Source organism: Equus asinus, chromosome 5 (assembly GCF_041296235.1).
Source record: "Equus asinus isolate D_3611 breed Donkey chromosome 5, EquAss-T2T_v2, whole genome shotgun sequence".
Taxonomy (NCBI): Eukaryota; Metazoa; Chordata; class Mammalia; order Perissodactyla; family Equidae; genus Equus; species Equus asinus.
Window position 1 is genome coordinate 93447663 of NC_091794.1, and position 135504 is coordinate 93583166.

General features: G+C 49.2%; 7 protein-coding genes across 20 annotated transcripts; 4 read left to right on the forward strand and 3 right to left on the reverse strand.

Annotated features, from left to right (window-relative positions):
* The first annotated feature begins 1291 nt into the window (after positions 1-1291).
* On the forward strand, positions 1292-65958 carry WASF2 (WASP family member 2). 6 transcript variants are annotated; one of them, XM_070510621.1, is made up of 11 exons: positions 1401-1584; positions 19954-20001; positions 20891-20987; positions 45521-45693; positions 51731-51865; positions 52372-52525; positions 54866-54983; positions 56014-56144; positions 58255-58410; positions 60164-60678; positions 61909-65958. In XM_070510621.1, the coding sequence occupies exons 4-11, from the start codon at positions 45564-45566 to the stop codon at positions 62064-62066; spliced, it is 1497 nt and encodes a 498-aa protein (XP_070366722.1). In that variant the 5' UTR covers positions 1401-1584; positions 19954-20001; positions 20891-20987; positions 45521-45563; the 3' UTR covers positions 62067-65958. The 6 variants fall into 6 exon arrangements, with proteins under 6 accessions (XP_014709081.1, XP_044626077.1, XP_070366722.1 ...); XM_070510622.1 differs by lacking the exons at positions 1401-1584; positions 20891-20987 and adding exons at positions 8768-9062; positions 18823-19082; XM_044770142.2 differs by lacking the exons at positions 19954-20001; positions 20891-20987 and adding an exon at positions 1752-1866 and having other exon boundaries at positions 1318-1584.
* A 5836-nt stretch (positions 65959-71794) lies between these two features.
* Positions 71795-76251, reverse strand: GPR3 (G protein-coupled receptor 3). Its single transcript, XM_044770137.2, has 2 exons — positions 76123-76251; positions 71795-75042 (listed from the first exon to the last, which is right to left on the reverse strand). Exon 2 carries the CDS (start codon positions 75035-75037, stop codon positions 74045-74047), a length of 993 nt encoding a protein of 330 aa, XP_044626072.1. The 5' UTR covers positions 75038-75042; positions 76123-76251; the 3' UTR covers positions 71795-74044.
* A 6645-nt stretch (positions 76252-82896) lies between these two features.
* CD164L2 (CD164 molecule like 2) lies at positions 82897-87072 on the forward strand. Of its 5 annotated transcripts, none has more exons than XM_014853593.3 (6): positions 82897-83087; positions 83574-83741; positions 83842-83913; positions 84446-84490; positions 86054-86198; positions 86936-87072. In XM_014853593.3, the coding sequence occupies exons 1-6, from the start codon at positions 83000-83002 to the stop codon at positions 86937-86939; spliced, it is 522 nt and encodes a 173-aa protein (XP_014709079.1). In that variant the 5' UTR covers positions 82897-82999; the 3' UTR covers positions 86940-87072. The 5 variants fall into 5 exon arrangements, with proteins under 5 accessions (XP_014709079.1, XP_014709077.1, XP_014709078.1 ...); XM_014853591.3 differs by having other exon boundaries at positions 86477-87071; XM_014853592.3 differs by having other exon boundaries at positions 86746-87071.
* A 2654-nt stretch (positions 87073-89726) lies between these two features.
* FCN3 (ficolin 3) lies at positions 89727-93966 on the forward strand. The gene is given in 9 exon segments (XM_044770133.2): positions 89727-89906; positions 90191-90286; positions 90632-90676; positions 90921-90953; positions 91175-91259; positions 91261-91297; positions 92413-92542; positions 92651-92785; positions 93601-93966. Coding segments are annotated over 9 exon segments (975 nt in total). The 5' UTR covers positions 89727-89734; the 3' UTR covers positions 93843-93966.
* Positions 93967-94399: 433 nt separating this feature from the next.
* Positions 94400-106951, forward strand: MAP3K6 (mitogen-activated protein kinase kinase kinase 6). 4 transcript variants are annotated; one of them, XM_014853586.3, is made up of 29 exons: positions 94400-95979; positions 97264-97403; positions 97492-97515; positions 97790-97980; positions 98099-98267; positions 98664-98770; positions 99183-99353; positions 99444-99556; positions 99924-100083; positions 100297-100459; positions 100538-100645; positions 100767-100816; positions 100909-101004; positions 101161-101248; positions 101329-101462; positions 101839-101966; positions 102215-102351; positions 102677-102782; positions 103291-103448; positions 103545-103737; positions 103845-103983; positions 104278-104446; positions 104585-104761; positions 105036-105141; positions 105416-105587; positions 105675-105787; positions 105883-105956; positions 106249-106325; positions 106529-106951. In XM_014853586.3, the coding sequence occupies exons 1-29, from the start codon at positions 95364-95366 to the stop codon at positions 106617-106619; spliced, it is 4170 nt and encodes a 1389-aa protein (XP_014709072.1). In that variant the 5' UTR covers positions 94400-95363; the 3' UTR covers positions 106620-106951. The 4 variants fall into 4 exon arrangements, with proteins under 4 accessions (XP_014709072.1, XP_070366726.1, XP_014709071.1 ...); XM_070510625.1 differs by having other exon boundaries at positions 106249-106391; positions 106529-106756; XM_014853585.3 differs by having other exon boundaries at positions 100297-100645.
* A 129-nt stretch (positions 106952-107080) lies between these two features.
* SYTL1 (synaptotagmin like 1) lies at positions 107081-115945 on the reverse strand. 2 transcript variants are annotated; one of them, XM_044770131.2, is made up of 16 exons: positions 115778-115945; positions 115470-115542; positions 113075-113300; positions 111926-112074; positions 111621-111693; positions 111490-111538; positions 110960-111032; positions 110581-110693; positions 110314-110427; positions 109916-110082; positions 109569-109665; positions 109082-109240; positions 108647-108725; positions 108452-108551; positions 107428-107633; positions 107081-107220 (listed from the first exon to the last, which is right to left on the reverse strand). In XM_044770131.2, exons 3-16 carry the CDS (start codon positions 113260-113262, stop codon positions 107081-107083), a joined length of 1707 nt encoding a protein of 568 aa, XP_044626066.1. In that variant the 5' UTR covers positions 113263-113300; positions 115470-115542; positions 115778-115945. The 2 variants fall into 2 exon arrangements, with proteins under 2 accessions (XP_044626066.1, XP_044626067.1); XM_044770132.2 differs by lacking the exons at positions 115470-115542; positions 115778-115945 and adding an exon at positions 114023-114093.
* A 3604-nt stretch (positions 115946-119549) lies between these two features.
* On the reverse strand, positions 119550-130516 carry TMEM222 (transmembrane protein 222). The gene is made up of 6 exons (XM_014853584.3): positions 130208-130516; positions 125094-125178; positions 123594-123625; positions 122064-122160; positions 121848-121978; positions 119550-120650 (listed from the first exon to the last, which is right to left on the reverse strand). Exons 1-6 carry the CDS (start codon positions 130399-130401, stop codon positions 120563-120565), a joined length of 627 nt encoding a protein of 208 aa, XP_014709070.1. The 5' UTR covers positions 130402-130516; the 3' UTR covers positions 119550-120562.
* Positions 130517-135504: the final 4988 nt, after the last annotated feature.

The following is a 135504-nucleotide window of genomic DNA, read 5'->3' on the forward strand; positions in this document are numbered from 1 at the left end:
CTGCTCCCCCTCCCACTCTTTTTTGGCACCCTTCTTTTCCAGAGAGGGAAAAGGACTAGGAATTACAGCCAAGGCAGCCCTTCTGGGAAAAACAATCCTGCAGTGAAAAGAGCCCTGTTGTGAGAGCAGAGAGACCTGGATTTAAGTCCTGGCATGGAGGCTGCCCCTCTGAGGGCCCACAGTGGCGTCACTGTCCCTCTTGGGGCTTCTGTGTCCTCGTTTGGGATTGTGTCTGGGTTGCTGACCCACCTGCCCTCCCTTACTCACTTCCTGATTCCTAGGACCTCAGAAACAGCTCGGGCACACCCCACGGGTCACTTTTCCCCGGAATCTTGGTGATTAACAATAGCTGGGGGGTGGCCTGTGTCTAACTCTACGGTGACCACACAGATGGGGGACTGGCCTGGCCCCCTCAAGATCCTCCCTGGAATGCTAAGGGGTTGGGGGAGGAAAGTCTTTCTCAGGGGACACCAAGCCTGGAAGGGAGAAATACAAGAATGGAAGCCAAAAGATACGGCTTTGAGTCCCAGGATGTTTCAAATTCCCTGGGGGACCCATGGTAAGTCGTGGAGTTTTCAGTTTTCTCTTCTGCAAAACGAGGACACTATCTGCCTTACAGAGTTGCTCTAGCGAACTAAATGAAGTATCTTCACTAACTGGTGAATCTGTCACATGGATACCCAGCTGCAGCCTTTTATAATCAACAAGACGCACATATACCGATGCATGCAGGAATCCTCAACAAACACTCCAGGACAGGAGGCAGACATAACTGCTCCTAGTTTGCAGGACAAACTGAGACCCAGATAAGTTCAGGGAGTTGTCTGAGGTCTCAGTGCGGTGGCGGCTGAACTAAGGTCCAGCTCACCTGACCCTGGCCTTTCAGAACCAGCTTCCAGTCCCAGGAGTCCAGGCCTCGCCCCGGACCAACCCTTTGGCGGCAGGCTGGAGCCCATGACTCACTCTCCCCACCCTACTTTCTGCCCGGCCGGCTACCAGGAGGGAAGGGATAAAACCATTTGCAACTTGAGGGGTGTCCACAGAAAGTTCATGGGCTTGGCCCATTCCTTCCACCAAAAATACTGGTTCTTTGAACTCTAAAGAGAAGAATTCATCTTTTAATACACTTTTTGTGAGTTTTTACACTTTCTTAGGTGAGATTTTTCTACCTTGAATTTAGGAGTTGATTTAGTTTAATCTCCACCTCCACTTCACTTGGTTTGCTCCCCGCTGTTTACCCCGATTGCGGAAGTAGCTCGGGTGGAGCTCCCCGGACGGTACTCTTGAGTACGTCTTTTGCGTAGCTATTTAACTGGCATTCCACTCAGGCCAATGAAATGCCCGGAAGTCCCAGGCGGGTGGGGCAGAGAGCCAATCAGGGTCGTTGGCGGGGTGTGGCTGCGTCCCAGGGCGGGGAATCGCGTAATGGCGGACGCGGGCCGGGCGAGCGCGGCTGGGGGCGTAGCGCGCTGAGGGGGGTCCGGGTGTCGGGCAGCCTGTGAGGCAGCCCGCGGAAACAGGCCCAGTGCTGGGTAGGGTGGCCGGCTGGCCCTTCCGTCGCTGACGGCAACCGCGCGAGACCAGGTGAGCAACAAGTCCCCCACGAGCGGGCCCCACCGTAGGCGACGGGCCTGGCCGGGCAGCCCCTCCCGAGCCGCGCAGGGTCCCGGGGGAGTGGGTGTTGCGGCCGGGCGGAGGCCTGGCGAGCGGTCAGCGCAGGGTGGCGTCTTACTCTGCGCTTCCCTCCCCAGGGAGGAGGTGTCCCGGAGATCCCCTCGGAGACTTGGCGGGGCCCGCGACTCTGTGAGGCTGTGAAAGTGCCCCAACCTGACTTGGCTCTGCCACCAACTCGTTGTGTGACCTTGGGCAAGTCACTTTCCTCTCTGGACTTTAGTTCCCCCATTGGTAAAATGAAGGTTCTGCAGGCAGATGTGCGTGAGTTGGATCCCAGATGTCTGAGATCTTGGGCAAGGTCTTCCCCGGGGACGAGCCTCAGTTTCCATCTCTGGGCCGTGAACGAATTGAGGTGCTCTTTGAGATCCCCGGCCTGCTAAGTTGCAGAGTGTCGGAGGGGAGTGTGTGTGCGTGTGTGTGTGTGTATATGTACACGTACGGGTGTGTACAGGATGGTACTGCATAATAAGGAGGAGAGATGGCTAAAGGGGCTCTAGAGGGACCCCAGAGTGTGATGGAGTGAAGTCTGGTTGTCTTGGTTCTCCAGGATCCTACAGCCTCTGAGATGGGCAAGTTTTATGCAGTTCTGCGTAGGATCAGAGAAGAGGAAGATTCCTTGGAGCATCTTGGGGCTATGACTGAAATTTAGGCCCAAAAGAATTCAGGAGGGTTAGGAGGAGGAAAGAGAACATTTATGGCGCTCCTACTATGTGCCAGCCCTGGTTTAGGCATATGGTCTTAATTTTTACAGCCACCCTGGAGAATTTATTTACACGTAAGGAGACTAAGTTTAGAGGAGTTAAGTAACTTGCCCAAGGTCACACAGTAAGGTGCAGAGCTTACCAAAGATACGGTGTTTCCTTTGAGAATCACTAGGCGAGGAGGAAGTCACTGTCCATTTGAAGGAAGTTTGCTTTGTCACAAATGGGGGCAAGGGTCTGGTCCCAGACACTTGATGACTTCTGTCCTGCAATCAGGCTGGGTCTTGATATCTGCATGGTTAGTTGTAAGTACATCCCCTTTGTTCAGTCTGTGAGTTAGAAAGGACCATTTCTAAATTGTGAAAGTCATTTTGAAGTGTTAAAACCTTAGAGCCCGGTTTGAATCCTGACTGGGTGGCCTTTAGAAGTTCGCCAACTATTGGTGTATAGACTTGACTCTTGGTGCAGAGTGGTGCCAGCTCAGTAACTTTCTCCTCCCTGGGAGGGCCAGGTTTTCCTGGGATGGGAGAAATTTCCCATTTGTTAGTTCAGATTTCTTTGGATTCCTGGGGTGAAAGTTTCAATAGCCTGCCTCTGATTAAGGGGAATGTTTCTTTCTTTCTGCACTCTGTTATCTGACTTCTAGATGAGTGAAGATTGTGGACCTGGAGTGGGAGGTAGTTGAGTACTATAAACTGCAGCCCTTAATTTTTCCAAACCTCAAAGCTTTTGGCTAATCAAAATGGTAGGCCCGGCAGTGTGTATTGTTCTCATAAGTTAATGGTAGGGAAGAAAATTGGAAGAGGAAGTTACTGAGAAAGAGGGCGTTTCTTAGCAGTGGAGCCAGTATGTATTTCTTTGTTTGAGATTCTAAAACCAGAAAAGCAGCAACTGAAGGAAGAAGGAAGGAAAGAACTGGGAAACTCTTCTTCCCCTTCCCATATCTTTAAGAGCTGTCCCTGTCTCCTCTGCTTTCACAGAAAAAGTCAATTGTAATTTAGTCAATATTCAGAAATTGTATTCTAGAATGAAATAATTTTAAATCTTACACCCTCTGAGACAAATTTTTTAAAAATCAGAACATTTTACTGAGTATGTTATTTATTGGTGGATGACTCTTTTTGTCAATATAATTACTAATTGCAGTCCCTTTGAACTGTGCTTTAAATTAGTGGATTTCAAGAGGAATTGATTTGGATATTGGATGATGCAGATGTCACCATCACTTGAAAAACACATAATGGTGTGTTCGATATTTGACTCTTGTTGAGTCTTTTTAATGCTTTATTTTGCAGGATTATGTGTGTGTGAATAGTTGTTAAGACATTGAAGTTAGTGCATGTAAAGATCTATCTTCATTCTCAGTATTATATTTTCTATATAAGGTTTAGTCTTACTTATAAGTGTACCAGTGCACATTACATTGGGGCCCAAACCAAAAGTGTTTCTGAATTTAGAATTTTTTCAGTTTTAGAAAAGGAATATGGCCCATGTACTGTGCGTTATGTGACGTCCCAGAAAAGTCTTGGGCAGCACCTTGTAATCAAACATAGTACTATTTCTGTAGTAAAATGTCAGAATGTTCACACCAAGTGGGATAAATAAACACTATAAATAGCCTCATGTCATTTCACATCAGATTTTGCCATGAAACGAATAATGAAAAACTTGTTTTTTACAGCCTTTTGGATTTTGGAATTGAAGTTAAGGGATTGAGGACCTCCATAGATAAAAACTTACATGATGACAACAACAGTTACAAGGAAAAACACTGTAAACCAAGCTAATTTCAAAGCCATGGGTCCTAAAAACAATATTACATAGAAGGCACTTTTTTTTTGTTTCTTTCGTGTAATGATCTTATTCTAATTAATGTGTGCCAATGTGCATTTTTCCGTATGTACCTAAATTTATCTTTTAATACCATCATTGGTTTCTATTTTAGATGTTTGAATGGCACCCTGCCTCTCTTTTTTAAAAAGTAATTTATAGGGTCTCGTGCTCGTCCGTTTTTGTATAGCAATTAAGAGAATTGTACCTTCTTCCATAGAATTCATAGAAAGACTAATTAGGTGAGGATCTGTGGATTCATGTTTGCGGAATTTAAAGCTGATGTTCCCTTCAGGGTAGTCTTTAGTGTGACGTCATCACTGCTAGATGGCATTTAGGTAAATTTTATTTTTAATTTATGACAGCTCCACAATTTGCACATCTTGGTAAGGAGTATACTGAAATATATTTAATTTAGAGTATTTTTATTTTAAGCATATGCTATATGAGAAACTTGAGTTTACCAGCCTTATGAGTTTGGGTGATTTTTTTTTAATGGCCAAGGACCTCTAGGAGCAAATTTACAAAAACTCAGTCTACTCTTTGCTTTTCTTGGACACTTCAACTATAAAGTAAGTGGACTGGTATTTGTTTGAGGTTAAAGAATTATTTCTTCTCTTTAGGAGAAGCCTCATGACAGCATGAATTTGAGAGATTCTGGCTTTCAGGACACCACGTAGTCACCTGATTTGAGGGCCTCAATTCATCCTCCTACTTGGGGTGTCTCCACAGTTCCTGAGAATGGTACTTTCACTGTCTAGGAGATAGAAGGGGTGTGGAACTGTGTATCAGCAGTTGCAGGTGGAGTTGGTATATGATTGGATTAGGAAATAGGAACACTTCTTATCCAGACTGCCCAAGTTTCTTCTATTTCATAAGCACTGATAATATTGCAAAAGGATTACAAATTAGTGTACTAACATCCTATTCCAAGTTACTCTGTTTTCACTGTGGATAAGTTCTTGAAGACAAGAACTGTGTCTCATAAATTCTTTTGTATTCTGTAATGGTTAAAGGCCAGGGCATCAAACTTGTCTTGCATCAGAATTTAACATTAAAAAAATATTCATATCTAGCCTGGGAGCTCTCATGTCAGTACACAACCAGGGTTGAGAACTATTGAGATAAGTACATTGTGGGTGCTCAAAATACATGTTGAATAATTTGCTTTGGTCCTGGTGTGAATTGGGTAGGATGGAAGAGGACCCAGGTTTTTTCATCAAGTAAAGCAGCTTTCCAAGATACCAATAAATCTAACAGTTGGCAGATCTGGACCTGTAGTCAGTTCGTTGCTAGTTACTCTGCCAGCATCACCACCCTGGTTTTGTGACTTAGGCAGGATTAGATACAGTCTGTGTCAACAGGCAACTGAAAGTTTCGTTTACTTCTTGGGTTGTGGCCTTACTGACTAAGATTGATTAGGGTGACAATTGCTAAATTGAGAATAGGTAGAAATGCAAGAATTCTTAGGGATTTGGGTGAGGGAGGTGGGCTGCTGGGTTCTGCTGATGCCAAGGAGGAAATAGAAAGTTGTCATTTGTCTGGGTCTCCAACACATAGCACGATGCATGGAACATAATTGGTGTTCCATACCTTTTTGTTGACTGAAGAAATAAATGGCTCTTTGGAAGGAGGCGTATAAGCTGTGAAATAAGATGCTTCCTACTCATCCTTCAGAACTGAGCTAAGATGTTACCTATTCTCTGACACCTTCTTGGGAAAAAATTGAGTGACTCCTTTGTATGTTTTCCCCTTCATTAAAGCGTTTATCAAATTGTCAAATCTGATATCAGACAACTTAAAAAAACTCTTTCCCCTCTCTGACCATGAACTCCTTAAGGGCAGGACTGTGTTGTTCATTTTCCTATGGCTGGTGCTCAACACACAATAAAGGCTTAATACATTCTAATAGTGCTTAAATTATGGCCTCAGTCTTCTACTTTGTTCTTGTAGACATCTCCTTCTTCCAATTCATGGTCTTTCCTTTTCAGTTCAGATCAGCAAACATTTATTGAGTGTCTTCTGAAAGGTAGGTCTTTCTTGGGCCTTGGGGTAGGGTTTCTCAGCCTTGGCACTGTTGACGTTTTGGAGTGGATAATTCTGTTAACTCTGGGGGGCTGTCCTGTGCATTGTAGGATGTTTATCAGCATCTCTGGTCTCTACCCACTACCTAGTGGCACCCTCCTCTCGCTAGCTGTGACAACCAAAAGTATCTCCAGATATTCTCAAATGTCCCTTGGGGGGCAAAATTGCCCACTGCTGAGAACTGTATCAAGGGTTGGGGGGGTGGGGTCATAGAGGGATGTGAGTATAGATGTATTCAGGTGTGTACTCTCCTTTTATTCCTTCTTTCTAGTTGTACAGTCTGTCTCTGGCTTTTGCATAAGAAAGAATTATGAGAGAAATCAAGAGGTAACACTCTTAAAATAGCCCCATTATTTTTATTTTTATTTCTTTGAAGATTTTATTTTTTTCCTTTTTCTCCCCAAAGCCCCCCCGGTACATAGTTGTATATTCTTCGTTGTGGGTTCTTCTAGTTGTAGCATGTGGGACGCTGCCTCAGCGTGGTTTAATGAGCAGTGCCATGTCCGCGCCCAGGACTCGAACCAACGAAACACTGGGCCGCCTGCAGCGGAGCGCACGAACTTAACTACTTGGCCATGGGGCCAGCCCCCTAGCCCCATTATTTTTATTCTATTTAAGTTTTATTTCGTTTGGTTTAAATATATTAGAGCAGTACGGATAGCTGAATTATTTATGCGGATCTATGTAAATTCAGTTACTACCACTGATTAGATGGAGTGAAGAACTACTAGAATATTACTACCTTCCGTAAGAGACTGTTTCTCAGAAAAGCTCATAGCTGAAGAGTTGAACACCTAAACAACATCCAGCGATGGTTTTATAGGGAACTTGCCAGGACTTGTCAGGATTCTTCCTTGCTAATTTTGAGCTTCATATCTAAGATGTATTACGTATTTTCATGTCCCTGCATAGATAGTTTATAACTCTAAAAAACGTGATTAGCTAATTGACATGTTTTTCTAAGCTCAGTATTTTTTGTGATAGGGAGATCGGTTAAGGCAGTGGTCCTTGGTCCCATTGGACATTCATAAAGTGATGACAGGTTACTAGTAACATTTGAGGACTTCACTCTCCTCTGGCCAACCCTGCACGATATAACATTATAATCATTCATGTCTTAGTCACCATTAAAATGAAGTTGAATGAGTGGTTTTTTTCCTGTTCCATTGAAGTTATGAATGGCACTCTAGAGAATTCAAATGTATAGTTATGAATGGTATCTCAGAATAGTTACCATTTATGCAAATGAAACACACTTCTTAACTTAGAAACCAAACAGAATTGAATTAGAAAAGAGAAGAATAGAAACAAGAATTGTTGAATGCTTGCAGAGGAAATAATGTTCAGATATAGAAGTATCTCAGAAAAATTTGCTCTTCATCATGATTTCTAAACACTAACAAAGAAAAACAGTTTGAGATTGATGGGAGAGGCTGTGAAACTTTGCCTGTGATAGTACTTTTCAAGCTGTTTTTCTTTTCTGGTAAAATATGGAAAAGTCTGAGACATACTCTCTTAGTTGTAAGATTAATTCCAGTTGAACAGAATTACGTTTCTTATTTTTAGACTATAGAAGCCCTTTTGGGAAGAAGCGGTGGTTCAACTCAGTACCAATTTGAGTGCATATGTGTGTATACACACACATGCATACTTAACACACATATATTTGATATGGCTTATGGTGACATTTAAACTTTGTAATTGACATAGTAAAGTAACAAGAGCAGTTCTTTTACTTTCAAGTATTTAGAATTGAGACCTTTTTCTGTCCTGATTATGCTGCTGTTCTAGCAAGTACTCAGTCTAAAGAGCTTTCTCAGATCATATCTTGAGAAATTGTGTTTAACTGTGTAGAAGGAGGTCTTAGGTCATGCCCATTGATGTTCTGTTCCATTCACAGTTGAGAACTATAAGTGAGTCTCCCTTTTTAGAATACTGATAGTCTTTAAAGAATAGTATTCCTGATACCAAAGGCATCTGTGGACTTGTGGGAAGTATAGACCAACTTTGCCCCCGTTTTTACTTCTAAAGCTCCTTTAGCATTCATTGGGTGATAATTTGCAAAGCACAGTGCTCTCACTTTGATATATACCATTACAGTCAGTCCCTAGTACCTGAGATAAGTTATATTATGTTAGTAGCTACATTTTATAGATAAACAGACTCAGAGAGGTTAAGTAACTACCTTAAAGTTGTTCAGCTAATAAATAGCAGATTTGAGATTGAACCTTGTCTTTTTTTTTCTTTTTTAGATTGGCACCTGAGCTAAAATCTGTTGCCAATCTTTTTTTTTTTTCCTTCTTCTTCTCCCCAAAGCCCCCCAGTACGTAGTTGTATATTCTAGTTGCAGGTCCTTCTAGTTGTGCTGTGTGGGATGCCGCCTCAGTGTGGCCTGATGAGCAGTGCCATGTCCACGTCCAGGATCAACTCGGCCATGGGGCTGACCTGAACCGTGTCTTTTTTTTTTTTTTTTTTAGGAGGATTAGCCCTGAGCTAACATCTGCCACCAATCCTCCTCTTTTTGCTGAGGAAGACTGGCCCTGAGCTAACATTTGCACCCATCTTCCTCTACTTTATATGTGAGACACCTACCACAGCATGGTTTGCCAAGCGGTGCCATGTCTGCACCCAGGATCTGAACTGACAAACCCCAGGCCGCCGAAGCGGAATGTATGCACGGGCCGGCCCCCCAACCCTGTCTTTTTTTAATGAGATTTTTTTAACGGTAAAGTTTATACAGTGAAATGCGTAGAAATGCAAGTATGTAATTAGGTGAGTTTTCAAATATGTGTAACACATATGTCAAATGTAAACATATGTGTAAACATATGTCCAATGTAAACAATGTAAACATATGTGTAGCCAGCACCCCCATCAAGAGATAGATCTCTTCTGTAACCTTCCAAAGTTCCCTCACATTCCCTTCCAGTCAATCCTCACTGTTTTACAGGCAACCACTGTTCTGATTTCTGTTCTCACGTATTAATTTTGCCTGTTCTTGACGCATGTGGTATGCACTCTTTTGTGTCTGAATTCTTCTGTTCAACATAAAGTTTTTTTTTTCTATTTTCCTTTTTTTCTTTTTTTTTAAGGAAAATCAGCCCTGAGCTAACATCTGCCAATCCTCTTTTTGCTGAGGAAGACTGGCCCTGAGCTAACATCCGTGCCCATCTTCCTCCACTTTCTATGTGGGACACCTGCCACAGCATGGCTTGATGAGTGGTGCCATGTCTGCGCCCGGGATCTGAACCAGTGGACCCCAGGCGGCCAAAGCTGAGACCATAGTTTAGGGAATTTTATTCTTCCTTTCTTGTATTAGATTTGTCACATCCTCATTAATCAGTTATTATTTCAATGTTTATGCTTGTGGCCACCCTAATCTGAGTGTCTCACTGGTAGTGACCTTGGCTGAGTTGGCCTCATCAGGCAACATTTTTGAGTACTTACTGTACACTCTATCACTCACCTCATTCTTGCATATCCAACACCCAGCATTTCTTGTAGAGTAGGAGGCAGTAGGTTATGGATATAGATTCTGGAGTCAGTCCATCCGGGTTCAAATGTAGGCTTCTCCACTTACTAGCTTTGTGTGTAGCCTAGGCCAATGACTCTCTTAGCCTTGGTTTTCTCATTTGTAAAATGGAGACCCATCTAATTTTACTGTAAAATATAGAGCATATCCTTTTTTTTTCTTTAAATTTTGGTGAAGAAGACTGGCCCTGAGCTAATATCTGTTGCCAATCTTCCTCTTTTTGCTTGAGGAAGATTGTCACTGAGCTAGCAACCATGCCAGTCTTCCTCTATTTTGTATGTGGGATGCCGCCACAACATGGCTTGATGAGCAGTGTGTTGGTTTGTGCCTGAGATCTGAACCCGTGAACCCTGGGCCACTGAAGTGGAATGTGTGAAGTTAACCACTATGCCACCAGGCCAGCACCTATAGAACATATCTTAAAGGGAGTTGGGAGGATTAAATGACATCATTACTTAGTCCAGTGCTCAATAAATGTTAACAGTTGTTTTTATAAATTAAGAAATGGCAGAAAAAGGAAAAAAAAAAAGGGGCTGGCCCCGTGGCCAAGTGGTTAAGTTCATGTGCTCTGCTGCAGGCGGCCCAGTGTTTCGTTGGTTCAAATCCTGGGTGCAGACATGGCATTGCTCATCAGACCACGCTGAGGCAGTGTCCCACATGCCACAACTAGAAGGACCCACAATGAAGAATAGACAACTATGTACCTGGGGGCTTTGGGGAGAAAAAAAAAAAAAGGCATATTTGGTCAGCTATATCATCTACTTAGCCCACAATTCTCCTGCTTTTGGGAAAGGGATAAAAATGTCAACTTCAAATTTTAGGGCTATGTTGCCCAAAATTGATAATTTCTCTTAGGAGTTTCTTGTGGAAATGTTACCTATGAATTTATCTAGACTAGATTTGAATTACTTTTTCTTACATTCTGCACTCCCAATCTGAGTAATGAGTTTTATTACTTTATGTACTGGATTGGGTAGTAAACTATTACTTTTGTTTGTTTGTTTGAGGAAGATTAGCCCTGAGCTAATGTCTGCTGCTAATTCTCCTGTTTTTGCTGAGGCAGACTGGCCCTGAGCTGACATCCGTGCTGGTCTTCCTCTACTTTATCTGTGGGATGCCCACCACAGCATGTTTTGACAAGTGGTGTGTATGTCCACACCTAGGATGCGAACCGGGGAACCCCAGGCCACAGAAGCAGAATGTGCGAACTTAACTGCTACGCCACTGGGCTGGCCACAGTAAACTATTACTTTTTATTGATCCTAATAAAAGCAGTGGCTGCTGCCTAGTAAGTGTATACTGTGTGCCAGGCAGTGTGTAGATTTCCATCCTCCCAGCAGTCCTTCAAATTAGTTATTTACAGTGAGAAAAGTGAGGCTCAAAGAAATTAAGTATTGTGCCATGGTCACACAACTAAGCCTCCTGGGACTAGAATTCAAAACCAAGTTCCCTTCTTCCCTCCCTTTCTTCCTTTTTTTTTTTTTAAAGATTTTTTAATTTTTTTCCTTTTTCTCCCCAATCCCCCTGGTACATAGTTGTATATTTTAGTTGTGGGTCCTTCTAGTTGTGGCGTGTGGGACGCTGCCTCAGCGTGGTTTGATAAGCAGTGCTATGTCCTCGCCCAGGATATGAACCAGTGAAACGCTGGGCCGCCTGCAGCAGAGCGCGAGAACTTAACCACTCGGCCACCGGGCTAGCCCCACCCCCTTTCTTCTTTTTTGATGTAAGACTCCTGTCTTTCTGATTCTAAAACTTGGACTTAAAGTTTTTTTTTTAATACAGTTTATTATTTCTTTAGATTCTTTCTTTTTTTTTAAGGATTTTATTTTTTTCCTTTTTCTCCCCAAAGCCCCCCGGTACATAGTTGTATACTCTTTGTTGTGGGTCCTTCTAGTTGTGGCATGTGGGACGCTGCCTCAGCGTGGTTTGATGAGCAGTGCTATGTCCACACCCAGGATTTGAACCAAAGAAATACTGGGCCGCCTGCAGCGGAGCGCGCGAACTTAATGACTCGGCCACGGGGCCAGCCCCTATTTCTTTAGATTCTAACTGCTTTATAACTGTAAGAGTTGATGCAGCATCTCTGTTTGCCATTTCACATCCTCTTTGTTTCATATTAATGTGTCCTTTATAAATCTATATCTATATTTTAAAAAAATCTGTATGCATACAGAAGCTCCTCTGTCCTCTGGTCTTTTTGGATACCTTTCTAGGCGTTCTCTGTCTGTTGCTGTTTTTGTGCTGTGCTGACCACAACTGCACGTTCTATTCTAGGTACAGATGCACTTTGGTTTGTACAAGGGCAGGATAATGTGTTCTCTGTTTCCAGAGCTTTCATAATAACAGCCAGCGTTTTGTTGCCTTTTTGTAGCTGTATTCAGGATGAGTCCAGGGACTCTGAAACCCTTTTCTTGTATTGTAGCAGGTAGCTTTGGAGCTCATCATCTGATAATTATATTTTGGACTATTTTTCCATTACTGCATTACCTTGTTTTTGTCTACATGGAAGCTATGTTCCACATTTCTCAGCACACAACTTTGTGTCATTATACTTCTAGCTACTGCTGTAGTCATCTGCCAACTGGGAAGATTTCACTAGATAGTTTTTTGTAGATAATTTCTAAAAATGTGCTTGTGATAGGTTTCAGCATCAATCCCTGAGGGACCCCTTTGTTTATATGTACATTTTTATCTAGAGAAGAGACTTTATCAGAAGTCTCTTATTTCTGTTTCTGAATGAATTCTCTGAGGAAAAAAAATTGGTCTTAAATCATATTTATTTGTTGTTTTCAGTACCCTTTGGAAGAGGTTTTTCTTTTTTTTAATTCTGTCTATTCAATTCTCATATCATGTATCTTCTCAGTTCAGGTGTGCATATGTGTTGCCTGAAGCCTGCAAACAGTAGGTTCTCTGTAAGGCTTTATTATATTAAATGTTCAACAATAGGATAATGCCCAGTATTGGGTTATTAGTTTAACATTTAACAGATTTATTGAGTACCTACTATGTGCCAAGTACAAGGAATACCACTCAGTGACTATGAGAGACAAGGTTCCTGCTCTCATGAGTTTAAAGAGGCTTGGATAGACAATAAACAAACAAACACATAAGTAAAGTACTGAAAGATTGTGATATGTTAGGAAGAGAATAAAATAGGGTGCTATAATAGAGAGTAATGGAGGAATTTAGGTAAAGATGGTCAGGAAAGGCTTTGACAACCTGAAATTGAGGGATGAAAATGAACCAGGCACATGAAGAGATGAGAAATTCCAAGGTAGAAGGAATAGTAAGGGCAAAGGAATTTCAAAGTTTTGTAGGACTGATAAGGAGTTTTATTTTTAAGTAAAATGAGAAGGCTTGAAGAGTTGTTTTTTTTCCTTAATTGAGGGCCTTGGAGAGTTTTTAAAAAAAACTTTTAATGCAAAATTTCAAACATATATAAAAGTAAAGAAAGTGATATAATGAACTCCTGTGTATCTATTTCCTGACCCTCAACAATTATTGACTCATGGCCAGTCTTCTTCTAATACCCTTTCTCTTCCCCTAATGTTATTTTTTCAACAGTTATTGTAACTTTTACGTATTTTTATTTTTTCCAGCTTTATTGAGATGTCATTGACAAATAAAAATCTTATGTATTTAAAGTGTACAACATGATAATTTGTTACATGTATACGTTGTGAAATGATTACCACAGTCAAGCCAATTAACATATGCATCACTTCACACAGTTAACATTAGTAATGTAACATTTAAAATTATCATCTGGCCTATAGAATCTGGCAGTTTAAATACTTGAATTAACAGTGCTTTTATTTTATTTTATTTCTACAACAACTTTATTGAGATATTATTGACATACAATGAACCACATGTATTTGAAATGTAAAATTTGATAAATTTTGACATATATGTATACACAAATGAAACCACCACCATAGTCAGGATAATGAACATTCCATCACCTCTGAGTTTCCTTCTGCCCCTTTGTATCACTCCCTCCTACCCCACCCTCCCCCTTCTCCCAGTCCATAGGCAACCACTGATCTGCTTTCCATCAAAAGCAGATCTGTTAAATTAATTTGTATCTTCTAGAATTTTATATAAATGGAATCATACAGTATGTACTCATTGAGAGGGAGTCTGGCTTCGCTCATTCAGGATAATTATTTTGAGATTCATCCGTGTTGTTGCAAGTGTCAGTAGTTGGCAAATAATAATTCATTATATAGTATACCAATTTGTTTGTCCATTCACCTGTTGATGGACATTTGGATTTTTTCCACTTTGGGGCTATTATGAATAAAACTGCTATGAACATTTGTGTATAAGTCTTTGTGTGGACATTTCTTTTGATTTTTAAAATTGAGATATAATTTATATGGCAAATAATTCACCCATTTAAATTGTGCTGTTCAATGTTGTTGTTGTTTTTGCTGAGGAAGATTAGCCCTCAGCTAACATCTGTGCCAGCCATCTTCCACTTTATATGTGGGTTGCCACCACAACATGGCTGATGAATGGTGTAGATCTGTGCCCAGGATCGGAACCTACGAACCTGGGTGTCAAAGCAGAGCATGGTGAACTTAACCACCTACGCCACGGGGCGTGAAAATGTACCTATGAGTGGATTTTCTGGGTCTTATGATAATTATGTTTGAAGAACTACCAGACTGTTTTCCACCAACATTGTGTGATTCCAATTTTTCCACATCCTCACCAATATTTTTTATCTGTCTTTTTGATTATAGCCATCCTAGTGGGTATGTAGTGATATTTTGTGTTTTGATTTGCATTTTTCTATTTACTAATGATATTGAGCATCTTTTCCTGTGTTTGTTGGCTATTTGTATATCTTCTTTGGAGAATATTTAAATATTTTACTCATTCTTAAATTGGGCTGTCCTTTTATTATTGAGTTGTAGTAGTTCTTTATATATTCTGGATACAAGTCCCTTATCAGGTATGATATGCAAGTATCTCTGTGACTTGTCTTTTCACTTTCTTTGATCATAGTCTATAAAGCACAAAAGTTTTTAACTTTGATCGAGTACAGTTTATTTTTTTCTTTGGTTGTGTGTGCTTTTAGGTGTCTTATCTAAGAAACTATTACCTAAGATTGCAAAGATTTACACCTTATGTTTTCTTCTAAGAGTTTTATACTTTTACATCTTATATTTAGCCTTTGATCCGTTTCGAGTTAATTTTTGTGTATGGTGTTAGGTAGGGGGTCCCACTTTATTCTTTGCTTGTGGGTATCCAGTTGTCCCTGCACTGTTAGTTGAAAAGATAGTTCGTTCTCCATTGAATTTTCTTGCATCCTTGTCAAAGATAAATTGATCATAAATGTATGGGTTTAGTTCTGAATTTTCATTCTCTTCTGTTGATCTAAATATCTCTTCTTATGCTCGTACCACACAGTCTTGATTGCTGTAGTTCTGTTGTAAGTTTTGAAATCAAAAAGTGAGTCCTTTGATTTTGGTCTTTGTCAATATTGTTTTGACTATGCTGAGTCCCTTGCACTTCCCTATGAATTTAGGCTCAGTTTGCCAATTTCTGCAAAAAAGCCAGCTGGGATTTTGATAGGGGTTTTATTGAATCTGTAGATTAATTTGGGAAGCATTGCCATTTTAACAATATTAAGTCTTCTAATCCATTAGTATGGGGTGTCTTTTCACTTAGGTCTTTAATTTTTTTCTGTGTTTTCTAGTCGTTAGTGTACAAGTCTTGCACTTTTGTTAAATCTTTTCCTAAGTATTTTATTCTTTTTCATGCTATTGTAATTGAAATTGTTTTCTTATTTCATTTTTGGATTGGTTATTGCTGGTGTATAGAAATACAATTGATTTTTGTATATTGATCTTGTATCCGGCTACCTTGGTTCTAACAGTATTTTGTGGATTCCTTAACGTTTTCTATATACAAGATCATGTCATCTGCAAATAGACTTTTACTTTTCCTTTCCAATCTCAAGCCTTTTATTTCTTTTTCTTGCCTGATTGCCCTGGCTAGAACCTCCAGTACAGTGTTGAACAGAGGTGATGAGAGTGGGCATTGTAGTTTTGTTCCTGATCTTAGGGGAGAGTCTTTGTCTAGTTTTGATATCAGAGTAATACTGGCCTCATAGAATAAGTTCAGGGGGCCGGTCCTGTGGCCAAGAGGTTAAGTTCATGCACTCCACGTTGGTGGCCCAGGGTTTCGTGGGTTTGGATCCTAGGCGCGGACGTGACACTGCTCATCAGGCCATGCTGAGTTGGCATCCCACATGCCACAATTAGAAGGACCCACAACTAAAAACATACAACTGTGTACCGGGGGGCTTTGGGGAGAAAAAGGAAAGATAAAATCTTACACAAACACTCACAAAAAGTTCGGATGTGTTTGCTCATATTATTTTTGAAGTAGATCCCAGACTTCATTTCATTTGTAAATGTTTCAGCATATATCTTTAAAATACAACTATTCCTCCATTGGAACGTTATTACCAGTGTCATACCCCATAACTTTAAATATCCGGTCACTTAGAGAGTTTTAAGCTAAGGATGTGTACATGATATGATTTCCATTTTTAAAAGATTAATCCAATTGCTGCAAAGGGAATGGGTTATCTGGGGGCAGGAATTGATTGAGATGAGTAACAGAAGGCTGTTGTAGAAGTCCAGGTAATGATGGAGACTTGAACTAGGTTGGTGGAAAAAGAAATACGGAGAAGTATATGTATTCAGTATATATTTTAAAGGTAGAGCTGATAGGACTTGATGATGGGTTAGATATATGGGTCAAGGAAGAAGACAAGGGTTGAGAATGTCGTCATTCTGGAAACTCTTAGCTTTCATGACAAAGCATTGTTCTGGTTCTCCTTCTGCCTTCCTTGATGCTTCCTTCTTTGTCAGTCTCCAAGTTGTCCTCTGACCTTGCCTCTCTGTTTATGTTTTTGTATTGGAAGGTCGTCTACTCTCATATCTCTCTCTCGCTCGCTACAACCTCCATGTAGTAACTCCCAAATCTGTATTTCTACCTCTGAACCCTAGTCCCAGAATTGCTATTGAATCACCCCACCTGGATATCCTTTCTGCACCTCCAACTTTTCATGGGCTGTTTGCTTTTGGGAATCAGTGGTCAGATTGGTACAGCTTGTCTCTTCCTTGTTTGGGAGACATGTTTACAGGTTCTTTTTTCTTCTTCTTCTCCCCAAAGCCCCACAGTTCATAGTTGTATATTCTTTTCTTTTTCTTTTTTTTTTTTGAGGAAGACTAGCCCTGAACTTAAATCCGTGCCCATCTTCCTCCACTTTATATGTGGGACGCCTACCACAGCATGGCTTGCCAAGAGGTGCCATGTCTGCACCCAGGGTCCGAACTGGTGAAACCCTGGGCTGCTGAAGCAGAGTATGCGAACTCAACCACTTGGCCATGAGGCCGGCCCCCATTCTGTTCTCTTAAGTGAGATATATAGCATCTTCGTAAATATGCCATAATATATAACTCCAGTTGTGTGACTCTCATCACTTATTGGCTAAAGTACAAACTCAGCCTGATATTTAAGATTCTGTGATCTGGCCCTACTTGTCTTTCCAGCCTTGCTTCCTACTACTTTTGCAATAATGTACTCATCTTCATTCCCCAGAAATGTATCATTATTTTCTGCTTATGTGTCTCTACTCACACTGTCTGTCCCCCTCGGATATCATAATCCTTATCTCTGCATGTCCAAATCCTGCCTATATTTAATGCCCAGTTATATGGCAGTCCTCTGTGATGCATTCTGTGATTTACTTAACCAGAAGTAAACCATAACTTTATCACTTATCGCTTTGTTTTATATTTATGTACTTTTCTCATCTCTCCTATATGACTAAACTCCTTAAACAGAAACTGTTTCTTGTACCTCTATACATCTACAATGCTAGGGCCTTTGCACTTACTAGTTACTTAATAAATATTTGTTGAGTGAGATAGTATTGCAGATAATGTTCCTGGAGGCAGAAAACTAGATTGAATGACCTCTTGACGTACTACCTAATGCAGTGCTTTATTTTTATGAATTTTTGTAGATTCAAGAACTGGAAATGTCCTTCTAGATAAATTTTTCTCTCATTAAGAAAATTATAGAAAATTTCAAACATACAGATGTAGAGAGGATGATATAATGAACCTTATATACCCATCACTCAGCTTCAACAATTAGCAACTCATGATCAATCTTGTTTCATCTCTACCACCACCTACTCTCTCATCCTCATTGGATCTTTTGAAACAAATCCCAGCCATCATGTTATTTAAATTGTAAATAATTTCAGTATGTAACTCTAAAAGATAAGTACTTTTTTTTTAACATAAACACAGTATATCATCAAATACCAGTAAATGTTCAAACTTCCACAATTGCTTTGTTTTTCTCCTTCTCTCCCTTCATCTCTGCTCCCCCTTTCTCTCTAAACATTTGGTTTATTCGAATCAGGTTCCCAAAAAAATCCATACATTGATTTGGTTTATATGACTCCTAAGTCTCTCTCTCTTTTTTTTTCCTAAGATTGGCACCTGAGCTAACAACTGTTGCCAATCTTTTTTTTTTTTTTTTTCCTGCTTTTTTACTCCCCAGATCCCCCCGGTATATAGTTGTATATTTTAGTTGTGGGCCCTTCTAATTGTGGCATGTGGGATGCCACCTCACCGTGGCCTGATGAGCGGTGACATGTCCGCGCCCAGGATCCAAACCAGCAAAACCCTGGGCCGCCGCAGCGGAGCGAGCGAACTTAACCACTTGGCCACGGCCCAGCCCCTCCTAAGTCTCTTTTAATCTGTAGATTCTCTTGACTCTTTCCTTCCTTGTATTTTTGTTGTTGTTGAAGAAAGCAAGTTGTTCTGTGGTTTTCCCATTCTAGATTTTGCTAAACGAATTTCTGTTCTATCCCTTCTATTCCCTATAAACTGGTTGTTAGATCTAGAGCAGCATTGTCTAATAGAAATATTCAAGCCTCAAATGATATTTGTTTTCTAGGGGCTGGCCCCGTGGCCGAGTCGTTAAGTTCTCGCACTTCGCTGCAGGCGGCCCAGTGTTTTGTTGGTTCGAATCCTGGGCGCGGACATGGCACTGCTCATCAAACCATGCTGAGGCAGCGTCCCACATGCCACAACTAGAAGGACCCCCAACTAAGAATATACAACTATGTACCTGGGGGCTTTGGGGAGAAAAAGGAAAACAATAAAATCTTTAAAAAAAAAAAAAGAAATTTGTTTTCTAGTAGGCACATTAAAAAGGTAAGAAGAAACAGGTGAAGTTCATTTTTGTTTGTTTGTTTGTTTGTTTTTTGGGTTTTTTTGAGGAAGATGAGCCCTGAGCTAACATCTGCTGCCAATCCTCCTCTTTTTGCTGAGGAAGACTGGCCCTGAGCTAACATCCGTGCCCATCTTCCTCTGTTTTATGGGGGATATTTTATGTGGGACGCCTGCCACAGCATGGCTTCACAAGCAGTGCATAGGTCCACACCTGGGATCTGAACCGGCAGACCCCGGGCTGCCAAAGCAGAACGTGTGAGCTTAACTGCTGTGCCACCAGGCCGGCCCCCAGGTGAAGTTCATTTTAATAATATTTTTTATTAACCCGATAGTTGCAAACTGTCGTTTCAACATGTAATTAATATAAAAAATTATTAATGAGGTATTTTACTTTTTTAAATGCTAAATCTTTGTGATTTGGTATATGTTTTATACTTACAGCACATATCAGTTCAGATGAGCCACATTTCAATGCTCAATAGCTACATGCATGTAGTGGCTGGCTACTGATTGAGCAGCACAGCTCTAGAGACTTGACCTGAATCAGGTTCCTGCTTTGGCAGTAAGGCTTCATAAGTGGGGCTGTATACTTCCATCAGGAGGCTTATAATGTCCAGATGTCTCTTTTGTGTTATAAGTGATCATGGATGATAATTACCTAGATCCTTTATTTCATTAGATGTTGGCAAAATGATGATATTCTAATTCTGTCATTCTTTCTTCATTTATTGGCTGGAATACTTCAAAAAAGAAAAACTTTCCCTTATCATCTCTTTCGTTACCCTCAAGTTTGATTTGTACAGGAAAGGCAGGATAAGTATTTGATTCCTTCCTTTTATTCCTTTATTTACAGGTTTTCAAAGTGGTGAGTTGGTTCCTTGATATACTCCAAAGGGGATCAGTGAGTGTCTTTTTTTTAAAACATCTTTGTGAATTTACAGGTTTTAACATATTTGATGTGTTTTAATCCATTGTACTTATTGATGTTGAATCTGTTCTATCATGGACTGGTGGGAGTCTCTTCAAGTTAGCTCCTGATTCCTTCTGACATAACTGCAGTGTCTTGGATAGTGTTCCTTGCTTGTTGGTATGATAGGAGTTCCAGACTCTGCATTTCTTGCCCTTTAGCCAAAGAACTCTGGATCCATTTAGTGAGATATTGTATTTAGAGACCACATTGTTGGCTCCTTAGTTTGGTCGTTGAGGAAACTGAAGGCTAGAAAAGTAGAGTGATTTGGCCTAGAACCCTAGCCTTCTGGCTCTTAGCTCTATGCCATTGCCGTTTTGTCTTGCTTCCTTTCCCTACTTTCTAGGACAGGTGGTTGAACTGTGTTTGAGCTTCTACTCTAGGCCACCGGGAGAAGATGGGTTTTGTGGGTCATCATTTGAGGTACAATCAAACCTCATTAATTTGGGCTAATTGGGGTAAATCCTAGTGAGAGTGTTGTCTGTTGTTTTTCTTTAGGTGCAGCTGTTACTTTGAGTCATACAGTAGCCGAAACTAGGCTAATGGTGTTACTAGGTTATTTTGTTAGGTAGAGGTCCTTGTACCTGGTTTAATGAATGGCTGAGAATGATGTGCAATTTAATTTTAATTGTATGTAAATTAGACTACTGAAATGCTTAAAAACAGCTCATTAAACATTTCTCCCTGCAATCTTATTTACACTATTTTCTTAGCCAGTCTTCTTCATTGGCGTGCAGAGGTAAACTTTAACTCCGGTCTGAATTTATCTTAAGTTTCAAATGTGTGGAGTCTATGTCAATAAACTGTTGTGGTAAATTCACAGAATTTTAGGAAGAATGCTTGAGAAAGTGCAGAGGAAGAGCATCCGAGTCAGACATCTGGCAGTTTCAGCCAACCAGAACGCAACTCCTCCTTTAAAAGTAAGCTGACAGTGCTTTTGAGTGGCAAAGAGCTTCCAGAAATCTCGTTCACTTTACCTCAAAAGTAGTGTCACCCTACGGCCTCACTCAGAGATCATTTTGTGTATTGAGGGACAGAGGATCCAGGTGTGTGAGGGCTGACTTGTTGGCTCTGTGGCCCAAAGTCAACTTGACCTCTCTGAGCCTTAATTTATTAATCTGTAATGAGGTAATTAAAATTGGGAGTAGTAATATATGTTCTTTTTACCTCACAGACTTCTTGTGAGATTCAAATCAGCTAATTAATCAAATGACATAGTAGATATTTATTGAATTAATGAGAGTTCATATGAAAGTGCATTTTAAACTAGAAGCTTTGTATGACCAGAAGCATTATTAGAATAATATAGATTAGATAAACGAATACATACTAATGATCAGAAGCATGACAGCAGAAGGAGGAGATTCACGATGTCTGTCCAGAACTCTACAGCCATTTTACTACAGAAGCATAGTCCTCACACCGCGGGAGCCTCTGACAACATCAGGTTTTACGGCATAGTACCACTGCTGATGTGAAGACCCTGAGTTACCAAGAAAAGGTTAAATTATATTTAGTATATTCTGTTTAAGAAATGATATGCACAATATGTTTACAGAAATTTTCATAAAAATGGCTTCAAAAAGTATAGTGTCTTGGGTCTGACCCAGTGGTGCAGTAGTTAATTTCACACATTCCGCTTCCTGGCGGCCCAGGGTTCGCTGGTTCAGATCCCGGGTGTAGACATGGCATCGCTTGGCAAAAGCCATGCTGTGGCAGGCGTCCCACATATAAAGTAGAGGAAGATGGGCATGGATGTTAGCTCAGGGCCAGGCTTCCTCAGCAAAAAGAGGAGGATTGGCAGTAGTTAGCTCAGGGCTAATCTTCCTCAAAAAAAAAAAAAAAATATATATATAGTGTCTATAGAGTTATTTCCATTATCTTACAATTCTACCTTATGCAGAGTCTGTCATTCCCTAAAAGCAGCGATCACCTGCACTAAATGCTAGCAACTGTTGTAAATTCTTTGTGTATTTTTACTCCTTTATTTTTTCCAATGACCCCATGAGGTAGATACTATTTTAATCTCCATTTTACAACTGAGGAAACTGATATACAAAGAGATAAGAAACTTGCATGTGGGCCAGCCCGGTGGTGCAGCGGTTAAGTGTGCACGTTCCACTTCTGTGGCCCAGGGTTCACCCATTCGGATCCCGGGTGCGGACATGGCACCACTCAGCAAGCCATGCTGTGGCAGGCGTCCCACATATAAAGTGGAGGAAGATGGGCATGGATATTAGCTCAGGGCCAGCCTTCCTCAGGAAAAAGAGGAGGATTGGTGGCAGATGTTAGCTCAGGGCTAATCTTCCTCAAAAAAAGAAAAAAAGAAACTTGCTTGATTCTCAATTGAGATCCTGGGTTGAGGGAAAAAATTCCTTTAAAGAGCATTGTTGGGACAACTGGTAGAATTTAGATGTGGACTTTATGTTAGATAATAATACTGTATCATTGTTAAATTTCCTAATGTGAAAATTGTACTGTAGTTTGTTCTTAGGAGATGACTTCCTGAAGTATTTAGAGATGGGGTACCATGTCTGCAACCTATTATCAAACAGTTAAAAAATTAGTAATAAAATTGTGGGGCAGGGGAAGTAAATGTGCTAAAATGTTAATAATTGGTGAACCTAGATGAAGAGCATAGGAGAGTCCTTTGTATCATTCCTGCAGCTTTTCTCTAAGTTTGAAATTATTTCAAAATAAAAAGTAACCTCCCCCCCCAAATTTCCTGAGGTCACACAGCTAGAGTTTATAAAGCAGAGTTGAGATTTGAACTCAAGCCATTTAGTTTCAGAATCCATGTTCTTTTTTTTTTTTTTTTTGAGGAAGATCAGCCCTGAGCTAACTGCTGCCATTCCTCCTCTTTTTGCTGAGGATGACTGGCCCTGAGCTAACATCCATGCCCATCTTCCTCTACTTTATATGTGGGACGCCTACCACAGCATGGTGTGCCAAGCAGTGCCATGTCCGCACCCGGAATCTGAACCAGTGAACCCCGGGCCGTCGAAGCGGAATGTGCGCACTTAACCATTGCGCCTCCAGGCCGCCCCCAGAATCCATGTTCTTAATCACAGTGCTGTTCTGCTGTTCTATTCATGGTGCTAGGTAAATGAGGTAAATCTGTACTGAATTTTAAATAATTGGGACTACGGTTGGTTCCTGAGCATTGAGCTGTTTTAGCAGCCCTGCCTCCTGGATCTTCAAAGATAGGGTGATCATATAATTTATTGTGTAAACCAGTTCACTTTTCTTTTTTAATTGAGGTCATATTAGCTTTTAACATGGTATAAATTTCAGATGTACATTATTATATTTCAGTTTCTGTATAGATTGCATCGTGTTCAAAAACCAGTTCACTTTTTAAAGATTTTATTTTTTTCCTTTTTCTCTCCAAAGCCTCCTGGTACATAGTTGTATATTTTAGTTGTGGGTCCTGCTAGTTGTGGCATGTGGGATGCCGCCTCAGCATGGCTTGATGAGCAGTGCCATGTCTGCACCCAGGATCCGAACTGGCGAAACCCTGAGCCGCCGAAGCAGAGTGCGAAATTAACCACTCAGCTACGGTGCGGCCCCACGGTTCACTTTTAAGAGTAAGAGGGAAGGCTATTAATAATTACTCTGGGGTAATTGATGCACACCAAGATGGATGGCCATCCTAAAAGGATACCTCTTGGCAGAGTCCAGTTTTAACAAATATTTCAAGACATGATAATTGCTTCATTATAATTGAATTTTGTTTACCATGGATTCTTGTTTACACAATACAGACACTGTTTTCTTCTGCCAACAAACCTCAGACCTTCACCTGATGCATTTTCATATTTTTTCCTCTAAATTTTGCTAATTCTTTCGCTTCCTTACCGACTACTTGAGAAATCCTCTTTGTCAAACTCTCTTTCCTCGAAGTCTAAAAAATACCAACAGAAATTTTTGTTACACTGTCCAGCTTTTTAAAAATATTGGCATTTAAAACCATAAATCCCCAAACATCTTTATTAGCATGATTCTACAAGGGGAGGAGCTGGTGAAATGTGTCTCTCTTACTAGATTGGCAGAGAAGTATTACTGTTGTCAACTTCCCATAGATAGTTGAAAAAACCTTATTGTGTGCTACTGGAGGCTGTAGTAATGTTTGTTAAAAAGCATTATACCAGTCTAGAGTCAAAGGTCTATGTGCTGTCTCATTGATCTGTTGCCCAGGTAGCGTCCATTGCCCGTCTTCTAATTGTACTTATTTGCAATAACACTCTCCTGGAGCTGTGTCCAATTAAAGACATTGACCTTCACTGATAGAAGACTAATATTTTTTGGTCAGTCTCTTAAAACAAACTTTAAAAATTATTCTAGTACAATCTGCTTTGGTTTTTTAAAGATCAAACTACCTCTTGTCTTTGCCATTATTCCATTCTTCTAGCCATTTTGTCCTAATAACAATTTTTGCTAATCAATTTAAGGAATACTGTGAATACCATGTCAATTTGTTTAAGAATTTAGATAAAATGGCAAAAGGTAACTTACCAAGATGACTCAAGAAAAAATCGAAAACCTTTAACTATTAAATAAATTGAAATTGTAGTTAAACAGCTTTTCCCACAGAAACACCATGCCCAAATAATTCCCAGGTGAATTTCAAGATACAGCTTAAGATTTTAGAATCAGTTATAAATTCCAATTTTTCATGGTATTGTCCCCCATTAAGAAGGTGACTGTGTGGTTTACATTCTTACTTCCTGGACTTCCTGATATGGGTCTCTATTAAGAGGACCTAATTGTCCCAGTTTACCCTTCATTTCCTCCCACTCGCCTTCTCCTTCCTTGCCTTTTCTCTGATTTTTTCTTCACAGTCAGCGAGAGTCAGAAAGGACCTTTCTTCCATTGTTTAGAGGTGTTTTTTCTCAGCAGATTCTGTCCGTCTTTCTATCCACTTATCCAGTATTTTATGAAGGATCGATGGGTGACAGAAGTGGTGCTGAGCACCTCAGGATTGAAAAGATAGTACCTTCCCTCAAAGAGCTCTCAGTTTATCCCTGTTACAGCTGTAATAGGAGATGGATGCTGTAAGAGAGGAATAATGGAGCATTATTGGAGCAGAGTAGGACTTGATGAATTCTTCCTGGGGAACAGGGTCAGGATGGCTTCATGGAAGCAATTACATTTGAACTGGGCAGGGAAGAATTAATAAAATGCAAGAAGCAGGGGAAAACAAGTGATTATTCCAGGAAGCAGGAAATGTCTTGAATGAAATCACAGAGGCATGAGGGTGCAGAAGGGCCTCTGTGGTGAACAGTGGCTGCAGTATAGAGCATTAGAAAGGTGTGGCCAGAAAGGAGGCTAACGAAGTATGTTGCTATCACATAGTGAAAGCCCTTAAATACCATATATTTGCCCTGATCATTCTCTCTCTGATTTTTCTCAGTCTCAATTTCAGTCCTTCTAAAGTCCCTTACTCACCTTCAATTCCCAGATGAAAAATTTCAGGTTTGCTTCTATGTCCGGTGTCTGTATGGCTGAGATTGGGTCATGCAGTTTTACCTTAGTGCTGAAAGAGACCAGTCTTCATTTATTTAATCATTGGAGGATTATTAAGCATTAAGCATTCTGAATGACCTCCAGCCATTTTAGGCTTTTAGAGAAGGGACTTGATCTCAGTGTTTTAGAAAAATTAAAAGTAGCTCCTTCTTACAAAAAGGGTTGGAGATGCTCAGCCTCATTAGCAATCAGGAAAATGTAGATTAAAACCACAGTGATAGACTGTTTTGTGTCCATCAGATTGGCAGAAATTAAAATCTGACAAAAAATGTTGGCAAGGATTATGAAGCAACCAGAACCCAGCAAGCAGGAGTGTAAATGGGTACAACCATTTTGCAAAACAATTTGGCATCATCTCATGATTGAAGATGTTCACACCCTATGACGCAGTAATTCCATTGCTAGGTATCTACCCTAAAGAACTGTTGCACATGGGGCCGGCCCTGTGGCCGAGTGGTTAAGTCCGCGTGCTCCACTTCAGCGGCCCAGGGTTTCGCTGGTTCGGATCCTGGGTGTGGACATGGCACTGCTCATCAGGCCACATTGAGGCGGCGTCCCACATGCCACAACTAGAAGGACCCACAACTAAAATATACAACTATGTATTGAGGGGATTTGGTGAGAAAAAGCAGGTAAAAAAAAGGAAGATTGGCAACAGTTGTTAGCTCAGGTGCCAATCTTTTAAAAAAAAAAGAATTCTTGCACATGTGCACTAGGAGACATGTTCAGAAATGTCCACAGCAACACTGTTAGTGATAACAAAAACAAAAAAAATCCAAACTAGGGACAAATCCCAATAGCCCTTAATGTTAAATTGGATAATTGAATCATAGTACGGCCATACAATAGAGTACTATTTAACAGTGGAAATTATTAAATTGCAGCTATAGCAACATGAATGAATCTCAAGTTGTAGAGTGAAAAGTTGCAGAAGACTATATCTTATTAGATTTATGTAAAGTTCAGAAACATGAAACTAAACAATATATTTAGAGATACAGATGTGATAAAACTATAAAGAAAAACAAGGGAATGGTAAATACACATTTCAGGATAGTGTTATCTCAGGGTGAAAAGGGAATAAGATGGGTTTGGGGAGAGACATGCAGGAGGCTTTAAAGCTAATGTTAACATGCTTCTTAAACTAGGCCGTAGGCACACTGATATTTGCTATATCACAATTCTTTATACCTTACATGTATTTTAAAAAAATTTTATATCTGTAAATTTTAAAGCATGAAAAAAAGGTTGGTGATAACTTATCTAATCTAGTGTTCCCCCTAGTTCTGCTTTCACACATAAACACGTTTTTCAGAATGTAAAAACTGAGGCCCAGAGAGATTAAGTAATTTTATTGTTCAAAAGAGAAAGCTTATCAGTGACAACCTGGTCTCAAACTCAGTATTGAGCACTTTCTATCATCTTATGTTGCACCTCTTTCATTATATAGATTCTGGTGATCAATTAGAAGTTCTTCCACTTGGACTACTGCCTCAGTCTTTTACCTCTTCATGTAGTACTTTCTCCACATTGCTGCCAGAGAGAGCTTTCTAAATGCAAATCCGATCATGTCGCTCTCTAGCCTCAATTTTAAATAGTTCCCAGTAGCCTTCAGCACACTCCAAGTGCTATAGTGCCACATACAAGGTGCTCTGTGCCTCGGCTTCTGTCTGCCTTATTAGCCTCATCACTCATAACTTCCTGTGCTTCAGCCACACCAAGCTATTTGCTGTTCCTGGAACATTCTTTGCTTCTGCACACACTGCTCCCCTCACCTGAAACTTCACTTCTTCACTAACCTTTTCTGTCCTTTCAGACGCCCTTTCTTAACTGACCCCGCCCCCCCAGTCTGAGCTGGATGCCTCCATAACGCCTTGAACTTAAATTAACATTTGTAGTCACACTTATCATAGAGTATTATTGTCCCCTTTATTTATTTGTCTCCTTCAGTAGCTTTTGAGCTTCCTGAGGGCAGGGGCGGTGTTGAATTGTATCCCCAGTGTGTGGCACAGTTCCTGGTACATAAGATTTGTTGACTGAATGAATGAATGAACAAACGAATGAAGAAATAATTGGCTCTCTCTTTATACAGGTCCCACATACAGTTTGAAATTGTCGTTTGTTTCACAGATTGTCCCTAGCTCTATTCGTATTTATAAAGGCAGGAAGGAAGGCAAAGAAAGAAAGGCAGGCAGGCAGGCTGGTGGGTGGATAGGTGGGTGGGGAAAAAGTATTGAGGGGAGGGAAGCAAGAAGCTCATTTGGGAGGGAAAGGAAAGGTTCAGAGGCTTATTAACATCTTAGGCCAAGTGCCTGGAGATTTTAATGACAGCCTAGATTTATTTCAAGCTTTGGACATATGCTGGTGTTCATGACTTAGGCTATTCTGACCTTCCTTAGCCTTTTTGGAAATTTATCTCCTTTGGCTGATAACTGTCATTTTTCTCTCTTTACATTAGGAAGTAAGAGCTTTGAGGTACATGAATACAAGGGAAGTGGCAGATAGCTCATCTTGGTCAGTGTGGCCTTGGTTTTTAATTTGTAGTGTCTCACTGTTCTGTACCAGATTAGACCTCTGATCATATCCTAGGGCTTGGAGAGTGTATGTAGAGCCTGTTTTGTGATCTGGTGAGTTACCAGGAATCTTAATTCTAAAACACAGATTCAACTTGGGCTATTCAGGTTGAGTTCTCTTCCCTTAGGAAGGAGTCCTTTAAGACTGGAGGTCCAGATACCCTCCCCATCCTCACCATCATGAGGGCCAAAGCACAAGGGGCACTAACTGTGGCTTCATTAATTTGATAAATATTTATTGAGCCCTCTCTCTGTGCCTAGCATGGTGGTAGGCCCTAGGGTTAGAGGTGACAGATCACCAGCCTCAAAGAATTCAGTCTAGTGGGAGAGCAAGTAAGAAAATCAGTCATTTTAATGCAGTGTGATGGGATAGGCATGCATAGGGTGTTATAGAAGTTTAAAGAGTGTGCAAGAGAAGGGACACCAAGCTTCTTTGGGACAAGGCACGTCAAGAGTTGTTTCACTTAAGCTCAATCTTGCCAGACCTTAGAAGTTGGTGGGGGTTGTGGTAGGTGGTCAGACTTGAGCAGAAGCATGGAGGCAAGAGAGAATGTGATACAATAGGGAGCCATGGGAGGGTCTATAGGACTTCAGGGAAAGGTACGTACATATGAAGATGTGACAGGAGCTGATACTAGAGGCATATAAAGGGACCATATTGTGGATGACCTTTTCTACTTTCTTAAAAGGGATTATCGGTAGAAGTATTTTCATTCATCCAATCTAAGATATTTAGTGTTGCTTTTACTGTTGTCTCTTGAGCAACTGAGTTTTATTATGTTCTATTTTTTATATTTGTTCTTTTTATGGTACCTGAATTTGGAGCTCTCTTTCTTTTTATGCTTTAGGTGACTGCTTTGAGAACCATCTAGTCAAACCCCACACTCAGGCATTGTGGAGTGGATGATGCATTGCTTTTAAGGCAGCTTGGAAGGAGGAGGATTTAAATGACCTTCAAAGACTAATGTCAGGCCCCCATGTCAATGTCACTGCAATTCATGCATGCATGGAGAAAGGGAAAAGGAACTTAATTATGGAGGAGGGGGATCGTAACCCTGCTTGAATGGGTAGTTGAAAGTCCTGGGCCCGCCCCTTAGCCTCAAAAAAGGACTTTCTTACATTTGCTGCCAAAGAGGTCATAGGGAGAGCCCACATAAATACCATCCTCCCTCTGGGATGTGTGAGCCAGTCTTATTCCTTTTGCTTCCACAGGTGCAGAATAGGTTCCCGAATAGTATTCTGATATCCATTGAACAGCATTTGGCATCTTATTGTTCTTCTCCAGAAAATCAATCCCTTCAAACCATGGAACATGGCAATTTTAGGTCAGCAGGCATTTAAAGACACCTTTTTAACTTTCAAGGGCTGGCCTAATAAGATATATTTTGTACAAAAATACCGGTGTTATCAAGATGAGACTTGAATCATTTAAATCTTGAAAGGGGCTTAGTTTTAGCTGCTGGTACACCTTTTACTTGTATGAAATTACTTCTTGTTGTCTTTTTAATGGCGCTGTCCTTCTGGAGGATTGTGGTCATCATCAGATATCAGCTCCATTCCCCCTGCTAACTTTGGTAATCGTTCAGAATCCATTACAGTGTTTGGGATGAGGGAACCCACAGTGACCCATGTCGCTATCCTTTCGGACCGTAAAATAGCTTTCCATAGTAAGCCTGGATGACAGCAGAAGCCAGCCTTATGTAGTCAGGAACTCCTTCAATATGGCTGTAGTCCGAATGACCAGAGGAGTTAGTCATAGTCAGCCTCCTCCATGTCATTAATTTGTTTTGGGAAGTGATATCAGTGAAGCAGAGCTGCATCTTTGGCTCATTAATACAGAGTCTGAACAGGAAAATCTATTTCAGTGAAATCCTTTAGAGTTGCTGAAAACACATGATGCTTATTACTACTTTAAATAGAACTTTTCTACTTTGGAGGGAAAGTGCTGTACGAACATGACCCCAGATGTTACCTCTCCAACATATATATTCATACAGTTCTTGCTATTTCTAAAGTTTGGAAGAAGTTCTGTGTTAATCTAAATAAAATTTTAACTTTTATAAATATACATTCATATCTTAAAACAGCACTCATTGATAGATTTTGGTAGGAAGTAGAAAAACAAAGCTCAATCTTAATTCCTCATATGTGTAAGCCTTTTCCCTCCGTTTTAATAGAAGTTCTTCAGTGCGCAGACCATGGCAGAGCCTATTTTCAAAGCAGTTCATAGAGATTTAGCTATTTACTTTATTTACCCTTGGTCACCAAGAAAGTAAAAGCAAAGAACCAGATGGCTGCTGAGGGAAAATGTCATAACAGCAAACTTGAGGGGCTAGAGACTAGTGAGCAGGAAGAATGCTTGGGGATGGTCTCAGGGAGCTACGATTGGTAGTAACAGAATAGAAATTAGGTTATGGAAAATTTAGGCACCTATATGTATCAAAGACAGCTTCTAACAAATTTTGGCTTGGAATTGTCTTTCTAAGTAAAGCTTTGTGATTATTGGAATGCCACAGAATTCATCACTTGGCTTTTTGTCCCGTGAAGGCATTAGAATTTAAAACAGACTCTTTAATATGATTTATAGCAGACAAGAAATACCAGTTCCGTTAGGGCAGGTGGTATTTAATTACCCCTCTCTGTGGGAGTGGGTAAAATTGTTTGTGGGTGAAATCACAACAAAGATCCATAAATTACAACTGTGTGTGTGTGTGTGTGTATGTATGTATGTATATGTATATATAAAAAAGACATCAGTTTCTTGCATTTTTCTAATGTCAAAGGTTAATTTAAAATATTAATGCTGAAAAGATTAATGTAAGATATTAAATCTACTAGGCAAAAATACATGTACATATTGTAATTACTTCCTTTTTACAATTAAAGTAATTGGATTATATTTAATGAGCTATTTACATTTAATAATTAAAAAAGACTTATCTTTTCAGTATTCCCCATATGCAGAAAGAGATGGGGGGGAACTCATTTCTGATATAATTATCTTTACTTGGGCTAAAAAGGAAAAACAACTGTGCTTTTTAGAAAAAGGGTCAGAAGAATATTATTAAAATATACATACAGTTTAGGAATTACCCATAGGAATGTGTTTTGGTTCATTGTAAAAGAAGATGAAAGATTAGGTGCTTAAAAAAAAAGTCCCCAATGACAAGATTTGATGAGCTGAACAGTGCACAGAGAATGAAACTTAAAGTGATTTTCAGGGACACTGCAGATAAAAGTAACCCATCAGAAGTGACGGAACCCCAAATGCCTAGCTGTTTGAAAACAGGAGTTTGAAAATCAGTAGCATCTGAACATATTATCTGAGGCTGGCACTTTAAATGAGCCAGTGTTTATGTTGTTTAAAGTGAAAGATGTGAAGCCCCTGAGCAGCTGGCTAAAATTGGGTGTAGAGAGGGAGAAAGCAGTATGTTATCCTCATTAACACCATTTCAGTTCTAGGGTAAATATGTCAGGAAGGCTTTCTTGTGTTAGCATGCAGTCTTTTTTCGAGCGGGAAGAAAGTAGTCTGGGGTCTGTTGGCACTACTGTATGAAAAGGAGAAATATGAGCATATTCATCTAACTTCTTGATTTGGATGTTTTGTGAAGAGTCGGTGTGGTGTCATGGAAAGAGCATGAACGTTGGACACAGATGGAGCTGGGTAAAAGCTGATACTGCAACTTTGATAAAGTTACAGAACGGGTCTTAGTTTTAGTTCTCTCATCTGTAAAGTCAGAATGCTACTGCTTACCTTTCAGAAGTATTTTGAGGATTAGAGATATCAAGAAAATGTGAATAAATACCTGGCATATTTTGGGAATTCAACAAATATTTATCAAGCAGACACTATAGAATACAAAGAAGTTTTAAGAATGCCAGCTTGGCTCCAGATAGCTACTTTTGTTACTACTACTTCTCTTGGGTTGAAAGATATTTTGTTTTTCACTTCCTGTACTCAAAGAGTTGTACACTCCAAAAATTTGTGCTACAAAATAGAATGTAGTGACTGCCATAAAAGAGGATCAGCATACCTCTCTGGCACTTTTGGAGAGGGAGAAATGACTTCAGACTATAAGAGTCAAGGAAGGCTTCTTAGCAGTGGTGACATTTGCCTTGGGCCTTTAAGATGAAAGGATTTTTTTTTTTTTTTTTAAAGAAATGCCACAGTCCACATAATAGTCCCTTTGAGACTATTTTGCTTTCGAAGTACATAGAACGAAAATACCGAATTGACTCCTGATTATGATTTGGAAGACTGATACCCTTTGTCTTTCTCAGTGTTTGTCTCCACACTCCTGGAGAGCCTATCTCAGAAGGAAAGAGGCCCACCTACTACTTGGCCTCCACTGAGACCAAAGAAAAGAGGACCAATTAGGAGAGCCCTTTGTGTAATGCTCAGTGCTGTTCAGTTTGACCTATTCTTCTTAAATTATTTCATTTCCACCAGGAGATGAGTCCAACCAAACTCAGCATTCCTTTGAATTAGTTGTAATGAGAGCTATCAGTTACTGAGTACCTACTGGGTGCTACACACCCCTATAGAAGGCTTACATATATTATCTGATTTTATCCTTAGAACCATCCTATGAAGTAGGTTTTGTTTTCCCCATTTTACAGATGAGGCTCAGAGAGATTAACCGGCCTACAGTCGTGTAACCAGTGGCCCAGGGAATCCTTGATTCCCTTCACTGAACATGTCTCTAGGTTCACCAAGCTCTATTGATTTTTAAATGTGGTAAACATCTATGTGAGTGTTAGTTTTAAAAAAGAAAATAGAAATTTTCTGTCATTGTTCTCAACTGTGATCATTCAAAAAGTTAATTAAACATGTTATTCAAGTATGTTATATGCTTATGATGATGATATGTTACCTATTTGCAATGCTTTCTTGTTTGATTTCAGGACACCTACTTTTTCCTGTTACTTCTTCTAAAAGTACTCCATGGTATATACTTATTGAAGATAAATTGAAATTAATCTGACTTTAGGAATTTTACAGTACCTTTTTATTGTTGGGGGCCTTGTAAAACTAGAGTGGAAGTCAGTCCTGACTTCAACACGAAGCACGGGGCTGTGATCCCTGGGAGAACAGCATTAAAGGACGTGAGCCTTATGATTACACTGGCTTTCTGTCTAGATGTGTATTCTAACCATGGAGCAGGATAGGGGATACCAAGTAGAGCACATGGGTCTTGCTGAACTGAAGAGACAGATTGTAGTGGGAGGGAGACTGAGGCAACTGGAAGCTATGGGGTGGAGTTCTGGACGAGCGGGAGCTATGCAGAAAAACTGCTGTAGAAATCTCCTCAGGGTCCCCTTGAGTCATTGCTGACCACACACTTGCCTGGGGTCAAACTCCAGGAGGTTGGGGAAAGAGTGATCAGGAAGCTGTGAGCTAAAGAGCAGGGAGGTGAATTCCCACTAGCCAGACTGGAGAGATTGCGGAAGGGCCACATCTTTGTACTGGGGCTAAAATATCCATAGAGTAAAGGCTGCTCTAGACCTACCCTAACAAACCTTAAAAACAAGCCTTGGAGGTACCGAATTGAACCACAAGTAACTTAACTGCCTACCAGAACAAAGCACAACGCTCTTGAAACCAAGACAACAATGCTAGATACTCAACATTGTGAAATCACAATGTCCAACATCCAATCAAAAGTTACCAGACTTGCCAGAAAAATGTGGCCCATAACTAGGAGAAAAATCAGTCTGTAGAAACACTCAGAAATGACAGAGGTGATGGAATTAGTAGACAAGGATATTAAAACATCTTTATTTTATTTTTAAAGATTTTATTTTTCCTTTTTCTCCCCAAAGCCCCCCAGTACATAGTTGTGTATTTTTAGTTGTGCGTCCTTCTAGTCATGGCATGTGGGATGCCGGCTCAGCATGGCCTGATGAGTGGTGCCACGTCCGCACCCAGGATCCGAACCGGCGAAACCCTAAGCCACGGAAGCAGAGCGTGTGAACTTAACCACTCGGCCGCAAGGCCGGCCCCTAAAACAGCTTTTATAACTATGTTCAAGTATATAAAGGAAAATATGTACATATTAGGAGGTGAATATTTTAGCCTTGCAAATAAGTAGTGGAGTATGGTTCCAGTCTCTCTTATTTTTATCTTTGTTCTTCCCATGTGTTGATGGTTAAGTAAAATTTGAGTATTGTCTTGTAAGTCTGAGTTATAGAATCATAGCATTTTAGGGGTGGAGAGAACTTTTAAAGATTATCTTGTCTACCTTCTCATATTATAGAAAAAGAAATGTTATATTTCATTGATTTTGAGATGTACATTTTCCCCACATTTTAACATGTCTTCAATCATGATGCGTCTTACAATCAGCGGCATCTTAGATTTGATGAAGTACAGTATAAGCCCATTAGAATTGTGACTTTTCCATAAATTCTTAGTGATAGAGTTCCAAACTTCTGCTTATTTTACCCCCACCTGGAAAACTTTCCCCTCTTTGTGCTTTATATCCAAATCCCGCCCAGTTGAGATCTTCATTCCAGGAAGTCTGTTCAGTTTCTTCTTCACCGTGATCCTTTCATCCTTTCTATTGTCACCATTGACTACATCACTCATTTGATAACTGAACTTCTATTTATTTGCTGTATTGTTACTTAACTGTGGTTGTATCTGTCTCTTCAATTAAATTATAAGCTTGTGGAGTTAAGAGAGGGATTTTGTACTTCTTTGTGTCTACTTGATAAATACTCATTGATAAGGTACTATAATTAGTAGTTAACCATTAATACCACCTGAAGCTTAGTTTATAATGTTGTTTAATGTTTAAGAGAACCACATACAAAACATTTAGAATAGTGCTTGGCACACAGTTAAATGCTAGATAGATGTGGAACTCGTACTACTGCTACTATGGCTGCTGCTGCAGCCACTACTCCTGTTATTGTAGTCATCTCTTCTGTGCCAGGCACTGTGGCAAGCATTTTTTATAGGCATTATTTCATTTTTCTTCACAACAGCCTTACAAACTAGGACTCATTATACTAATTTAACATGTTAAGAAACAGACTGAGAGGGGCCGGCCCCGTGGCCGAGTGGTTAAGTTCCCGCGCTCCACCTTCAACGGCCCAGAGTTTCACCGGTTCGGATCCTCAGTGCGGACATGGAGCCGCTCATCAGGCCATGCTGAGGCGACGTCCCACATGCCACAACTAGAAGGACCCACACCTAAAATATGCAACTATGTACTGGGCGGATTGGGGGAAAGAAAAGAAAAGAAAAAAGAAACAGCCTGAGAGATTTGACTGCGTGCCAAGGACCCAAAGCTAAAGTTTGGCAGTTGTGGGTTGAAACCCATACCTCTCGTCTCTCTCCTTTTTTCTTTTTTTAATTTTTTTTTTTTTAAAGATTTTATTTTTCCTTTTTCTCCCCAAAGCCCCCTGGTACGTAGTTGTGTATTTTTAGTTGTGGGTTCTCCAGTTGTGGCATGTGGGATGCCGCCCCAGCATGGCCTGACAAGCGGTACCATCTCCAAACTGGCAAAACCCTGGGCCACCGAAGCGGAGCGCTCGAACCCAACCACTCGGCCCTGGGGCCGGCCGCCACCTCTGTCTCTTAGTGTCCGTGCTCTTGCTGCTCTTTGCCACTGCTTATTAGGTTTTGAGGGTTTTGGTAACTGCCTAGTAAACTGAGGGTAGAAAGAAACAAATGGGTACTTACTGCCCCCCTGCTCAAGGACTTTTCCTTATAAATCCCATGTTTCAAGTGGTGAATAGACCTTGTGAGAAGAAGTAGATGTACAGCTGCCCTTTGCTGCTGACTCTTAGTCAGTTGCCGGCGGCTTGGCCGTTAGTGACAGATGAGTGTGTGACACTTTTTCAGGAATGAATTCCTGTTAGAACAGCTGGCAGAATAGAGTAGTTAATATGGAATTGCATGGCAGTTTGCTCCATAATTCCACTCCCTGGTGTTCACATGTAATTGTGATTGCTAGGTCTCTCTCCTCTCTTAAGTTGGTGTATTAGCAGTCACATCCAGGACTGCAGCTTCTGCCTGCTCCGTGACCACAAGGTGTGTTTGTATATTGCCCTGAGCTGTCAGCAAAACATTTTGCTGACTTTCCTTTTTTGTTGTTGCTCTGCAACCTTTTTTTCCCCTGGCCTTTCTCAGTTGTGTAAATTCGGTTTCTTTTTTGGCCTTTCCATCCCAGAGAGGGAGGAGTTACTGCAGAGAGAAGCTTAAAATGTGAAGTGAGCCATCATAGAGATTAAAATGAGTGGTTAGACAGCTGGCAGGAAGAAATGAGACTTACTCAGTGCCTGATGTGGGATTCAGCTTTGATTATCTCCTTCCTCCCTCATTTTCAAACGTGCCTTTGTATCTAATCCACCAGTGGGTGCTCCACTGCCTTATCTGTAGGGTCTTAACCTGGTTCAGTACTCACCGCTACTTGCAAGAACCAGGAAGGAAAGGTTACAGCCAAGTCCCATCCTCTCCATCCCTAAGTAAGGTAGTAAAGTAGGACTAGGCACTCTTTCATAAAAGCCAACTGTGTGTTCCCATATGGTAGCACATGCCCAGGTTTGGCTTCCTGCCAGGTATTCAAGCTCAGGTACTTGGAGAGGAATGCATTTTGTATCTGTCCTCTTGTCTCAGATTTTTGGGCACCACCAAGTAGAGAGCACTGTTTTCTGTCATTGGCTATAAATAAGAAAGGGAGCTCTTAAAAATGAAGAATACTTCATTGGGACTTGTGTGAGTTATTGACATATTTCTAGTAATCTTGTGAACTGATTTGTTGAGGTTTGATACTTTTGTTTTGTTTTTTGTGTTGGTGTTTGTTTTTCAGAGCAGCTTAGTTGTTTTTCATGTTAAACTCCTGTGTGAATTTAATGCTCAATTGATGATTATAGCTGAAAGAAATCTAGTACTTGAGGACCCACACAAATGTTAGGGGTAAGATTTCTCCATTTTTTGAGCAAAATCATTCATAATTTATATTTATCCAACCAGAGTAAAAGCCCATTTATGGATAGTTTGGGGTATTTCAAACCATTCCATTTTAGTGAATTGGGTATTGCTGGAAATGGGCGTTAGATGGGAAAGTAAAATGAACTTTGTGCCTTTGACTGAAAGTCATCAATGATAACATTGTAGACCCTGTATAATTTAAGTGCATACATAAGAGGGAACTTAGGCCAAGAAGGAGATCTAAGAAATATTTTATGTGAATAAATCTTTTCTTTGGAGCTCAGAATACTTTGCAAACAAAATCTCAGTTTCATATAGCATCTCTCGAGCATTCTTTTAGTGCAGCTCACAGCTGAACTAGAAGGATGAATTGAAACTTTTCCCCCAATTGCTAGTCATCATTAGACTAAGAGCTAGAATCCAGGTTTCCAACTTACAGTTTAAATGTGTTTTCTTTTGGGCAACCAGATGGATCCTAGTAAAAGGAGAGCCTAATTTTGGCGATTTAAGAGGCAGTTTTCTGTGGAATAGTTGATACTAGAAGAAACCAGTTTTGAAGGTAACGGTGATCCCCCAATTTTAGCTTTAAAAGCAAAGCTATGATTAGAGCCTGAAGAGTAATAAAGGTAAGAACAAAAGGTGGTATTGCCCCCAAAGATAATAGAAAGTTATAGAATTACCAGATGTGAGTGGTCCTTGATAGATGTACAGTGTGCTAAAGGAGTAAGATACTGGAGTTTAGAAGTCCCATTTCCTGGGCTACTTGCCCAAAATGAGATCAGGACAAGGAGCCTTACACATTTATTGAATGTAGGTCCGTAGCTGGTGTCATTCCTTTATGAAATTGGAAATTTCTCCTGGTTTTAGATCATAGCAGATAAATTCTTTTTCTTGGCTCTCCCAGTCAGATACTTTCTCTCTCCACTCGAGGAGCTCCATTTCTGTCCTGCTAGCTCCTTCGGACATTGGTCGGTAAACTCATTTGTCGGTAATTCCTTGTGTTTGGAGAGAGTCTGATTATATTTGTAGGTTCGCTGCTACCCTATTCAACAGGAAGTAGGGTATGCTTAAGTCTGTAATGAGGCATTCCTCCTTCTGGTTGTTGCATGAGAGTGAGGACTGCCTTATGCAACACTAAATTCATACTTATTTAAACATTTTCCTAGACAGACTTAGATTACAGTAAGCCTGTGTGTTGTCATCATTTTGAAGTCAAATGATTATTTGACTTTTCAGTTGAAATTCTTGAACCTTTGTGGAATACATATTCTTTAACATAAAGAAATTTATCTCGGGGGCTGGCCCCGTGGCCAAGTGGTTAAGTTCGTGCGCTCCGCTGCAGGCGGCCCAGTGTTTCGTTGGTTCGAATCCTGGGCACAGACATGGCACTGCTCATCAAACCACGCTGAGGCAGCGTCCCAATGCCACAACTAGAAGGACCCACAACGAAGAATATACAACTATGTACCGGGAGGCTTTGGGGAGAAAAAGGAAAAAATAAAATCTTAAAGTGTAAAAGAAATTTATCTCTTGTGGGGCTGGCCCAGTGGCGAGTGGTTAAGTGTGCACATTCCGCTTTGGCGGCCTGGGGTTCACCGGTTCGGATCCCGGGTGCGGACATGGCACCACTCAGCAAGCCATGCTGTGGTAGGCATCCCACATATAAAGTAGAGGAAGATGGGTACGGATGTTAGCTCAGGGCCAGTCTTCTTCAGCAAAAGGAGGAGGATTGGCAGCAGTTAGCTCAGGGCTAAATTTCTCTCTTGAAAGATGAAACTGGTCTACAGAGTAAAGCTCTTCTTGCTTGCCCCATCAAAAGTGCTGTTACTATAAAACAGTGGGAAATGCTGAAGTGAAAGCAGAAGTCCTGTCTGCCATACGTACAACATCCCCACGTGTTCTCATCCCCTGCTACTGCTGATCAGCATTTTGGGGGTATGTTTCAAAGAGGAACTGCCTTGAGAAGCATTTCTGTTGTTTATTGCTATAGCTCAGATATACTTGCTTTTGGATGTGACCATAGAAATATGCGGATGTTATCAGTGACCTCGGCTCCAAATGAAGCATTGTTTATTTATTTATAATAAACAGCTAGTAATAAATATCATTGCCAGAATGAGCAGTCATCTGTCTTTTGTCCTGGTAGTAACAGAAATTGAGAGTGGGCTGCAGATGGGTGCACCGCCCCTCTCACATGCAGCCTTCCTTTATTACTTTCTTCCACCTTCCCAATCCCTACTTCTCACCTTGCCCTGCCCCAGGCTGTTGGGGTCAGATTTGTGAGAGTTCAAAGTGTAGAGTGGATGTCAAAGTCTTCTTTTGACTTTACACTAACCAAATGTGATATATAAATATTCCATGTTAACTTGAAATATACAGACTTGTAGAATCTCACTGTTTCGAGTAACCTGAAAGAACACCTCGTCCAGTTTCCAATTCAAAGCATGAATCTTGTCATGGTACTGACGGTCTAGACTGGTCAGTATACTGCTAGGCCATTGGCTAGGAAGGGATGTCCGAAGTCTTTTTTTTGTTCTCAGACTCATTCTCAAGTCCCTTAGACTGAAAATAGTCAGGGGTAAAGATGAGGGTTGCAGATGAGTCTGGCTGGATGTTTGGAACTGGTCCAAAGCCAAATTTTCCTTTGGGCTTCTTGGGGTAGCCAACTCCCAGATCAGTCTGGGAGCCTCCCAGGGTGTAAATAACTTAACCTCAAGGCTCTGTCTGGAATGTCCTTTGGACCATTCTGGATCCTGCAGGTCTTGATCACTAGATGAATTTAGACCTGGAGAAGGATTTGATTCATGGCCATGATCCACCCCTCTCTACAGCCCCTAGACCTGCCTCTGGCTTAGTGTTCAGAATGCAAGTGGATGTTGGCAAGTGAGGAGGTTATGGCAGCTTTAGTTAGAAGCAAATCCAGGAATTTTAGAGCTTCTTAAAGATCATCTAGCTTAGGGGCCGGCCCGGTGGTGCAGTGGTTAAGTGTGCACGTTCCACTTTGGTGGCCTCGCGTTTGCCGGTTTGGATCCTGGGTGTGGACATGGCACCGCTTGGCAAGCCATACTGTGGTAGGCGTCCCACATGTAAAGTAGAGGAAGATGGGCATGGATGTTAGCTCAGGGCCAGTTTTCCTCAGCAAAAAGAGGAGGATTGGTGGCAGATGTTAGCCCAGGGCTGCTCTTCCTCAAAAAAAAAGATCATCTAGCTTAGTCCTTTTATTTTGCAGATGAAGAAACTGAAGCCTAGAGTGAGAATTATATCATCTTTGATTTAGAAGGCATTGTAGAAATCATCCCATCTGACCTCTCAATGGCGGTATCTTCTTACAGTCTCAGAATATCTCCCCAACATGCCTGATAGCTGGTCATCCAGAAGATAGATAGTACCCAGGAGCTCATACCTGTGAAGAGAATCCATTCTAATATAGGACAGCTCTAATTAAAAGGAACTAACTAAATTGAAATATACTCTCTAACTTTTATGTTCTTAATGGTTCTAATTTAATTCTTCTCCTATGTAACATCCCCCAAGATAAGTCCTTCTCAAACCCCTAAATTAGCAAATATCACTACAGCATATAATTTCCCCAAAGTAAAGTATAACTGAAAAAGAACTTTATTGATTTTATCAAGACAGGACATTCTACTATTTCATGTATCCAAAACTTCTTTTTCTAGCTCAGAACCACTATTTTCTTCGTTTCCTTCATTTTCTCTTTATTTCTGTCACTGGCACTAGCATTTAGCTCTTTTAATGATACTTTCAATAAGGAAAGATAGATTTGATCACTTTGTGAGTAGAACTGTACAGAACTATCAGGAGAGAGCAGCAGATAGGGCTGAAGGGCTGAACTCACCCTGCAACCTGTCTGTGGTTTCTCAGTTCATATTTGCTAGCTGTGGTGGGCCTCGTTTCTATTGTCTCCTTCTCCTGTGAAGAGTTTCCCAATTGGTCTTCTTACCTCCAGCCTTCTCCTGCCCAAATATAAAGTCTGCGCTTCAGTTAGAATGATTTGCCTAAAATGCAAATTTGACCATGTCACTTCCTTAATTAAGTGGTTCTGCAGCACGCAGTGCTCCACAGATTTTCCACTAAACGGCCACTGATGATAGTGGAGCCTTTCTCAACTGGATTTTCATGAGAGAATTAAACCCTAATGCCATTAGACATCCATTGTATATAATGTATTAACTTTTCTTTAATGCATCTGGAATGGTGCTAGTTATGTACTGTCTTGAGGAGAATTGAGAAAATAGTCACTGTAATCATTTTCTTTGTTCTCTGATTCAGATGAGGAACCCAGTATGAAAGAGTGGAGGAGAGAGAGAATGTATGTTCTTCAGGAGGTCCAGAAGCATGGCTGGGAGCAACCTCCAGAAAAAAAAAAAACCCAAATTTTATTGAAGTCTAGGGTTTCATCTTTAAATTTATGTGAATATTGCATTCTACTGTATAATGTGTCCATGGTTAAAAGTGTTTTAAAGTATTTATCAATGAATAAAATGAACTTTACGGTAAGATTTGCCTAGGGTCAGTGGAACTACAAATAACTACCTTTTGTTTAGCCCTGTAGTAAACATTTTGTATAGTGACATTAATTAATGTCTCTAGGAAAATTGCCTAAGATGACACAGCTAGTACGGTGTCAAAGTACTAACCCACATATGTCTCAGCTCCACAGCTTGAAGCTGAGTTTGAGTAGAGTATTGGAAGTTTTTGCCCATTTCTAAGTTTATCGTCACTGGAATGTATGTTTTTTTTTTCTTGGTCAAGTTACTATTGCAGTTTAGATCATGCGTAATTCCATACTTCTTATGCAGACTATATGTAACTAACCTTGAGTATCCAAAAGAAAAATGAGCAACAATGCAAGTAACTCTGTATAACAGGGAATCTTGTCTCTCTTTGGTGGCTCTATTAAATAACTTTTTTTTAGTAGCAGATTTTCTTTTCTCATTGTTTTGTCTTGATAGATATTGACATACTGTCATTTCTTTTTTTCTCTCTTTTATTTTTTATTGAGGTTATGATAGTTTACAGCCTTGTGAAATTTCAGTTGTACATTATTATTTGTCAGTCATATTGTAGGTGCACCCCTTCACCCTTTGTGCCCACCCCCATCCCCTCTTTCCCCTGGTAATCACTAATCTGTTCTCTTTGTTCACGTGTTTAACTTCCACATATGAGTGGAGTCATACAGAGATTGTCTTTCTGTATCTGGCTTCTTTCACTTAACATAATACTTCAAGGTCCATCCATGTTGTGAATGGGGCGATTTTATCCTTTTTTATGGCTCAGTAGTATTCCATTGTATGTACATACATACATATATACACACATATATATGCACCATATCTTCTTTGTCCAATCATCAGTTGATGGGCACTTCGGTTGCTTCCACATCTTGGCTATTGTGAATAATGCTGCAATGAACATAGGGGTGCATGGGTCTGTTTGAATTGCTGATTTCAAGTTCTTTGGATAAATACCCAGTAGTGGGATGGCTGGGTCATATGGTATTTCTATTTTTAACTTTTTGAGAAATCTCCATACTGTTTTCCATAGTGGCTGCACCAGTTTGTATTCCCACCAGCAGTGTATGAGGGTTCCTTTTTCTCCACAACCTCTCCAACATTTGTTAGTTTTTGTTTTGGTTATTTTAGCCATTCTGATGGGTGTAAGATGATATCTTAGTGTAGTTTTAGTTTGCATTTCCCTGATGATCAGTGATGATGAGCATCTTTTCATGTGTCTATTGTCCATCTGTATATCTTCTTTGGAGAAATGTTTGTTCATATCCCCTGCCCATTTTTTGATCAGGTTGTTTGATTTTTTTGTTGTTGAGTTGTGTGAGTTCTTTATATATTATGGAGATTAACCCTTTGTCAGATATATGATTTGCAAATATTTTTCCCAGTTGGTGGGTTGTGTTTTTGTTTCCATCCTGTTTTCCCTTGCCTTGTAGAAGCTCTTTAGTCTGATGAAGTCCCATTTGTTTATTCTTTCTGTTGTTTCCCTTGTCTGAGAAGACATGGTGTCTGAAAAGATCCTTTTAAGACTGATGTCAAAGAGTATACTGCTTATATTTTCTCCCAGAAGTCTTTTGGTTTCAGGTCTTACCTTTAAGTCTTTGATCCATTTTGAGTTTGTTTTTGTGAATGGTGACATACTGTCATTTCTTGAGTACTCTCTAGCTGGTGTTGGAGCTGGCTTTTTTGGCAAGAGGAAGCCATCTTGGTTCCAGGTGAACCCCACCCAGATAACATAGAGTTGACTCCATTTGTATCTGCTTACCCAAGGCACTTGGGAAAGCATAAATGCTAAAGTACCAAGGTGTTAGAAGTTGCCCCCCACTGTGCTCCCAATCTGATATTTACCTAGCCATCTGGAATCTAGTTTCTGTTAGGTGTCCGGAGAAAGCGTCTGGAATGCCCTGTCAGCAGTCACGTTCAACACAGAACTTCAGGGGGATCTGGCTCCTTTAGCTTCTCATAGTAGCTGGAACAAGTACTAAAGTGTTTGCTAGTGAAGGGAGCCACAGTGGCTGTTTTCAATCATCTCTGGCTGTACCCCTGAATTTCTGGTTCTTCCAGCAAGTTTGAAACTTGGGAATGAGAGGACATCCAGAGGATGGTGTACAGAAACCATGAGGTTCTTTTATTTGTAGCCTCCTGCTTCCTTTCCTGTTCTAAACCATCTTTTCACCATGAGTTAGTGAAGATTGCATCTTAGTACCTGATACCCTTTATATTATGTAAAAGAGGAGAAGAGTTAGACTGGAAGGGAAAGTCCAGAGTTTGGATTAGAAAACCTGTTGAGTCAAAGGGGAACTTAGCAGAGGAACGGAATGAAAATTATTTCCTTAGACAGTAGACAAATATTCAGGAAACACCTCTGCACCCCAAAGATAGGCACAGCTGCCACACAGTGACTATTAAAGGGAGGTTCAAAGTTATGAGCAAACAGCTGATTCTCTTGGTTCTTGGGCTGTTGCTCTTGGTGACAGGAAATCTTGTTCCCCAAGCTGCTGGCTTCCTGTTTTATTTTTACTCTTAGCAGATCAGAATGTCCATAACAAGGAGCAGTCTGTTCCAGAGGGTTCTACTCCCCCTTTGAGCCTGAAGGGCTTTTTTTTTCCTTTTGGTCAGATAATATGTTGGTTCACTTTTAAGATCTGTGATGTTTAGCTTGGTTTAAGCATTTTGTATTTACAATCAACTTTTTTGGTGATGAGCTGGTGTTCTAAGATGTGATGTAAGTAAACTTCTGTTTTCCTTTTTTTTTTTTTTAACAAAGAGTTTGCAATATTGGGGACTTGAGGACTTGAGTATGTTACCTTTATGCTTTACCTTTTCATTTTAAGTGAATTTACCATTCTCTGTAGCACAAAAACCATTAGGCTGTTTTAGATTCCTTTAGTTTCACAAGTATGGAAACAGGACCAGCCAGAGTACCTTGGCTGTAGTCATATCCATTTTGTTGAGACTAAAACCCCCTCCTATCCTTGTAGGAATAGCTAGGAATTTGGTAATCTAACTCTAAAACAATAGCTCAGCATGAACCTGAAGTGCTGGGGGATTTCCTAGGGAAAGGGGCTCAGCCTACTGGGTAAGAAACAGTAACTGGAAGGTTTCCGGATCTGCTGCAGACACTTCCTGCTGTCTCAAGAGCCTTTTGGCCCAGGTGTGCTGAACCTAATGGGAGAGAGAAAGGGAGCTGATGGATAGAAGAGAAAGGACTAGGGAATCTTACAAAGCACAGTTTGCTTGGCATCATTTGACATATTGAACATGTAAAATTTTCCATGATATTCTTTCATTCTGTCAATTTACAGACTAGACCTTAGTAGTGTTAATAGATACTGGCAGCTAGTATTTAGTTGTACATTAACAGTAATCCATCAGGGAAGAAATGGAGAAGTTATGTCCTGATGTAGGTCAGTGGAATCACTATTGGCAATTTAATTTCGTTGTGGAGATTATCAGATAACAGAAGCTCTTTTTTGATCTTTATAATTGATCGTCTGGAATCTGATCTGTCCTGGTTATGGAACCCCAAGGATAGGATCTGTACCATCTGGGGCCTGCTGAGTGGCCTGTTTTCTGACCATGCCTCCTTACCGCTGGAGACTCTTGTTGGAGCATGGTTGTTATGGTAGGGTTTTTAGGTTTTTATGCTGGCTGTGTACCTCAGCCAGCAGTCACCAGTTCAGAATTTCTAAACTTATTCAGCAAGCCTTCTAATAGCAAACCCTAAAAGCAGGGGGGTGGTTTAGAAAAGATAGAGGGAGAGAAGATTTTTTTTAAAGCTGTTTTAGATCAGAGCAAGACAAAAGCAAAAAAGACTCACACAGCCCTAGTGTGCCTGGAATTTGTGGTTGAGTAATACTTTCCTGTTATTTCTTTTTTAGGTTGTTTTTCATCGTTCAGAACATTGCCTGAAGCAGGTCCACCATGCCGTTAGTAACGAGGAACATTGAGCCAAGGCACCTGTGCCGTCAGACGTTGCCTAGCGTTAGAAGCGAGCTGGAATGCATGACCAACATCACCCTGGCAAATGTCATCCGACAGCTGGGCAGCCTGAGTGAGTGCCGCAGAGAGCCTGTGCTTTGCCCTCAGGGGTCGTTGGTGCTCTTTATTTAGTTTCCTTCTCCTCCCTTGTTCCTGTTTCTCCCCCTCTGTCTTCCCTAGGTAATGCGGAAAATGTATCCCACCCGCTTCTCCCCAAAGAGAGGCTCCCTTTTGGTATAGATTCTTCCCCTCAACCCTGTCTTCATCTACCACCACCCTCTAGGTTCCTCTGCCTCCCCCTCCGCCTGCTTCAAAAGAAATCTGTGGGAAGGGTGGCAGGAAGGGCTGCAGCAGAAACTGCAGATGGAATGACAGAGCAGAATTCTCTGTGTGTAAAGTGGGAGGTTCACAGAGCAGTATCTTGGGTTGGGGAATGTCTGTAATTGCGCGAGCTGTTCAATATAGCCTGACTTTGTTGAAGCTTCAAATGTGCCAATAGTCTTTATCTAGCCAACACCCCCCTTTTCTTCTCAAAGAGGAGTAAAGCAAACATGCACTCAGAGAGATTCTGGCTGACTTGTCTACCCAGTACATATTTAATTGTACTGCAAGCCCCCAGGTCCAAGTTCAGGGTACAAATTACTTCTGCAGTCTCTGGGGTATTGGGAGTTTTGCAAGCTGTGTGAACACACAGTGACACAAATTGTAGCTGGAGCCCTTCTTCTCTAGGAGGAAGATGGGGGTTAGCCCAGTCTGTTTTGGAGCTGAGGGAAAGCGAGCTCAACTGAAAGTTTTTTTTTAATTGGCAAGAATGAATGAAACAGCCTTGGGTGGGGTACATGCTTGTGTTTTGGATTTCATTCTGAATCCAGCTGACTTTGTTTGCTTGAAGCTGAGGTATAGGAAAGGCAGACGCTTGGATAGGCTCTGCATTTGTTTAGTGCCACTCCAGCTCCCATAAGACCCTCCGTCAAAATGCCATTTTAGTGATCTTCCTTAGCAAAGGCATCTTGGTGTGAATTATGTCAGACACTCACCCTCCTATTGCATCACTGCTCTTAGTGAAGGCAGTGGAATATCAAGAAAGCCTGCATTCCCCCAGATAGTAATAGGCCCTGCCTTTAAAATAGGGGCCCAAGGAGATAGAGCTCTGTGACCAGATGATGTATGGGGTCTGAGATTCCTAAGCCTTCACCTAGCTCAGAGGCCATCTCAGTTGATCCAGGGCTTAGGGAAACCTGGATGAGGCGCCACGAAGAAATGAAACCCTGCCAGTGTCTGTCTTACACAAAGGAACACTGACAGCAGTGCAACAGCAGTGCGGCTGACAAGGAAGCACATGAAGGCTGCAGAGAGCTGCACCGCTTCTTAAAAGCATCATTTCTGCTTCTGACACCCTGACAAGGCCAAATGGGTGGAAGTCAATCACACACTGGTTCCTTCTCCATAGGACAAAGGACATCTAGCTAATGATGCTTCTTATTCTCACTCAGCAGGAGTTTGCTCTCTCTCAGGTGTTTTTCCAGGGTAGTGTTGATGGATGCCGTTGCTCACTCTCCCACTTGTGATCAGACCACTCTTATCTTGAGGAAGTTGATCTGAGGGCCAGGGTCAGCTTGTGCCTGTGGAAACAAGATTTCTTCCCATTGTAGAGCTAACTGACCCTTTATTCATCCAATAAACATGTATGGAACATACTTTATGTGTCAGATGCTGAGAGGATACACTGATAATAAGAAATGGTCTCTGCCTTTCAGGAACTCATAATCTACCAAAGGAGACAAATAAATAATTCTCAAGGGGAGAGGGTGAGAAGGGAACTCACATTTGTTGATTGCCTACTTTATGCCAGATTTTGAGAGGATCTTGACATAGATTATCTCGTTTAATCCTCTCAGTAATCCTGTGAGGGTAGATGGTGGTATTCCCATTTTTCAGATGAGGATATGAAGGCTCAGAAAAGTAGGGCACCTTGCCTAGAGAGACAGCAGCCAGTAAGGAGCAAAGTCAGACTTCCTAAGAAATCTTACCAAGTCTTATAAATCTTAACCCTATAACCTTACCAGAGTGGTCTTCCTAAAACCCAAATCTCATTTCTTGCTTTTTTTTTTTTTGAAGATTTTATTTTTTCCTTTTTCTCCCCAAAGCCCCCCGGTACATAGTTGTATATTCTTCGTTGTGGGTCCTTCTAGTTGTGGCATGTGGGACGCTGCCTCAGCGTGGTTTGATGAGCAGTACCATGTCCGCGCCCAGGATTCGAACCAACGAAACACTGGGCCGCCAGCAGCGGAGCCACTAGGCCATGGGGCCAGCCCCTCACTTCTTACTTTTATAATTCAGAATTACTTGAATTTTTAAAAGTTAAGTCTTTGTTAACTTTTGTAATTTAAAAAGTGTTCTTAAAGTAAGATTACAAATGTTAATTAACTATTTGTCTCCCCTGTTCCTCACTATGGAATTATCTCAGTTCTTTGGCCTGGCCTTCAAGACTCTTCAAGGCTCTTCAAGGCTTGCCTTCCTTTCCAGCCTCATTTTCTGCAATCCATCTTCTCCCATTTTACTGTCTTTTTAAAAGATTCTTTTAAAATGAAAAAGGAAAAAAAGGGGGAAAAGGAAGGAAGAAATAGTGAATTATCAACTACTCATGGTTCTTTTGAGACACAGCCATGCTCTCTCATACCTCCATGTGATGCCCTTTCTGTTCCCCCTGCCTGGAGAGCCTTTGTAGCTGATCTTCAAGGCCCAGCTCAGGGATCTCTTCCTCCACGTTGGACTAAGTGCTCCTCTGAGCTCCTATTACGTGTCTGTATTATTACCTACCACATTATATTGAAAAATATCTGTATCTCTTATACCAAATTAAAAGTTCTTTTAAGGTAGAAATCATGTGTTCTTTGTCCCTGAACCCCAGTGTCTATCTTGTATAGTACCTGACACCCAGTAGAAGCTCAGTAAATGTTTTTTGAATGATTCATGCCTGTATTCTCTCCACCATCCTATGCTATTGGCGCACAGAGAATATAGGGAAGGAAGGAATACATTCTCTGGCGAGTGGAAGCACAGGTGGGGATAGGGAAGGTCAAGGAAGGCTTCGTAGAAGAGGTTACATTTGAACCCAGGCCTTGAAAGATGATTTAGGATTTCACCTAGCAGAGGGTGTGTGGAAGAGGGCTCATATTTGCTTCAAGCTCATGACCTGGGCCTCATGTATTGTACTCCAGCCAGAAGTGCTTCGTCTAGTAGGGAAAGTCTGATTATGGGATAGATAAAGCACAAAACTGAAAATTCCACAGCCATGGATTGCCTTGTGATGGCATATCCAGAATTCTTATTTTCCATCAGTGCAAGGAGATTGGCATTTCACATATTAGGTTGCCATATCTTAGGAAATATAGGCACAGCCAGCCAGCCAGCACTTTTGAATCAATGTCCTGACCACCCAGGAGAATGGAACCCCCACTTGGGTCATTAAGAAATCATCTATATTGGGTTTTCTAACTGAGTACAGTGAGTACATGTGGGGCTATGCCATTGGGGGGCTTCAAGACTTCCACTCAGACTTCAACAAGAGCAGCTTCACATTTTTAAAAATCAGTTTTACCTGTTCCACTTCCACATAAGATTTCATTTGAAGTGTTCTACTGCTAAGGAAAAAACATTGAAGACTGCTTCTGGGATTTTTGCAAAATGTGATACGTATTATGAATGTACTGATGCGATAGTGGATCTGTCTTGATAATCTGAATGAGAGATTTAACTCTGAACAAGGCACTTTGCTCTTCTCCTACATGAGTATCATCACACTTCTGTATTCAGAAGTTGGAGTAATTTTTAGTGCTTGAATAGGCACTATCAAATTACTAACTAGAATTATGTTTTAAATTTCCTGTAAGTGTAAAACTTAGGATATTTACATATTCACACTCTTAAAAGTCATCTTATGTGGTTGAGCAATAAGAATTTCATAGTAATGACTTGGGGTTTTTTTTGTTTTTTTTTTTAAAGATTTTATTTTTTCCTTTTTCTCCCCAAAGCCCCCTAGTACATAGTTGTGTATTCTTCGTTGTGGGTTCTTCTAGTTGTGGCATGTGGGACGCTGCCTCAGCATGGTCTGATGAGCAGTGCCATGTCCGCGCCCAGGATTCGAACTAACGAAACACTGGGCCGCCTGCTGCGGAGCGCGCGAACTTAACCACTTGGCCATGGGGCCAGCCCCATGACTTGGGTTTTTAGCTCACTTAATCCTTATGACAACTTGGTGAGGAAGATGCAATTATCTCCATTTTATAGATGAGGAAACTGAGGCTGTGAGAGTATGTGACTTGCTGAGGAGTACATAGATATAAATAGAAAGAACTGAGACTTAAGTCCAGATTTTCTGATTTGAAGTCCCTGCTTCTTCCATGTATCGTCTTGTAGTTCTAAGTATGCCTAGGGCCTGTTGTGATGTGAAAGTGGGGAAGCCTTCACATCACCTCACTCTCTCTTCGAGTAGCATTCTCAATGTTACCATTTTTATATGTTGGGGTTCTTTGTAAGATTTTATCTTGAAAACCACTGTGCCACACTAAGCCACTACTCCCACTATCACTGTTCCCTTAACTGAGGTGCAGGAAATCCTGGGTACTCGCTTGGTGACCTAAGGGTAAGTTGATTTGGGGTTTTCTTTTCCTCTACAGCAGCTGGATGGTTAACAGATATTTTTGAGCCTTGTTTATTTTCCACACATAATGTTGGGTGTTTCTCTGCTTTAGCCTTCCAATCACAACTTTCCACTACCTGGACGAGCATGATACCACATGGTTTTTATGGGAATTTAGCCATATTAGGGACAGGGGTCTGATAGGATCCTCAGCCTGCAGAATAGAAATACAGTTCGTTAGCCAATTTGAGTCCTTTGGGCCCAGGAGCTTCCCATGGTTGTTTAGATCACAAAACCGTTCAGTATGCAAAGACTTGCTCCTTCCTTGATTAGAAACTCCTTATTGACTAAATTTACCAGCCATTCAAAATATGCTGTTGCTTGGTCTTATCCTTGCTCTCCAGGTTACACTGGGAAGGTGAGCTGCAGGTTACTCTGAAGGTGCAGTTTTGGTCTCTTGGTCTAATTTTTTCCCCTCAAGTGTAAACTAAGCATAAATGTAATTTAGAAGCTAAAAATCAGAGCCTACTTTAAGTAGTTCTCAGAGAAACTATCTTTTGGTTGGGCACAGTCACTTCTGTCTGCCTTTACCTTGTAAGTAAGAAACTCAGATGGTATATTTATTCGTATGCACCACTTTTCATTCCTAGCAAGAATGTGCTTTGTGGCTTGGAATGACAATATGGAGGTAGTGTCAAATTGCTGTTATGTTTCTTTGGCTGCAAATTCTCCTTGCATTCCAGGGTTGAAAGTACAGAACTCTTTTCTTTTTCTAAAAAACAAGACATTGTGGGAAGAGACCACTGGTATGTTGTTTTTCAGGGAGGGCTTGAAAGTTTCAGCTTTTCACTTGTTCCCTGAGATGTAGATTTGAAGGATTATAACCTAGAGCAAAGACTTTCAAAGTTGTAGGTTATAAAACATAAAATAACCTTTTCACCCCTTAGAAGAAGTTATAAGTCTCTGCTGTGTTGCTAATAAGTTCAAGGCCCCTCAAAGATACCACAACTCATCATGGTGGTTCAGTGTATTTTTGAGGCTCCACTGAGGATGTAGTTCCTTATTTTTCATGTTAATTGTAGTCACCTAGAAGGTCCTTCTAACTCCCAGTCTGTTTTCCAGAACCATTTTACAAGGTGCTTTTACAGAGCAGCAAGGGACTAAGGGGTCTAGGCAGACATGTAGACATATTGTCTCCTCTTCAGGATTAATTTTTTGTGTTACACTTTTCGATCTTCTTCAGCCTGCTTTGAGTTTCATGACTGTTCAGAGTTTGCTAAGAAGCCTCTGTCAGTTAGAGAACATATTCAGACTGCCCAGGCTATGTCTCTGTCTCCACGAGCAAGCATCTGCATATAGCCCAGACCATCTTAGGGTGGGGCTGTATGTTTGGGATGTGGGAGTATGGTTTTTCTGACAATTTATATCAGTTTTATGCACTAGTGACTTGGTTTCTTCACTCTTTCAGGTAAATACGCAGAGGACATTTTTGGAGAGCTCTTTACTCAGGCAAATACCTTTGCCTCTCGGGTAAGCTCCCTTGCTGAGAGGGTTGACCGCCTACAAGTTAAAGTCACTCAGCTGGATCCCAAGGAAGAAGAAGGTAAGGAAGCTGAGCTCAGCATTTGCAGGCTCTGCTGAGCAGTTTCTTAGAATTTTTTTCCAGATTTATAAAAATGTGAGGGGAGAAATCACAGAGACCTATGGAGTTCTGCTGTGAAATGACACAAGACTGGGTGGTGTAAAGAAATTTTTTTAGCTCTGCTGCACTCCCTTTCTCCCATTCCCCCAATTCCCTCTCTCTCAGATTCCCCTCCCCCGGTCGCATTTTGCTACCATAAAAGTACTTGGAAGATTCATTCCTCCTAAGGAGAGGCCTGCTAGATCTGGCCACATAGTAAACCTTTGTGTTGCCTCATTTTGTTCAGTAGTGAAATGGCTGGGCTGCTGACAGCCTTGTGGGGCTTCCCCAGAGGGGGAGGAAAAAAACCTGGCTGCAGACAGCCGCGGCCAAGAAATGCAGCAGCTGAGGCCTCTCTGACTGGTGTGACTCAGTGTTTGCTCAAATAGCCTGTCGTCCATTTTCTAATGCCTTCCATCTTCTCTCAGTGTCACTACAAGGAATCAACACCCGAAAGGCCTTCAGAAGCTCTACCATTCAAGACCAGAAGCTTTTTGACAGAAACTCTCTCCCCGTACCTGTCTTGGAAACATACAACACCTGTGATACTCCTCCACCTCTCAACAATCTTACCCCTTACAGGTAACCTGGCTAGCTCCCCGCTTTTCAGCCTGTAGTTAACAGCACTAGATTGTCTTTTTATTTAAAGATGTTGTTTACATCAGAGGATTGTATCAAAAAGCTTACTACCTACCCGAGAGTTGCTTGTGGCAGCAGAAGCTAATGTTTACCATATAAGCAGTTGTTACTTATTATTGTTTGGTTTTTGAAATTCATAGTGAGTGTAATATATATTGAAAGTTTGCTATAGTATTGCATGCTGCAGAGTTTAATTTGGGACAAGCCAGGTCCATCTTGGATTCCATCCAAGGAACTTAGTTAGAGAACCAAAAGGACTTTGTTACAAGGCAGCCCTATAGCATGCATCCCAGGGGCAGCATTCTAGCAAGGCTCCCATTTACTGGGAAACCACTAGATTACCAGATGTTTGGGCGTGTTAGTGGGGCCAGCCTTGAGGACTGGCTGCTCTGGGCCCTGAGGGTCCTTCCAAAGCTTAAGGAGTAATTGGCTTTCTTCCAAATGAGTGTCATTCACTGTGTTTTGAACATCCTTTCAACATTCCCCTCTGAACAGACCTACACTGCTGCAGCTGGACTTGAAAAAGAAAGTAGCCGTATAGACAACTTAAAGCCCCTCCCCTCTAGTGGTCTGGTAGTGTTATCATCCTGCAAAAAACCACTGAGCAGGGGCAGAAAGTGAATATTTATCTTGCTCCATCCATAAATATCTATGGAACAGGTGAAAAGTAATTACAGATAGCTGGAGGCAGATGAATTCTGTGAGACATGGGCATACTGCAAAGTGGAATGTGTGTGTGTGAAATTCAAGGACACCCACCTGATCTAGGGAGCCTGGAGCGTGGTAGCTTCTCACATAGATATAGAGAAGGTACATGGCCTCTATCCTACATTATTACTGTGTGAAATTATGTTTGCCCCTTGGCTTTCAAAGGGGCTAGTTGGCTAGCATCGCAGGACAGAGATTTGACTCTGTAGCCTCCGTTGTTTAGTCTAGTTGGATGTGGGCAGAAAGGAAGTACACACCTGATAATATTGAAGGGAGTATGATATAGGGTTTATGTGTTAGGCTAGGATAAACAAATGATATTTAAGACAAGTTTATTTTTCAGTTACTGGTATTTTCCATTTTTTAACATTCTCCTCTCAATTATCTGGATTTGGCCTAACAGAAATAAGTGGTGGTATAGCTAACTCAGAACAAGATTTAGTGTAAAAATCTTTAGTATTTGATTTGGAAATGCTTTCTGTGTGTTGTGATAGGATTGGAGACCAGGGAATAGAATTGCCCTTCCAATTCTTTTTAGTTCAGGATAGTGTTAAATAAATGTCCACTCCTAAGCACATGCTTTCTGGAAAGTGAACGAGACTTAGCCATGCCAAAGTGTAGGATTCCTACCAAGATCATCGAGTCTGGCAGATAACCCTTACATTGACAATCAGTAGTTCACTCTGTACCTCTGTCACAGCCACTGAGAGATGGTAATTAAACCCTGTGGTCATAAAACAGCTGGCCATGTGTTCTCAGTGGGGCCCCCTTGTGGTTTTGGGGAGGGGGCGGGTGCTGAGCTGTTCTAGAAGAGAGCAAGAAAGTACAGTGCTGGGGTTAGCTATTTACAGAGTAACAGCTGCACACCTGTACATATTCATGTATATATGTGTATACGTATGGACACATGGGAACTTGCACGTGTGTGTACAGGTTATAGTTGGGTGGGAAGCCACTGATGCTTCCTAGAGAGTCCTGGGAAATTGGTGGGAGGAAGGAGAACCAGTGGCAAAAATTCCCTCTAATGTGCCAGGATATCAGGATATCCTCAGGGAGATATCTGTGGCCATGGAGATCATTAGAAATAATCAGGGTCCCTGTTGCTATAGCCCATTCTTGCCCTGACCGTGCAAATTCCTCTATCAAGAATTAAGTTCGTGCGTTCTGCTTCGGCGGCCCAGGGTTTCACCAGTTCAAATCCTGGGCGCAGACATGGCATCGCTCTTCAAGCCATGCTGAGGCGGCATCCCATATGCCACAACTAGAAGGACCCACAACTAAAAATACATAACTATGTACCGGGGGGCTTTGGGAGAAAAAGGAAAAATAAAATCTTTAAAAAAAAATTATGAAAAGACTTGAAAGAAAGGTTAAGGTTCTTGAAAAGCCAGATAAGTAAAGAAGTGCTATTCAGGGGCATTGGAACGGTGGTATGGGAGAGGAAATATGCAATCGATTTGAATGACTTCTTGATTCCTCAGTGTAAAAACTGCAACTGGTAGGTGTTTGGAATATTGGATTTGGTTGGGAGCTCATCTGTCTACTGACAGCTACTTGTCTTCATTTCTATCCCAGGGACGATGGGAAAGAGGCACTCAAATTCTACACAGACCCTTCGTACTTCTTTGATCTTTGGAAGGAGAAGATGCTGCAGGACACCAAGGATATCATGAAAGAGAAGAGAAAGCATAGGGTGAGGGGAACCGGGCCTCTGTTCTACACATCAGTAGGCACGATTGTTGAGGGGGGATAAAAAGGAAGCCAGTCTTATGTGAAGTAATCATTCCGAGTGGCTGCTTGCTTGGATGCCAGGTGAAACTCTTAAAAAAATGTGTCCACTCCAAGCACAACCAAGATGAAAGTATAAATCACACCAAAAATGTGTTTGTTCCCCCCAGCGCTATTAACAATTGAGTACATTCAGGCTGAGTTTTAGAAATTGGCTTTCTATTCACCATTTATTTCTCATGCAATTTGCACCTGACTCTGCTGGACACTCAAGCAAGGCTAGTCCCTTCCCTGCCAGTTTTGCAGCTCATTTCTCAGACATCAGCACAAGACTCTGCAGTGTTTGATTTGTAATAGGAGCAGTTTAACACCTTCACTACTGGTTGGGTGGGGCAGGGGTGTGGGCATCGGCCTAGTTTTGTGAGATGCTCCTCTCCCTTTAGACTCCCAGTGATGTGTATAAGCATATGACCTATCAGTTGCAACCTCACAATCCCATTAGCATGGCTGCTGGGAGGCCCAAGAGGGGGCTAGTGCAGCCACACAGGCTGAAGAATTCTTCTATGGTTGTTAAGTTTTGTTTTTTTAACAGAAATAGTTAAAATATCTGTCCCAGATATCTACAGATGTCATTACTTCTCATCTCTCTCGACTGACCTCTGTAGCAGAGCAAATAACAAATAGCTCTTTACTAACTTCCTAACAATTAGAGCTGCTCAAAAACATGAATGAGTTACTCAGAAAGCTGGTCGGTTTCCCATCGCTAGAGGTATTTGAGTGTGGGACTGAGTGTGAATGTGTTTGAGTCTGGAAGATGATTTGGGTTAGATGATCTCTAGGTCACTCCAAACTCAGTAATTCTCTAAATTCTGTAGTTACTGTATATCATCTAGGCAAGTCATCTCTTGCGTGTGTGTTCATGAAGGTGGATGGAATTTTAATGAAGAACTTTGGAAAATGTTTTACAAAGACTTTTCTGTTTCTCTTCATTATAGAAAGAAAAGAAAGATAATCCAAATCGAGGGAATGTAAACCCACGTAAAATCAAGACGCGTAAGGAAGAGTGGGAGAAAATGAAGATGGGACAAGAATTTGTGGAATCCAAAGAAAAGCTGGGGCCTTCTGGGTAGGTGATGCTTTTGTACTATTGTTAACATTCCTCGAAGGGCCAGGGACCTGAGGGCACAGTTTGACACCTCTGGTGTGACACCTTTCACACCCCCTGGAGTCTGGCTGTGTGGCTTAGATCAATACCATTATTAATCAGCTGCTTTAAAGTGCATCCATCTGGTGATTAAAATTTGCTAAATTAATCAAGAAACTCAGCAGTTTAAGTGAGGTGACCAGAGTGTTCTGGAAAAGAAAGCTCATGGCTTCTAGTGCTTTTACTCTGCCAGACAGTGGTATATCTAAGGGCCTCAAAGCAAAGACTGGAAAGGAAAGAAAAGTGGTCTTGGGAGCCTTTGCCTCCGGGGCATTGATTTGAAGGTCGTGCCTAAGAGCTGGGCATTTCACGAGAGTGGGGAGGGCCAGGCAGAGAATTTGTGCACATCTCCAAAGCAACTTTTCAGTCAGTCTTTGTCAGTCTCGGGAGAGAGGCTGGCCAGGGGACTGAAAGCAGACCTCAGAGGCAGTGTGGGAAAGGTCACTCGGCCAGTATTGAGGCTGTATATCTCAGGGAAGAAATAGTAGATGTCGGTCTGGCCCCATTTCCCAATACCGGATCACACTGGTGCTTTAAAAGGAAAAAAATGGTTTTAAAGCTTGCTTTGATGCTTATCCTGGTGTCTGACCTGTGTGACATTCAAAGCCAAGTCACCACGACTGCTTGGCATGAATGTTACCCTGGTTTTCCCCCTAACTACACTGCATTCTGGCTGTCAGAGAACCGTGCCCGCCCTTGCCGGGTGTCTAGGAATGATAAAAGGAAAGAGTTGAGTTGTTCTTGCTTTTAGGAATAACTCTACCATGGAAATCTTGACTTTTTAAAATCTTGACACTTCTGACACTTGTTCTTCCTGGATTAAGAGATTTGTTTTAAAGAGTGATGACAATGGTGAGAGGAAAAATGAACCTTTCTCTCTACAGGGGAAGTGGCCCTGGGGGTACCTCCATTACCTTCACTTCCCAGTAAAAGGGGCCATTTTGTTCCATGGACCCATCCTGTTCAGGCAGGCCCTTGTCATAGGTTCAGTGACTCTTAAGGCCAGAAGCTTGTGTGTTCAGAATCCCAACTGTTATGTGTTTGTGGAATGGGGGTGTTGGAAATGAGGACTTTGCCTTCCATTTTCCTGTTGTCCCAGAGGTTTGGGATGGGGCTGCATGGCTGGTCTACCTGGACATACTTGTTGGTGAGCGTATAAAGAGATGTACAAAGCCTACCGGGCTCCGGGCCTTGGGGATTTTCCACATCAGAGCATCACTGGATTCAGTTAGTTCCCTCCGATTCTCTTCTCCTTGGGGACTGTTCAGATGATCTCTTTAGAACCCAACCTTAGTGGGAAGAAGGGGGAGGTGGAGCAGAACAGGGCGTGTTTCTCTAGCTGCTGCTTGGTGCATTTGTGCTTGTTTGGATCTTTGTCATTGTTCACCCAGAGCGAATTCAGCCAGTGCCCAGTGCTCTGAGGGACAGGTTTTCATGAGGTGAGCCCTAGCACCCTACTTTAATCAGCAGCTGATTTCGTTTGATAAGAGACCTGGCAGAGAGACCACGCCTGACTGCCACACAGCAACTTGTGTTTGTCCTCAGCTTGGTTTTGCAGTCAGATGCCTCCTTGGCCTTTGAGCACTCTAGAGGCTTGCCGACCTCGGAACCAGGCTGCGTGCCAGTCACGTGTCTGCAGCTCGCTGGCCTTGGGGCTTGGCTTTGCCCTTTGCCACGAGACAGACTTTGGGATTTGGGTATAGGCTGCTCCTAACATTTGGGAAAGAGTTTAAAAGAACTGCTGAGTTTGACAAGGCCAACACTGGAAAAGGAACAGCATGGTTTTGATAATCAGGGTTGAATCTCATTCCTGTAAACAATCCGACAGAAATATCTGGGAAATATTTAACAATAGAATATTTAGTCCTAAAGTAAAATTTCAGTATAACAGAAAGTATATGGGGAATATACTTATTTTATTTCTGCCTAATAGCTTTTGTATCTAATGCATTTTTGTGGGATCTTTTAAGAAAACAAGAGAGTACCTCTCAGACTCTTTAAATGACAGTTTTGACATTGGGTTCATTGTCAGGTATCCACCCACCTTGGTGTACCAGAATGGCAGCATTGGCTCTGTTGAAAATGTGGACATAAGCAGCTACCCACCACCGCCACAGTCAGACTCCATTTCTCCACCTTCTCCTTCCTTCTCTGAGGACAACTTGCCTCCCCCACCAGCAGAATTCAGGTAAATGCTGGTACCTCTTCCATCTACTCTGGGTGGTTAAACACTCAAGAACAAAATAAGAGTTCCAAATTCAGTCCAGGACCACTAAAATAATTTCAGGCAAATCTGTCTAGATAATAGAAATAATTAACATTTTTCACGTGATTGTAAGGTAACAGGCGTTATGCCAAACACTGTATGTGTAACCTAAACCCACTAAGGGTCCTCTTGAGATAGGTACCCTTTTTACAGATGAGTAAACAGCGAGGCACAGAGAGGTCAATGATCTTACCTAAGGTCACACAGCCAGTAAGAGGCAGAACCATGATTAGAAAGCAGGTCAGTCCAAGTCCAGAGCCTGTGTTCTTAACTGCTAGCTATACCTGAACAGATAGAAGTCACCAACTTATCTCTTGTTTTATGTAGCTTTAACTCAGCATGAAATGGAGTGCTATAATCTGCTCTCCATAAAATATTTAGCCAGATACCTTGCCCATTTATCTATGAAGCTAGCAGACAGTCACCTTTTTCTCCTATTGCTTCTAGTTCATTTCACTGCTGGAGAGAATCTCCAGAAAGAATGAAACAAAGGGAAAGGGGAGATGAAACTTAGAATCTGTCCATTTTGATATTTGTCAGTGTCCCTGGCAAAGGTATACAGGGGAAGAGTTAGTAAGTAGTGGCTAAAAGGGGTCTGAAGAGTGTTGGAGTTTAGTGTTTCCTCACAGTTCCTTTTCTCTTTCTGATACTTGACAAATGAGAGCTTTGAAGGGCACACTTTTCTCCTTGGACACCATTGAGTCAGAGATTGGCTATGTTGAGGACCCTCAGAGGGAGACCTAAAGCAGTGCCGTGGCCCCCACCTCCCCATCCCATTCTTCTTGGCTCTTGAAACCACTAATCCCAAATCTCCTTCTGCCTCCCAAAACACTTCCTGCTGGTTGCCCTGCCAGATGCAGCTAAGGCTTGAAGGTCTGGAAAATTCCAAGATGGATGCTTTTCTGAGGACTAGCTGTTAGTGCAGGGCAGATACAAAGGTGGAAAAAGAAGCCCTTCAGCCTCACGCATGGCCTGAGACCTTGCAGCCATAGCCAAGGATACCTGACCCAGGAGAGGCGTGCTTTAATCCTCTCTCCACCCGGCTCAAGTCTGGTGGCACGTTCATTTCCCATCTCTGCTGACTCTCAGACCCTCATTCTTTCTCAAGTTTTTCCACATGAACACTGAAGATGCATTCACCTAAATCTGTACCCGACTCAGGTGTGGTCAGCTTGACTTGAGCTTCCTGCCCTCACAAGATCCGGTGAATGTTAATAGCCAGAGGAACAGAGTCCAGTGGGTGGATAGTGTTTGAATTTTTATTCCAGTTCGTTCTTACATGCTTCCTGGTCCTGGCTTTGGGATTAAACTGACCGATCCTCTTAGAGGAGGGTTCAGGATGGTGCCTTCCTTTGGAAAGCTGAAAGGTATAAAGGGAAGCTAAGCCATGATCTTGGCCAAACCTTACCTGATAGAGGAATCCCAAGTCCACTTCTTTCAGATAGTTTTCATCAATTTCTGTGTACACTTCTCTGCTGCTGGGAAGCTCATTATCTTACAGGGCTGCCCATTTCATTGTTGGTCTGTTCTGACCATTTCCAGGTTTTTCTTTCTCTTTGAGCCAAAATGAAATCATAGTTAACCAAAATGAATCTAGGCTTATAGATAAGCTTAACTGTAAAAGGATGTTTGCATCCTGAGAGTGATGGTGGGTCTTGTTTCTTTGTCCTTCTAGCTACCCAGCAGACAACAACCAAAGAGGGTCTGGCCTAGCAGGACCCAAAAGATCTAGTGTGGTCAGCCCAAGCCATCCACCACCAGCTCCTCCTCTGGGCTCTCCACCAGGCCCCAAGCCCGGGTTTGCTCCACCACCGGCCCCTCCGCCTCCACCTCCGATGATAGGTGTTTCACCCCCGCCACCGCCTGGAGGATTTGGGTCTCCAGGGACCCCACCACCACCTTCACCCCCGTCTTTCCCACCTCACCCTGATTTTGCTGCCCCTCCTCCTCCTCCCCCACCGCCTGCAGCTGACTACCCAACTCTGCCACCACCTCCCTTGTCCCAACCAACAGGAGGAGCACCTCCCCCTCCCCCGCCACCGCCTCCCCCTGGGCCCCCTCCTCTCCCTTTCAGTGGTGCAGATGGCCAGCCTGCCGCACCACCACCACTTTCTGATGCCACCAAGCCCAAGTCCTCTTTGCCTCCTGTGAGTGATGCCCGCAGCGACTTGCTTTCAGCCATCCGTCAAGGTAAATCCCAGTGGTGGGTCTGGGACCATGAAGCCTTGTCTTTCCGCAGCTGTGATGATTGGTCAGAGGGTGGGGGAGGGGTGCTATGCCCTTTTCAGAGTTGGGAGAGATGGAGACCTCAGGACTCAGATCAGCCTAAGGAAAGCCTTCACCCTAAAAATACGGAGATTTAGGTTTCTTTCCACCTTATTTTAAAGTAAAGGATTTTTAACCTGGGATCTTTGAACTCCTTGAAAATTGATGCTTTGCGTTTGCATCCATTTTGTGCCCCAGAGAAAAACAAGAATCACTGTCCTAGAAGGCACTGCTTCACCTGGGCTCAGCCACTGTCTTCCTCTTTTTTGCCTTTTATATCCTCCTCCCTACTTTCTCCCCCTTTCTCACTCTCTTCTTTCTTCCTTTTTCTCCTGTCTGCTTCCCTCTTTTGTCTCCTTCCCTTCCTTTCTCCCCCCCTTCCTCCTCTCCCTCATCATCATCTCACCCCCGTGGAGCATTTATTCTCTTTCTGTCAGAGGCCAGGTCTGATCCCAAGGGGTTACAGTGGTTTCTTCTACTTGTGGCCCTCAGGAAGCTGAAGGATGGTCTAGAGGACGCCAGGTAGGGCAGCTGAGCTCTGTGATTTTCTGTGGCAATCGATGAATTGGGCACACTGAGTGCCGGCTGGATGGGGTATGGTGGCCACTCACCACTCAGAGCCTTGTGCAAAGTACCCTCCTCACAGCCTGAGAGCAAGGAGACCGGGAAGAATGGCAGTTTCCTTTCAGACACGCCTGTAGCACTGGGGCCACTCTCGCCTTTACTTCTTTTCCTGCTTCCCCCTTTCCCTCTTTGCTTTCTCGGAGGATCCTTCTTTCTCACTGTCCTTTCCCACACTCCACCATCAGTGGCCATCCTCCTTCCTCAGTCCTGGTTGGATTCTGAGACTGACTCGCCTTCTTTTTTTTTTTTTAAAGATTGGCACCTGGGCTAACAACTGTTGCCAATCTTTTTTTTTTTTTTTTCCCTGCTTTATCTCTCCAAACCCCCCCGAACACAGTTGTATATCTTAGTTGCCGGTCCTTCTGGTTGTGGGATGTGGGACGCTGCCTCAGCGTGGCCTGATGAGCGGTGCCATGTCTGTGCCCAGGATCCGAACCTTGGGCTGCCACAGCGGAGCGCACGAACTTAACCACTCGGCCACGGAGCCGGCCCTCTGACTCGCCTTCTTAACTCTTTTCTCTCTCCCACCAGGCTTTCAGCTGCGCAGGGTTGAGGAGCAGCGGGAACAAGAGAAGCGGGATGTCGTGGGTAATGATGTGGCCACCATCTTGTCACGTCGCATTGCTGTTGAGTACAGCGACTCAGAAGATGACTCCTCTGAGTTTGATGAGGACGACTGGTCGGATTAACTCCTCTGCCTTCTGCCCACCTTTTTCTTTCCTTCCTACCTGCCTTCTCTGATGCCTACCCCAACAGTCCCGTAGGCGGGGGAAAAGGGAGGAAAAAAAGAATTTCAAGGGGCCAAAGCCTTCCCTGAAGCAACCAAAGATATATCCAAGTGCTTCCTCCAAATCAACATGTATTTCCCGTCTCCCCATAGTCTGGCCCTGTGGGGCTCCTGAGGCTCAGTAGCTATGTTCCCTCTTCCCTTCAAGTGACTTGCATATTGAAGAGAAGGAAAAACCCCAAAGCAGATCCCTTTGATTGGATTTGATTGGGTTTAAATTGGAGTTGGTGCCTTCCCCTAGGAGCCGTTTTCCACTGTGGTCTTCTTCCAAAATCCCTGCCCTCAGCTGCTTCAAATAATGCCAGCCACCTTCTGGTCCTAAAGCCTGCATGGACCCAGTTGGCCCCTTTCCCATGCACTGAGAGGGCAGAGTGGGCCACATGCCGCAGCAGCCATCCTGCTGCACCCTTCTGCCCTGGTCAGCAGGGGGAGGCTATGTTTTGCTAAGCTGTCCCTCTGTCTGGATGCCTTTATTCCAGGAGCCAGCAAGCCCCAACCAAATGTCTCACCCCTCTGCCCAGCAACGTCTCACCCTTCTGCCCCTCTGAAAGGTGAGGTTGTTGCCTCCCTCCCAGGCTTCCTCTCCTGGGTCTGGTATTCAGGTGTCCCTTCAGTGCCCCTCACTCGCCACCAGGTACCTCCAGGCACCACAGCCCAGTTCTAATCTCTAATACCCATGACCAAACAAGCCTTGCCACACGGGGATCTGGGCCTCTGCTGGCTGTCAAGAGCCAAGCTTAGAGACTTGGAACTGCAGGACTGGAAGAACAGTGGACTTCCTAGGTCCCACCCTCTTAACCATGCTGAGGTCTAGAGATGGGAAGTGACTTGCTCAAGATCATACAGTTGGATGGTGACAAAGCTAGAGCCCAGAGTTCCAGATTCCAAGTCACCTGTGCTTTCTGGGACCAAATAGTGGGCACCTGCTGGAGCCTGGCAGAGCAGTCTTAGCTCTTTGCTACACCAGACCTCACCATAGTTGGGGGGCCAAGAGGAGGGCTCAGGGCCTGTGCCAGGCCTGTCAGTGCTGCTCAGACCTTTATAGTCTCTCTTATAATTCTTTGTTCCCCCTTGCCTGTCACCAACCAACCACAAGGCCTTGGGAGCTGCCCTTCTGGGGGACCAGAGGTAGTGACAGGAGGAAGGGGGTGGACAGCTTTGACAGGTGCTGTTTTCAATTCCTCTGCAACTCCTCCCCGTTTTGTTTCCCCAATTTAAGCATAGGTTCTGCCAAGTGTAGAAACTTCAGTCCCTCAGGCTGGCAGCCGCCACAGGTAGCTGCCTGGGGGGCCCTGAAAGCCATGAGGAGGGCTGAAAGGCAGGGGGACTCTGGGTCTTGTTTCCAGCTCCCCTCCTCACTGCACACAGAGCTGCTGCCTCCCTTCCTCCCCCTTTGTCCCAGAGCTAATACACAGGTGCTATTATTCAGAAAAAACTGGTCAGCTTTGGCCAACAGTGAGGCTTCTTCTCTTCTGCCCTAACTATTGTGTAGCCTCTTATACTGAAACCGGCTTCTCCTGGCTTCTGCGGCTTTCCAAGCCCTGAAACAAAGGGAAACGGGATCTGTCTCTACGCAGCACAGCAAATGGTTGTAGTAATTGCCAAAGCCCTCGTAAACCCCTCTGGCTTGAGGAGAGTATGTAATCATGGGTACTGCCTCTGTGCCCTGGCTGAATGCTCCCCCTCTACCATATTTCCTTGAACTCGGGGTCGTGGGACTGAGCCTGTAGGGGCCAGCACACCCTCCTGCTGGGGCTTCTCCGGAGTGTGTCATCCTCCCTGTCCCCAGATCAGGTGTCTCTGGCACAGGGCTAGCACCAGGCTCCAGTGCTGAGCATGCCAGGCTGTGTATGTCCCCACCTTGCTTCCCACCTTGCACTTTGGAAGCTGAAGGTGCTTTCTTCAGAACCCTAAAAAGGCTGTTGAAGGTGCCCCCGGCAGCAGCCCAGCAATGGTTGGTGAGAGGCGGAGGGCAGTGGTTCTCCCAAATAGGAGTCCTGGGGCCTGGCCAGGGTTTGGGCCTAATGGCTTCTACTAAATTACCCCTATCCCCCTCCTTTCAGCACCACTCGCTATCATTCTGCTCTGACCTTGAAGGGGGCGGTGTTGGCCTGCCTTCTGGAATGGACAGAGTCGCTGTGGAAAGGGCTGGGGGCAGGCGGAGGTGGGGAGGGGCGCTGCCTGCGGAAGGTAGGATTAGATCATTAGCTCAGTGACCTCCTAGGGTTTCGATGTGCTGTGTTCTCATCCTACAGCTGGTTTGGTAATGATCTGCAAGTCCCGGAGAGCAACAGCACAGCTCTGCCTGACGCTCTCATTAAAATCTATGCAGCCAAGCTCGGCGCTTTGTAGCAGCCGGCCTTGCGAAGCCTTCTCAGCTTGGGGGGCTGGGGACCCAGTCAGCCAAGGGGCCCTCTGGGCTCTACTTATGCATATGTGCACCAAAAAAAAAATGCTTCTTTAAATCCAGAGCCCTTTAAGATGATAAAGGACCCTATGCAGGTAATTGTGTGTCTTTGAAATCGTGTAATTGTAGAATGCAGAGTTTAGTGATTATTTAAACTGAGCCGAGGCTGGTAAGAGTATGGAACTATGACCCATAAGGACTCTTAAGCGCTGAAGCCAAGGAGCCACCTCCCTTCCCTGGTCTGCCTAACCCTGGGGCCCTGCCCCCATTCCTGTGGCCCAGGGGCCCAGCTTCCAGTCGGCAGTGTCAGAAGTGACTGTGGCTTTGCCGTGGTTGTGAGATGACTACATTCCAAAGGAGCAGCCGCGAGGAGGGGGCAGGCTCAGCGATCCCTTGGAGGTTCAGAGCAGCTGGCCCAAGCTCCAGCTCGCCTCCAGCGGAAGCTCAAGCGCCCTCAGAAACGACCCTGGCCAATGTCACCGCAGAGCCGAGGCGGCGTTGTCAGGGCTAATGTGAAACCTCTTTCCATGGCGCCGATCCTCCGGCTCTGCAGCGCCAGCTTGGACAGATTGAGGTCTCTGTGGCTTTGGTGACCCTGCTTAAGCATTCCCACCGTGTCCCAGCTCTGCTCTCAGCCTGCCTTCCACCACAGCCCCCTCACCTGATCTCAGGGCCTGGGGAGGGGTCAATACCCCAAGGCCAGGGGCTTTTGCTCAGGAGAGATGGCAGGCTTCCTGGGGGCATCTGGCTTTGAGTTCTGCTGGGGTCCAGCTGACCTGGGACCAGGTGCCGCCCAGACATGTGCCTCATTCTGTGCCTCAGTGAGGGCTAGGGAACAATTTCGTTATTGTATTACCTTTACTCAGTTAACTCACTTGAGAAACTAACCAGTTTTACTTTCTGTCTAGAATGATGTACATGTAGGAGAGCGAGCTGTAATGTTCCCAAAGTGCCTTGTTTTCTCTGATATAAATATATTTATAAGGACCTATTCCAGTGGATTCTTGGGTGTGTTTGCCTCATCAAGATTTTAGAGAGTGGGTATATATGCATTGGGAATACAGTCTGAAAATGGGCCCCTTTCCTCTGAGAATAGGAAAGGACCTCTAGTAGGAAATTTGAGCAGTGGGGTTAAGCCAAACCCCTAAAGTGACCCTTTCCTCTTTACCCTACTCCTCTTCAGGTCCTTAGAAGGATGTCCAGTTTTTTTTTAAAGCCCTGTGGCTCCAAGCCTGGTCTCATTTGCTTCCCTGCCAGGCTCATGTGAGTACCCACGTAAGCACCCCAGTGACCTGAAGATTCCGTGTAACTATTTTATGTGTACATGCAAATACGCAAATGCCAACATTTAAAATAATTTGATAAAGTCTTTGTAGCCGCCCAGCCACCTCTGATGTGTCTCTGTGTGTTTTTAATGGGAGAATCGGTTAGAAGAGGGCGACATTGATAGCCACACGTGGTGGCCAGTGCTCCGGAGGGAGGTCCAGTGTGGGTGGGCTCACAGGGCTGGAGGCCTCTGGGTCTGGATGGTGCACCCTGTTTGGGAGGTGAGGGTGAAGGCCTGAAACCATTTTGGTTTAGGAAGAGATCCATATTGGGCAACCTAGAAGCCCAGATCCCCAGGCCCTCTTCAGCTGGCTGGGGCCGAGGGAGACAAGCTGCTGGCAACTCCTTGCATCAGGCAGGAGAGGAGCACGGGCTGAATGCTGATGCTGCCTCCCAACATCTGGCCGGCATCTTGTCTGCCTCTCAGACCCAAGCAACTTACCTTAAATAGAATGATTTACAATGGAATCCGATAAAAGGTTTAGGCTGCTGCATGTCCCCTCTCCTGCCTGGGAAGGCAAGGGGGCTGGGTTTATATTCTGACCCAAAAAAATGACCTACCCAGGAAGCAACGGTTGTTCTGAGCACAGCTGCTGCGGGTAACTGTCCCTAGGGGTAATTTATGAGCAGACACCCAGTTCCGGACCCAGCAGACGCAGTGGGGTGGCCCCGGGAGGGGCGGGAGCAAGGTTGGTGACTCCGTTGGTCACGCTTGCTGTTCAGAGAGAGTGTCACCCACTGGCGTCCCAGGAGAGGGGGCAGAAGTTTTGAATTGTCAGCAACTGCTGCGCCAGCCGCTCTGAGCTCATCGCCAGAGGTGGGGGTACAGGGGAGGGGGCGCGGAGCCTGCTCGCCCCAACGGAGCCCCTCGCTCCACCCTCCTGCTGAGGCCTGTGTTTAGTCAGCACTTGGCTTCCTGAGGCGGGTGACTGACAGCCAGACGCCCGCCCTGGGAGAAGGCAAAATGGTGGTGTCGGGAGCCGCCCTTGCTGGGGGATTGGAGGGAAGGAATGTGGTTCTGGGAAGCAGGAGGCCCAGGCTTACATTCCGGCTCCTCTGCTTGGGAGCTGCAACCCTGTGCTTCACTTTGGCTAATCCTGAGAAGAATGAGCGTTTACTGAGTGCCTGCTACCTGCCCAGGACTGCACACACTTTATTTCAACCTTAAGAGGCAAAGGTTCCCCATTCTACACAGGAGGAAAACAGGTTCCGAGAGGTGGAGTTGCCTGAGATATGTCGCTGGCCGGGAGCAGAGCCGCGGCTGGAACATGGGGCTCTCTCCAGCCAGAGCTCGTGTTGTCCACATGCAACTTCAGCAGCCTTCAGTGTTTCTCCTAAGGAATCACGGTCTTTAGTGTCCTGGGGCATGTTAAAGGTTTTCTCTTCTGGTCACCCCACCCCCTGGTGCCAGTTCTTTTTGCTCTCGCTTTGAAATCTAGTGAGGTGGACTGAGGGCCCAGCTGTCCCAGACCTTTACAGTTGGAGGGACCCTGCACCCTCCGCCGCCTGGGAACAAAGTGGGTTCCCTAGGTATGGGCTGGGGCTTCCCACAGACACACCCTGCTCAGTACACGCGCACACTTCGGTTCCGATGCACACGTTTATGCATGCTCAGACGTGTATACACGCAAAGAGATATGTGAGCAGACACACCTGAGGATCCAGGCCCAGGGGTACGTGCACACACTGCACACAGAGCCCTGCCCTTCTGCCAACAAGGACACAGATCAGCACACAGTTAGAGGAACACACATAATTGCAGGCAAACCTCACACAAAAGTCCTCAGGAGCCACCCCTCCCTTTGCACTGCCTCCACCAGTTTCTCACTGCCCTCTCCTGGCAGCCCAGTGGCCAGGGCAACCTGGCACCGTTTCCTGTGAAGTTCAGCTCTGGGATGGTTGTCAGCTAGTTCCCTCCTGGATCATGAGGCTGGGAGCAGTTTCAGGTAGTGCTCCTCTGCCCCAGGAGGCAAGGGTGCCTGGAGTGGGCTCTGAATCTGGGGGACGAAGAAAAAGCCTTTCACACCCAAAGGAATCTCTCATGGTGGAATTGTCAGTACTGTGGTGGCAGGAGTCCTGCATAGACTCCCTGGCACCTTAGCAGGCAGCCACTCCTACCCTTACCTTGGGAACTGTGCACACACCTGCTTACATTCTGCGTATGTAGTTAAAGAGGAGTAGGCTACCTAGGTGAGAAGTCAGAGGTCAGGTCTTCTAGCTTCCACCTTGCTGCTCCCGCTCTGGGCCTCAGCGTCCTCACCTCTTCAGTTGACCATGATGATGTATGTGGTTCATCCCCTCTGGCATCTCACCATCTTGGAAACTGACAATCTCTCCCAGATTTGTGTGCCTGGGTAAAGCTCATCCATGAACATGACCCCAGGGACTCCTCAGGCCAGTCCTGTGAGGGTTACCAACACAAAGCTTTTTATTCCCATTTTACAGTTAAGGAAATGAGGCGTAGAGAGGCACAGCAACTTGCCCAAAGTCACACAGCAAGTTGGCAGCTGACGTGGAAATAGAAACCTCTTCCTTCCAATGCCCCAGGCTGTCTACACAAGAGTAGAACCTGCTGTGGGCCTGGGCCAAGAGCCTAGGAGAAAGGAGCTGCAGAGGCTAATGCCAGAAGCTCTGCCCTTCTGTCTGGGAGCCCTGAAGGCTGAGGGGAACCCAGAGGAGGTCCCAGGCTTAGGCATTAGCATGGAGGCTGGAACCTGGATGGGTTCCACCGTCTCCCCAACCCCACACCAGTAGACTGCATGAACCTCAAGCTTCCTCTTCCTCTGCAAAGCCAGAGGCGGGCTGAGAGGGGTTCTCCCTATTCTTCGGCCGCTAGGGAGCTTGTTCATCAAGGTAGGTACACATATGTGAGTGGTGTGTGTGTGCATGCCTGAACTGCACAGGTGTGCCCTCACATGTGGATGTGTGTTCATGCATGCCTACAAGTGTACTTAGGCATACATTCAAGGCACACGTAATGTGTCAGTGTGTGTGTTTGCAAGCCTGTACACATGTGACTGCATTCGCGTGTTAGGTGAAGTGTGTTTGGATGGACGTATCGAAATGGTCTCTGCACAGCCGGCAGGTGAATTTATGGACATGTTAAGATTTTGCTTGCATGCGTACTGGGTACGTGCAAATGTTCACACGCATTTGTGTGAAGAAGTGGGGTGGAACATGTCCATGTACACGACTGGTGAGTGTGTGTAAATGTGCATGCAGGAAAGGCTTTGTGGGACTGTGTATACCTGAGTCGTATGAGTGCCCTCCCGAGAGAATACGATGCCAATGTTCCCCCCAGCCCTGGTAGAGGGGGTGCCCTGACTGGCTCCAGTCAGGCACTGGCTGGGCTCACAGCACCCCCACCCTGCCCCCACATTCTATTCCCCAGACCCATCCTGCTTGGCCAATTTGCAGCCTCTCGCTTCCAGCTCCCGAGAAGGCCTGCAGCAAAGTCAAGGGGCTGGTGGCCAATTAGCGAGAGGGTTAATCAGGGATCTGGGGACCCCTGGGGGGAGGGAAGCCCAAGGCAGGCATTGGGGTTGGCAGGATCACGAGCTGCCTGTCATGAGGCTGGAGGGGGGAGATAGGGAGGGGAGGCTGAGCAAGCTCAGTGGTGCTAGAAACCAAGGGTCTGCCTGTGAACTCATGATTGCTGAGCACTGACAGCAGTGGGGAGCCTGAGCAACTGTGTGTACACTGTGTGCCAAAGGGCATATGTATGCATTCAAGTCCTTGAATGTGGTCCTGTATGCAAATGTGTGTACACAACTATGGATACCATCTGTATACGCGTGCAGTTTTGTGTCTATATATGTGGGCTTGCAAATGGGACTGGGTATGCAAGCATATCTGGACCCATGTGCACACGTGTATACGAGGGTAAGTCTGTGTCTGTGTGTATACATGCGTGCAAGGACATACACATACATTTAAGTATGTGTTCCTGCATGCAAGCACATGCACATGAAGTTGACATGGTCTCTGTCCATGTGCGCAATGATGTATCTGTGTGCACAAGTGTGTGTGTGCCAGTGTGCAGATACATCCGGATATGCATGCAAGTCTAGATGTGTGTGCATGTGTGTGTGTTCTCTGAACAGACAGGGGCCTGGACCCCCACATGTGTGCCCATGAGCATATGCCTGCATGCACAGAGGTCTCAGCATGTAGGGAGCTGGGGGGCGTGGGGCTGGCGGGCTGCAGACTCCAGGAGAGAATCTGACAGACAAGGCTTGCCGCAGCCCCCAGCCCCGGGAGCCTGTTTTCCAGCCTGCAGAAGCTGTGAGCCTGTGAACTCATCTTATATTAATAGCTGCTGTCTCCTCACTTATTGCAGGGAGAGGCGGTCATGGCCCCGGCGGGGGCTCAGCACTCAGGGCTGCCCCCCTCCCGCACACAGGACCTGGGAAGAAGAGGAGGGACAGGCCCTGCCCCCACCCTAGGGCCTACCCCAGCAGGAAGGCAGGGCTCTGGGGCCCAGCTCTTGCCTCTCACCCTTCAGGGAGCCCACACTGCCCAGCTCACCCTCCTGGGCCTCTGTAGTTGGGTAGGATCAGGCATAGGTTTGGAAAACTGGCAGAAGCAGAGAGGCTGGACGGTTTGGCTGCCCCCTCAAACACACACATGCACACGCACACGCACATGCACATGGGCATGTGGTGCCAAGCAGCCCCAGGCTGAGCACCAGATGAGTCTGAGGCTGAAAGAGACATAGAAGGCTTCAGTTTGAGGGGGCAGACATGTCCCTTCTCTCAGGGACCCTCAGTTGGAGAGGACACACAGCCCTGCCTTCAGGGGCCCCCATTCTGATGAGAAAAGCGAGACTTCTCTACAAATGTTTCCTCAGGAGAAGTATAGCAAGGGGTGTTGTATACCACATCTTCACAGCCATAGGAGTGCTCAGCCGAGGAGGCTTCCTGGAGGAGGCATGGGGCTGGGGTACAGGGAGGACCTGAGTTGTACCTGCAGAATCCTGGGAGGAGGGAGAAGCCAGCCAGCCCCATCACACACACAGGCTCCAATCTGAGGGCAGATTCGGACACCTCTCAGGACGGGCCCGGGACCCAAGGCAGAGATCCCAGATGTAGGTTCCCAGAAATGCCTCAGATCCACCACACAACCACACCCAGACAGACAGAGGAGGACCCACAGCATGAGGGTCTCCCACAGGCCCTCCCAGACACGAGGATGACAAGCAGCAGGCCCCGCTGGGCCTGGAGCCAGAAGCTGGGAGGGGGAAGCAAAGGACTGAGCCGCCCAGGGTAGGATGGGCACTAGGCCCCTCTCCTTCTGGACTGTGGCAGGAGATGCTCAGGAGTGTGGTGGAGGAAGCAAAGAGGCTCCTCCCTAAGGTCTGGAGGTAGCCTGGAGACCCCCAACTGTTCCCCAGCCCGGGGACAGGCCTTCCGGCACAGGTTTCCATGCTTGCTGTTTCTGAGCTACTTCTGAAACCCACTCCGTCAGCCAGGAAAGAACCAGATTTGGAGTCAAATGGACCTGGGTTCAAATCCCAGCTCAACTCCTAACTGACTGTGTGACTTTAGGAAAATCAAACGTCCCCTTCAGTGAGGCCTATCTCGGCCCCTTATTTAAAGATGACTCGCACTCCCTGTGCCCCTTCCCTACTTTATTTTTCTCTGAGGACTTATTGCTCTCTGATATTACCTTGTTTTTAACTTGTCTTTTTACTACTGGCTGTCCTGGCTACAATTTAAGCTGTCCACGAGGACAGCAGTGAACGAATGGAGGCACATTAATCTCAGAGCCTCAGCTCCCTTTTCCGTAAAATGGGGAGAACTATAGTCTCACCTCTTGGACCATGGTGATAGTGTGTGAACTGTGTGGCCCGAAGCTTGGCAAGGGGGAGCTGCTTGCTGAGTGGGGGTCTTTTCCCAGGGAACTTCCAGGAAGATGGGGAGAGAAGATAAGGCTCCACTTGACCTGGAGGGGCCTCCCCACTTTGTGCCTGACCGCAGCTGTGTAGCTCAGTCCAGGCCTGCCCTCCACCAGCTCTGAGCCAGCCGCTGTTGGCATGTCCACGCTCCTTGGATTCCTGTGGCCACTGTTGGAGAGGATTCCTGTCTTAAATACCAGGCAAAAGAGCTCTGGCCAGGGAAATGGAGAAGGACATGAGTCCCAGGCCGGCACAGCTGTGTGAGTTTGAGCAAGTGGCTGTTCCTCTTGGGGCCTCAGTCTCCTCATCTGTACAATGGAGGGGTGGGCCAGAATGCTCTGAGGGCCCCACCTGCAGGCTTTGCTCACCTGTGAGGCCTGGGAGGCTGGGAGGCTTGGCTAGTCAGAGCTACCTCTTCAGCCACACCCTAAACCTGCTCCTGCCCGTGCCTGTGAACACATTCTTTCTGGTTCCAAAACACCCATACCTCAGGGTCCTGCACACTTGTGTCCTCAGATGCATACAAGGGCACATGCGTACACTTACCATCACTCGTTTTTGCATAGAAAGAAGCTCTTTCAGCTCCAGAATGACCATACCCCATCCCACCACCTCCCAAATTTGGCTGCTGGCTCTGAGAATGAACCCCAACACAAGTCAGGGTCCAGAATGTCCTAAGTCCCAGGCTTGGGAAAGAAGGAGATAAAAGGCCATTGGTCAGTTGGCAGAGCACAGGTTCTAGACACAGGTGTTCCCTTAGGCCAGTCATCCACCCTCTCTCAGCCTCAGTTTCCTCATCTGTAAAATGGAGACGATATTACCTGTGCCATGGGTGCTTGCTAGGCATGAATGTGGTAACATACACATAGCACGGTGCCCAGCACACAGTCAACACTGTGGTTAGAAGGGGCTATTGTTATTAAGGCAACTGACGTGCTTTGAACATATACTTCATGCCAAAGCCCCAGACTCAAGCTAATGTGGGAAGGATGTGGGCATCCTCAACCCAGGAAGGGTCCAGCCCCCTGGTTCCTGTCCCCAGGGGGAGGTGCCTGAGTCTGAGCAGAGGGGCCCATCAGATTGGCATCCTGGAGAGGGGGTGTCACCTGCCAGCCACACTCCACCTTGGGTCTTCAGCACTCAGGCCCCCAGTCCTTGCCTAATACTCCTATTCCAGGCTCTCCCCCATCAGGCCCCACTCCACCCTCTCCACAAACACACTCACAGAAACATATTTATCACAAAATCATTTTTTATTGAAGGTTGGGTCAGGGACAGGAATAGGGAAGCACTGGGAGCCATACCCCGGTTGGCAGAGGGGTCAGGTGGTGTTGGCTCGCGCACTGCCTCCTCTAGGGCACCGCACGGTGAAGCCTGGTCCCAAGCCCCTGTTGTGTGGCACTGGATAGCAGGCTGGAGTGGAGTTGGGGCTGTTGCGCGGTCTGGTCCCGGCTGCAGTTTCCCCCAAATGGCCACCAGAGGGCAGCCGGCCCCCAGCGCAGAGGAATTCTCGGTTGCTCAGGTGATGGCTTCTTAAAAAAATAAAAAACCAGAGGCTGGTGTATTCCCCCTGCAAACCCGAGGGGGGCGGGCCTGGGGAGAAGGCTCTGGTTTCTATGATCTCTTCGATAAAAAATAAGCAAAAATAATAACAAAATACATGGTTTCTCTTTCTCCCTTCCCCCCTCTAGGAACTGAGGTCAGAAATGGGGGTGTGGGGACTAGGAGTACGCTGGTATGGCCTGGATTTCAAGGTGTGGGTCTCTTTTTTTTCCCCTTACCACCCAGAAATAAATTCATAAATAAATAAATCAATCATAAATAGATACTCTCTTTGTGCACTTATATATAGATAAATCTTTCTCTCTTTGTCCTGTCTAGACAACTGAGTGACTAACCTCTCTGACTCTTTAGCTCAGAAACTTGAAAGTAAAGTGACATGCTCAAGGTCAAGGGAGGGGAAAGATCAGGGACTTGGAATGGCACTGTAAAACACTCAGCAGCATTCTGGAACTCCAAGGCTGTGAGACATTTCTGAGTGGAACCCTGACCACCTGAACATTCTAGAACCATGGAGCCAGCTGGGCCCTGGAGGGATCTGAACAGAATACTGTGAAACACCCAATGTCCTAGAACTCCAGAACCAGCTGGGTCTTGGGGGTGTGGAGCTGGAGGGTTGGATTGAAGTCCTGGAGGACCTAACATTCTGGAATTCTGTAGTGATGAGGGCTGAAGGGTCACCAGGATGCGACTAGACATCACTGGGGGAACGGGATCGGAAAAGGATCTTGGAAGAAGAACAGCCGCAGCAGACGGCCCACAACACCTTCTGCACGTCCTGGTTGCGGAAGGCATAGATGATGGGGTTGATCATGGAGTTGTAGGTGGCAGGGAGAAGGGTGAGATAGGTGTAGAGGGGCAGGGAGTGGGCATCACCCAGCAGGCAGTAGACAGTGAAGGGCAGCCAGCAGGCGGCAAAGGCGCCAAGCACCACGGCCAGTGTGGCGATGCCCTTGCGGGTGGCCACGTAGTGGGTGGCGGGCAGCAGGTGCCTCTGGAGGGCAATCTGCTGGGCATGGCGGCAGACGATGCGGCAGATCTGGGCATAGAGCTGCAGCATGATGCCAAACACCATGAAGAAGGCAACAGCCAGGACCACCAGATGGTTCTTGGAGAATGGATATACCACGCCACACGTGGCCCGGGCATCCCTGCAGTTCCAGGCCAGCACAGGCAGCAGCCCCAGGCCCAGTGCGCCCCCCCACACTAGGGCCAGCATCACATAGGTCCGTGTCACGGTTGTCTCTGAGTAGTAGGTGAGGGCATTGTACAGAGAAAGATAGCGATCAACGGTGATGGCCAGTAGACTGCCAACGCTGGCGGTAAAGGCCATCGCCAGGACGCCAACCAGCACCAGGCTCATCTCCTCTGAGCCAATGCAGAAGACAGCGGCAAAGTGCAGGACCAGCCCCAGGCCTGCCAGCAGGTCTGCCACGGCCAGGTTGCCCACCAGCAGGAACATGGGGGCACGGAAGGCAGGAGTGCCCACAATGATGGCCACCACCAGCGCGTTCTCACAGGACACCAGGGTGCCCGAGATGCACAGCACTACGTCCCAGGCCTTGGGTGAGGGCAGCGGTGCAGCTGGGCCTGTGGTCCCCTCTGCTGAGCCCACACTGCTGACGTTCACGTTGCCTGGGCCAGCAGAGAGCCAAGCCAGGGGGCTGCTTGCACCCCACAGCATGGTACCTGTAGAAGAAAGGCCCTGTGAAAAGCTGGCTGGGCTGAGTGCTGGGTGGAGGGGTCTGGAGGGAGTGAGGGGCACCTCAGGATACATGGCGGGGGTCTCTCCTCAGGATAACTGGCTGGTCCCAATGCCTTGTCCCCCAACTCATGCCCCAGGGCTCCTTCCAGGATGCCTTTGTCCTCTCCCATGCCCCCTGGCCAGCAGGATCCCTGCCCTGGGTCTCTTCACTCTCCCTTCCAACTTCCTGGGTTCTGTAGGCCTCTTTCTCCCACGTGTGTGACGACAAGAGAACCAGATGAAGGACTCCCATCAACGGATGGGAGCTCATAGGATCCAGGAGATGCCGGGAAAGACCCAGGACTGGGGAGGGAAACACATCTCAAGACTGATAGCAAGGCTGCTCCCTTCCTATGAGGGAGGATGACGCTCAGTTTCCGAGGCTGCCAGACCCCTCACGATTCTCAGTACTGATAGCCCCAGGCTCCGCCCCCAGGGAATGCGCGTGAAGCTTCTGCCGCCCCTCCCGGCGCGCCGCCCCCCCCCCCCCCGCCCCCGGCAACCCGCACTCCTGGGGTAATAACACCTAGGAACTCAGCCCCCCCAAAATCCCCTCCCCTCTAACACACACCTGCCCAGACTTCTGTCCCAGGCCAGACCCCTCTCTCTGCCTGAACCATTGGGTCTTTGGAACAGATACCCTCTCCTGGAAGTCTGGATCCGGAGTCAGATCCCTCCTGCCCAGACACTGGATCTTGGGCCTGCAGCCCAGATGTCTGGATCCCTAAGTCAGACACCTCCTCCTGCTTGGACGCCTGGGTCCCTGCCCCAGAAGCCTCCTGCTGGCCCAACCTTAGATGACCCTCAGTCCCTCCAGGACCTCGGGTCCGTGTAGGAGTGCTCATCCCCCGTCGGGTCACCCAGCTGACAGCTCTCAGCATCCGGACAGTGGGTCCTCGCCTGCTAGCCCAGAATCTGGGTTCCCGGTCTCGACCTCCGACCCCGGCTAGCTCGCCGGCCCAGCGTCCCAGCATCCTGCGTGCCCTCTCTGACGCCTGCCGCCCGCAGCGGGTCCCGCTACTCACCTCTCGGGACCGGGCGCGGCTGGGCCGCGGGGAGGTTCCGCTCGGGTCCGGACGGTGCAAGGTGTGCGCGGACCCCGAGAAGCCCCCGCGGCCGCGGGAGACGCGGCGTGAGTCACCCGGCCCCGCCCCGCCCCGCCCCCGGCCACCGGTTCGGTGACGTCAGCGGCCTGGCCAGCCAATGGGCGCGTCGCGCTGGAGCGCAGGGCGCGTCGCGCGGCATAGTAATGAGGCCTCGCGCCGCCCGCTCCCCCATTCATAAAAAGCGACCGTGGCCGCAGCCCCGCCCCCTCCCGAGTCGGCCCGCGCTGTCCTTGACGCGGCGCCCTCTGCGGGCCGGGGGTTTCGGGGGCGCTGGTGGGACAGCCTTGGAGAAATCTCAGGGAGGCTGCAGAGGATGTGTAGGGGGAGCGGAAAGGGGACTTGGATAGGCTGTGGAATGATGGGACCCTCGGGTGGCAGAGACAGGCCGACAGAATTCAGGTGACAGAGATTGAGTGATGGGGCTGAATGGGCGTCCCCGGTGAGGATGACGGGGGTTGCCAAGATGATGGGGCCCTGAGATGATGGTGACAGAAGCACGAGGGAGCAGGGAAGTGGGTGTCAGTGACGGTATGAGCATGGTGACAGGATCCTGGGGGATGGTGGCTGTGGGACGCTGACGTAGAGAAGGAAGCCCCCAGAGCAACCATAGCAGTGTCAGGGTGACTCTGTGGCATAATGGGGTTCAGGGATCCCAGGGTGGCAGAGGCTGTGGCAAGGGAAAGGGAAGATGGAGTGTCCAGGTGATAGGACTGCAGGTCACCATGACCCTGTCACAAGTGCTGAGGTACTGAAGTGACAAAGCTAAGTGATGAGGGTTATTGGGTCCTGGAATGAAGATACTAAGTGAGTGGGCCCCAGAGAGACTGGGACAGGGTAGCAGGTCTGGATTGACAGTGACCAGGAAGGTAAGTTGCTGCCGGGGCAGGTCCTTGTGATGCTGGGGCTGGGATAAGGAACTGGGTGACGTCACTCATGTCAGCCCAATAGCGCCCTCACAGCACCGGAGGGGTGGGCCTGGCAAGATTTCAAAACCTGAATTATTTATTCAAGGATCTGGAAAGCCAGCAGGGTGATGGGGGAAGGGGAGGGAGCACTTCCCTGAAGCAGCAAGAGAAGGGGAGCCGGGAAGAACTTGGAAGCAGAAACCTGGCAGCTCAGTCCCCAGGGCAGGCCCCTCTCAACCTCCCATCTTAGGCATCCTGGCAGGGTAGGGCATGGAGACGGAGCTCCCTCTTCCCCAACTCTGCCTGTCCTTAGTCCCGGGGAACCACACTCACCCCGTCAGCCGATAGGGCCACTCCTGGGGGAGGGGGACTAGCTGCTCCTCCTCCCTCTTTCTCTGGCCTTGATCTTCACTGGAATCCCCCAGGGCTGTGGGATGGCGATGGGAGAAAGGATCAGGTTAGGGCTTGAGAAAAGCAGAGGGGCCCAGATCCCAGGCCCCACCGACTTCTGCCCCAACACAGCACTACTGCAGCTCCCACAGTCAGTGTGGGGCAGGGGGAAGGAGGTGACAGGCCAGTGGCAGGGTACATGGGAAGAGGAGAGGGTCAGGGCTGAGGAAGATGATGCACCTCAGGTTGGACGTGGTGAATTTAGAGTGCTTAGTGGGTGGAGGTGGTCAGGAGTGTAGACTGGATTCAAATCCCAATTCCTCCATTTTCTAAGCTGTGTGACTTTGAGTGAGTTTCTTAGGATCTTTGTGCCTGTTTTCTCATCTATAAGACAGGGATGATGGGACCGGCTCGGTGGCGCAGCGGTTAAGTGTGCACGTTCCACTTCTCGGCGGCCCGGGGTTTGCCAGTTCGGATCCCGGGTGTGGACATGGCACCGCTTGGCAAGCCATGCTGTGGCAGGTGTCCCACATATAAAGTAGAGGAAGATGGGCACGGATGTTAACTCAGGGCCAGTCTTCCTCAGCAAGAGGAAGGATTGGCAGCAGTTGTTAGCTCAGGGCTTATCTTCCTCAAAAAAAAAAAAAAAAGATTGGGATGATGTTAGTATCTACCTCATAGGCTTATGGGGATGGCCTGGCACCGTACATCATTGGCTGTGTTGGCCACCAATAGTATGTCTGGTAGGCGGAGGACATGTGGGAGGCAGAGGTGTGCAGGTAGTAAGTGCGGTTCTAGGGGAGATGTCATTGCCCAAGGGAGGGAGGAGAGAGGAGGGGGAGCCTCAGGGACGCCTGCCAGTGAGGGCACAGAAAGGGGACGAGAGCGTACCTGCTCCTGGGCCTTTGCACTGGCTGTTCCCTCTGCCTAGAACCCCTTCACTTCACTCAAGTCTCTGCACGCAAGCCGCGTCTTCCGCAGCGGGCTTCCCTGACCTCTCTCCTAAGTGGCCACTCCCCTCCCATCACTCTCTCTCCCTTTCCTTATGTTTCAGAGCGCTCAGCACTCCTGAAGTTATATATTTGTCCATGTATTTTCCTTTTTTTTTTTTTTACTATGTGTCAGCCCCACCAGAATGTAAGCTTCATGAGGGTAGAGACTCTGTTCTAGTCTCTGCTGGGGAACAGCACCTGCATGTAGGCAACAAACAATTGTTGACTGGATGATTAAACCAAAAAAGCAGCATCTGGAGAAAGAGAAGGAAAACAGATAGTAAGGTGTGCCATGTCAAGGAAGGTGGGGGCGTCAGAGGGAGAATACAGGGGCAGCAGTGGCCCAGGCCTCAGGGATCCACTTTCACCCCCATCAGAGCTGGGTGCCAACAACTGTCCAGCTGGTCTCAGAGAGGGGTGAAGGCTGCTGGCAGGTTGGCATGAAAGGGGTGTGTGAGAGACTGTCTTCTGCTATTCTGAGTGGTAATGATACTTCTTTTTTAAATTTTTTCATAGTTTATCAATCCTCTCATGAAAAATATGCACAGTCGCCACAGACAAAGTCACTGCAGCATCTTCGCTCCTCCTTTTTGCCAGCACCAAACTTGACCTTTGTGGGCCCCCTGACTTTCCTTCTGTTCTCATGTTCCATTTGCTGTTTTCTTGAGGTCTTCTTCTCATGAGGCCAGGTCTTGTGTTGGGTTCATTTTTCTTTGCATAATCCAAAGAATCGTCAATCCTGCCCAAGCCTTGCTTTACCACCACCGATATGGGTTCTGAATCCAAATACAAAGATGACATCTTTGTACATTTTGGTCTTGTACATTTTGGCTAGTTTTTCCAAATTTTCTGTCTTGGGTACCATTGCCTACCCGGGGTGAAGATGTCAATGACCATGTTTCCATTGAAGTAGCTGATCAGCCAGAACTTCCTGATCTGGATAGTACTGTGTCGTTCACGATGGAGGTGATGGAGGTCGATTCTCAGGCAGCTGGCTGGGAAAAGAATGCAGGGATATTTGTAACTCTGAGAAACCCTGGAGACCCAAGAGACTCAAGTGAGGCTATAGATTTTTATTCACGCACTTTCTCTCATGCTCCAAACTGCCCCATGCCAACAGGACAACTGAGGCCATCACTGCCAGCCAGATCTCTCTTCCCTAAAGGCCTGCTGTCTAGAGGAAGGGGCAGCCCTTCATCTTCTCTCCTCCTCATGCTCTGTGCCCTATCTCCTTGCTTCCTCCCCACCAATTACAGCCCCTCCAATCCTTCCCACCCACCAGGTGCCAGACCAGAGCCCAGTGCTTATAACAACACTGCATGCCCATTTCATATGTGAAGCCCAGAGAAGCCAAAGGACTTGCCCCAAACCACACAATAGATGGCAGAGCTGGGATCCGAAGCCAGGATGTCACTACAGCCCCAGAAGGGGCTAGGAGCGATGTTTGACTAGGGCTGACAATACCTGCAGTTCCCCAAGTGGCCACCAGATGGCCATAAGCACTCACTTCCAGGTAAGACTTCTTTGCTTACCTCTTCTCTCGCTACCAAGCTGGGGACCTGCGCTCTCAAGGGATTTGTGTGTGAAAGAGACACAGATAATATCCACACAAGCTCCTTTCCCAAGCCCCGAGAATCTGGGCATCGTCAGAGCACACATTCTTAGCACAGAACCCATTCATTCATTCAGCCAACATTCACTGAGAGTTCCCCTGGGCTTGGGTTTGAATGGGTGCTACGGACAGAGAGATGATCCAGCCACATCCCTGGATTTTCAACATTCAGTGAATATTTACTGAGCATATACTATTTGCCAGGCAGGGTTCTAGGCACAGAGGATACAGCAATGAACAAAAATCCCTGCCTTCTTCATGGAGCTTCCATTCTGATGGAGCGAGATGGCCAATCTACAAATAGATACTTAATATATTGAGTAGGGAGCCCTCCAAGGTCTCACAGACCAGTGGGACAGACAAACATGTACATAAACAGCCACAACATGGTACAGTATGATTATTTAATAAACACCTTCTTAAGCCCTTATGTGTGTAGGCAGTTAACTACAGAAGAAGATAAACATGGTTCCTGCCTTCATGGAACTTACAGTCTAGAAAACAAATGAGTAATTAATTATATATTTGACACATGCTCTGAAGGAAAAAGGAGGTGACATGATGGAGAATAAGCAGGAGATCTCCTTCAAGTAGGGAGGTCATGGGGCGAGTCACTGGAGAGAGAATAGAAGAGTTACAAGGAGAGGGCACAGCAGATGCAAAGTCTCCGAGGAGGGAAGGAGTTGATGTGTTTGAGGAATAGAGAGGAGGCTGGTGTGTCTGGAACCCAGTAAGCCACGGGGGCAAGTAGGAGTTGAGCTCAGAGAGGTGGGCAGAGGGAAGATCATGTAAGTCACAGAAAACAGTGAGATGGGGGCTATGGGTGGGCTTAAGCAGGGGAGTGATATGATTTGACATATTTTCAAAGGATCACTGTCTGCTGCGTGGAGAACAGACTGGAGGGGAGTGCAGAGGCAGGAGGCCACTGCAGTCACCCAGGTGAGACATGGTGAGGGGGTGAGGGCTCTGGTGCAGGAAAGCAGATGGATTCACATCTACCAGCTTGGACGAGTGCTGCAGCAGCTCAGCCTTGTTCTGAGACAGTCACAGAGGGCTTCCTGCAGGAGGTGGCCCTTTAGTGGTGTCTTGAAGGGTTAGTTTGTCAGGCAGATGGAGTCAGGGGAGGAAGAGAAGACTCCAGGAGAGAGAACAGCTATGGGATAAAGGCAAGGAGGTATAAAAGAAGGTGTGTATTGTGGGAAGGGCTGTTCTATCTTCTTGGAGGGTAGGAAGGTGTCGGGGTGAGTCCAAGACATTCTGGAGAGACTTCTAGAGCCAAGAATCACAGCGTTTTAGATGCCGAGCTGTTAACTGGAAGAGACTTGGTCAAATCCATGTTTTCAACATAGCCCTGCACTGTGAGGGCCGGCTTGGGAGGAGCCCGGAGGCCGAGGGGCAGTAAAACCTGGAAAGGGAAGATGAGAGACAAGGACCAGGAGATCTGTAGAGACAGAATCCGCAGGGTTTTAATCTGGGGCCGAGACAGAGGGAGCGGGTGAGGAGACCATGGTTTCCAGTTGAGGGACTGAGGGGATGATGGGGCCTCCTTGAGAGGAGAAGAGCGACAAGGCAGTTTCAGGGGCCTGAGGGACATCAGGTAGAGGTGCACTGGAAGCAGATGGACCCACAGGAGGCACAGCAGAGGGGAGAGCAGCCTCTGGTCTCATTGGGGCCTGGGTTCACATCCTGGCCCACCTGGTTGTAACTGTGTGCCCCTGGCCAGGTGATTTTACTTCTGCAGCGTGTAAATTGGGGATAATAAAACCCATGCCTAGAGGGTAGCTGTGGACATTAGATGAGAACCTGGAAGTAAAACTGTTAGTAGAATGGACATTCTTCTAGTAGTACGTGGTAATTGTTAACTATGTCTTATTAGTTACAGGTGTGGCAGCTGGGGAGCAAGCACTGGGCTGGAGACCGAGATGAGACATTCCTTTTCAAATGGGAACTGATTGCAAAGGAAAGGCCGAGCGAGATGACCCGAGAGAGGTGGCATAGGGCTTAGGACTGAATTGGGCCACCAGTGATGAAGAGGGGGAAGGAGGAAAAGGAGAAGCAGAGAGGGGCAAGAAGGAGAGGAGAGGGGAAGAGGAAGGCAAGAAAGGAGGAGGGGAGAAAACAGGAAGAGGAGGTGTCCTCTAAGGAACCTGAGAAGTGGCTGCAGAGGAAGAAGAACCAGAAAAGGCCCGTGCCAGGGCAGGAGACCAGGCCGAGGGGAAGGCTGCAGAAAGGCCCAATTGTCCGAGTAACAATGAGACGGGTGACTCGGCCAGAGGGTGTAGTGGGTCAGAGGCAGACGTGGTGGGCTGAGGGGCAGAAGAGTGAAGGGGTGAAGTGAGACGGGCAGCCAGAGCCTAGGGACCAGCTGAAGCCCGTCCCCACAGTCGTGGGGCCTGGTTAGAGAGTGCCCTCGACAAAGCCCCGCCTGCGCCGAGCCGGGGAGGCAGGAAAGAGACCTCGCTTCAAATCCGGATTTTGCCACTAACTGTGATCTCCGACTAGTCACTCACCTTTTCTGAGCCTCAGTTTCCTCACCTGTGAAGTAGGAATAACTCCCTAATCAGCAGACTTTTCGTGAAGCTGCGGGAGGGGGCATCCAGGGACAGGGTCAGCCATTAGTCCTGGACCCTACCCGCTTTGTCCGAGCCGGGTCCCAGACCCCTGGACCCAGCCCCACCAGACCGCTCCCAGTAGCCACGCCCCTGTATGGCCCCGCCCCGAACCAACAAACCCCGCCCCACCTGGTTGCGCCACTGGCCCCGCCTCCTGACTAGCCACGCCCACCTGGCCACGCCCAGGTTGCCCGGGTCTCGCTCCCCACATCTCGGCCGAGCCGAGTCCAGAAGGGACGCGCTACGCCAGCTCTCCGCCGGCCGCCAGCCCCTGCCCCCGCGCCCATGGCCGCGCCGGGACCCCGCGCCCTCCGGGCTGCGCTCTGTGGCGGCTGCTGCTGCCTCCTCCTGTGTGCCCAGCTCGCTGTGGCTGGTAACGCGGGCCGGGGTCTGGTTGGGGCCTGGGCAGGGGCAGGTGGAGCGTGCCCTTCACCCAGGCGCCTGCCCAGGAGCAGTCTTGGCTTAGGGGGCGGGAGAGGACTTTCCAGATGTGTGCAGGACTCCAGGGATGGGTTGAAGGGGGCTCTAGCTGTGTGTGGAGCCCCGTGTATATATATAGACTCCAGATGTGAGGGATTAGGGAGCTTCGGGTGTATGGAAGGGAAGGGGCCCCAGGTGTGTCTGGGGGAGGCGGCTCCGAATGCATCTGGGAACCCCAGCTGTATGCAAAGGGAGGACACTCTGGCTGAATGTCAGGGAGGTTCTAAGTGTGTGTAAACATGTGTTTGCGGAAACTCCAGGTGTATAGTGGGGCTTGGGGGATCCAGGTGAGTGTATGTGTCCAGAGGGGTGAGAGCCACAGTAGTGGGGAGGGTGGCTGTAGCTCCAGTCCAAGGAGTTACTCCCACCCTACTCCCAGGTAAAGGAGCTCTGGGCTTTGGGCGGGGAGCCCTGCTTCGCAGGAACATCTGGCCAGCTGTCCGAGGGGCCTGCAAACAGCTGAAGCTCTGTGAGCATTGTGTGGAGGCGGGCAGAGCACACAACCTCTCTGGCTGTGTGTGGGAGCAATGTCCGCAGGAGGAACCAGGTATGGAGTTGAGCCCTCCCCAAGTCGAGTGCCCCCAGTTCTGAACCCCAGGGCCTTGGCCCCTCTCCCCAGACCTCTTCCCTGCACCTTCTCCCACCAGGACGCTGTGTGGCCCCAGCTGAGGTGGTCAAAGAAGGTTGCTCTGTCTACAACCACTCAGAGTCATGTCCAGGTAAGGGAGCTCCCGCTGGCCTAAGCCAAGTTAGAGGGAGGGGGCTGAGGTGTCCCCAGCCAGAGCTTGCCCTCCAGGAAGGGATCAGCCTCTCTCAGGGAGCGGACTATGCCACGAACACCAGGGTCCAGTTTCAACTCTGCCTTTAGCTCACTGAGAAGTCCCTTCCCCTCTCTGGCCTGTTTCCTCATCTGTGAATTGGTACAGCCGCAGGATCCGGGACAGGAGTGTGGAGGAGATGGGGGAGTTAGCTCTTCTAGTTTAAAGCATAGTGAACACTTTGGAAATTCAGAAGGGAGTGCGGGGAGGGCCTCCTAGAGGAGGTGGCATCAGAGATGATGCTTAAACATAGAGAGGGAGAGAGGGCACATCTGGTGGAAGGAACTGTGTGAACTAAGGCTTGAAAGTGAACGTGGACCCGGGGACAGAGGGCCTGGTCTGAGTCACAATCTAGCTGTTGGCCTGGACTGGGGTCTTGATGGGAGTTAGGGGGTGGGAAGGCTGGTTTGTTATGGATTCCCTGTCTTTTCAGCTGCCCACCATCACCCCACCTATGAACCAAAGACAATCACAACAGGTAGGCACTACCTGAGGAATGGGGCAGTGGGAGGACCAGAGGTGCAGGGAGGACAGAGCTGGGCTCCAGCCCTAATGTGCTCTGTGACCTCAGCCCTGTGACTTCTCCCTCTGAGCCTGTTTCCACACCTGTGAAATGGGTTGGGTACTACCTCAGAGAGTTGCTGTGAGGATTTTGAGGGTGTAGAACCTAGTTCAGTGTCTGACGCACCGAAGGTGATCAAGAAATGACGCTTCCTGTCCCTTCTCAACACCAGTTCTGAGGACTCAGGGTGACCCCTCAGGACCTGCCCTTGGTGCTGAGTATGTATGGCTCAGGTTGTCAGTAAGATGTCCTCAGTGACTACCTACTGCACCTCCGGGCCCAGAGAGGGTCACCAAGCAAGTTCCCGGCAGAACAGAGGTGGGAACCCCACCCCTTGGTTCCCACTGGCCCTCAGGGCCTGGAGGTCAGCAGGCTTGGCAGGGATGGCTGAAGAGGCTCTTGGTTAATTAAAGCCAGAAATGTGATCTCGGAGGCTGAATTATTGATGGCTCGGCTCCCTCCGGCTCAAGCCCCAGATGGGTCTTGTGTAGCTCGTTTCTTCCCTCTTCTGCTCCTCTTCCCCAGTGTCCTTCTCTGGGGCTCCCTGAGCTGCCGCTGGGACCACCCTTTGCCCTTCATATTCTCAGACCCCCCTTACACAAGCTACACCCTCTGGGAGGCAGACCCAGCTCCCGACTGCGCCCCTGTCCACTGCCCCAGAATGATCTCCCACCACCAGCCCTGCCCTGTGCTGGGCACCTGGCCCAGGACCTGAAACTGAATCCCTGGTGGGAGTTGATGGCTAACGTGGCACAGCTGGGAGCCACTCAGACAGCCTGGCAACCGTGGGCCCTAAGGCGGGGCAGGGGAAAGGGTCAGGGTGAGTTGGTGTAAGTCTGGCTCTGTCCTAAGTGCGGGGTGACTTTGGACAGGGCTAGCCCTCAGAGCCCAGCTTCTCCCTCTGACATACATCCTCTAGTCTCCGTTTATCCACTCGGTAGGGTGTGGGCCTCCACTTCTTCCTCTGCTCCTTCCCTCTCTAAGTAGGGACCCCGACAGTGGGTGACTCCACGATCTCAGGACCCGGAGTCCAGAAGGAAACCACATCATCTGAATCTGGGCTTTGAACCCTGAAACCCAAGGCTGAAAGAGACTCTGAGCTGAGGGGCTCTAGATGCCCCCAGTTCTGGGTCCATCCTCACCCTGTTGGGCCAGGGTGGGAGACAGAGACTGGAAGGGAGCTCAGTCACCATCTGGTCCATGTGATCAAGAGGCCCAGAGAGGGTGTGAGAGGCATCAAGCCACAGATCAAGTCAGGAGCAGAGCCAGGGCTGGAGCCAAGGCCCCGCCCTCCCCAGCCAGGCACTGTCCCTCTCATCAGGCACTTCCCAACTACCCACAGGATCTGGACTGAGCTTCTGAGCCTGCTGTTCAAGGCTCCCATAGTGAGGACTGGGGCCTCCCGGTGACCTGTGCCAGTTATTGGGGTGGGGCTGGGATCCTGGTCCACAGAGGCTTGCTATCACCTCCACTCTGCAGGAAGCCCCCCGGTCCCCGAAGCCCAGAACCCTGGCTTTGACGGGGCCAGCTTCATTGGGGGCGTAGTGCTGGTGCTGAGCCTGCAGGCAGTGGCCTTCTTTGTCTTGCGCTTCCTCAAGGCCAAGGACAGCACCTACCAGACACTGTGAGTACTTGGCCAGCCAGCAGAGTTCCGGCTCACTTCTCCGCCTGACTCCTGCCCCTCCTGCCCCTTAGTGTCAGTGCACTGTCTTCTCAATGGGGCAGCCCTAAGGGCAGTGACCCCTCCCACTGGCCCCCAAATGAGCCACACCCCTCCCTTCTCCCTCCTCCAGGTGTGGGGTCCTCTCTGCGGGTGATGGCTGGGGCCAGGACTCAGCCTGGGCCCTGTGTCTGGGAGCCTGGCTAAGCCCACCTGTCTTTGCCCCCTCATGCTGCCAGCAGGGAGGAGAACCAGTAGGTGGTAGCCCAGGCGAGCCTTCAGCCTGCAGCTCTGTGGCCACGGGCAGGAGCCTGGGTCGTGTGTGGTTTGCTTTTCCTCTGAGAAGGCGAGCTGCTCTGAAGCCCCCGTGTGCCGTGTGTGCTGTGGGGCAGGTTGCCACAGCCTCCATTAAAGTGTTTGCTCTTCCAGCTGCTGCCTGCTCTCTGGGGGTGGGGGTCCCCGCTGAGGCAGGGCTACCGCCCTGAGTGCCCTCTCTGTCTGGCCTCTGCAGAATCTGACCCCCTCCGGGCCTGGATGCCACACTGAGGGGAAGGAGGATGAAGAGGCTGCCCTCTTGGCCCCCTGGTGGGCGCTGGGGGTGGGAAAAACTTTGGTTACCAATTTCTGGCCACTGCAGGCACTGAGCAGGCTCAGTGCCCAATATCTGACATCCTCTCCTGTCCTGGGCCTGGTATCTGCAGCTGAGAGCATCCTTCAACCACCTGCTGTCTCCTCTGTCGTCCCTGAGGGGCCCCCTGCCTGTCACTGGGTCTGTGCCAGCCTCTTCCCACCGACCTGGCCTGGGCACTGTCCCAAAATAAAGGAACTCTCTCCAGCACTGTGCTTCATGTCCCATGTCTTGGGCTGTGTGTGGACTGGATGGGGTGAGGGTATGACCACCGTCTCCTCCTCAGTGGGAATTCAGCCTTTGTCACCTTTTAAAATACTTTCATCCGTTCTATGTGTTTAATTCCCTCCCCCTGCCCTTTACAGAAGAGGGTACAGCGACTCAGAAAGGCAAGTAGACTTGCTCAACGTCACACAGTGGGACAGGGCAGGGCTGGGATTTGGATCCAGGTTTTTCTGACTCCAGAGTGAGCAGAGCTTCAGAACTCCTGCAGAGGCATCTCCAGGCTCTCTAGGCTGCTGACGTTGGGTCTCTGCCCCGGTGCCAAGGTGGAGACACCCCCAGGACTCTCGACAGCCATTTCCATGTGCCTGGCCTCCCTCACTCAGGCCCTCCTGAAAAGCCCCGCCCAGGCCTGCCTCCCACCCTTCACCCCCAACCCTGGGCCCAGATGTCTTCCCTGACTAACCTCTTCCACCCGTGGGGCACTTGCTGGAAACTATGCTTGTGGCTGAGCTCGACATTTAATCCCATGACTGTCTGAGGAAGCTGAGAGAATAGAGAGCAACGGTTGAGAGTCCAGCCTGTGGAGCCCGACTGCTCTGTGTGAACTGGAGCAAGTTCTTTAACAGTTCTGGGCCTCAGTTTCCTCACCTGTAAAGTGGGGCAACAGCAGTATCCATCTCAGTGGGAGGCGGGGAAGGTTCAGAGCCGCACGTGCCCCATCAGCTTCATTCCAGGGCACCTGTCCACCCTTCCATCTGTGCAGCCTACCGTGGGGCCTTCGGCACCTCTTCCTCCCCCAGGCCGAGCCTCCTCGCAGGGTCTCCCACTGCAGCTGGAAGGGCTCCGAGAGACTCTGGGGTCCCCAGGGAGTTCCAGCTACTCCTTGGCCTCACAGAGGGCTCGCCTGCCTACACGTCGCAGCACCATCGGCAATGCCCCTCCGCCTGCACATGCACTTCACCAAAGCCCCCCATCCTCTCAGACATCAGCCTCCCCTCGAGCCACCCCTCCAGCCTCTTGTTACCCAGCCTGCCTTGCTCTCCCTCTTCTCCAAGCCTTTGCACAGGCAGTTTCTCCTGCCTGGACCACCCTCTGCTTGCTTCTCCACCCAGCACTTAAGTGCTGGCAAGGATAATGCCCATTCTCTCCAGGGCTGAGGGAGGAAATGCCCTCATCTCCTGCTGGCTTTCACCCAGTTAAGGAAATTTATTTATTGGATGTTTTCTTTTCAAAAGTAGTAGATGCCTATAAGGAACAAAAGGACGATACAGAAGTTTTTATAGAGTGAGAATTGCTCTTCCCCTGGTCCCACTCCCCAGAAATAACTATCTTTCACAGTATGTTTCAGACCTTTTTCTGTGAATTTACAACATGCACACATTTAGCTTTTTTAAAATACAAAATGCAATTGTGCTATGTGCATTATTCTGCCACTCTGTCCCTTTTGTTAGAGATCAGATTTGCCCTGACTTGTCCAGGTGGCAATAATTTATTTGCATCCTCTCCTGTCCAGTTGGGCCATTTCCACTTTGGTTATTAGAAGCAGCACCATGATGGACAGGCTTGTCCGCAGATCTTGGCACACCTGTGGGAGAGTGTGGGGAGAACAAGTCACTACAACTGGAATGGCAGTCTCAGAGTGGCCATCTCATGGATCCATCCTGTCTGGCAAGCTCGGCCTCCACCTTCCCTGATGCCCACTGGACCTCAGCCCGCCCCACCCGATAAGCACTGGGCCTGGCATAGAGGAGGCCCTCCAGGACAGTTTGATGAATGAATGAATGAATGAATGAACAAAGGAGCCTTCCTTCTCCTTCCTATCACCAGAGGTCTCTGTCCAGCTCAGATTGCATGCCACACATCTGGACCATGGCTGCTGCTTCCACACTAGCCTCCCAGCCTCCAGGCCTGCCCTGCACGGGCTGCCCATGTGATTGGCCTATATTAGCAACTGTTTCCTAGGCGCTGCCAAGGGCTCCCCAACAGACTTGAGGGTGGGCATGAAGTCACTTCGCTAAGGGTGCTTCTCCCTGCTGGGGGGCATAGACTTGGACAAAATCTTTGTGGCTCTGGGCATATAAGTGCCAGAGAGCACAAGTCATGCCCTGTCTTTGGACCTCCATTTCTCTTTGTTTATTCATTCATTTAACCAATATTTCTTGAGCCTGTGCTTTGTACCAGGCCTATAACCCAGGGCCAATAATAATGACGATGAGCAGGGCTGCGTAGGGATCAGAGGCGATGTGCAGACCACACCCAGCATGACTTGTGGAGTGCAGCAGGTGCCCAACAAATGGTAGCAGTGCTCATTCTTAATACTGTTGTCAGGGATCAGGGAAGAATTCCTAGTGGAGATGGCATTAGGGCTGGACTGTCAGGGACAGGTAGAGCTTCGCAGGTAGAGATGAAGAGGAGGGCATTCCAGATGGAAGGCACAGAATGAGCTAAGGTTCAAAGGCAGAAAATCCCTATGGGAATCTAGAGGTCTAGAGTGATGGCTGGGGAGCTCTGGAGGCCAAGGTCAGAAGTTGGACTCCATCCTGGTTGGACAGGACAGGGATAATGACCATTCTCTCTGGGGCTGAGGGTGGAAATGCCCCCACCTCCTGTTGGCTTCAGCCTGGGTGGGTGTCCTTGGGGAGAGACAATGAGAGGAAGTCTTGTATCATGTCCTCCTACCAGCCTGGCCCCTTATAAACGGGCATCCTCTATCAGGGGTACCAGCAAGATGGGCCTACTGTGGACCCCACTCTCCCTTTTGCTCCTCTTGCTTGGGAAGCCTGCCTGCATGAGGACCCAGGACCACCCCAGCTGTCCAGGTAGGGGCCTAGGGTGCCCTTTCCAACAGCACACCCTCATTCCCTGCCTGGGCGTCCTTCTCCCACCCAGGCTCACTAGCCTCAAGGAGCAGGGTGGGAGTTTGATAATCTGGGCTCTGCACATAAATGGATGCAAATAGATGCAAATAGTGCAAAACCTTGCCAGCTCCGGAGGCAAGTGTCCTGACAGCTAGAATCTGGGAAATAGAGAACAGCAGGGGGGTCTGGGAGAGATCTGCCCTCCATGCCCACCGTGTGCCCACCCGGCTCTGCGTTTTCTGCAGAACCCAGGGAACTGGAAACCAGCAAGGTTGTCCTCCTGTCCAGCTGTCCTGGAGCCCCAGGAAGTCCTGGGGAGAAAGGAGCTCCAGGTCCTCAAGGTGAGAGATACTGGGGAGCAGGCAGGGACCTGGGGTAAACTGGGGAGGCTGGGGGTGCACCAATTACTGTCTGTGCTGAAAGGCCATGATAAAGGAGCAAGGAAGCCTCTGTGTGCTGGGCTCCAGGCTGGGTGCCAGCATCCTAAGATCGACTCTGTGAGGTAGGTGGCACCATCCCCATTTTACTGAGGGGGAAAGTGAGCCTCAGAGAGGCTAAATAGTTTGCCCACAATCACAGCCAGTAAAGGGTGTAGCTGGGATTTGACATCTGGCTCAGGATCCCTCCTTGCTTTTCAGCCCTGGCATAGGGTGGGACTTAAAACATCTTTGCCTTTGGGATTTCAGGGCCACCTGGACCACCGGGCAAGATGGGCCCCAAGGGTGAGCCTGGTTAGTGTGTGGGACTGGGGCCTCTTTTCCTTTCTTTGCTTCTGTCCCTGGACTAGAGAGGGGAATGTCTCTGCTTGGCTGCTGCTCAGCAATTGGCTGTGATTGTCCTCAGGCAGGGGGATGGAAGGCTGGGAGGAGAGGGGAGGATTGGAAGGGCCTGGGCACTCTACCCTTGGGCAGTTTTCTGGCATTCCCTTGGGGGTCTCAGACCTCAGAGCCAACATGAGTCCTTTCCCTGGAGCAGGAAATCCAGCGAACCTGCTCCGATGCCAGGAGGGTGAGGCAGCCTTTGCAGAAGCCCGGAACTTGGAATCAGTTGGTGCTGGGGTGTTGGTGGACCGCCAGGTGTGACCCAGCCCTCCTTAGAACCCCCTTCAGGGGTCCTCGAAGGAGTCGAGAAGCCTCCTGGGGTCCCACACCTGACCTGTTTCATTGCCTGTGGGATAAGGGTTGGGGCATAACTTGGGGACTCCCCTCAGTCCATCTCCCTTTCCCCAGGCCCCAGGAGCTGCCAGGAGCTGCTGAGCCAGGGCGCCACCTTGAGTGGTTGGTACCACCTGTGTCTACCTGAGGGCAAAGCCCTCCTTTTGTGACATGGACACTGAAGGAGGTGGCTGGCTGGTGAGTGTCAGGTGGAGAAGGGAACCCCAGGCCAGGCCCAGTGAGCGCTTCTGCCCCTTGACCCCTAGAGGGAGCCAGAGCCCACTGGAGCTGAGCCATTCCTTAGAGTAACTGACCAACATTTACTGAGCTCCCAGGGGGCCTGAAGAAGTCTGAGAAGGCTTCACAGAGGAGGTGCCATTTGAAAGGGTCTTGAAGGTTGTGTAGAAGTTCTCTAGACAGACGAGGTACAGAAGGGCATTCCAGGTAGAGGGAAAGACAAACACAGGGAGGCAGGGGAGTACAAGAGGGTTGAGGGGACCATGTGAGTGAGTTAAGAGCAGGTATGAGTGGTCGGCTGAGGTCTACTGGTGTGGGTCCACCATGGATTGAGGGCCTCTGCAAAGGCCAGTTCATGGAGGGCACTGAATGACTGACTGAGGAGCATGGAGGGCAATGGAGAGCCATGGGAGAGTTTTATGCAGGGGAGACTTCTGTTTTGGAAAGATGACCCACACTACAATGTGGGAGATGCATGGCAGTGGGGGACAAGAGTGGAGGCAGGGACAGAGGTTAGGAGGACTATAGAGGTCCAGGCAGGAGAAGACAGAGGGCAGTGGCGGCAATGAAAACAGAGGTACCTAGACTGAAAGATATGTAGGAGGGAAACTACAGGGTCTGGGGACTGTTTGACTTGAAGGAGGATGTGCAGGGAGCATCAGGGTAAGGCCACGAGTCCAGCTTGGGCCTCTGGAGGTGACCTCTCTGCTCTAATATCTTGGTTCTTATCATAGTAAATTAAAGCAGGTTATTTTGAAGCTGACTCCCAGCAGGACTGACCATCTCCCGAAGGCAGGGACAACATTTCTATCATTTCAATCTCCTCCAGGACTTGCAAGGCTTTGGTGTGAACTTGAGTGTCAGTAAAAGTTAATAAGGGAATGTAGAGTTCACCAATGTAGTCACAGGCAAAGCTCACTTGGACTCACACTTTATCAACAAGCCCCAATCCCAAGGCGGGTGTTGGCCCACCGCCACAGTGCACCCACTCTCAGCTGCCACTGCCCCCGGCTTCTCCTCACCCCACACCTAGCCTGGAGGAACGGCTGGTGTGCTGGCCTTCTCTGCCTCCCTAGGTGTTCCAGTGGCGACAGGATGGTTCTGTGGATTTCTTCCGCTCTTGGTCCTCCTACAAAGCAGGTTTTGGGAGCCAGGAGTCCGAATTCTGGCTGGGGAATGAGAATTTGCACCAGCTTACCCTCCAGGGCCAGTTCCCCACAGGGTCCAGGGAGCTTGAGGGGCATTCCTCTGGCATTCCGAATCCCCACCCTGGGATCTGAGGCTGCCTCCCTCCCTGCCCCCTCCTTCCCTCAGGTACCTGGGAGCTGCGGGTGGAGCTGGAGGACTTGAATGGCAACCGCACCTTTGCCAGCTATGAGTCCTTCCGCCTCCTTGGGGACACAGATCACTACCAGCTGGTTCTGGGCAAGTTCTTAAAGGGCACTGCAGGTGAGTGACCCTAAGGTGGGCCCGAGAGTAGGGGAAGAAGGCGAGGGAAGCTGGATCCTTGCCCAGTGCTGCCACTGCCTCCATGAATGACCCAGGGCAATTCCTTCCCCTCTGTGGGCCTCAGTTTCCTCATCTGAGAAATGGCAATCATGAGACAGGGTAGTGTAAGAGTGAAGAATTTGGGCTCTGCAGGCAAACTGACCTGAGTTTGAATCCACCTATGTCACTTACTATGTGACCTTGGGCAAGTCCCTTCTGCATCAGAGCCCCAGTTTCCTCCCCCAAAATGGGCAAGGAGGCAGGGAGGGAGGCTGTGGGAGCCATCTGGGGCCCTGTTGAGGGTTAGCATTATCTGCTTTGGAAGAGGAACCAGGGAAGCCTTTTCTTCAGAGAAACAGTGACTGTTGAGGGGAGACTTGAGGGAAGTGGTTATGAGGAGGTACCTCAGGGGGGCGCCTTTCCTGCCCAGGCATCCGAGAAGTCCCTCCCAGCTCTCCCTGGCAGAGGCGCTCAGGCTGCTGATGGGAGCTGGGTGGAGACAGAGGAGCTAGAGGGAAGCTGGGGATTCTGGGAGGGGACAAGGAAGGGGGAGGAGCTAGTGGCTTGGGAGCCACAGTCCCTATACACGACCCAGTGCCCCTGTGACTAGCTGGGTTACCTTGTGCAAACACCCTGGCTCCTTGGCACTGCTGTTTTCTCACGGGGCCTGATAACATCCACCTGGTAGTTGCTCTGAGGCTCCTGCAAGATCCTCTCTTCAAGGGTGCCAGGCATGCTGCCAGGCACCAAGGTGCCTCCTCTCCCCTCCCTGCTAGGGGACTCCCTGAGCTTCCACAGCGGGAAGCCCTTTACCACCCACGACGCTGACCATGATACAAGTAGGGGCAACTGCGCGGTGATTGTCCACGGCGCCTGGTGGTACGGATCCTGCTATCAATCCAATCTCAACGGGCGCTATGCGACGTCCCAGGCCACTGCCCACAAGTATGGCATCGACTGGGCCTCAGGCCTGGGCGTGGGCCACCCTTACCGCAGGGTTCGCATGATGCTTCGCTAGGGTACCTTGGCAGCCAGCATGCTTATCTCTCTTGTACAGCTTCCGGACCCTCAGTGACCCCTCCCTGTTGCTAACCATCTCTGCTCTCTTGTCCACATTTAAAAATAAAATCATTTTAACCCTTTCCTGGCTTGCAGACTCTTCCAGTTACTGGGAAAAACTCAAGAGGACAGAGCAGGAACATAGGTTTCAGCTCCATTCAAGAAAGACCTTCCTTCTGGTCAGGAAGATGGAAAGGTAGACCTCCTAAGGTAGTGAGGCTTCTATCTCTGGAGGTGTGCAAGCCAGGGCCAGAGGAGCATTCAGTGAAGGACTTGGAAGAGATTCAAACATCCACTGACAATGCCCTTGGGCCCTCGGGTCCTGCAAGTGGATGGATTTGTGGTGTGGATCGCACAGCTTTCTCACTCCCTGTTGCCCTTCTAGGTTGTCTGTTTTCCACCCCAGCCTCTGTTGTAAGGCGAGTTCTTATCCTCTGCTACTTCTTGCCTGTTCCATTAGGGGCTGGATGAACTCGGGGTCAAACTAAGGAGGGTATATTTTTCTTTCATGGGGCAAAGGGGTGGTGAAACAGCAATTACTGAGCTGGCCTTTGTCGAGCGGTTAGTTTGCTAGAGCCATATTCTATCCAGAGGCAGAGGCTGATCTCTGCAATCTGACAGCAGTCCTGAGTTTGCATCCTGCTCTGTCATGGAGCCAAGTGATCTTGGACAAGTTTCTCAACCTCTCTAAGTCCCCAGTTCCTGATTTCAGAGTCCAGAGGTTTACACCACGTTGCTGCCTCACTAATTCACACTAGAAGGTTAGGGATTCTTGGGAATTTGGAGCTGGGAAGCTGTTGTAGCCCAACGGCTGAAGTTTCTGGGGCTTCAGGTAGGTAGAGAAATGTTTGGGTGAAGATTCTTCTCAGAACCCATGGTCATGTTCTGGGTGGAAGTCAAAGGTCAGCAGATTGAATTCTGGGGAAAGTAGCCCCCTGGCAAGAGGGCAAAGGCCCAGGCTTAGATGCCAAGTCCCACACCAGGGCTGAGGGCCTCCTGGCAGGCCCAGAAGCAGGCTTCCCCCATTCCAGTCCCTCCCTGGACACCCACTCTTCACCGTGTTCTGCACACCCTGATGTCTTTGGAGATCCATTCATTCAACAGGTCTCTGCAGTGCACTGCCTGCAATTCGCACCTCTTCCGTATTGCTGGCCTGGGCACACATTTTATGAGCTTCTGCTGTGAGGAGTCCACGGTGGTTGGCGTGCACAGGGGCACAGGCTGTTCCGGAAGCGGCCAGACTCAGAAGTTCTGGAGAGAGAGTAGGGAGGGGAGAGGCCGAGTCCCGGGCCGCTAGGGAGCGGTGCTGCCCCAAAGCCGAGGGTGGAGCTTTCCCAGTCGGCCGGGAAAGGGCTGGGCTCAGCCTATGTGCGAGGGCAGGAGAGAGCAACTGCGGGAGCTCTCCTGCGGAGTCCTGGTGGCGGACACTGCCGGACTGATTCCCGGGATCCCCACGTGACTCTCAGCCGCGGATCACTGGATGCCCCAGATTCCCGGGATCCAATTCCCGATTTCAGATCCTCAGGACCTTGCAATTTGGAGCCTGGATTTCGCCCTGAGCTCCAGATTTCCGGAAGGGGAGCTCCAGATTTCCGGAAGGGGACCTCCAGCCGGATTCTGCATCTCCAGATCCCGTAGGAGATTTCCGATTCCGACTGGATTCCCTAACCCAAGATCCCTGGACCCGCCGCCCCTGGCTCCTGCCCCGCCCAGAGTGCCCAGAGCCGGGCGCCGGACGCCCGAGCGCCCCCGCATGGCGGGGCCGTGCCCGCGGTCGGGGGTCCTGGAGCGCGCCGGCAGCTGCTGGCAGGACCCGCTGGCCGAGGCGTTGAGCCGGGGCCGGCCGATCACAGGGTCCCCGGGCCGAGGCTGCGGGCGAAGCCGGCCGCTCAGCGTGGTCTACGTGCTGACCCGGGAGCCACAGCCTGCGGTGGAGTCCGAGGCAGGAGCCGAAGCGGAGCCGCTGCCCCTACGCTGCCTGCGCGAGGCCTGCGCGCAGCTCCCCGGATCGCGGCCGCGGCCACAGCTGCGTAGCCTGCCCTTTGGGACGCTCGCGCTGGGAGACACCGCGGCGCTCGATTCCTTCTACAACGCGGGTGAGCGCGCGCTGGGGGCGGGGCCCGTAGCCGGGGCGGGGCTTAGATCTTGGGCGGGACTAAAGGAGGCGGGGCTCGGTGACTCACTGGAGACCCCGAGATGGGTGCGGGGTCTAGGGGGCATAGCCAAAGCTGAAGGGCCGGGCCCTGATAACAGTGGTATTTAGGGGGTCTGGAGCGAGGCCAGGCTCAGGCTAAGTGGGACTTAGCGGATCCACGCCCGGCTCCGGGCTTCAGGGTTGGGGCGTTAGCACTCTGGAGTCGGCACGGTGCCTAGGGAGCCGGGGCAGAGGGTGGTATCTCAGGAGTAGGGGTGGAGAACTCAGCCTCAGGATGAACTCTGGCGGACCTCCTGGGGGCGGATCCTAAGAGGTGGAGCCTGGACTAGGGAAAGGGGACGTACGTGGGAGGCTGGAGACCAGGGGTCCTAGCATACTGCTTCCGAGGGTCGGGCTAGAGAGACAGAAAGGGAAGCGAAGGGACCCAATCAGACTGGATTCTGGGCGAAGGATCTTAGGTTGTGAGGCCCCAAAAGCCCCGAGTGAGTGGGCGAGGCTGGAGGCGGAGCACGGTCCTCCGGGGGCGGGGCCAGAAAGCGCGGGTCGCCCCTGCCTCCCGCCATCCCGGACGCCCCGCCCCCGATGCTTATTTGTTCAACCGAGAGTCCGGGAACCATGCTTGCCGGATGTCCATAAAATCGCAGCCTAAAACTGAAGGCTGACTCGACCTCGAGGACACAAAGACACGCGCAGACTCATAGAGTCACAAATCGCATATACGTTGACTTACACAGGCTCTCGCAGATGCTGTCTGCACACAGAGATGCAGTCAGACACACTAAGCTACACACACACACACACACAGGCACACACATACAGGCACAGCATTGTCTAGCACACTGCTGGTGCCTGCCCCTTTCAAGAGACTACGTTGACGTCCCAGGGAGGGTGACTTCTGTGTTTGAACAACTCCTGCCTTTCAAATGGCCTGGAACAGGCTCTGGGCTGGTGCACCGCCTCCCCTTCCTCCACACCCAGTGCCCACAGACTCCAACAGTTGGATGAAGGTCCTAGCCCTTTGAGCCTAACTCTTCTCCTGTAACACCACAGATAATAGTTCTGTGTAAGAGCCAGAGGGACCCAAAAGGGGAAAACTGAGGCCCAGAGCAAAATTAGACCATGCTGGAATCACACTAGAAGGCAGGCCAGGCCAGGATGGATCCCCAGGCTCCTTCCCCACCAAGCTGGGCTTCAGGGCTCAGGGCCTCCGCCCGTGTGCCCACAGATGTGGTGGTGCTGGAGGTGAGCAGCTCCTTGGCGCAGCCTTCCCTGTTCTACCACCTTGGTGTGCGTGAGAGCTTCAGTATGACCAACAACGTGCTCCTCTGCTCCCAGGCAGACCTCCCTGATCTGCAGGCTCTGCGGGTACGTGGCCAGGTGGCTGGTGGGGCAGCCACAGGGCTGGGATGGGGCCTACCTAGAGCACCAGTAACTGACTGTCTGTTCCCTGCAGGAGGATGTTTTCCAGAAGAACTCGGTAAGCAGAATCCACTCTTTCCTTTAATGTGCCCTTTGACCTCCACTATGACTTCTGACCTCCACTATCTTTCCTTGCCTCCTCAGTCACCTCTGACCTCCCAAATGTCCCTGACATTCTTATGACCCTCTGTTCCTTATTGTCTCCCTTCACAAAGTGTGCCCTTCCCTGCTATTCCCGTCCCCATTTTTGGTGCCCTCTAACCCCTTCACTGCCCCTTTCTAACCTGGTGCTGACCTCTGACCTCCACTGATTCCTGCCTCCCTCCCACCAGGACTGCGTTGGCAGCTACACACTGATCCCCTATGTGGTGACAGCCACTGGTCGGGTGCTGTGTGGAGATGCAGGCCTCCTGAAGGGCCTGGCTGATGGGCTAGTACAGGCCGGGGTGGGCACTGAGGCCCTACTCACACCCCTGGTGGGCCGGTTTGCCCGCCTGCTGGAGGCCACACCCACGGACTCTTGGTAATGGGGGTCCACAGAGAGGGCACACCAGGAGGAGGCTGATGAGGGGACAGTGGGCTGGGGCTGAGGGACGGGCCCCACCATTCTCTCTCCCTCCCTCCCCTGCCGCGGGCATCAGTGGCTATTTCCGGGAGACCATTCGGCAGGACATCCGCCAGGCCCGGGAGCGGTTCAGCGGGCAGCAGCTGCGGCAGGAGCTGGCTCGCCTGCAGCGGAGACTGGACAGCGTGGAGCTGCTGAGCCCCGACATCATCATGAATCTGCTGCTCTCCTACCGTGACGTGCAGGTGTTTGGTGCTCAGAGAGGCAGCCAGGGCAATGGCATTAGGTGCCAGACAAACCCGAGTTCAGCTCCTGGTGTGCTACTCAGCCAACGGTGGCTTTGAGCAAACCATCTGACATCTCTGAGCCTCAGTTTCCTTGTTTGTAACAGGGGATGCTCATGTCATCATCTCCCAGGGCAGTTGTGAGACTAGGGCACACAGTGGGTTCCCCGTGTAAGGTGTAGTGTCTGCACTACCTGCTGGGCCTGAGGGAGGTGTGCAGAGGATGGTGGGTGGGTGGGTGGGAAGGTGGGGTGTTGAGGCTGGGAGGGGACCCCAGCTCAAGGTTTTCCTCAGGGTCTGGGGGCCGATGGGACCCACTAGAGGCATCATGCCAGTGCATGCTATTCTCTCATGCAGGACTACTCAGCCATCATTGAGCTGGTGGAGACGCTGCAGGCTTTGCCCACCTGTGACGTGGCTGAGCAGCACAACATCTGCTTCCACTACACGTTTGCCCTCAACCGGTGAGTGGCACAGCAAGGCTTGGGTCATAGCCAGATGGGGACATAGATGTCTGCTGTGCGAGGTCATTGCTGTCTGGGATCACCTCTGTCACGGAATATGCTGACCATTTGATGTCAAATGGTCCCTGTTGTTCTAGGTTACTGCTGTCCAGGGTGGGGTGGGGTGGTGGTGCTGCCCTTGGAGTTGTCACAGCTGTCCAAGGTCACTGATCCTCAGAGTCATTGCAGCTAGGAATCACTTTCACCTGGGATCACTACCTCTAGAAAGGACAGTGCTGACCAGGGTCACTGCCACTTTGGTTCATTATTGTCAGGCCCCTGGAAGGGTTTCTGATGTTCAGGTCTGGGGGTCCCTGGACAGAGCCGGGCAGGGCCATCAGGCAGGTCCCCAGCACACTTTCCCTTCCCCTAGGAGGAACAGGCCTGGGGATCGGGAGAAGGCACTGGCTGTGCTGCTGCCGCTGGTACAATTTGAGGGCTCTGTGGCACCTGACCTATACTGCATGTGTGGCCGTGTCTACAAGGACATGTTCATCAGCTCTGGCTTCCAGGATGCTGAGCACCGGGAGCAGGCCTATCACTGGTAAGAGAGTGGACAGTGGGCTGAGCTAGTAGGATGTGGGATGGGGCTGTGGGCATCAGTCCAGTCCTACGTCCCCCCACCCCACCCCAGGTATCGCAAGGCTTTTGACATTGAGCCCAGCCTCCATTCAGGCATCAATGCAGCCGTGTTCCTCATCGCCGCCGGGCAGCGCTTTGAGGACTCTGAGGAGCTCCAGCTTATTGGTGAGCCCCAATCCTGCCCCTGCCTCTCCACAAACGGGGACTCAGGGCAGGGAGAGAGAACACTGGGCTGAATCTGGGACTGAGCTCATCTCCTTTTGGACCTATTCTGCCTGAACATACACCTGGGTCCTCATACCTATCCTGGTTTCTCAAGGGCCCACAACTGTTCCTAAGCTCATGCCTGTTTTCCTTACACACAGAATTCCACATGCACTTGTTTCCAAACCCTCACCTGTGCCTGAGCTCCTACTCCCACCTGAGATCTTGCTACACCAAAGTTTTCACCCATATCTATGTTCATGCCACATCAATGTTGTGGTCAATACCTGCAACCACTCTCACTAGGGCCCATGCGCCTCTCTCCCAGGCATGAAGCTGGGCTGCCTGCTGGCCCGAAAAGGCTGTGTGGAGAAGATGCAGTATTACTGGGATGTAGGCTTCTACCTGGGAGCTCAGATCCTCGCCAATGACCTCACCCAGGTGGTGCTGGCTGCAGAGCAGCTGTACAAGCTCAATGCCCCCATATGGTAGGTGGCCCCCTCTGCAGCGTTGGCCTGGCCTGGGCTTTCAGCTCCTGCACTGGCATTCTAGCCTGAGCCCTGAGCCAATGACCTGACCCCTTCTAGACCAGTTCCCATGGCATCCAATGCCCATGTTCTGGCCACATCCAAGTCAGTCTACTCTCCCTGGTAGTGCTAGCTGGTGCCTAGGCTGAGTTGAGGGTACGGCTGTGCCTGCAGGTACCTGCTGTCCGTGATGGAAACCTTCCTGCTGTACCAGCATTTCAGACCGACACCAGAGCCCCCTGGAGGACCCCCACGCCGTGCCCACTTCTGGCTCCACTTCTTGCTACAGTCCTGCCAGCCGCTCAAAACGGCCTGTCCCCAAGGGGACCAGTGCTTGGTGAGGCCCATGAGGGTGGGGGATCTGGGAGAGGGGCAGGGCCTTTCTCATGGACCCCACTCCGCCTGTCATCTGCAGGTGCTGGTCCTGGAGATGAACAAGGTGCTGCTGCCTGCAAAGCTGGAGGTTCAGGGTATGGACCCGGTGAGCGCAGTGGCTGTGAGCCTGCTGGAGCCTGAGACTCAGGTAAAGTCACCGCCGAATCCCTCCACTCACCACCAAGCACCCCTTCTTTGGAGCCTTTCTCCCATCCCCAGAACCCACCTCTGCTCCACAGCAGCGCTTCTGACCCTCTGTCTTTTTACAGGACGTTCCCTCCAGCTGGATCTTCCCGGTCACCTCCATCTGCGGGGTCAGGTGAGGGGTGAGGCCTGGGGGCCCGCACAGGTAACGACAGAGGCCGCTGCTGGCTGGCCTGGCACTCACTTGGGTTCTTCATCCCTTCCCAGCGCCTCCAAGCGAGACGAGCGCTGCTGCTTCCTCTACGTGCTTCCCCCGGCCCAGGATGTCCAGCTGTGCTTCCCCAGCGTAGGGCACTGCCAGTGGTGCGCGCGCCTCTCGGGGTCGGGGTACCCTGAGGGCCGGGATGCTCGGGGCAGTGAGAGAAAGGAAGGGACACGTTCCCTGGGTGCTCTGACATAGGAGGGAACAGTTTCCACCCAAGGCGCCCCTCCCACTAGTCTGACCTCCCTCGCCCTCAGGTTCTGCGGCCTGATCCAGACCTTGGTGACGAATCCGGATTCCACGGCGCCTGCGGAGGAGGCAGAGGGCGTGGGGGAGGTGCTGGAGGTGAGGAACGGGGGCTGGGAGTTGGAGGAGGGGGAAGGGCTGAGAGCCCTGCTGAACCCCCATCCCATCCACCCCCGCAGTTTGATTATGAGTACACGGAGACCGGCGAGCGGTTGGTGCTGGGCAAGGGCACGTACGGGGTAGTGTACGCCGGCCGCGATCGGCACACGCGGGTACGCATCGCCATCAAGGAGATCCCGGAGCGGGACAGCAGGTGTGGTGCCCAGGGCCGCGCGGGCGGGGCTCAGGGCTCGCAAGGGCCCAGGGGGGCGGGTCAAGTGCGAGGGACCAGAGTTGAGAGGGTCCTGTAGGCGAGGGAAACGCCGACGCCCTAGTGGTTGGCCCGAGTGAGCGGGCTCGTAGACGCGAGAGTCAGAGCCTGGGGGACCCAGGCCTGTGGGCAGAACCGCAGGGACCAGGCGGGCGGGCCACGGTCTGGAGGAGCCTGTGGACCGGGCGATAAGGTGGGGAAGGTCGGCGAGGGGCTTGTGGGTGGGGCAGATCCTGGGGGCGTGGCTTGGCTGGTGCGGGAGTTGAGTGAGCATCTCCGCCCAAATCTGGTTTATTCCTCTTTCCCTACCTGCCCCCAGGTTCTCTCAGCCCCTGCACGAAGAGATCGCTCTGCACAAACGTCTGCGCCACAAGAACATTGTGCGCTATCTGGGCTCAGCCAGCCAAGGCGGCTACCTCAAGATCTTCATGGAGGAAGTGCCTGGAGGTACCTGCCCTGCGTGGGATGGGAATGGAATTGGAGGTGTGGGGGATGGGAATGGAGCCAGGCAGAGGTGGAGAATCCTCGGGGAAGATGAACCCTAACGTGTGTGGGTGGCCAAGCCTAGAATTAGCTGATGCAGTGCAGCTGGGTAATGGAGCCTGGGCCATGGCATGGGCATGCCTAGGCCTTGGGCAGAGAACTGGGCTGGAGTAAGTGGGTGCCAACAATGATCTTGGACTGTATCTGCCCAGGCAGCTTGTCCTCCTTGCTGCGCTCAGTGTGGGGACCTCTGCAGGACAATGAGAGTACCATCAGTTTCTACACCCGCCAGATCCTGCAGGGACTCAGCTACCTGCATGACAACCACATTGTGCATCGAGACATCAAGGTAAGCCCTGTAGCTGGCTTGCTGGTTGAGGGGTGGGAGAAGGAGGGCCACAGACAGAGGCTGGCAGTTTAGACTAAGTGGGCAGACCCTTTGCAAAGAGGGGGAATTCGTCAAGGAGGTTCCTTAGACAAAGAGAGAAGTTCAGATCTGAAGCCAGACCAAGTGTCAGCTCCCAGAGGGGCATAAAGGGATGACAGGGGGAGAAAGTTGATAGAAGCAAGGGTCAGGCTAGGATTCCCAGGAGATGGGATTTCCTGGTAGGGTACGGTCCTGGCATCAGGAACCCAGCCTGATGTCCACTGAGCACAATATCCACTTTACTCAGGGGGACAATGTTCTGATCAACACCTTCAGTGGGCTGCTCAAGATTTCTGACTTTGGCACCTCCAAGAGGTTAGCAGGCATCACACCATGCACTGAGACCTTCACAGGTAACAGGGTGGGGTGGTGAATGGGGACGCTGACCTGGAGCAGAAGAACTCTTGGGGCCTTCCAGGGAATGGGGGTTTCTCCTAGGCATGGAGTTAGAGGCCTAATGGGGTTGAAACCCAGGGCAAGTGATTGAGCCAGGGGTGAGGTGATGGAATCAAGAATTGGAGCTTGGATAGCTGATGACAATGAGTTTAGTGCCTGAAATGGAGTCCAGAAGTGTTGATGCGGGCCAAAGTGGGTGATAGATGAGTGGATGCGGGCCAGAGTGGATGATGCAATCCAGGATATATGATGGACCTACTGTAGGTGGTCCATCGTGAATGTGATGGAGCCTAAGATGAGTGAGGAAACTCAGGGTAGATGTTTGACAACCAGGGTAGGTGATGGGAACTGTTTTGGATGATAGAGTTCAGGGTGGGTGCAGGTGGCCAGAGGATGATAGAACTCCCTGCCACCCCCACAGTGATAAAGGCTAGATGAGCATTATTGTTACTGCCCCTGTTCTAGGGACCCTTCAGTATATGGCCCCAGAAATCATTGATCAGGGCCCACGAGGGTATGGGAAGGCGGCTGACATCTGGTCACTGGGCTGCACTGTAATTGAGATGGCCACAGGTCGTCCACCCTTCCACGAGCTAGGGAGCCCACAGGCTGCCATGTTTCAGGTGAGACCCCTCAGGGCTTGGCTCATGAGGTGGGGTGGGGACAGACTTGGCTCTGAACACCTCTAAACTTTGTTTACCCTCTCTGCCCCCTCCCAGGTGGGCATGTACAAGGTACATCCGCCAATGCCCAGTTCTCTGTCAGCCGAGGCCCAAGCCTTCCTCCTCCGAACTTTTGAGCCAGACCCCCGCCTCCGAGCCAGTGCTCAGGCATTGCTGGGGGACCCCTTCCTGCAGCCGGGGAAGAGGAGCCGCAGCCCTGGCTCCCCACGACATGCTCCACGGCCCTCAGGTACTACTCAGGTGGAGGCAGTGAGCACACTAGGGCGAGGGCAGAGGAGCTGTGGAGGTGAGAGGGCTGAAGGGGGGCCCAGGCTGACAGCCTTGTGCCTCCCTCAGATAACCCTTCAGCCAGCCCTGCTCCTTCAGCTGACTCCACCACCCAGTCCCAGACATTCCCGCGCCCTCAGGCACCTTCTCAGCACCTGCCCAGTCCCCCCAAGCGCTGCCTCAGTTATGGGGACACCAGCCAGCTCCGGTGAGAGCCCAGGGTCCTGGGATGGGTTTGCTTCATCTGGTTGTACCCTTGTACTCCCTCCAGAAAAAGCCCTCCTTGGGGACCTGGGCATCTTGACCACTTGCAAGGATGGCATTTGGTGCCTACCTCCCAAATGCTCTTACTTATATTTATTGTGCCCCTCTGTGCCGGATTCTCTTTTATCCCTGTGAGGTAGTTATTAAAGTAAAAGAGCCAGGATTCAAACGCTGGGGCGGAGATGGCGGAACGGTGTTTGCTGCCCGCCCCCTATTGGCTGCTCCCTGTTGCACCCAGGGTGCCTGAGGAGCCCGGGGCCGAGGAGCCCGCGTCCCCTGAGGAGAGTTCGGAGAGTTCGGGGCTGAGCCTGCTGCACCAAGAGAGCAAGCGCCGGGCCATGCTGGCCGCGGTGCTGGAGCAGGAGCTGCCCGCGCTGGCGGAGAATCTGCGCCTGGAGCAGGAACAGGTGGGCGGCCCGCCCCAGCGCCCCCTGGTGGTCAAGCACGGACAGGGCTCCTGCTGATGGCCTCCCCCGACTCCTCCACCGGCATCTCTCTTGGCTCAGGTAGGAATACCCTCTGACGACCCTTCTCTTCCTTCTCAGAGTCCCCGTCTGAGCAGGAGTCATGTGGAACAGCTACTGCGCTGCCTCAGGGCGCACATCCACACTCCCAACCGCCGGCAGTTGTCTCAGGAGCTCCGGGCGCTACAAGGGCAGCTGCGGGCCCAGGGCCTTGGGCCTGCCCTTTTGCATGGACCACTCTTCGCCTTCCCGGATGCGGTGAGAGAGCTTTCTCACAGTTAGCGCTGACCAATAATAGGTACTGTGCTTGGGAATGTGCAAGGACTTGATGTTGTAAGATTTTATGTCTTCCCAAGGAAGAAAACCATCGGGAAAGGGACATCTGCTCAGTCTTAGCTTCTCAGCCTCTCCCTTGACTCCAAGCCTGCCCACTTAACTTGCTTGCGGCTGAAGACTTTCTAGGCCTTTCCAACTCAAACCCCACCTCTATTTGAGTTTCAGCAATCTCAGCCGCGCCTTCCTCCCTCTCCAGGTGAAACAGATCCTCCGTAGGCGCCAGATCCGCCCACACTGGATGTTCGTGCTGGACTCGCTGCTCAGCCGCGCTGTACGGGCAGCCCTGGCTGCGCTGGGCCCAGGTAGGCGGGGGAGGGGAGGGGAGCCTGCCTGCTTGGTGGCGAGGGTGTGACCCCCTTGGGGGCGTGGCTAACACAAATAAAGCCGGCAGGGGGCGTGGCCCGTGGGGGCCAGGCTTGACCTGGGCAGGAGGGAGCCGGTGGGCTCGTGACCAAATGGACATCTCCCAGACTGACACTGGCTGACGGGTGCCCAGAGCTCTGCGCCCTCCACCGCTGTCTGGGGGTCCAAATGGGAGTTCTCCCCTGCCTGAGCTCACCCCACTCGGATTGGCAGAGGGTGAGAAGGAGGCAGTCCCACCGAGATCAGAGGAGTCCAGTAAAGAAGAGGAGTCCCTGCAGAGACAGCAGGAGATCCTGGTCCAGCCAAACGGGCTTCCCAGGGAGCCCGAGCAGGATCCCCCACCTCTGATGGTGCAGCTGGGCCTCCTGCGAGCAGAGACTGATAGGTAAAGGGCCTGGAGCTTGCCCATAGCCTCTACATGAACTTCACCCCCACACCCCCTCCATTCTACTCGCCTCCTGCCTACCTACAGGCTTCGAGATGTCCTGGCTGAGAAGGAACAGGAGTGCCAGGCCCTGGTGCGACAAGCTCTACAGCGGGTGGAGGGGGAGGCCAGGACCTATGTCCCAGCCTCAGAGCCCTCAGGTGAGCGGGACCTGGCTGGAGAACACTAATGTGGGTGTGAGGCAACTTCTGGCAAGAGGCACCCCTGGGTTCACCACCTGGCTTCTCCTTGATAGCTGCTGTCACAGTGGACCAGGGCCTGGTGCAGTGGCTACAGGAACTGAGCGTGGACTCAGGCACCATCCAGACGGTGAGGGGGAGAGTGCTGGCTATCCCTGACTCCCACCAACCAAAAACCCCATCTCTGCCCATCTTTCAGCTCTTCTCACTTTCTGCCACTGATGCAGAGAATCTCAATAGTGCACAAGCACTTAGTATACCCCTCCCATTGTACAGATGAGGAAACTGAGGCCCAGAGAGGGGCATGTGATCTACCCTAGCATGTTGGTGGTAGAACAGAGCTAGTATGTGGGTCTCTGGACACATCTTTCTCTGATTTGACCTCTCCCTGTTTCTGTTTATGGGCCTTTGTCCACAATCAGCTGCTGAACCACAGCTTCACCCTCCATGCCCTGCTGGCCTGTGCCACTAGAGATGACCTCATCTATACCCGCATCAGGTATGGCCTGGGCCCTCCAAGGGTGACCTGCCCTCATGCTGGCCAGATCCTGATCCCCAGCCACAGGTCTGTCTAGGTTCCTTTCTGGAAACTACAGGGACACCAGGGTCCCTTGGGGGACAGAGAGGGCATCAGGCAGATAGTGGGTACCAGAGAAAGCCCAGGGCCTTCTGACTGAGCCACATTGAGCCTGCTTCCCCCAGGGGAGGGATGATATGCCGCATCTGGAGAGCTATCTTGGCACAGCGAGCAGGATCCACGCCAGTGACCCTTGGACCCCAGGAGGCTGAATGAGAGCACCTGAGGCAGGAGGCCAGACCCATGGATGGATGGAGGAGACACAAGCAACTTCTGACACACCTGCCCCAGGACCTAGGGGCAAGTGGAGGAGGCCAGGTGGTTGGGGGGCAGGGTAGGGCCTGGGCCTAGCCCAAGTGCGGGGAACCAACCACAGAGACGCCTCAAGCTTATTGAGTACCACCAGGCAAAGACTATTAAACAGAACACTTTTGTACCCTTGGGCCTTGGCAACTTCTGAGGTATGGGGGTGGGGGTCCTGGGGCCAGCTGCCTAAGGTCTGAAGTTCCTTTACCTGGCTCCCTTCACTTCTCCAGCTCTTTTTTGCCATCATTCTCCCACCCCCAAAGCAGACATCAGCCCCCTCTTGCCCTTAGAATAGACTTTATTAACTTTAGCCCAGGGCAGGCCCTGAGATGGTGGTTGAGAGAGAGGGGTTTGGTAGGGCTTGTAGGCAGCTATGTCCTGGGGGCCAGGTTGGTTCTGAGGGGCAGAAGGCCATCCACCCACTCGCATGGCCGCTCCAGGAGTGTCTGCCACAGCCGCTTCTCCTCAGGTGTGGAATCCATCCAGGGCACCTGGAGCCCATAGCTGCTGCCTGGATGCGGGTGGGCAGGGGTGGAGGGCATGGTCACAGTGGACACCTCAGGTCCCACAGAACACCCATCTGGTCCCAGATTATGCACTTCACCTCCAGTTCTCAGTGGATACCAAAGCACAAGAAAAGGCAAAGAAGTGCCCAAGGCCACACATTGAGCCTCTGCCTCCCAGCATTGGCTCCCCACCAGGGCCCTGCCCCACTCACCAGTGCCCAGGCTGAGGCGTGTGCCCCCCAGCTGGCGGCTGGCCAGGGCCCCATGGTCCCAGAGGGAGAGCTCAGCACAGGCCTGGCGCAGGTCGGCTGGCCCAAAGCCATCATAAACCATGGTGTGGTTGAACACGGGGCTGAGGCTGCGTCGCACCACCCTTGTCCGTTGGCGGCTGGCCCGGCTGTCATCAGGCAGCACTGAGCTGTGGGGGAGGTGGGCTGGCATCAAGTGGCCACCCCTCACACTCCCCAGAACCAACCAGTTACGAGTCCTACCCATACTCCCTTACAGTGTCCATGTCCTCTGGCTCCTGCCTGAGATCTGGCCTGAAACCCTCACTACCCTATGGAACCTTTGCATCACCCTCCTCTCAGATCTCCTGCCGTTAAAAATTACAACTCTTATTCACAGGACCCCAGAGCAATGTCTCTGAAATGCAGTTCTGCTACTCCCCAGCTCAGTGATCTTCATTGGCTCCCTATTGCCTCCTAGAAGCAGTTTCCAAACTTTTGAAAGTCTTGGAGCCCTTTCTGCAGGATAAAATATTGCTCAAAGTACAAAACCTAAAAGAAAAACAATGTCTCTGGTTGAATTACTGCTGTGCACTCAGAGACCTGATCTGCCTACCTCCATTTCACTCTCTTAGGGTGGGAGGCACCCCTAGAGGTCCCCTGGAGCTTACTTTGAAAACCACTGAACTGCAAGTTCAGGGTCAAACCCCACAGCTTGGCCTTCAGGGTCCTCCATAGAAGGACCCCTGCAACCTCCCAGGTCTCAGCCTCAGCTCTTCTACGAGTCCTATCGGTGCCAGTCACCTTGAAATGCAGCTCCTCAAAGGTGTCTTCAACTCTCCTGACCCCAGGCCTTTGCTCAAGCCATCCCCTTCACCCCTGCTCAGTGGTCGAAGCCCCCAGACTGGGAGATCAAGGGTGGGTGATTAGAAGGGGTTTGTCGGACAGAGGTGGAGAGCTGCACTGCGGGTGAAAGGAAGGGAAGCAGGGAGGTCCCGATGCCCCTCACCATTGTATGTAAGTATCCGGGGATCCTGAGCGCAGAGGCACGAGGTCCTGAGCTTGCTTCACCCAGAAGTGCAGCTCCCCGCTGGGGGGCAGTCCCCTGCCTGCAGAGAGGCTCGGCTCAGCTCCTTGCGGGACAGCAGTCCCGGCCTCCCATGGCCCGTCCGTCCAGCTTGGCCTCTAGAGGGCGGTCACTCACCCTCGGAGCCGGCGGGGACGTACTTGAGGGACAGAGAGAGCAGCCCGCGGATGGGGAGGTCATCGGGAGAGGACGGGACCTGCGAGAAGCGGGCTCGTCAAGGGTCGGGGACGGGGCCCAAGGGAAAGGGGCCATAAAGGGGTGGAGTCTCCAGACACCGGTGGGGCGTGGTTAGCGGGGAGGGCGGTGTCTCTGGGGGCAGGGCCTCGAGAGACCAGCCTGGAGTCTGAGAGGGCCCCTGGAAGGCGCCGTCCGGGATCAGGCCCTCGCATGGGGCCGCCTGGGGCCGTAAAGTTTCCAGGCTGTGAGGAGGCTCTGCCGCCGGCGGTGTATGAGGCCGGATGAGGGAAAGCCCGAGGGGATGGGGGGGAGTAAAGGCGGGATATCTGCGCCGCGGCCCCCTCCCCCCCGCCCCCCGCGGGCCAGCTGCCTCACCCGAGGTTGCAGGGGGAGCCAGGTGGGCTCGGAGTCCCAGTCCCACGTGTCCAGGGGCACTTCGACTTCGCCCAGAAAGATGTTGCGACCCAGGCTTTCGCGGTGCCACACGGACAGGCTCAGCACGCGGCCCCGAAGCTCAGCCTGCGGGATGGAGTACTGGGGACAGGAGGTGCGCTTTAATGGAGCACCGCTGATGACCCCGGCTTCAGTGCTGCCAGAGTGTTGACTGGGGCTTGTCCTCCCAAGCTCCGTGCAGGATGGAGTCCTGGGGAGCCCCGAAGGGCATCAACGGGGGTCTGGACTAGCGCCGTGCCCTCCACTAGACTGACATACTGGAGAGCGCATTAATGGGAGGACCTCCCTGCAGAATGGAGGATTGGAGCGACGGGCAATCACGATACTATGGCTGCCCCTGACACCCAGCCCCCGCAGGAAGGGGCGTCTGGTTCATTAATGAGGGGCCGCCCGGTCGTCGCAGCCTCACCCGGAGAGTCTCATTGAAGACCGGGTTCAGATTCCGTTTCTTCACCGCTGTCTTGCGCTTGCTCTGCTTATCAGGGAGGAGGTAGCTTTTGACGTAGCTGGGGCGGGGGAGGTGAGGACCGGAGGTAAGGGGGGGACCTTCCAGCTTTACTCCCCTGCCGGGGGAGGTCGGCGGTTCCCCAGCCACCTCGCGCAGCGCTTTACAGGAGCTATCTCATTCCACCCCCAGGACTCCAAGAACGTTATTCCCAGTTTGAAGATGAGAAAACTGAGGCCAAGAAAAAGTGGTGGGGCTGGGAGGCGAGAGGGGCTCCCTCGCGCCCCCGCCTCGCGGGTTCGGGCACTCACGGGTCGGAGCGGCCGCGCCGGGCGGCGGCCAGGCCCTGGCACTGGATCACGTGCACGCGCAGCTCGGCGGCTCCGGGCTCGTAGCGCAGCGAGAAGTGCACGGAGCCGCGCACCTGCACCGCGCCCGCCTCCGCCTCCCCGGCCAGGCTCATCTGGCTGCCGCTCAGCTGCGGGCGGGGGGTGGGGAGTTAGGACGGGGTGCAGGGCTCACCTCGCGGCTGGGTTCAGATGCGGGGGACAGGGGGGTAAAGCGAGGCGAAGAGGTAAAGGGCACTTCGACATAGCTTGACTGGAGGCTGTAGTGTCAGGTTCAGGGTCGAAGGAGGGGTCATGCAAAGGCTATGACGGGATATGGGGAGAGGAGGTCCCCCCTCAGGCCCTCTCCCTCACCCCCTCACCGTGGAGGAGTTGAGGCTGGACACCGAGGAGCTGCTGCTGAGCATGCGGTCGAGAGAGGGGCCGGGCCCTGGGGCCTCCTCCCCGTTCTCCAGAATCTCGGCCGCCGCCTGGGTCTGGGGAGGGGGGAAGTGACCGGGGCGCCCTCTTTTTCCGAGCCCCTCCCCCGACCGCACTCGGTCCCGGAGGGCTCGCAGCCTTGGGGAGCGCACTCCCCGCCCCGACTCCGCTCCGGGTCTTGAGAGCAGCCGCGGGCCGCTCCCGCCTACCTGGGCTGGGCGGGGCTGCGGCTCCTTCTCTCCCCCCGACGGCGCCTGCGGCTCCGGCTCCGGCTCCGGGTCCACCTCCTCGGCGTCGACCTGCGCGCCCCCTGGGCCAGGGGCTGCGGTGGAGTACAAGCTGCTGAGAGAGCCCCTTTCCGCCCGTCCCCAAGCAAATTTACAGGGACTGGTTTATAACTCCTGTGACCTGCAGATTCAGGCCCCAGAGCTGCCCTGGGGTCGCCCAAGGAGACCACATGCCTCTCCCCCATCCCTCCCACTCCCCCAAGGCGGCAGGAGGAAGGTCAAGAAAGGTGATTGGGGTCACTTAGAGCTGCCTCTGATCCCCACAACCTGTCTGGGCTCCCCAACACACACCCTCACTTACCTTCCTGGGCCTGGGGCTCCTCCTCATGATCTGAAGCCTCTGGGGGGACATATGGTGAGGGGAAATCAGGTCCCTGAAAGAAGCAAGGGGTCACAGTGGGAGCTAGTGATGAAGGATTCAAAGATTATGACAGGGTCAGAGGTTCAGAGGCGCCAGCTGGCTACCCCAGCTTCAGATTTAGTCCAGCCCTGAGGGCAGGGCTGGCAACCAGCTGCAGGACCAGTTGGGCCTGTACTTCACACCCTATTCACACTTCAGGGCCTGCCCTGCCTGACTCCCAGCGTCCCACTGGTGGAGGACAGTAGGATCTGAGTCCTGCACCTCACCCAGCCGGTCCCCACTCCACCCCTAAAAGCCAGAGTCAGAGATTCCCTCAGAGGCCAGGTCCCTCATTGGACAGAGGAGGATGACAAGCCCTGGAACAGGGTCTCCTGACTCTCAGTCTGGGACTCTTTACCCAGCACATCTCACCTCCACTCCAGGGGCACTGCCCATTCATTTAATAGCTCATTCAGTCACTCATTACTCACCTCGGCCTCCTGGCTGAGCCTCTCTTGGGGGGCCTGACCTATGGAGAGCCTAGGAGTAGGGAAAGGTGGTTGTCAGGGATGAGACCCAAGTGACTGGTAGGCACCCTCCCCTTGCAGCCACCCTTCCTTACCTCGGTTTCAGCTGCTCTTCAGTCTCTTTCCCAGCAGCCTCAGCCTTCCTATCAATGCCCAGAGCCTGGTCTCCTGCGCACAGTGACAAATTCTGTGAACCCCCATTCTCAGGAAGTCTAGCCCTTGGAGATGCCACCCACTTCCCGTCCACCTCCCATAGCCCATGGAGGGGTGGTGCCCACCCAAAGACACACACTAGCATGGGCAGCTGGGACTGGAACCCAGGGGCCCTCTCTCCCTGTCCACATGTACCCGGTAACCCAGGCTGCATGAGGCCTGCCCTGCCCTGGGGATCTCCTCTCACCCCTGGAGCTCTTCTTCCTACGGATAGAGGCTCGGACGAGGTCAGAACCAAGGCGGGCATGGTGGTGCCGTTGGGAGCGTGCTTCCTGGAACCAGTCCCCTGTCAGAATTTTCAGCTGCCCAGGGTCTGCCAGGGAGGCCCGGAGCTTGCTGGAGGATAGGGGAGAGCGTGGCTGTCACCACTCACCCAAACAACATTCCTGCCACCCACTCTGTGCTAGGCCCTGTACCTGGGGCCAGGGACACAACAGCAAGTCAGACTTGATCCCTGCCCTGGAGGAGCTCAGGCTGGTGGGGAGCCCGAGTCCGGAATAGACAAGGACGCTATAGTGAGGTAGGTGCCATGACAGATGTGAGAAGGGCCGGCTTTGCCTGTGGGCATTCAGGAGGGCTTCCCAGAGGAGGCAACATTTGAATTGCTTCTTAATGGACAAACTGGAATTCTCCAGGTAGAGAAGGAGAATAATTATTATTCATTAAGTGACTACCGTGCATAATCTCTCCTAATTCCATGAGGTGAGTCTCCTTAGCCCCATTTTACAGATGAGGAGAGTGGTGCTCAGGTCAGGTGAGTTGCCCAAGGTTACATAGATAGGAGGTGGCTGTCTGTCCCCAAACACTACTTGTAAGTCCCATGCTCCTCTGCTGCTGTGTTCTTTCAGGAAGAAGGAACAGCCTAGAAGCGAAGGGTGGGTGTGTTCAGGGACAGTGGAGCCCCCAGGTGGCTGTGGGAGACACTGAGTATGTGTGTGTGTAGGGGTTACTGGTGGAAGATGACGTGGGGGCGGCTGGCAGGGACCAGGCAAGGAGGCCGTGTGGACCAGGCTTCGGAGCTTGCCCCTCACACGAGGTGCTGAGGAGCCGTGGAGGCTTCCAGCAGGGATATTAGGACAGATCTGGGCAGCTCCAGCCGCAGCCTGGCAGGTGGGCTGCAGGAGGCAAGCCTGGAGGTGCGGGGGCTGGCAAGGGGGCTGCTGCAGCCACCCTGGGAGAGGTGATGAGCTGAGCTGGCCAGGGGCAGAGGGAACCAAAGGGCAAAAACAAGAACTACCCAGTAATCAGGCTACATGTTAGTGGGGGCAGGTTGGAGGCCACCCCAGCCTCCCAGTGCCTGAGGCCCCTCCTCATGGGCTCCCCTGCCCTGCGTCACCTGACCCGCCCTTCCTCCAGCTGGCGCAGGTGGGCATCTCGCTTCAGGACATCAGCAATGGCCTCCTGCTCCTCCTCTGTCAGGAAGCTCAGGTCCAACAGTCCATCAGTCTCAGGCTCTGGCTCATGCGCCATGAGGCAGACTGGGGCCCAGAGCCCTTCTTGAGAAGGGTGGCCCCTCTGGGGCATCAGCTGGGGCAGTGCCCCGGCTGGGCACACGTGGCTCCCTGGGGGGAGACCAGGGGTCAGGTTAAGCCCTGCCCAAATACAGGGAACATCCTGGAGCTGACTGGCCTTTTCTGCCCAAATATATGCCAGGTGGTGGGCAGGGTACAAACCCAGGGAGGCTGAGGTCAAGGTGGCATGAGATGCACCCATGGACATATGCATACACTGGCCCATGAACATACTCAGGGACACACTCGAAGATGTGTAGAGACATACATGCACATACACTGACAAATGTAGACACAACTACCCACAGTGAGATATACACCTGGTCACATGTGCACTCTGATACCTGTACAAGGACAGGCACATGCACAGGCATTCTTCCACGAAAGGCCCTATGCAGTCATAGCCCAGTCCCAAGCCCAAACCAGGCGACACACCTAACAGTCTTAAACTGGCACACAGGCATGTGCGCACAAGGGAGACAGAACCCAGGTGGGTTCCCTGTACAAGAATAGGTCCAGGACAAAGACATGTCCCTAGATAGACACAAGTCACACAGACTTTTGCACACACACATTAGCCTCCAACTGGATTGTGAGCCCCTTGAAGGTAGGGACAGGGCCTCATCCCCAAAACCAGTACTTTGCACCCAACAGATGGTTGGTAAGAAATTGATTAATTAAATGCAGAAATACATCTGCACACACATGGGGAATGCGCACAAACACACACACACGCCCCCAGACACAAAAGCACATGCACATGATCTGCTTACCTGCCTGCCTCTGAACCTCCCAACCTGGGTCCCCTCCCTTCACCTCCACCCTACACTAGCTCATTTGGTCTTCCTGTCTGAGGCAACCTCCTCCCCAGCCCACACCCCCAACTTCCTCCCCTCTGAAGTAACCGCCACACCCACTCCCACTGAGGCCTCCAGCTCAGGGATACCCCTGCTGCCAGCGCTGCCCTCTTGCCCCAAGCCCCTGGCCTCTCTGCTCTGGCCACATGGGTCCCCCACCCCCTGACCTGGCTGGGTCCCAGTGGTGGAGGCCAAGTGCTAGCAAAGCAGCTTGGGCCGCTCAGATACCACGGTGACTCCGGAAGGAAAACATTTGCCCACACCTGAGGGGCATGTGGACGTGGCAAGGGGCCCATGACTGGGCCATGGGCAGAGCAGAGCAGTGGTCTGAGCCCACTGGGCAGTCTCTCCTCTCCTCCCCACCCTTCCCATGCCAGGGCACCAGGAAGAGTTGTGATGGGAAGAGGGCACCTCAGCAGGCAGGTCCTGGCTTGTGCCTGCTGCCTGCACTCTGCGCCCTCCCAGATGAGTCAGTGTCCAGGCCTGAGCAAGCCCTCTCCCCTGCTTGCCCCCCTCACCCAGAACCTGGGGTTTCTGCACGTCTACTTCGGGTATTGTGTATAACACTGTGTGAATGCCTGTGTGCTTGACATTAACAATATTTCCTGAACATCTGCTGTGTTCAAGGTGCTGGATGTTGCAAATGCACGGTTGGGGCTCTTCTGCGGCCTGGTGTGCGAGCCCATGTTGATGTCTCTGTGTTGATTGTGCTGTTGTGAGAGTCTCGGTCTGGCAGGCATGTCTGTGTACTGTGGGATCCATGTGCCTGTATATTTTGTAGGCATGAATATTGCATTACTGCATGTGTGTCTGTGTGTCATGTCACAGTGTGACACTGCATGGGTGACTACTGGCCGTGTGGTGTGTTCAGTGACTTTCTGGGTGACAGCGTTGTGAGGTGTGTGCACTGTGTGTGTATTTCCTCCTATGCTGTATGTATGACTGGGTTATAGTGTGTATTGTTGTAGTGCGTACTCTGGTGCCCCAAGGGCCACCAGGTGTGTGTGTATGAGTGTGGAGGTGGGGGGGACATTCTGCAGAGCTGACCCTGCTCTTGTCCTGCAGGTCTGCCTGGGCTGAGCTGTGGGCATCTGAGCCCAGGGTTGCCAGCAGCACCCACCTCCCTGCCGTCCCCTTTCCTTCCAGAGGCAGAATCAAGTGTCTGGTCCTCACTGCTCTGTTTCAACACTATAGGACAGACCCATTGGTCAATATAGGGTCTGTCCATCTGTCTGGCTGTTCTAGTCCTAGACACGCTCCTGCCTCCCCCACCCCAAGGTCCCAGAGGGTACTCAGGATATGAGGTGGCAGTGCCTGCCCCTTGGGACACTAGCAAGGGACTCCCAGCCCTGAGGTGTGTTACCTGTAGGGGTCCAGTATGGACGGGACGCCTTCGTAGGGTGACCCCAGCTCCCCTGGCAGCCGAGTTTCAGGGACTAGAAGAAGAGCAGTGAGGGACTTAAGGCTGACTCAACAGGCAGCTCAGCCCAGTGGCTGCCCCTCAGAGGAGGAGGAAGAGGAGGAACACCTTCTCAGCAGGGCCTGATGCAAAACCGGGCCTGGATTTGGCCTCCCCAGGGGCACGCCCCAACCTCAGCTTTCAGAAAACCCAGAGCCAATTTGGTGAGTGGGAAATGCCTGGGGCTTGGCCCCAGCTCACTGCAGACTTACTCTGTGACTCCTGTAACCTCTCAGAACCTTGGCTGCTCCATGTGCAGAATGGGTAGCAGCCCCACCAGGCCCGCTGAGGAGCTGATAGGAACTTGCTTTGAAAGCAAAGTTAGAAACCTTTCTAAGAAGCAGAGCAATGGAAGGACTGCAGACTGCAGTAAGACAACCCTGAGTAGAGTTCCTGTTCTGCCACTGTGTGACCTTACGCAGGTCTCTTAACCATTCTGAGCTGCAATTTCCTCCTATGCAAACTGTGGGCAGCAGAGTGTGAAGAACCTATTATAAGGGAAACGAAAGTGCCTGGCGCAAGCTGGCATATAGTAGGTACCAGGTGGCCCCTCTCCAACATGGTTTATTTCGACAATGACTGCCCTTCCATGTCCACGTATGCCTCCCGGGCAGGGCTGGCCACACCAGAGCTGCTCTCTCTGGTCCTTCTACCACCCTAGGCCCCATCTGTTTGAGGAGGCCTGGACTCTTCTGAGGCCAACGTGAGGCTCCTACACCCTTCTTCTGTCCATGGGGAGCCCCTCTGAGCACCCCATTCTGCTCCCAGATTCGGCCCCACCCTGAGAATAGATTTGGTCCCAAATTACCTTTGCTTCAGGACCACGAACCAAGGCCACACCAAAGCTTCCAGATGCCTCCAAGTCTGCTTCATTCCACTCTGCCTGTCCTTCCACACCCGCTGCCATGGCTTAAATATTAGAGGGTACCTCACAGACCCTCCAAGAGAGGAGGTGGGACAAGGAGTGGACTCTAAATGAAACCCCACCCTTCCTCCCCCTCATGGAACTGGCTCCCAAATGTTACCACCACTCTGAACACCTGAGGGTCCCTCCTCCACCCCCAGCCCATGGTCTGGCATTCCTAGTTACTTTGTTGCAAGTCATTCTTATTTGCTGAGCCTCATCTATTAAATGGTGGTAATAATCCCTCCTCAGATGGTTTTCACTACAATTCATTGAGATCCCTAGGCCCTTAATAAATATACATATACGTTTGTATATGCAGTATCCATTGAGGGTCCGCTGTGGGAGCTGTTACTGATGCCTGCCTCCTCCGTCAAGTCTCCCTGAATGGGAGGAGAGTGACCAACAGCATCCTCACTCCTTCCCGTCATCCTGTCCTGACTTCTCCCAAGGATGTTTCTCTAGCTCCCCCCACCTCTCAGCAGCTCTCACCCCTGGAAGGCATCAAACTTCACTGTCTACTTTTCCAGCTTCTAAATTCCCTTCCTCTCTCTCATCTGTCCTTACAGCTTCAACTCTGCCGGACTCTCAATTTCCATCCAACTCTCCTGCTGTCTTCTCAACTTGAACTTCTGTATCCTCCCCACCTGAAACCTTCTCTTATTTCCAGGTTTCCACTTCTGTGAACAGCCCCCTGGCCTGGCCCCAGGTCTCCTGCTGCTTCCTGCCAGTCACCAGACTGCCTCCTCCTCTCCAGGTGCTTTCCCACCCATCCCCCAGCCCCCCCCCCCCCCCATCTCCATTACCCTTTCACTGCCCAGGTCTCAGTCCCCACCCAGCCTCTTCTGGATGCCTCCTCCTCCCTGTCTCCTGGCTTCCTGACTTGGCCCCTCCAGCCCTGGCTTGCACAATTGTCAGAGGGCCCTTTCAGCACACACCACTTTTATCTGTCATTCCTTAGCTTTGGAAGGTGCCAGCAGACAACCAGGGTAACCCTCTGACCCTTTAAAAAGTCTGCTCCAGGGGCTGGCCCCGTGGCCGAGTGGTTAAGTTTGTGTGCTCTGCTTCAGTGGCCCAGGGTTTTACCAGTTTGGATCCTGGGCGCGGACCTAGCACCACTCATCAAGCCATGCTGAGGTGGCAGCCCACATCACAGAACCAGAAGGACCTACAACTAGAATACACAACTTTGTACTGAGGGGGCTTTGGGGAGAAGGGGGGAAAATATGCTCCAAGTAGCACAGCCTCCCTTAGACACTTTCACTGGCAGAAGTCTCACCACCTCCCAAGAGAGTCCAGCCTCCTTGTGGGCTGCCCAACCCCTCAGCCCAACCCTCAGGACCCCCACCTGGCTCTGACTCTCCTTGTCTTCTGCATCCTTAGAGCCATACCTACTGACTCTGCTTCCTGTCCCTTCAACACCCTGGTCTATTTGTGCTCCCTACTCCTCAACTGCAGAAGGCTTTTTGCCCACTCCAGGGGGCTCAACGCCTTTGCACTGTAGCTAGTCTCTAGGCAACTTTCCGCAGTTAAGAGGCCCCAGATCTGGGTTAAAATTCTGGCTCTGCCACATGGTCCCCCGTGGCCTTGGATCAATGACAATCTCTGTAAGCCTCACTCTCTCCCTTTATAAAAGAGACAATAGCAGCCATCACATAGGACTGTGTAAGAAGTGTTTCCTCTTTCTTGCCTCCAGCTTTCATTCTCCATTCTTGTCAGTCACAGCACCCCAGTCCTTTGGAGAAACAGTCCCTCCCCCATTTCCCTCCTCATGCTCCAGTGAGGCCATCTTGCAAGTGGCTCCAAGCGGGGGCTCTGGGGGCCCGGCTGCTGGATTTGAACCTGGTTCCTCTTCCTACCTGTGTGACCTTGAACAAATCACTTTACCTTTGTGTGCTTATTTCTTCATCTGTAAAATGGGGATGATAGCACCTATCTCATAGGGCTGTGGTGAGGATAAATGATACTTTATTACAAGGCCTAGCACACAGCAAGCACTCAACAACTGTCGGTGATTTTTATGGCACCTATTTATGTCCTGTCTCCCCAAGGCTAACTTAAAGTTCTGCTGGGCGGGAACAGAACTTTTTTCTATCCACTTTGCTGTGGTCCTCCACACTGGAACTTCTCCCCCAGCCAACTCTCAGATGGACCCAATATGCAAAACAGATTTTGAAAATGGAGTTGCTCTAAAGTGGGGAGGGGGTCACCTCTGCTCACCCTGAAGAAAGCTCAGGCTTGGAAACCACAGCACTGCAGAGTCTGGGATGAGCTGACAGGCATCTGATCTAGGGCCCTGAAGGCCAGCAGCTAGAGCTGTCCTCAAGGCCATCCTCAAGATGAACACAAAGGCTCTTCAGGATTCAGAGACCAAATCCTTTGCTAGTCCAACTAAAGTGATACACGGTATAGGGCAGGGTTAGGAAAGACTTCATCAAGGAAGTGGCTTTTAAGCTGGGCCTTGGGAAGGCAGGCCATGATTTCAACAGGTGGAAAGCAAAGGACCAGGAGTGGGCAGGTGCTGGAGAACAGGTGCTGGCCTGTCTCACTGCAGAGTAGGTGCATGGAGAGTGAGGAGCCTGCAGGGCCTGTAAAGCCAGAAAGTGGAGGTACCAAGGAGCACGGCAGTGAGCAGACCATTGGGGCTCAGCCTGAGGAATCTGGCAACGTGACTGATGGATATGGCGGAGGCCAGGGGCTGGGGTGATTCTCTTGGCTTATCTCAAATTGTGTACCCCTGGTTGAGGAGACAGGTCCAGGCCTCAGGTCTTCCCAGACCCAACTCCCTATCTGGCTGCCAAGTTCTTCCCAACAGGGAACATGGCAGGGGTTTCACAGTCACCTGCCTTGAGAAGAAAGCTTTGGGATACTGGACGTGGGATGGTGGAGAACTTCCAAAGCCTGGGCGCAGGGTAGGACACACCAGAGGGATGCTGATGTCCATGTAATCACCAGGCACTGGACAAGGACTCAACCATGACCCAGGCAACCAGACCCCTTGCTGCAGGGGCAGGGATACCCAAGGACACCAAGAAGATAGGAGCTGAAGGGGCGAGGGGGCCACTGAAGGACAAAGCACCATCTGGAGTCAAAACTCTTTATTATCCTGCCCCAGGAGCCCACACAAAGGAATCCATGGAACAGGGAGAAGGCGGACAGCACAGCCCCTTTCCACAACTTGAAGAGAAGAGGGAGCCATGGTAGGTGGGAGGAAACAGCTCCCCTTCAGCTCCCTGATGGCACTGGCTGCTCTGACGGCCCCCCAACATCTTGGGCCCAAGGGTGCCATGACCAGTGTGAGGCCCATAGCCGGGACTGGGGCCAAGCTTTGTCTACATTGTTCTGATGGACACGGGGTCACTCTGGACATGTCAGCGTCACTCATCTCTCCAGCCTGGCTGGAGTACCCCAGGCCCCGAACTGCAGGGGCAAGTGGGCTCAAGTGCTCAGAGGCCCTGGGAGATTGGGAAGAAGGAGCTGCATGGACTGGAGGACTCCAGGAGATGGGGCACAAACTACCCCTACTGCAGCTTCTGACAAATATCCAAAGCGGGGTCCATCCATCCTCCTGGACCATTCTAGAGGCCAGTGGTGAAGGCCCCAGGGCAGCTTAGCTTATGGAGACTTCTTGGTGTACCTGACCCACCCCGGAACCAGAACCTCGGCAGGAGGACGGGCTCCAAATCCAGCTCTGGCTCCTGTGCTGCCTTGGCTGGTGGGTCCAAATGTCCTCCCTTCCCCTACCAAGCACTGGACTGAGGCAGGGGGAGCCCAGCAGGCAGTGGCAGGAATAGCTCTACAGAGGCAAGCTAAGGCCCTTTCAACAGACGAACAAAGAAGGTGCCTCAAGGGCAGGGGTCACAAGCCTGGGAAGCAGGGTACAGGGAGCGTCTGAGTGACCAGTGAGACACAAAAAGCAAACACCCCGCCCCATGCTCATCCTTACCCCTTATTCCAACCACCTAGCCCAAAGCCCTGGGTCAAAACCAGCAGGCCCATCCCTGCCTTTTGGGGTGAGAAAAAGAATCTGGAACCAAAAGGGGTGGCGGCTGCCTCCTCAGGAGCCTGGTGGTCCAGGGCCATGCGGTAGCCATCACCGAAGGTTAAAGACCAGGCTGATGGTTAGGATGATGCCCAGGAGGAGGACAAAGGGTAGCCAGGTCTTCACGAAGGCCCCAACACTGATGGAGAGGAGAGAGATGGGAGTAACGGTGAGAGGGGCCCAGTGAGTGGGCGTGCAGCCCAGATCCCTTCCATCCACAGACCCAGACAGGGCTGCTGCCCTCAAGGAAGTTCCTGGAACCACTCCCTCACCTCCAAACTTGGTCAATCAAGGGACTGACCTGGGCCTGGCACCCACTACAGAGAACCACCAACTAAGGTCCTGCGCAGGGGCTGTTCCAGGCTCTTGGTGGAGATGTGACACCTTGCTAAGTGGGTACAAGAGACGTGCCCACCCTCTTTGGGCCTCACTAGCTCCATCCACAATCACCCTTTGTCTGGGGAAATGTCTCCAGTGAGAGGACCAGGAACTTGAGTCTGGGTGGAGAAGCCAGGAGTGCCCTCTGCCCACAGCCCTCATAATGGGGCCCACTGGGAGGGGAGGGGTCAGCAAGAGTTAGCACCATGTTGTGGCTGGAGCGAAGGGGCTGGAGTCAGGGCCCTGGGTTCAACTCCAGCTCTGCCTCAGTCTGTGTGTGACCAGTCTCAGGGGAACTCTGAAAGCCTTTGGACTAACAAAAAGACCCGAGTCTCCTTTTCAGGAGCTTGTAATCATGAATGCAGCTAGAAGAAAGGCTGGAGAGGCAGCCAGTTTAGCCTAGGTGTGTGCTGGCTCCCAAGTGGGTGGGTTACTCAACCTCTCTGAGCTCCCCTTACCTCTAAATTGGGATTGCCTTTGACCTCACAGGTTGTGAGTGTGTGGCTTCAAATGTCCTCCAAAGCCACAACTGGGGCCCACCTGCCCAGAACCCTGCCTCTTATGAGGGATCCTGGGAAGGGACCCGGTGGGATGGTCACCTACCCCCCTGTGAGGGTCTACCTCTTCATTTGACCTAAGCAAAGGGCTCTGTGGGCTCATAGCCTCCCCGAGGAGCCAAAATCATTATCCTGATTTTACCAAGGACAGTTGCAGCTTAGAGAAGCCAAGACAGTTAGGTACCCAAGATCTGTGAGCAAGTGACAGAGCTGGGCTTGGGACCCAGGTAGAGCTGGACTTTAGCCATCTCTCCCTCCACCAGAACTCATGAACCTCCATGGCTCCAAGCAGCATCTGCTTTGTCCCTGCTGGCTGAAGGACTCCAGAAACAGCCTTGCTGGGATCCCTGGGAGAGCAGCCCAAGGGAGGGCGGTGAGTGACAGGTGGATGGGCAGCTCACCTGACATACTTCCCATAGAGCAGGCAGAAGAAGCACAGCGTCACCATGTTCCAGTTGGTGCTGTTGTTGTAGCGCATCAGGTTCAGGGCCAATGCCACATGTGAGTGGCAGTTGTCACAGCAGAGATTATGCTGGAGATACAGGAAGGGTTGGGTCAGACCGGGCTGCAGGGGAGTCTCCCAGCCTCATTCCTGCCCCCAGGAGTGGTCCACCTACCATGCGGTGCTTGTACTCCTCAGAGGCATCATGCACGCCTGTGTCCCACGCATTGGGCCCACTGGCATACACCTGAGCAGGGTCCAACTTCCAGTACCTGAGGAGAGAGAGGGGGTTCTGGGCACCGGCTCAGCTCCATGAATGTTCCCTGATGCCTGCTCTGTGTAGGGCCCTGAGCTGGGTGCTGAGGCTGCAGGGGTCAGTCAGGTCCAGGGAGAGCCGTGCAGCAGACAACTGTAACACAGTGGGACATGCCCAGTGCCGGGTGGATCCTGGGGAGGATATGAACTAACTCAGTTGGGGGGTGACACCTGAGTCCAATCCGAAGAAAGAGGGATTAGCCAGGTGCAGAACAGGGACTGGGTGTTCTAGGCAGAGAGAATAGCTTGAATAGAGGTAGAGGCACAAAACTGTGCAGCGGGTACCAGAAATTAAGTAACTGGGCACTGCTGGAGGATTCAGAGGGAGGAACAGGGTGATAGGATGTTGGAAGGTGAGGCTGGAAATGCAAGTGGGGCCATGTTGTGGGGGACTCGAATGCCACCCTGAGGAACTCATCCATCAGAAAGTATTCTCCCCATCAGCCTACATGGGAGACCTGGTTGAGTGGGAGAGCAGCTGGTGGAGCTAAAGCTCATAAACCTTAAACTGAGTGAGACCCCAAAGGGTCTCAGGCCAGGGGATGCTGGGAGGTCAGAGCACCATCTGGCTGCTGTGTGGGGAATAGCTTGGTGGAGGAGCCCAGAGATATGGGACCAGTGAGAAACCAATGTGGCCTGGACTGGGGCTGCTGGAGGGTTCCTTCCTGGAAATGGATGCCCTTAAAACTGTCCTGGAAAAGCAGCCTGGCAGTAGACACCCAGCCCAGAGGCCCTTGGCCCATGTTTCCACCTGCCTGTCAGGGAGCCCTGCTCCAGGCCACCTCTGCTGTGTGGGACACCAACCCCACAGGCCCCACCCCTCCCGGGTGCAGCCTCGGGCAACAGAGCATCTGATGCTGTTCTGAGCACACTGATGACTGAGGTGTTGTCACCAGACCCACAGTGAGGTGGGTCCCCAAGACAGAGGAAACGAAGTCTCCAAATCCCAAGCAAACCAGCAATAGTTCCCAGAGGGCCTGAGCTCCAACCAGAACTTTCCAGCAGAGTTCTAAACAATGCCTCCCTTACACCTTAAATGGCGGGTTCGTTCCTCGAGGGGCAGGAGAGAGTCTAGGTTTTGGAGTGAGACAGACCTGGGTAAGACCCAGCTCTGCCACTTCCTGTGTGATTTTGATCAAGTCCCTTCCCTTCCCTCATCCTTCCAAAGGAGTGGAAAACATGACCTTGCAGAGCTGAGGCAAGGCCTAGATGGCCTGTGGGTAAAGGACCCAGCCAGGGACTGGCACAGTAGATGGTGGACCCTGGCTGTCCCTCCCCTCTCCAGATCCTCAGGATTCTGGCTCCTGCTGTGCCCCAGAAGGCCTGGCCTGCTACTCTGGGCAGGAGGAACCTGGCCCTAGGGTCAGTCCCACAGATGTTCATCACTTACTTGGCAGGCTTCCCAAAGGCCATGTTGTCTTCCTGTTGAGGGACAAGAGCAGAGATCAGTGGGGAACCCGCATCCAGCTTGGAAGATAGACCTGGGTCGGTGGTGAAAGTGCAGTGACTTAGAAGGAGGTATGTCGGGTGGGCAGAAGTGGGGTCCGGGCCCTGCTCTGGGGCTGGCACAGTATCTGAAGTATCTTCTGTGGGAAGAAGGCAGCGCGGCAGGAGTACACAGAGCACGGCACCCAGAGACCAAAGACTTGGGGTGCCTGCTGCAACTGCGCCTTCGTGTGGCTCCTAGGTAATTCTCCCACCCTCTCTAGGACTCCTTTTCTCCAAGTTCTATGGTCAGTCTCTGATCTTTGATCACAGGTAGGCAGTTTCCTTCATGGCATGAATGATGACACCCTCTGACCTCCTGACTCGACAGTGGTGGTCCACATGGAGCCTTTCTCTGTGTCTGGCAGTATGACTGCATTCAGAGCAGGACTGTGGGGGCTAGGGCTCGAGAGGCCTCCTTTGAGGGAGACAGTACAGCCAAGTTCTAGACCTGCCACATAAGATGTGGGATACAGGGGCTGGCCTGGTGGTGCAGCGGTTAAGTGCGTACGTTCCGCTTTGGTGGCCCGGGGTTCACCAGTTGGGATCGCAGGTGCAGACATGGCACCGCTTGGTAAGCATCCCACATATAAAGTAGAGGAAGATGGGCACGGATGTTAGCTCAGGGCCAGTCTTCCCCACCCCCCCCCCAAAAAAAGATGTGGGATACAGGAGTCATGCAGGGACAGATTCTGGGTTCAGAATCAGGAAGATCCTGCTGACAGCTGGTCAAAGATGAATTATCATAAAAGCATATGGCAGTGAAACTAATAGATATGAAAGACCTTTGTCATGTTAAGGTGAGCATGACAACTACCAACATAAACAGATTGGTGCCACCACACACCTTCATTCCAGTCTCTGATAAAGAGGAAGCTGGAACCTTGAAATAGGCAGGATGCTGCCTGCTCATCTGGAGCAAACTCACTGCACCCATCTTGGGCACACCCCCAGGGAAGAGACCTGAGAACACACCTGGTTCCTTCTAGAAGGCCCACCCCCTCTTCTCCATGGCCATCCCCAGGGAACCATGTCAGCCTCCCCTGTGCCCCCACCTTGTGACTCCCACCTTCTGAAGCTCCAGAGATGTGGTTCCTGGATGGTTTGACTCTCCACTCTTGCCTCTAATCCCTACCCATGTCTCGGTACCCCAGGGGTGGACAAAGGGCTGGGTCAGTTACTTAAGAATCCTTCTGGCCATGCTGCCCTCCCGGCCTGTCCTGGAGGCAAGAGAGGGGGGAAAGGGGTCAAACATTGGTGAGGAGCAGAGGGCCAGGGAGAGGACTGCATGGTATCTGCATTCTTTTAGGTTTTGGGGAGATAGGAAAGGTGCCTACAGGCAAGACAGGCCAACCTTCCACTTAAGCCTTGGAACCCTCCAGAGTGGAGTGGAATGGGCACTCACCGAGACAAAGTAAGGGCCAGCGAAGTCCCGAATGACTCCTGTGGATGTGCAGATGCCCATGTGACCAATGATGGGGAAAAACCACCTGTGAGAAAAGAGGACAGGGAAGGAGCAGAGCTTAGGGTGCCTTTCAGCCAGTTAGACAGATGCTGGGGACACTCTATGCAGTGTTAGAACATGTGTGACTTTTGTGATGATCAAGGTGGCCAATTAGGGTGGCCAGAGGGGCTGGGGAAGCACAGAAGAGGGGCAAGAGCAAATGAAGAGCACAGTGGGATACCACAGCACCCCTACAGAATAGCTATAACTAAAAAGATGACAACACGGAGTGTGGTGAGGATGAGAAGCAAATGGAACTTCACTATGGGTAACAGTATAAATTGTTTCTACCACTTTCGAACACTGACAATATACTCTACACCTCAGCAATTCCACTTCAGAGTATACACCCAACAGAAACAAATACTTGTATCCACCAAAGCCATGCAGAAGAATGTTCACAGCATCTCTCCTCAAAATAGCTGGAAACATTTGTCAAAACTCATTGAACTGCACACTTAAAATGTATGCACTTTATTGTATGGGAATTATATCTCTATAAAGTTGATTTAAAAAATAACTGGAAATAATCCAAATGTTCAACAATAGCAAAATGACTGAGTAATTTAGGGTATAGTCATACAATGAAAGGGTAGGTAACAATGAAAAAGAACAAACTTCTCCTACATACAACACAGATTATTGTAGATATAAGGCAGAGTGAAAGAAAACTTACGCAAATGTACATACACATTATTCTGCTTACAGGAAGTTCAAGAAAAGGCAGAAGTGGTGCTAAAGGGCAAAAGAGGGGTTATTTCTGTGGTAGAAGTGACTGGGAGGGGCACAAGGCAGCCCTCTGGATACTGGAAATGTTCTCTGTCTTGACCTGGGCGACAAGAGTGTATACACACAGAAAAATTCATTGAGCCGTATACATAAGATTTGTACACTTTATATTTTATACCTCAATAAAAAAGTTAAAAAAAATAGGTGGAGAAAGGCATTTAAACCAATCTGTGGGTGTGGGGGAATTCAGGCAAGTCTTCCCTGAGGAAATAACGAAGAAATAGTAGGTGCAAGGGTAGAGATCAGGACAAAAGCATGGTGGAGTCCAAGAACTAAAAGTTCAAATTCTTAAAAGCCATGGGCATTTTTACAAGACCAAATCTCAGATGGACCCCGATAGGCAAAACACACAGGAACCCAGATCTGCCTGTAGTCTGAGAACCACGGCTCTACAGGGCCTAGGTGCTGGAGGGACTGATCCAGGTTAAGGACTCACGGGAAAAGACTCATGGGGCCAGCGGTCAAGTGCTGGTCTGAAGGCTGCACCCTGTTAAGGAGGTCAAGGCAAAACCTACACAGATGCAGCTCAAGGAAGCTTTTCTGTGGGGCTGGGGCAGTCAGCCAAGACTTCACAGAGAGGGTGACTTTTAACCTTGACCTGTGAAAGGACAGAATGTCAAGAGGCAGGAAGCAAAACTTTGAAGCAGCAAAGTGGTGCATGTGTCTGGAGAATGGGAGTGGGACTGGAGTGGGCAGTTCAGAGGCTATTCTGGAATACTGACAAGAGATGATGGTGATCCTGACCAGAGTACTGCTGGTGGGATGGTGAGAAGCAGATGGATTCAAAAGATCTTTTTTCTTCTTCTTCTTCTCCCCAAAGCCCCCCAGTACATAGTTGTATATTCAGTTGCTGGTCCTTCTGGTTGTGCCATGTGGGATGCTGCCTCAGCACGGCCTGACGAGCGGTGCTAGGTCCATGCCCAGGATCCAAACCTGCTAAACTCTGGGCCACCGAAGTGGAGTACGCGAACTTAACCACTGGGCCACGGGGCGGGCCCCTCAAAAGATCTTTAAAAGGAAGACTGGGCAATTTTATGACGACAGTATAGAAGTCTTCCGGGTCTGCAGCCTGAGCACCTGAAAGGATGGTGGGGCCAGAGTGGTCTTTTGAGAACAAACTTCAGATTCCATCATCCTCTTGCTTAATATTCATTAACAGCTTCCTATTACACTTATACCTCAAACTCCCCCCAACAGTTTGGCCCAGTCACCTCACTCCTCTCTCTAGCTACATGGCCCACTTCTGATTCCTCAAACACGCCAATTCCTCCTCACTGCTTTTTCTGGCATTTGCCCAGCCCAGAACACTCTTCCCCTAGACCTTTGCACAACTGGCTGCTTCTCAACATTTAGGCCTCAGCTCAACTGTCAACATCAGAGGTCTTTCCTGACCATGCCTTCTAGAGTAGCCACACACAACCCTAGGCACCCCAGACCCCATTACTCTGCTCTAATTTCTTCCTAGGATCTACTACTATCTGAAATTATCTTGTTTACTTGCACGGTTACTGTCTGTCTCTCCCCACTCATGTGTAAGCTCCAAGAAAGCAGGGATTTTCTCTTATTTATTAGCCTAGCCCCTGGGCAGTGCCTGGCACACAGCTAGAGCAAAGTACTCATTACTAAATGATGAATGAATGAATGTCCTGCATTTAAGAGTGGCGTCAGGCTCTGAAGTCAAACCTGGGTTGAGTCTTAACTTTGTTTTGGGCAAGTTACTCATTCGTACCTCTGTCAGTGAGAGGCAGATAGCAATAATTACCTCAGTGGGGGGAGGGGCTATTGTGAGGACGAAATAGGACATGCTTGCGAAGTACTTAGCACACTTCCTTGCACTTGGTAGTTGCTCAATGCTGTCATCATGAGGTGTTCAATAAATACTTGCTATCTGATTGGCTGGACTGGCGTAGAATAAGTTGCTGAAGACCCACAGTGGCCACAGGACACTCAGAATTATGCGAAAGTAGATGCTCTGGCTTCTCAGACTCTGATCTCAGGACCCATCCCCCTCTCCTGCTCCCCACTCCCCAATTCCTTTCATCTGGCTGGAGAGAAGGTCTGGGTTTGACCAGTATTTCACATACCACAGCTGTGCCAGCAGCTGCTGATGGAAATTAAGAGTAAAGGCTGGAGACAACAGCAGAGCCCTGTGCTGGGGAAGCCCCAGAGAGGAAACTCTCAAAGTTTCTTCTATTTACTGAATGAATGAACAAATAAGTTACTGACCCTGGAGCTCTATCTGGGAAGGTAGACTACGTCAGTAGAAAAAGCCTGACGCCGGCTTCTAAGCCTTTATTTCCTCATCTATAAAAATGGGACGACAGTATCTATTTTCATTGGGTTGACGTAAGGACTGAACGAGAGAGTGAATATAAAATGTTTAGAATAGAGCCCAGAGTAAGTATCCATCTTAGCTGTTTTTATTAGTAACAGTAGTTATTATCTGGCTTTTTATGCTTAATTATCAACATCTCTTGAGGGAGTGGACAAATCTTCGGACTCAGTTGCCTCCTCTCTGATCCTCCGTCCAAGGACACACGACAGTTCCTTGTGCCACATCTAGTCCTAGTTCTGCACTCCAGGTCAGCAATCATCACAAGGCACTATGATGGTTAGTTCACTTGTCTCTCTCCTGCTGGAGGGTGAGTCCTTTGATGGGAACATGAGCCCTTTGACAGGGGCACTATGGCTCGTTCATCTTGGTCTTATGAACACCTGTACACAGATCTGAATAGAAATGGGGTGTGAGCTGCTTCTGGCCTAGATGATTGGGGATTGTGGTGCCTCTATCTCATGTTGCTACCAGCTTTCTGAAGAGCAGAGGACCGCACAAATGTGTTATTGAGAATAGAGAAAACCCAGAGATCTTAGGATAGTAAGAAAGGTTTTAGCAAAGCCAATATATTCCCTGACTATCCCTCCCAGGTATTCTCACATTAACATTTTTTTCTTCATAGCACTAATCACTATCAGCAGTTCTCTTATTAACTTACTGCGTATCTCCTTCTACCATGACTTAAACTCTGTCACAGCATCATATCTGCTTTATTTACGACTGTATATTCTTATCACCTAAAACTACTCTAGGCACTTAGGAGTCACTTAGCAAATGTGTTAAAAGAACACTGAATGAATCAACGAACACTCTCCTAAAAATTTTATTTCTAAAGGACTGAGACTTGGATGTTCTTAAGCAAATGCATAAGCATCTGAAAATGCAAAACAACTTAAGTATTTTAACATTAATACAAAAATTAAGGTCGTTTTAGGATCAGCAACATATAAGGCCAAAAACGATCCCTTCTCCACACCACTTGGCTGTTTTTGAAAGAAGGAAAAAAATCTATCCCATCAGGTGAGAGTGGATAGGATGCAGTCATAAGAGAGCAAGTTATGGAGTCAGAAGACTGAGTTTGGGACACATTTGCTTATAGAGTGTAAACCTGATCAAGACATTAATGGTACAGGAAGCTCAGCTTCATCATCTGAGAAGAGAATTCGTACCTTAGAAAGTGGCTGTGAAATTCAGAGAAAATGGGTGTGAAAGAGCTTGGTCAACTGTCCAACACTGTGAGGAGGGGTTATTATCAGCTATCAAGGTTGAAGCAGGAGGGCAAACAAGCTCCCCCCACCCAGGAGCTGCGGGCTAAAAGGCAGCAGCACTACCAGAAAACCTGCTCTCTCTCCTGACAAAGGCTAATGCCGTAGAAAGACCTTGGTCTGGGAGGCAGACACCCCAGGACCTAAATCCGTTTTGCAACTGAGATGGTGGTCCTTCCAATGGTGACATCCAGGAGCCAGTGTGGTCCCAACCAAACTCCCACTTGCCTCTAGACCCACCAGGACGTCTTGCGTACGGGAAGTAATCAGCAAGCATTTGCTCAACGAATGAACAAACCAGTGAATACTGAAGACGTCTCCTCAGACCAGGTTAGGGGCCCCTCTTCTGCACGCCCACAGGTCCTGAGCTTGCCAGCCACAGACCCTTTCCCGCCGGCCTACAACTGTCCTTCTCCTCGACTAGACCAGGTGTGAGGAGGGCGGGGAGCGTGCCCCATCCGTCCGCAGAAACCGGCACCGCGCGGGTAGCGGGGTTCTGATGCCTGGGTGAGGCGTGAGGGCCAGACCCGAGGGAAAGGATTGTTGCGCGACCGGGCCGGAAGCTGGCCCGGGGCCGCCCGAGGTCGCCGCGCGGGCCACGGCTCTTTCCGACCCTGGAGACTCACGTGAGCACCGGGATGGGCGTCCACACCACGCAGTAGGGGAAGCGGCTCCGCTCCACGTCCATGGCGCCGCCGCCCGAGCCGCTAAATTGCTTCTTGTCCGTCTCGGCCGCCGTCGGCACCTCCACTTCCGCCATTCCGGGCGGGGGTGGCGGCGGTGGCAACAGGAGCGGCGAACTCCCTTCCGCTTCCGCCATGGTGCGCTAGCCCCGCTCCGGCCTGCCCCTGCTCCGGCGCCTCTCGCCGTGGCGTCACTTCCCGCAGATGGGGGTCCGCCCGGTTTGGCCTTCCCCCGGGAATTGAAGCCCGGTCCCTCTGGGCCCTGCCTGCTTGGCCCCCCTCCTTCTGCGCCCGCCAGCCCCGCGTGTTTGTGCCTACACTGTACGGCTGCGGAAGGGATGCCCTCAGGCAGCGCTCAGTCTAGCGCAGGAGACCAACCAAGAACTCTATAATTCAGTACGCTGGGGGCTCCTAAAAGGTGTAGTGCAGTCGTTATTTATTTAGCACTTCTTAGGTGCCAAGCACTTGACATACATTGTTTTTAATCCCCATAATTAGACATGCGAATTTAGGTTATTTTCTCCAGGTTACAAGTGAGAAACTGAGGCTCAAGCGGTGAGGTGAGTGGCCACGTCTCAAACCCAAGTTTGTCCCTCTTGTCCTTTTCATCGTGTGATCTTTCACGAGGTAGTGGTAGCATAAAAGGACAGACTGAAATATTGTGTGTAGAAGCAGGGGAGATTTGCCTGAAGATATTTGAGCTGAGTTGATGTTTGCCAGCTGGCACGGGTGTGGGGGTGGAGGGATGCGTGCAGCCGTGCAAAGAAAGGCCTTGCAGAGCACAGCGTGCAGGAGTGTGAATATCACCTTGGCTGGAGTAAGTCACAAGCCTTAGATGTGATCCGATCCCTTCATTGTATAAATGGGAAAACTGAGGCTCAGGGAAGGGAAGTAGTAATTGTCTGAGATCACACACAATCATATAAAGAAGCCAAGCTGAAATCTTGGATTCTTTGGGCTTTTTAAAGAATGCCAAAATAGATAAAGAAAATGGAATCTGCTAGGGTGGAAAGGGGTAATGGAGGGACAAGAAGGAAGGCAGCAGCTAAAAATCAGGCTAGAGGGAGGTACGGACAAATCCATTCAGGAAAGTGGGAGCCATACCTTTTGGGGGAGGTCTTTCTTCTGTTGAATTACCCTCCCTCAATGCTGATCTGTAGAAAGCCTGCTGTCCTGTTTTTAGCACCTAATATTTTAATGCCTTTTGGGGGGTATGTCTGTCTCTGTTATGGAACTCTAAGGTCCTTGATTTCAGTAGCTAGCACAGTTCCTAGGGCAGAGCAGATGCCTACTAGATGTTTATTGACTGGATGTTTTATAAAGGCCTCATAGATATCAGAGCTGAAATGATTCTAACCCACTCAAAATTCTTTGAGTATATTTGTGCCTCTCCTGTGACTCAGGTGTAGTGTGTGATCCTTGAAGGGCAACAACCAGCGTCTAGCACAGGGTTTGGAGCAGATTAGGAGTGCAGTATATTTGTTGAATGAATAAATTGCATTATCTCTTGACTCAGTCACTATAACTATCTAATCTCTTCTGGATCACAGGCTCTGAGGAAGGTCTTACATGTTCCTCTACCATCACTATCAACCGGTAATTCTAGCACAGGGCTGGTGGGTGCTCTTTAAACATTTATTGTATGTATGGATGAATAAACAACTAAAGTCAGTCTTTCTTAGGGCCTGCCACAAATTTGGTAGTACTAACACAAGTACTGCATTTCATCTGACAACCTTCAGTGGCTTCCCATTGTACTTCGAATAAAACACAAATATGTTACCATGGCTTATAAGGTCCTGCATCTGGACCATGCCCTTTTCTTACTTGTTCACTATACTACAGCCATCCTAGTCTTTTTTCAGTTCCTCTCATGTGCATGCTCTTTCATTCCCTAGGAACTTGGCATTGTTCTCCTCTGCCTGAAATGCCTCCCCCTGCTTAAACTGGCTAACTCCCACTCATCCTTCTGGTCTCAGATTGTTACTTTTCTCAGAGAGTCCTTCCCTGGCCACCCAGCCTAATTAGAAAGCCCCCGTTAATCTCCCTTGGAACACCTTGTTCTTTTCCTTCCTAGCACATATGTACTGTGGGACTCCCCCACTAGGCTGGAAACTCCTTGAGGGCAGAGACTACATTTGTCTTGTTCATGTCTGTAAACCCAATGCCTTGTAGTGTCTAGCACATAGCATTTGCTTAATAAATATTTGTACATGGAATGAATCGCAAATACTTACAAGGTTGGTGTCACATGCTGGCTACAATCTGAGGGCAGGAACCGAGTTTATCACCTGCTACCTCTTGGTGCCCCTAGGTTTTTTAAGGGGCCCATGGAGGTTGGTGGGCACAGTGCTCAGGAGTAGGGTCTGACTAGAGAGCCCTGGCTCCCCTCCCTATAGCCTGCACCATCCTACTCTTGGGCTACACAGCTGCAGAAGCAGAAACATGAGGAGGGCTAGGTATCTGGAGGGAGAAGCTAGCTCCTTCTATGGCTGCTCTTGGGCCTCTCTCCTAGGCTTGTCCTCCACCACAGCCTGTCCACCAGGGCCCCTTCACACGTACACATCACCTTGGTTCTCTCACCCAATGTGAAAGCCTCCCTGGCCTGTGCCCTTGCCTCCTCTGCTGCTGCCACCCTGTCACCCACAGACAGATGGGAAATCTCCATCAAAGACTAACCCTTCCTTCCAGGCTCAGAGGATCACAGCAGGGTCCTGGAAGAAGCTCCTCTAACAGTGAGCTCAGGAAAGGATTGATAGGGCTCACAGCTACCCCTCCCCCCAACACACACACCGACCTAAAATAGGAATGACCATCTGGATCCACTTACAGGGCTGGCTGGGGAAGGGAAGGATGGCAGAGCTGGAACTGTCAAGATGGGAAAGCTTCGAGGGTAAGATGCTGCTTATTTGAAGGGTGAACTCGGGGCACGTCCTGTCTTGGTGGGAGTCTGGGCACCCCCTCAACTGGCCCCATGTGCGAGTTGCCAGGGCTTACATACTAAGTCTCTTCCCTCATCTCAGCATTGGAGGCCCCCATGGTCTGGCCCCAAACCCCAACCTTCTTTTCCAGCCACACCTCTCACTCTCTCCCTTGGGACTTGCTTGGAGTGAACCTCACTGGGCTGTCTGCCCTTCAGAGAATGAGCCCTGCACTTCCTGCCTCGTGTCTTTGCTCACACTGTTCCTTTAGCAGAATGCCCTTCCCCTGCTCTCCTATTCCACCTTCAAGGTTTCTGGCAAATTCTGCCTCTTTGCTCCCAGAGCACGAAGGCTGTGTTCCTACCTATTGAATATTCATGTGTACTTGCATTAGCATTAGCTGTTTACATGTCTGTCTCCCCCAAGAGACTGTAAACTCCTTGAGAAGGGGACTAACTGGATCTATTGGTCCCTGTAGCCAGCACAGCACCTGGCAGATAAGAAGTGCTCGGGAATGTCACTGGAGCTATTTGTTAACCATAGATGGTCTCCTTAAGGGCTCCGGGGAAGAATCACCTCAATCAATAACCCAGAGAAGCAGGGCCGAGCCAGGGGCGATTGCGGTGCAGGTTGGAGGAACTGCTGGGTGTGATGCAGTGTGTGTGTGTGTGGAGTGTGAGAGGGCAGTGTCCTCTCTTCTGCAGCCTTTCTGCTTCTCCGTTCATTACCTTCTCTGGCTCCTGGAGACTGGGATTCTCCCCATTAAGCCCTAAACTGTCTTCCAGGATGGCTCCAACTCTCTGTGGTGGCAAGGGGGCCATTTTGAGAACAGACCCTCTGACCCTTTAGAGATCAGTTTACAAAACAACTTTCTTCTCCATTCCATTTTGTAGATGGGCAGACTTACCCAAGAAATTAGAAAGCGCAGCTAGGACCAGAATGGAAGTACCCTACTCCCAGGTGGGCAGTAAAGCATTCAGGAGTCAGTCAGCAAGCCCAGTGTTTGAACCTTTTCTCTGTCAGGGTCATCATACCTTGGGAAAGTAACTGAACCTGTCAGGGCATCAGTTTCCTCATCTTTAAAATGGGAAATGATAATTCACATCTTGTAGGGTTTTTGTAAGGTTTATTTGATAGGCTATACCAGAACAGTTCATGGCCCAAAATAAACACTCACTGTTAGCTATTATAGCAGTTAAAACCACACATCTCTATTGTAGGACTCTTAACCACTTAAAAAGCACTTTGATGCACATAATCTCACTCTGATTTGGAGCCTCCTTACAATGCGGTGAAGTAACCAGAGCAGGTATCGTGACACCCATTTTACTGATGAGGAAAATGGACCTGGGGAGAGCTTCAGGAACTTTCCTGAGGTCTAAGCATATATTAGACAGAGTTGGGGTTCTGAACCTCAACTCTGGGCTGTCTCTGCTGGTGACCACTTTTAGGGCCATTAAAGAATGAGGCCAAGACCAGCCTGAGATTCTGTAAATCACCATAAAACTATGCAAACTATGGCATCATTAGGACTAGGACCTATTTTATATATATAAAAAGAAATGGGTCGGGTGCAGGAGGCAGAAGAACAAGGCCAAACAGTAGAGTGCCTCGTGGCTGCCACTGTGGCACTCGCCTCTCACTAGACACAGGGCTTGGCACACGGCAGGGCACTTGATGGCAGAATATACTGGGGAGGACTCATGGTCCCAGTGAAATCCAACGTTCAGGGACCATGAACAACCTCTGTACTTGCTATTCCACATTTTCCACATTTTCCAGATAATGTGGAGGCTCCAGGAGGGCAGGGACTAGTCTGCTGTGTGCATTTTCATTAAGCCAGTGACAGGACATAGGAGGAGCTCAAAAAGTATCATGACACCAAATAAGAAAGTGATTTTTAAAGAACTGGACCAAGAGTCAGAGATTAAGGATCCATTCCTGGTTTTGCTTCTAATTCACTGGGGTCCTTAGGCAGCCCATCCCTTTCTACTGCCCCTTTGGAACTCATTGTCCCTGTTTGTACAATGTGGACATGGGGCTAGATCAGTGTTTCTCAGCTCTGGCCATACATGAAAATGAATCCTAGGTGCTTTAAAATAATGGATGGATGCCTGGGCCCCACCTTAGACTAATTAAAACAGAATCTCTGGGTGGGGCACTGGTAGTTTTTAATGTATCCTGGGCGATTCTGATGTATACCCAGGGATGAGAGCCTCCAAGCTAGATGCTCTCTCACCACCTTTTAAGTTTTGCAACCACATTTCAGCATGCTCCTGAGCATCCAACACCAGCAGCAGGCCTCTGGGGCCATACCTG

What these genes read in the sequence shown, in the direction of transcription:
- MAP3K6 (XM_070510624.1), top strand. Translation starts at nt 95,364, where the DNA reads ATGCCCCAGATTCCCGGGATCCAATTCCCGATTTCAGATCCTCAGGAC. An exon ending in CACAGGCTGCCATGTTTCAG is followed by an intron (nt 103,449 to 103,544) that starts GTGAGACCCCTC and finishes GCCCCCTCCCAG; the next exon opens with GTGGGCATGTACAAGGTACA. An exon ending in ATCCTGATCCCCAGCCACAG is followed by an intron (nt 106,392 to 106,528) that starts GTCTGTCTAGGT and finishes TGCTTCCCCCAG; the next exon opens with GGGAGGGATGATATGCCGCA.
- GPR3 (XM_044770137.2), bottom strand. Translation starts at nt 75,037, where the DNA reads ATGCTGTGGGGTGCAAGCAGCCCCCTGGCTTGGCTCTCTGCTGGCCCA.
- WASF2 (XM_014853595.3), top strand. Translation starts at nt 45,564, where the DNA reads ATGCCGTTAGTAACGAGGAACATTGAGCCAAGGCACCTGTGCCGTCAG. An exon ending in GGATCCCAAGGAAGAAGAAG is followed by an intron (nt 51,866 to 52,371) that starts GTAAGGAAGCTG and finishes ATCTTCTCTCAG; the next exon opens with TGTCACTACAAGGAATCAAC. An exon ending in AACAATCTTACCCCTTACAG is followed by an intron (nt 52,526 to 54,865) that starts GTAACCTGGCTA and finishes TTTCTATCCCAG; the next exon opens with GGACGATGGGAAAGAGGCAC.
- CD164L2 (XM_070511463.1), top strand. Translation starts at nt 83,000, where the DNA reads ATGGCCGCGCCGGGACCCCGCGCCCTCCGGGCTGCGCTCTGTGGCGGC. An exon ending in ATGTCCGCAGGAGGAACCAG is followed by an intron (nt 83,742 to 83,841) that starts GTATGGAGTTGA and finishes TTCTCCCACCAG; the next exon opens with GACGCTGTGTGGCCCCAGCT. An exon ending in GACAGCACCTACCAGACACT is followed by an intron (nt 86,199 to 86,367) that starts GTGAGTACTTGG and finishes TCCCTCCTCCAG; the next exon opens with GTGTGGGGTCCTCTCTGCGG.
- SYTL1 (XM_044770131.2), bottom strand. Translation starts at nt 113,262, where the DNA reads ATGCCCCAGAGGGGCCACCCTTCTCAAGAAGGGCTCTGGGCCCCAGTC. An exon ending in TAGGAAGAAGAGCTCCAGGG is followed by an intron (nt 111,694 to 111,925) that starts GTGAGAGGAGAT and finishes CACTGTGCGCAG; the next exon opens with GAGACCAGGCTCTGGGCATT. An exon ending in CGCAGCCCCGCCCAGCCCAG is followed by an intron (nt 110,428 to 110,580) that starts GTAGGCGGGAGC and finishes CCCCCTCCCCAG; the next exon opens with ACCCAGGCGGCGGCCGAGAT.
- TMEM222 (XM_014853584.3), bottom strand. Translation starts at nt 130,401, where the DNA reads ATGGCGGAAGCGGAAGGGAGTTCGCCGCTCCTGTTGCCACCGCCGCCA. An exon ending in ACGCCCATCCCGGTGCTCAC is followed by an intron (nt 125,179 to 130,207) that starts GTGAGTCTCCAG and finishes CTTTTCTCACAG; the next exon opens with GTGGTTTTTCCCCATCATTG. An exon ending in AGGAGTACAAGCACCGCATG is followed by an intron (nt 121,979 to 122,063) that starts GTAGGTGGACCA and finishes CTGTATCTCCAG; the next exon opens with CATAATCTCTGCTGTGACAA.